This window comes from Hirundo rustica, chromosome 17, assembly GCF_015227805.2.
Source record: "Hirundo rustica isolate bHirRus1 chromosome 17, bHirRus1.pri.v3, whole genome shotgun sequence".
Lineage (NCBI taxonomy): Eukaryota > Metazoa > Chordata > Aves > Passeriformes > Hirundinidae > Hirundo > Hirundo rustica.
Genome location: NC_053466.1, coordinates 9,622,696 through 9,762,529, shown reverse-complemented (window position 1 = coordinate 9,762,529; position 139,834 = coordinate 9,622,696). Strand labels below are relative to the sequence as shown.

The 139,834-nt window shown below is 56.1% G+C and overlaps 1 protein-coding gene across 3 annotated transcripts; it reads right to left on the bottom strand.

Annotated features, from left to right (window-relative positions):
* Positions 1-60,910: 60,910 nt before the first annotated feature.
* Positions 60,911-113,032, bottom strand: RBM19 (RNA binding motif protein 19). Of its 3 annotated transcripts, XM_040081152.1 has the most exons (25): positions 112,922-113,032; positions 112,107-112,289; positions 111,570-111,701; positions 111,319-111,357; positions 110,625-110,814; positions 109,488-109,750; positions 108,973-109,047; positions 108,655-108,733; positions 107,930-108,001; positions 106,786-106,986; positions 106,129-106,259; positions 105,640-105,761; positions 104,902-104,998; positions 104,375-104,485; positions 103,752-103,952; positions 102,885-103,002; positions 102,519-102,655; positions 101,465-101,525; positions 100,191-100,270; positions 99,748-99,803; positions 98,371-98,487; positions 79,290-79,395; positions 73,579-73,699; positions 68,092-68,205; positions 60,911-61,299 (listed from the first exon to the last, which is right to left on the bottom strand). In XM_040081152.1, the coding sequence occupies exons 1-24, from the start codon at positions 112,955-112,957 to the stop codon at positions 68,114-68,116; spliced, it is 2,820 nt and encodes a 939-aa protein (XP_039937086.1). In that variant the 5' UTR covers positions 112,958-113,032; the 3' UTR covers positions 60,911-61,299; positions 68,092-68,113. The 3 variants fall into 3 exon arrangements, with proteins under 3 accessions (XP_039937086.1, XP_039937087.1, XP_039937089.1); XM_040081153.2 differs by lacking the exons at positions 60,911-61,299; positions 68,092-68,205; positions 73,579-73,699; positions 79,290-79,395 and adding an exon at positions 91,615-92,188 and having other exon boundaries at positions 112,922-113,030; XM_040081155.1 differs by lacking the exons at positions 60,911-61,299; positions 68,092-68,205; positions 73,579-73,699; positions 79,290-79,395 and adding an exon at positions 94,473-94,548 and having other exon boundaries at positions 112,922-113,030.
* Positions 113,033-139,834: the final 26,802 nt, after the last annotated feature.

Below are 139,834 nucleotides of genomic sequence, written 5' to 3'. Positions count from 1 at the left end.
GTGGGAGAAGACCTCGCTAGGCCTGATGACTTTCAGAGAGAGAGAGAGGAGGGAAGGGGGGGGACGAGGGCGGCGGGGGGACACGGTGGCATTGCCACGCGGGTGGGGAAGGGGGACACGGGGCCGCGCTGCAGAGCACACGGGGCAAAGCGGCTGGAGGGGATGAGGGGTTGTGGGATGATCCCTCTGGACTCGAGGCAGCGCATCCACCTCCGCATTCCAGCCCCCTGCGCAGGCAGGTTCCGCCTTTCCTGCTCTGCAGCGGGGACAGGAGCCAGGCAGGGGCATTGAAGGCAGCTGGAAGCCAGGTGAGGGCCGCTGTTGTCACCCCAGTCCTGCAGGCAGCCTGGAGGTGGCTCACAAAGTGTCCCCCAAAGGACTCAGATACGCAGTGAGCTGGGCTTGAGGCTCCAGGACTTGTGGGCCAGCAGGCTGGGGCACTGGGTGTCCCCACACGTGTCCCCGAGATGGAAAGAGGTTGTGAGATAGAGATGGGGAGATGTGCAGAGGGTGGAGAGGAAGGATTTGACGGCAGGGGGAAGATGAAGAGGTGGGGAGAGGAGCTGGATGGGGAAAGAGGTGGAAAAGGGAAATAGAGGAAAGTGTGCTGGGGTAGGGAGATGTGAGGAAAAAATACGGTGAAGGTGAAGAGAAGATGCAGGGATGGTCAGAACAAGAGAAAAAAAATAAAGGAAGAGGAGCAAAGAGAGCAGTACACAAAAAAAAGAAGTAGAAAAAAGCTGCACAGACAATGTCCTCTCCTGCACCTCCGAATCCCTATTTCCCCTCAAGTTTAAAAATGACCATCCTGAGAGCTGGTGATGCCCATTGCAGATCCCAGACCGGCCCAGCTCACCTGGGGACAGGGCTGGAGTCAGCAGATGTCCCCTGGCCAGCCCTTGGCCACAGCTTCCCACGGCACATCCCTGAGCTCATCTCAGTGCTGGGATCAAACCTTCCCATGCCAGCTGGAGTTTGCCAAACTGCAACAGAGCCTCCCGGGAAAAATGTGGAGTTTCAGGCTTTCCTGAAGAGGCTGCAGTCACAGGAGCTGCCCTCCGGGATTTTCCCCCTGGCATTTGGCAAGGAGGCCCCAGGAGCACCCACACCGTGCAGGAGGGCTGGGATCTGAGATCTCCCTGTTCTCCCCAAGTTTCTCCCTGTATCTTTCCCACACACATGGTTGGGTGGGATCCAATTTGAACCAAAACCTCCAAATCTCCCCAAAACAGGGAGAATTTCAGCAAACCAGAAAGCTTGGTTTGCAGCCAGCTGTTTCTCCTCGTGTCACTCAACTGATAAAGCGAAAAGCTGGGGCTGGCATTAGGAAAAGCAGTGAGTAAGCTGCAAAACCAGCAGAAAAAGGCTCCATTGCCAGGCTGGCGGGGAGGGGAGACAGACAATTTAGTGCAGTCCAGGGACTTTTTTTATAATGTTAGTGGAAAATCCTGATTCATCAAAACCCCGGTTCTTGGACAGAACAGGTCGGTCCCACCAACGCCTTTGCTCAGTTCGGAGAAAACCCAAACCAATAACGGTGGTTCAGAAATTTTGTACCTGACCTCTTCCAAAAGGGAAAATTGTTTGCTGGTGGGTGAGCATGGATTTAAATTGTTTGCTGCTGAAGAGGTGATGGGCGAGCGCGGAGTGGGTGCACCTGAACCCTCCCTGCACGCAGGTGCTGGGCACAGCATCCTTCCCCAGGATGCTGAACAGGCAGAGGGAAAAGAAAAATGAGAGTGCTTGAAGCTGCTGGATAATCCACTTCCCCAAATCCTCGTTTCCATCTCAACCTTCAAGAGATCTTGGTGCGGTCCTGGCTTCAATCTGTGCGCAGGATCTCCTCCTCCCGCTCTTCCCTGCTCTCCCCGGGCCCCCGGCAGCCCTCACACAATTTAATGTCTTACAGCTCTGTCCCTATTTGACAAACAGGTGATTTTGCTAATGAGGAATAAATGAGATTCACAGGATGAGAGAAAGGGAAGAGCAGCTGTCGTGAGCACAGGATGTGCTGGCTTTATTAAAATAATATATGGCCACATGCTTGGTATTAGGGCTCGCAGTTTGAGAACTCCCATCTCATCCCTCCTGGCTCTCCCTCCCCTCGGCTCCCCGCTCCTGCCTCTCCCTCCTCAGCCCCTGCCCTGGAACGTTTTCCAATCAGCGAATTACCGGCTGCAGAGCCCAGGCTGGAGAGCCCATGCATGGGGAAATACACTGGGAAACAGAGCCCGCACGGAGCCCGGCTGTGCCGGGAATGTGTGTGTGTGTGTAGGGAAGGGAGAGGGATGGGAAGGGGAAACGGAAGGGAAGGGCAGGGAAGGGGCAAATGGAAGGGAAGGGGAGAACAGGAGAAAAGGGGAACAGGAGAAAACGGGGAAAATTTAAAGTCAGAGGAAAGGGGAAAAGGGAAGGGAAAAGGAGGGGAAAAAAGGGGGGGAAAGTGAGATGGACTGGAAGGGTCACTGAAGGCATTGTCCAGTTCCAGACTTGCTTCCCAGAAGCTTTTCCCCATCCCTGAGGAAGCACAGAGCCTGGCCAGGTTTCAGGGGCACAGGCAGATGTGCACCCCTTTGCCTGTTTGCTCAGGTGCCCTCCTGCTCCAGGGAGCAGGGAGCAGGGCACAGGCAGGGCACAGGCAGGCGGGGAGCCCCGGCGCCAGGTAAACAAGTGCTCAGTGAATAATTCACTCGCTGAGTGACAGAGGAATTGCCGTTTAACAATTTGCTGGGCAAATATTATTTGACCATTTCTAGAGCTGCTTGAAGAGCACAAATATAACCTCCCTCTGCTTTGGGAATAATTCATTCGGCACAAGCAGGCTGCAACTCATCAGATAAATTATTGAGAGGGGATAATGCAGCCCCGTTTAGGGGTGGCGCAGCAGCCACCAAAGCCTCGCTGGCACGGAGGCACGGGTCCTTTGGTCCTCGCTCTCCTGCCGTCCCGAGGACAGCGGCTCCAGGAGGGTGTGGCTGGGACGGCGGTGCCTCGCTGATTGCTGGGAGGGGAGCTGGGCCTCCTCTCTCCAGGACCACCGCTAATCCCATGTCCCCATATCTCGGGAGGATTAAGCTCCCATATGAATGCTCCTGGGACCCCCGGGAATGAGAGGAAGCAGCTCAGCTTCTGCAGGGAGGGGCGCAGGGGGTGGAGGAGGGGACGGGCTCAAGCAGGGGGGTGGGATGGAGCCCCCCTGCCCGGCTCAGGTTTGGGAACAAAAAGCCGGAGTTCCATGAGGAGCATCCCCTGCTGAGGCCCCGCGGCTGGAGCCGCTGCCTCTATTGAGGCGGCTCTGGCATGCATGGCTCCAGGTGTTCCATCCCAAATCCTCTCCCCTGCATCCCTGCATCCTCCCCGGGGCACAGGGAGGTGCGGGGTGGAGGGGCCAGGGAGGGGAACCGCTGGCTGTGAGCAGCGCTGGGGGCTGACGCTGAGAAAATGCTTTTGGTCTGTCCGTGCCTCAGTTTCCCCAAGGGTTTCCCAGTGCAAAGCTGCTTCTTGTTAACTGCTCTGTACACCTCAGCTGCTGGGAATGGGGAAGGATACAGTGATCCAGAAAAAAAATAATTGTACTCTTCTGTGGAGATCCTGAAGTCAAAATCATCAGGTGCCGTGGAAACAACCAGTTGCGGGAAATAGAACTAAAATTTTAGGAGGAAATGTAAAGCTAGCTTTTAAAAAAAGTTATTTTAGAAATCAGAAAACTTGGGCGGCTCAAAGTTTGAACTCTTGGAAGTGAAATTAAAAGCAAGCCTGGCTTTCAATCAGCAGCACCGGAGGGGTCACCTCACCTCTCCTGTGGCTCCGCACAGACACCTCTCGACTCCTCCATTCCACTGAGCGATTAAAACCACCATTATCTTATTTATTTTGGCTTCCCTCCTTGCCAGTCCCCCTGCTGTAAATTAAATGATTGCCGAGTTAGATTAGCAGAAAGCATATGTGGAAATTACCTTTTAATTTCTTAATTACATTGCATTCACCTGCAGCTCAACCTGCCAGGGTAAGGAAAGTGTGAAGTTAATTTCCATTGATATATTATCTACGTTTTTATAAATGAGGATGCTATTAAAGAGGAAGCGTATCAAGAATTCATTGTTCCTAATCAGTCCCTGGGACATGGATGGGATCTTCTTTCAGCCTCCAGGGATGTCTTACAAAACCAGGCCTGGCTAAAGGGCTGTGGGAATTGATGCCCAAGCCTGGGCTGCTCCCAGAGGATCTGATGGGATATAAGGAATTAAAATTCACCGTGAGAGTAAATGAGCAGTGGAATAGGGGCCAAAGGAAATGGCGGGATTCCCATCCTTGGAAGTTCAAGACAAACGCCTGAAAGACTTGCTCTGAATCCCGTGTTGGGCTGGCTTTGGACAAAGGGTTGGATTGCAGACCTCCTGAAGCCCCATCCCATGGGAAAACCTACATCCAGTGTGGTCTCTGTGCCCCAAGGGGCTGGAATTGTGCTCCGCCCATCATTTCGAACATGGTCCCGTATTTCTGCTTTAAAACCCTGCCAACCACATCCAGAAGTCTTCAGGAGGTGGCACAGTTCAGTTGCAAACCCGATGAATTTACGTCAAGTTGAAAATGTCCAGTGAAATCCCAAGCTAAGACAGAAGGTACCTGACTTTCCCCCCCTGCGCGGTGCCTTCCCTCACTTGACCATGCTGCATTCATTTAAAACTCCTCATTCCCCACCCAGAGGTCACGTCACCTATTAATCATGCTGAAGAGCCCCTCAATTATCTGAAACCACGATTACCCCGACCCATTCCACGTCCCCCATGACATTTGGATAACTGAGGTTGTTCTGTATTATTATTATTTTTCAATTGTGGTAATTATTGTACATTAAACCATTAGCATTCATTACTCCTACAGTGTGTAATTAGAACAATGGTGGATGGATTGCTACCGACTCTAATGAAGTTTTTATAATTGTAATTTATGGTCGTCAAATTACCTTTCTTAAAAATGAAGGCTAATATTAGCCTCTTAAGTTATGGGGAGGGGGCGGTAATTAGTCCTAATTGATGCTTCTTGTTTGCTCTCCACACAGAGCAACGCCGATCCGATCCCGGAGCAGGGAAGGCTGGGAGGGGATCCCACGGGTGCCTGAAGGGGGGTGACCAGAGGATGGACCAGGCTCTGCTCGGTGGTGCAGAAACTGAGGGTGAAGTTCCACCTGAAGGTCGGGGAGAATTCCCTCAGGATTGCCTCAGGTTGTCCAGAGACATCGGTGGAGTCTCCATGTCTGGAGACACCCAGAAGCTGTGCGGACACAATCCGGAGTGGGGTGCTCCGGGGACTCTGCTTGGGAAGGGAGGGTGGGGACATGACCTCCAGTGGTCCCTGCCAGCCCCAGCCGTCGGTCTGGTGATCTGGGGATCCACCCAGGATTGAGAAACATTCATGGAGAGCAGCGTTCACTGAGCCCATGCCATGACACTGTGATGGGATGGAGGAATCACGGGACCATGGAATATCCTGAGTGGGAAGAGCCCCACAGGGATCAGGGAGTCCACCCCCTGTCCCTGCACAGACACACCAACAATCCCACCCTGGGCATCCCTGGAGCGCTGTCCAAGCTCTCCCGGAGCTCCAGCAGCCTCGGGGCTGTGCCCACTCCCTGGGGAGCCTGGGCAGCGCCAGCACCCTCTGGGGAAGAACCTTCTCCTAAAATCCAACCTCAGCCTCCTCTGCCACAGCTCCAGCCATTCCCTGGGTGCTGTCCCCGGCCTCAGGGAGCAGAGATCGGAGCTGTCCCTGCACTGCTCCCGCTGAGGAAGCTACAGCCCGCAGTGGGTCTCTCCGGGTCTCCTCCAGGCAGAATCCAAACGCACCCTGTACGGAGGGAACACCGCGGGACCCGCGCGGGGGTCGGGGTGGAGCAGGAGGAGCGGCATCCCTTGTGGGCAGCCCTGGGCTCCGCGGGCAGGGACAGGGAGAGGGCAGCGAGAGGGCAGGGAGAGGGAGAGGGAGAGGGAAAGGAGAGGGAAGGGAGAGGGCAAGGAACGGGCCGGGAGCGGTCAGCGAAGAGCCCCGCCGCTGGCCATGGTGCTGAACGGCCGCTCCTGGCCCCGAGAGGCCGCGGGGGAGGGTCGGACATCCCCCCCGACAGTTTAACCTGGCTGGAGGGCAGGGGTGCCATCCTGCCCCGTAATGATTGCTTTTTGTTGTGGTTATGAGTTCAAAATAAGCCGCGCCTCGGCGTCGCAGCGAGGGGGCCGAATTTTGCTTTAATTGCCTGCGTTTGAATCAATTTAGGCTCAATTATGCTCCTCCTTAGGTGTAATTGAGATGTTGGCGCCTATCTCTCGGAGGTGGATGCCATCATCCCCCGAAGCGCTGCGGAGCAGGGAGGCAGAGCGGAGGCTTGCTCGCCTTCCCGATGGTCGGTGCGGGGCGAGCTCAGGAGCAGCATTCCCTCATTCCGCTCCCAGGATTCCCTCAATCCACCCGAGGGAGCAGCGAGGCCTCTAAGCAAGTTAGGAAGCTCCAGCTGTTGGCACCTTTTCGGATCGCAGCTGTCGCTGAGGCGTGCCAGGCCTTGGAGAGGACAAGCGGAAGAGCCCTCGCCACCAGAAGGCTCCAAACTTTAAGCTCCACACCACAAACATTATCGGGAATTGGTTTTTATGGACAAGGCGGGTGGGACGGGCAAGGATGCCAAATCCCCAAGCTGGAATATCCATCTCCCATCGGGTTGTCCTCAAGCTGTAGGTGCAGGTCTTCTGCTTGGCCGCAAAAGGAAAATTTAGTTCTAATAAGTGAGGAAGAGGGGAATTTTCACCGGTTTAGCAACAATTTCAAGATTTTTAATTTTTTTTTTTTCCTTAGAACTAACAGGAGAAGAAAAAACAAGTGAATTGAGTTTGGGTTTTTTAGGGTGGTAGTGGTGGGGTTTATTGGGTTAGTTTGTTTTTTTTTTTTGTCTGCAAGATGACAATCCACTCTCATTTCCCTGCTTTGCTGGGATCTAAGGCAAGGGTAATTATAGCAAAAGGCTGATTCTGAGACCTCCGCTCATTCACTGTCACAATTAGAGAACTGCTCAGTACAGGGATTTTCCAGAGCTTTAAAAAGAGAAAAGAAAAAACATTTCTCCGTTTTTGACTGACCTTCGGGAGGTTCATGTTTTCTCCCTCAAATGCAGCACAAACCCAGCACTTACATCTTCTAGTAATGCACTGGCTGTTCCTCATCCCCGGTCCTCACAAAAATGGAAAAACACGGAGTGGAGGAGTATTGCTGAAAAGTGTCACTGGTGAATAGTGCTGCTTTTGTAAAGGATGGTTGTGGCTCTCTGAACAACCCTATTTTCCACTTAAAAAAAAATAAAAAAAGGAAAGAAAAGGAAAAAGCTTCTATAGAAGTTTTAAGCCCAAGGATTTTGTTTGCAGGTCTCAGGATGTAGTTCTTGCCCGTGAAGCACCACAAGAGCCTTCCTCATCCGGAGAGGTGCTGGTGATGGGAGGCTGGGCTGGCCTTTCCCTCCTTCCCCACACAGGGATTGCTGCCCCATCATCCCATTCCCAGGGTCACGAAGAAGCAGCGAGGATTGAGGCTCTTCCATGAGCAGCAGCGCTGAGGAGATGCCAAACACTCCGGTTTTGGACCTAAGGACTGCTTGGACCATTCAGCTCCACAGGAGGGTCCTGGCTCTACCTGGGGTTCCCCCCAGAGCCCTCCTGCAGTGCCTTTCTGGCCTCCCACCGCAGCCTCGAGCGGGCCACCAGCAATTAGGGCAACCTAATTAGGACCAGGTCTGCACTGGGCCAGAATTTCATGGAATCAAGGAGCAGTGTGGGTTGGACGTGTCCCCTGAAGGCCGCCCAGACCAACCACCAGGTTGCTGAGAGCCCCATGTAGGGTGACCTGGAGTTGTTCCCAGGGACGGAGCATCTGCCACCACTCCAGCGCTTCATCACCCCCAGCAGAAAAAAACCCCTCCTGACATCTCTCCCGAACCTCCCCTCTTTTACTTTCAAACTTTAAAACCATGACCCCTCGTCCTGTTGCTGCAGGCCCTGACGAGAAGTTCGTTCCCAGCTCTCTCGGAGCCTCTTCAGGCACCGAGGTCTCCTTTTCTTCTCCGGGCTGAACGACCCCGCTTCTGCCGGGACTTTTCGTGGCAGCGCGTTCGTGGCCCGCTCCAACAGGTGCGTGCCCCGTTCCTCAGGGAGGCTGCCGGTCGCCCCCAGGGCGCCCACCAAGCGCTGGATCCTTCTCTCCCAGCCCAGGCTGAGCTAACCCGGGCTGGCAGCGCCCAGGCCGTGCCCGGGCCCCCTCCCCGCGCCCCTGCCCCGCACAAAGGCGCTGCCTGCGGGCCGCTGGCGGTGCCTGGGCGCAGCCCTGATTAGATCGCTGTCACCAGGGAACAGGAAGGTTAATTGCCATTCTCTTTGTGTGCCGCTCGGAGAGGAGACCAATTTCAGCTCAGTAGCAACAAAGTGTTGCCTGCTTGCTTCGGAGGGGGGTAGGGGGAGAGCAAAGAAAGTGGAGGGCAGGGAGGGAGGGAAGGAAGGGAGGGAGGGAGGGAGAGGGGGGCGTTGGACAAGCGGGCAGGATTGTGCACGGACTTTGAGCATAGCTGTGTCTTGTCTGGTCTAGCAAAAGAGAAGTGCTTAACAAGTATTAAGAGACACAAATAATTCTCCTTTTCTCCTCTCGCCCATTCTTTTCTCTCTTTCTCTTTGCTTGTAAATCCTGCTTATCGCATCTGAATAGCAGAATGGTTTCACACCGGACCTTTAATCTGGCCCAGAGCAGCCCCCAGAGGGGCAAAGTGGCTGAGGATTACCTTTTATTTTATTTGATTTTTTTTTTTAGCTTTCTTCCATTCCTCCCCTCCCTTGTGGTGGTGTGGTTTTTTGGTGTGTTTTTTTTTTTTTTTTTTTTTCTTTCTTTCCCCTTGCTCTGCATTTGTTCTTGGAAGGAGTGAGGAGCAAAGGCTTAAGGGGGGGGGTGGAAGGGGAAAAAAGAAGTGTGTAGGGGGTGTTACAAACTTAAGGGGATCTGGATCTATTCAGAGCGACTTGTCCATAGCCTTGCTGCTTTTGTTCGCCTGCCATTCTTTAGCTGATTTCTTCACTCCGGTAAAAGCGCCTTAATTCCCTTGTAGATACCGAGAATCCCTCCTTCTCCTGCTCTGCCCTCCTTCTCCTCCCGCAGCCCCGTGCACTCTCTTTCACTTTCTCAGACTCTTTATCCAGTGTCCTCCTAACCACCAACAAAGCCCCGAAACCATCAGGTTTCCTTTCAGGAGGATGAAAGAGGGAGAAGGAGCAGGAGGAGGGAGAGGAGATGGGGAGCAGTGTGTGTGCGCACACACGTGCATCTGGACACACCTGAGCCACCCTGGAGGGCTTTGGGGGCACTCCCTGACTCTTTTTGATGTGGGGTTTGATCCCAGGAAGCTTTATTGATGGGATCAAAAAGCTTTATTCACGGTCTGTTCAGCTCCAGGTGAAGGGCATATGGCAAGGTCCTTCAGGAGGGAAGGGCTGAGGGGCCAGCCAGCCTTGGAGGATGTGGCCAGATCTCACACCAAGGGCTGTCCGAGGGCTGCTGGAGCTGGGAATCACCCCCAGGATACAAGGACGGGCTGGAGGCTCCACCAGAGGCCTGGGGGGATGTACCTGCACAGGTACAAAGGCCAGAAGAGCAGAGGCCCCTCCAGCCGCTGGACCCTGAGGAAGAGGCTGGTCTTCTGCCACATTCATCCAGGAGAGATTTGCCTGCAGGGGGAACATCTCTGAGCACCAGGCTGTGAACCACCCTCTGCAAAGCTCAGGGAAGGTGCTGCCAGCTCAGGGGTGGGAATATCTGCCCAGGCTCTCGGTCACCAACTCTCCGGGGTCAGAAGGGTTCATTTGCCCACGATTTAGTCCCAGAAGCTCGGGCAGCTTCACGGCTGGAAACAAGAACAGCAAACAGATTGGATCTGGTGGCATTCACCCTTTCACCCCATAGGGGTTCATCCACAGGAAGCCTCAGGTGTGATCTCCAAGATCTCCCAGCTGGTTGAGGTCACTGGTTATCAGCCTGCAGTAGCTGATAAGAGAAGTGGCCATGCTGAGCTCTGTGCCGGAGGAGCAGGTCCCCATCCTGGCACACGGCTCTGCTCAGGGACTGTGGATGCTCCTGCTGCCAGCGTGGTGCAGACCCAGCTGGCTCCCCTGGGAATGGAGATCCTGGGACAGGGGAATGGATGGGCACACCCACCAGTGGGGGTGAGTCCCTGCACTGGTTTCCAGGGACAGGGGAATGTACAACACACGCCCAGGTGGATTCTGAGTCGTGCTTGAGCCTGATGGAAACCAATGCTCCAAACTGGCACCAGATCTGCAAACAGACAGCCAGCAGCAAAAACATTTGGACTAAACCTGGCATTTGTGAAGCAGCTCTTTGAGCTGCAATGTCCCTGCTCACCTTCCAGTCACTGCTCCCTTCTTCCAGCTCCGCCTGGGGAGCTGGGACTGATGGAGGCATCAGGAAAGCCTGGAGGAGGCACAGGGAGAGGAAGAAGAGCAGACTGGCGTGGCCAGGCTGGGTGGGGCTCTGAGCAACCTGACCGATGGGAGGTTTCCCTGTCCATGGTAGAGGTTTGGAGCTGGATGAGCTTTAGGGTCTCTTCCAACCCAAACCATTCCATGACTCCATGATTCAGTCACCTGTAAAGGTGTTTGACAGGCCACCAAAAGATGTCTCAGCTCCACCCTGGTCCTGGAGATCATTGCTCCAGTGCAGAAAGGGAGATGTGCCTTTATGTCCAGCTGTGCACTGCAGATGATGGAGCACAGGGAGACATTTCCCAGTGCTGGCTCTGCAGCAGGAGGTGATAAATTCCTTCCTCTTCTCCTGTCCCACCTTTTGACCTCGGAGTAAATCAGCGCCTTGGGCTTGCCTCTAATGCTGAATACATTGCACTCAATCAAAGCCACGCTCACAGGGAGGAGCTCCTCGGGCTGCCTGAGCACTGACCACCACCACGGCATTTTGGGCTGTGCAGGCCATGCTCAGCAGCAGGAGTGAGTTAAAGCACACCGGTGCCTGTTGGCACAGCTCAGACACGGCTCCAGCGCTCAATGGAGTCAGGGGTTTTCGCTAATTAATCCCAGCCAACTAATAAACATGGTGAGAGACACAGCCACGTGGGTAGGGAGACCTGGAGCGATCACCATGGTCTGCCAGGCTGGGATCCTGCAAACAGGGACATCACCCACCCAGAAACCAGAGGCACCTGCAGAGCTCCATCTCCACGTGCTCCTCTCAGCACGGGCTGCGCGGCAGCGCTGAGCTCCCTCTGCAAGCCAATTCCTCTGCACTGAAGGGACAAACCCTTCCATGTCCTGCCCTGCAAGAGAAGAAAAGGGGACAAGGCCAGGTACCTAAATGAGAAGATCTCATGGTGGGGGTCGTATCTTTATTGAGCTGATACCTGACAGGGGGGAAATGGGGATGCAGAGATGAGCCTTGTCAGGGCCCAAGAGCTCTGCCTGCCCTCCCTTGCTCTCAGTGCGGGCACCCACCTGTGCCCATGGCCCAGGAGCTCCACTTAAGGATGTCCCCGTGCCTTTGCTTCCTCCCTGGACTGTGTCGTAGGTCTGCCTGTCTCTGGTTCTTCCTCCTGGATGGGTTTGGACCTTTTGTAAGGAGCTTCTCCCCTGCCCCCGGGTCTGGTTCCTGCCCTGGTTGTGCCTGGGACTGTCGTAGGATGATGCTTTGAGCTCCCCTTTGCCTGGGGGCCAGGAGGTTCCTGCTGCCCCTTCCCCAGCCACGAGCAGGGTGAGGCGCAGGGAAGATTCCTTCTCCCTGCTCCTTTTTGCCCTCTCCGAGCGTGGGTGGCTGCTGGCGGTGCTCCCTGCGGCAGTCGGAGCCCTGGCGGCTGTTTTTCGGTCAGGGAGCTCAGGTGCACTGTCCAAGCCTTCTGGGGTGGTTTGGTGAGCCTGGGCACGCGCTCCTTTGCGGAGCAAGTGATGGGATCAGGAGCTGCTTTCACAAGAGGGTTTGTTCCCACGTTGGCCTGGATTAACTCCCCCCAATCCCCCCTGACCGGGAGAAGCCGAGGCATTTCCTGCAATGACTAATTAGATCCAGCTCCCAACAACAACATGCTCCAGAGACAAGCAAGGCATTAGCCAGCCCGGGGTAATGAGACTCTTCCCCTCCCCAACAATTTCTCCCACTAATCCCAGACAAAGCTCCCGACGCTGGGCCGAGCTGCCGGGTGGTGAAAACCAGCACTGCTCCTCTTCTGCGGTGAAGATTTGTCACCTGCCCCAACCTGCGCCTCGAGAAAGCCTCATTTGGTGTCTTTTCATTTCTAAGGCCCCTCCTCCGGGGTGCCAGGGCACGGCTTTCCCTTGGAGGCACACGGAAGCTGCCGCCACCACGAAGGGCAGTGCCACTGCTGACAGAGGCAGGCACAAAGGGTGTTCCTGCTCTTCCAGATGGCTGGATTTCTCCTGTTTCCACGGTGGTGGCATTGGATTAAGCCTCAGGCCGAGCACATGAGCAGTTTAATAATGAATGATTCGCACGTTGCCAGCCAGGAGTAATTCAGGCAGCAGCGTGTGGAGCACAGCTGCTGTCCGAGCACCTGGCCTTCAAAGGGTGAATGAACATTAAGATTGTTCCATAAAAGCCGCTCCAGCAGTTGCTGCTGGAGGGGGAGGATGTTTTATGAATGGAGGTGGCACCCGGCCCCGGCACCTTTGCAGGAGCTGGAGGATGATTGGTGCCACGTGTCCGTTGGCCAAAGGCTGGAGCAGGCCAGAGCGTGGTGGGGAGGCCTCAGGAATGTGGCAGGAGGTTTAGGAACACCCAGGAGTGGAGGGATGTGGGACATCAACAGGAAACTGGGAGGAATTTCAGGGTGGACGGGCAGCCCAGCTTTCCAGCCAGAGTTTCCAGAGATGTGTCTGGGCTTGCTTAGGAGCCAGAAAGTGATGGGACAGCATGGGTTCCATCTTTACCCCTCTTCCTCGAGGAAAACCCAGCAGGAGTCCCAGGCAGCAGGACAAATGTCTGGCAGGGATGTGCTGAGGTCACCCTGCAGCCCCCAGGGCTGCTGCTCAGCCCATCAGGTGCAGGCTCAGCTCTGTGCACACCCACGAGGGGCTGCTGAGGATGGCTGAAGATCACACTCAGTGTGCAGGCACTCCAGAGCAGATGACACAATGAACATCTCAAGGGAAAGCTCCTTTGGCAGCTCCCTGTGAGTGGAATGCTGATCCCCGGCCACGAGGTGGAATTCACCTCTCTGGTGCCTTCACCGCTTCCCCCAGATCCTTCTTTTGCACTCCACCCTCACCTGCCGGTCCCAGTGACAGAGAGGTGACATTTCTCATCTCGTACCTGCACGTGGGCCCAGCACAGCAGAGCACCTGGCACTTCATTTGGCACAGCTGCTCCTAGCCAAGGGACAAGGGCATATTCCCACAGCAGCTCCAGAGCAGCCTCAGTTCCTTCTTCCCTGTCAGTGGAACTGTGGCTGGGAGAAGGATTTGGGATCAGCATCACAACCCAAAGAGCCAGTGGAGGCCAAACCACCATCCAACCTTGACCGTCAAGGAGCAATTCTGCTCTGCAATTGAGCCCCAAGCCTTCAGCAGTGCCAGCTTCACCCAAGTCCCTGTGGCTGCCTGGTGTCCTGCAGAGCCCTCCGTGTCTCCATCCAGAGCTCGACCCTCGTTTGAGCTGGAAAACACAGCCCAAAGAATCACGAGTGTATTTAATCATTTATTTTGGACAGAACCGCAAGCCACCACTCTCCTCTTGGCTGCTCTGGTGCAGGTGCCTTGGAGAAAGAGAATGCTTCTCCCAGGGGGATCTCCCCTCCTCCTCTTGGAAGGCACCATCCAGCCTCTTGGAGCACAAGCGTGCAGAGGAACAGCGGAGGGAGAGGAGGAGCTGGAGATGTTTGCTAGCAAATAAAGGACTGTGTGCTTAAGCACTCTTGCTCTGCCTATCCCTCCCTGGCAGCGTTTGCTCAGCAAACACAGCTAATTCACCAGCTTCCCAACGTTTGATTCAGTCTGCAAGAGCAAACCTCACATCCCACGTCCCCAAAGGCCTCCTCTCCCCGCTGCTTCACCCCCAGACGTGCAGCCCAGCGCCAGCCCTCTGCTCTTCCCCACACCCCCCGTGCTTCCTCACCGCCCCCCGAAATCTGGGAGCTGTGTGAAATCAGGCTGAGGTGCACACGGGGGGCAGGTGATGGAGCAGCTCTCCTGTGCTGCCAGCCCTCAGAAACGCGGGAGAGCACAAGCCTGGACACTGTTTTCCTGGGATGTCACCCACGCCCAGGGTGAGCACATCCCCAGTTCCGTGGGGGTTCATGAGAAGGGTCATGAGCCAGGATATGAAGGGGTGGAGGAGGGAAAGCCGGAGTGGGGCAGAGGCAGAGCTGGCTCCTTTTTCCCTCTGGAGAAAGGCAGGAGGCTTTGCAAAGGGGTGGGTGGGGCTTCAGCTCTGATTGGGCTCGGAAGTCTGTTTCTTCATTTGGATGGCTCTTTGCAACCGGTGGCCCTGGTGAGGACACAACCCTGAGCCTTTGGCTGCAGCAGTGGGAAAAGGTCTTCGTCCTTGGCTGGAAGGGGCCCAGTAAAAGAGCAGCTGTTTGAGGTTATCAAACGGCCAGACACAGGAAACCAGCCTGGAGTCACCAAATTCATCCAGGCATTGTTTCATACGGAAGAGTCACCGGTAGCTGTGGGGAGGCACTACGGAGTGTAGAAGTTATGGAATGAAGAGGCAATGGTAATGAAATCCAATATATTTAACAGAGGACACTCAGAAGCCAAAATGCTTTCAGCAACTCCAAAATGTTGAGTTTGAGTCAGAGTGTGACACCCTTTTCATTTTGGGATGGCAGAAAGGTCGTTCTGCTGAAATCAGAGAATCTTTAAATGTTGGAAAAGCCCTCTGAGATCACCAAGTCCGACCATTAGACTAGCTGTTGTTAATTGCTGTTTGCAGCTTGGGAGCGTGCTTTCCCAGTGCCACAGCACTGCGGCGAGGTGCCAGGGCTGCCTGGCTCCAGCTCTGCTTGGACAAGGGCTGTGAAGGACCACCATGGTCCAGGGGCTGTGTTTGGACCGTGTTCCTCCTGACCACAGCGCTGTAAATGTGCACAGGCCTTTCCCTTCTGCTCAGCCTTGGGTCTAAATTAGTGCAGGGAGACCCCAGCCAGAGCCAGGACCAAACCTGGTTTGGGTTTGCTTTGTGTGGTCGTGGCTGTCTGGAGAGCAGCAGCTCCTTCGTCCCTGCAGGACCTCGTGCCCTTGGCACCCCGGTGTCCGTCACCCACGCTCCAGCCACAGGCACGGGGGTGCTAAAGGCCACAGCAGCCCCTGCCGCGCTGCCGGGAAGGGAGGTGGCCTTGGGGAGGCGATGGGAAGCACGGGAAGCGTCCCGGTGTCACTGAAACCAGCCCCGGAGCGCAGGCGGTGACATATGCTCCCTCCTCCGCAGCCCGCCTCTGACGGCAGGTCCTCGCAGGAGGCCCATTAAACACTTAGCTGACCTTGGACCTCTGCCCGCGCCAGCTGCCCGGGAGCAGCGGCTGTCGGCGCTGATTTACCGGGGCCGGCGCAGCGAGGGACGGCGCCGTGCCACCGAGGGAGGGACACACCGGGCACGGCAGCGATGCCGCAGAGCAGCTCCCGCCTGCCCTGCCCCTCTGCTGGCTCCTAACTCTGCTCCAGGTTCAACCCTCTGGGAGCTGACAGCGGTCAGAAATCGGATTTTAGGCTCCAGGCAGTAGCTTGGAGCCTGTGGGAAAAGCCAAGTACAAAACTCTTTCACTTGGGCCTGGGAAATCATAAGGAGGAACCCGAAACAATGCTTGTAGATATCCTCTTCCCGGCACCTGGTGTTTTCCCAGCTTGTTTAGCGGTTCTAAGAGGCGTCGGTCTGAAACAGCCAATAACATCCATTGCACTGAAATACTGTATAAAAGATCTTGTCTTTCAATGAACCTTCGCTGCGATGCCCTCCGAAGGAACCGGAGTCGTACGGATTGTTATTGGAGCTGTCCCGAACGGTGACGGCACAACCTGGCTCTGAATTTTCCAGCTGAGCTCCCCGGGTTCTGTCAGGAGCGAGAGGGGAGATGCAGATCAGAACCAGGCACAGGCTCTGGTGCTGAGGGATGGAGAACAACAGGGCTGGGCTGGTTTGCACCCTCCTGCTGCTGTCCTGCTGGGAGCAGCCCTTCCGTGGATGTGCTTCTGGTGGAGGGGTGGCAGGGCCCAGCTGCAGCGTTTTGGGTAAGGTTTTGGGCTTGGTTTCCCCCAGGGATCAGCAGTGCCCATCACACCGCCTCATCCATGCTGCTGCCCATGACAGCATCCCTTGGGTGCAGTGTGAAGCCCTTGTCTTGTTTTAGTTTTTGATTTTACTGAGCCACCACCTCGCTGTGTCCTGCTCAGCCTCTCAGATGTCCTGGCCTTAACTCTAAAAACACCCCAATTTTCCATGACAACATATAAAAGATCTTCCCTGCTCTTAGCAGAGGCCCATTATCCCCTCCCAGGCATCTCTGGGGTCCTCACCACCACTGGACCAGAACATCCCAGAGCAGGTCCTGTGCCCAGGCTACCTCCAGCATTTCTCCAGGATGTCCTGGGATGTTATTTTTAATTTTAGTTTTGGTTTCTAGAGTGAAATGCTGAGGTTTAATCTATTCCTTGGGAGGAGAAACAAGCAGGAGCTGCCCCTGCCAGACTTTGCAGACAGCTGGAAGAGGAGAAGCCATGTGAAAGGAAGGGAGTGGGGAATCCTGCACCACCAGCAGAGCTAAGCCATGACAAACTGCAGAGCTGCATCCCTGTTTCCCCCCAGCTGTATTTGGGGAGAACCTTAGGAACACAGGCCATGAAAACACTTTTAGCTGTACCACCCCATTGGTTGCACCCCCAGAGTCAGAAAGAGGAGCTCTGCCTTCCCCACCTGTGCTTCTCTCAGGTCATTTTGGGTAGTAATTAGGTTTTTCTGGGAGCCTGGTAGGATGCAGCGAGCTTCCAAAAGGAGACGTGGCTGCTCTGTGTCCCAGGGGAAATTAGTATGTGGGAAAGGATGGAAATTGTGACTCTCTTTGCCAGGTGCAGGCTGGCTGCTCAGGGAACCTCTTGAGGAGATGGGAATGTTTGCCCTGCAGACAGGCTGCAGGCACCTGTTAAATCAGAGAAAACCCCCTCCAGGGAACAGATTTTCCTGTAGTGAGGAGCAAACTCTCCTTGGAAGCTCTGGTACCCACTGGAAGGGGCTCTCACCCTTTTCCCTCAGCCCAGCCCTTAGAAATACTCCAGGGGGATTTTTAGGCTGAGGGAGAAATCCCCGAGGTCCTGTTTCTGCCACCCATCACGCCTCCCCTCGGGAATGGGCTGGGGGAGGGCGGATTCGCAGCTCTGCGGCTGCACCGGGATTTGCCAGCCCCCAGAGATCCCTCTGCGCCCCGATGAGAGGCGAGCTGTGATTTTCCAGCAGCGTCCTTTGATTTGGAGCGCGGCTGGGAGCAGAGCCCGGCGGTTCAAAGGCGGCTGGGCTGCAGCAGGCAGCTGCCACCACTCCTGCCCTATCTCTGTTGGACACAGCACAACTCGGGCACGCCGAGCCGAGGATCTAAAACCCGGCGTGCCTTTGAAAAATCTTCACTCGGAAACTTCGCTCGACGTAGAGAGGAACAAAAAAGGACTTGGGGCTGTGCAGGGGCATGGAAAGAGCAAGATATGACGGAGAAGTGCTGCTCCTGATGTGCCAGTGCTATTTTGGTGCCTTGACTCTGAAATAAACGCCCCAACTGGTGCTGGGCTGATTCCCCCGGCTGATTCCTCTGCTCGGCCATGGAAACCCCATCCCCATTTGCTTGGACTGGAAAAGAATCCCCTCCGGAGGCTTTGGGGTTTTTCCTTCGTTCCTACTGCCCAGGTTCTTGTGGGGAGCTCTTCAGAGGGGGGTGTGCTTGAGGGGTATCTGGGAGGTGCTGGGTGAGGGGGGGACAGACAGGCGTGACCTGGTGTGACAGGCGTGACCTGGTGTGGGAACCCTGCCGGGACCTTGCCATCATCATCGCAGGGATCAGGAAGTCATGGAAGGGTTTAGGCTGGAAGGGACCTTAAAGATCATCTTGTTCCATGGGCAGGGACATCTCCTGCCGGATCAGAGTCCCATTCAATGGCCTTGGATGGAGCACTCTGACGTTGTGCAGAGCCTGGACACATCCTGGGGAAGGCAGGGAGAAGATGGAGCCCGTGTGTGAGCAAAGAGAGGCTGGGCTGGTGCTGTGGCACCTCTGTAGGAGCAGCTTGGAGCAGGTCGGGATGACCTTTTCCCACACGTGGGTGCTGGACGTGTCCCGTGATGTCACCTCCTTGGCCAGGAGAGGCCAGGACAGAGGTGCCCAGGGCGCACTGCCCTGCAGGAGGAGCCCTCCTTCATCCCCCCTTCTGCGTTATTATTTCCCCCCCTCTTTAAATTCATCTCCCTCCGCCAGCCGGGGTTGTCCCTGCTGGAAAATTACTCTGACAAAAGCTCCCTCAGCAGTAATTACCTAAATGGGGGGAAGGGAGGGGAGATCCATTTAGAATCCACTTCATTGCGGGATTAGCTAATTAATTAACGGTTTCACTGACAACTCGAAGGGGAAGAGTGTGTTAAATAGGAAGGCTCTGGAGCTTGATTTATGTGATCTGACACCCACGGTCTCTCCGCCAAGTTGCCATCCTGCCTTTCCCCCGGCCGCGGGGTCCCAGCCGCCGCCTCTCCCGGGATGCCGAGGGGATGGAGCCCGCCCGGGGCTGCCAGAAGGCTGGGACACGTGTGGGGACACAATGCGGAGGTGGAGGGCAGCGAGGGGTTATTGGCTGGCAGATGAAGCCGGGCTTGCAGGGGGCTGTGGCCGCCGAGCTGGCAGGGACACCCATCTGCCCGGCTCTGGCACAAAGAGCCAGGGAGGAGGAGAGGAGGAGGATGGTCCTGACCTGTGCTCCCTCCCTCCGCTCCCACCTGCTGTCGCCGGGAGAAGGAGGTTGGGAAAAGTTGGATCTGAGTCACGTCCTCTCGTCCCCCTCCAGCCCCGAACTCTGCTGTGGTGACTGCAGCGCGCCCGTGGGGGTCTGGGGACGGGAGGAGAAGCAGGATACGTGTCCCTGACTGAGAATGGAGCTGTTAGAGGCCCAGTGGCCCCAGCAGCAGGTAAATCCTGTCCTATGCTCCAGGATCCCTGGACAGCCCTGGACACATCCCTCCCTTCCCACGGCCACACTGATGTGGTGACCACAGACCTGAAAGGACCTTTGGAAATGTCCTGGCTGCCAAACCTGTCCCTCAGGGAGCTGTTCCCCATCACCCCGTGGTGGGGAAGATCCCAAACCGCACCCGGGATGGGGCTGGCCAGGGTGGCTGTGCAAGGAGACGATGACCAGCATGGTCCTGTCCACACCTGGCCATGCCCAGCCAGAGGGGTGAGGAGCCTGGGGGGCGCAGGACAGAGCTGGCAGTGCCCCCTGGCACGGCTGGAATGAGTTGATTTGGTCTCAGAGGGCTGCTCTGAGCAGCAGGGAGCTCCCAGCAGCAGGACGGTGACTCCAACTCCCCTCTCCAGCACCCCCTGCTCTGCCCACCTTTCCTTCTCGTTTTTTTTTTTTGGGGGGGGGGGTGGTTCTTGGAGCAAATTGGGGTTCAGGGATTGCTCTGCCCACCACCCAAATTCCCCCCTGCTGCCAGGTGACTGTCACCCACGCTGGCATCTCAAGGGGCAACCAGCTGTGGATTTGGATGGGGAAAATACAAAACCTGAGAGTTTCCAGCTGGATTTGTTAATTTGAGGCAAATGTTAAAACGTGTATTGAAAAACCCCCATGCTTTTCCTGGTTAATTTGCATTTGTTTGTTTGTTTGCATTCTGCAAGGGCTGTAATTCCCTTCGGAGGGAACAAAACTGCCAAGTTTCACACCTTCTCTGGAGGTGAAAATTTCTCCCGTTGGTCGCAAACCCAGGGATTGGTTTGGGGAGAGACAGGAGGGGGGAGAGAGCAGTGGGACTGGGTTTCCTTCCTCTTTCATCTGCTTCGGCGAGGAGGAAGGGGAATTATTGATTATCAGTTGCTGCGGAGCTGCAAAAATAGAGGGGCACTGAGGGGTGTAGCGGGGACAAGGTGGGACATCCAGAGGGATGGCCACGGGATGGGCAGGGAGAGCTGGGCTCATCCCAACCTCTCTCTGCCCTGCTCCTGCCAACCCCTGGTGCTTCCCCAAACCTCGCCCTGCTGACTTCCAGTATTGTTTCAGCCACTTGAGCGCCGCAGGCAGGGAGTGGGTTAAATCCAGATTAATGTTAAACGTCAAACAAACAAACAAACAAACAAACAAACAAATAACTAGCGAGAGTTGCAGGGTGGGGTACACCGGTGTCTGGCAGGCCTGCACCCCCCCCGGTTCTCCCCCCACCACCCCCGGGAGCACTTGGATTGCTTTTTTTGATGGCTTCTAAATAGAGGCGCCCGATCGCATCTGGGAGGAAAATGAAACAGATTTCATTTTTCACACGCGGCACAATGGCCGCGCTGACAAAAGAGGAAGGCGGCCCATTGTCCTGCTCTGCATCTTCACATCCTACCTCTGTCCCCCGAATTAACCCCTTTCACCTCCGCCTTTGTGGCGACACCACTCCGGAGCTGCCGAACAAAGGCGGCAGAAAGGCCCCGCCGCGCCCGGGGGGTGGGCGCCGGCGAGGGGGGATGTGTCGGTGTCCCCCGTGTGGGTGTCCCTCATCTCGCTGCACGGGGCTGTCCCTGTCCCTGTCCCTGTCCCTGTCCCTGTCCCTGTCCCGTCAGGACATTCTCCGTCAGGTCCTACCTGCTGCCCTGGCTGCCAGGGGTGAGGAGGGGGAGCTTCGTGTTCCCCCACCTCCTCTTCCCCTGGGAATTGGGGTTTGCAGCAGCAGGCTCACCCCAAGGGAGAAGCTTCACCCAGGGAGTGGCTTCACCCAAGGAGCTCTGGATGCTTCAGCGTCCCAGCCCGAGCCATAAAGGATGAGCGCCTGCAAGCATCCGTCTGCTGCTGAGGGCTGAGACCTGCCAGACCAAGACCCAGAGCTGTGGTGACCCCATTAACCACAAATTTTATTTGCATATTGAGGGTTTTCTTTTTGTTTTGTTCTTTCCAAAGCTTTTCATTCCCAGATCTGTGACGGTTTGGCTTAACGTGCTTAGATCCCAGCAGCGCAAAGCCACATAACTAAGGGGGAAAAAAACCCCAGGTGGGTTTGGGCAAAGCTCTGAGGGATTTGGGGGTTGCTTGGGTTGGTTTTGGTGTGAGCCTTGTGCAGGACAGGGCAGGATGGGCACAGCCAGGCCCCAGACACCTCGGACAGCAGAGGTTTAAAATTCCATGGGGAAGCGATTTCAGAGATTGCAGCATTCCTTGGAGCTGGGGAAATCTCAGGATTTCTCTCCCCAGCCTGCTGCTTTATCTCCTCGTGGTCTCGTTGCCGTATTTCGTTCCCCTGGATCATTTTGGCGCCCGTCTATCTGACAAGCCCTTCTGCTCCGAGATGACACCGCTGCGATGACGCCTGCGATAATTCCCTCCGTCCCTGCAATCAATGCCCTCTCCTGCCTTCAGCTGCAGCGGGATTTCTTAGATGAACAAACCCATAAAAATCACACCCAGAGACGCGTTATTCTCTTTCCCAGCTCGGCCTTTGCAAAAGCTGCTCGTGCTGGGGTCCTACATCTATTTGCTGCCTCCATGGTTTTCCCTGCTGGGGTGTCCCCTCGGATTTGGGAAGGGGCAAGGATCAGGCCATGCTGGTATTTCTGGGGGGATTTTGCTGGCAGTAGGATTTCCCCTCCCCATGCAGCAGGACCCCCACGGGCACTGCAGAGAGGACAAGGACCCGAGCAGCCCTGTCCCTGGTGGCTGTGCCATCCCTCTGCCTGTGAGCAGCTGCCTCGTGCAGTTCCCAACTGCAGCATCCCTTTAAATAGCGAGGGACTGCACTCCCACCCGGGGCCTGCAGAAGGTTAGATAAGAGAATACAAACCACAATGCTTGCCCTTTTTATTTTTCCTTTCTTTCTTTCTCTTTTTTTTTTTTTTTTTTTTTTTTTTAATCTTTCCCTATTTTTTTTTTTTATTATCTTCTTATGGCTTTCGAATTATCTTCACAGACACTACATGAATTTAGTCAGGGCAGGTAAGGTCACTGGCAGACACAGTTGCTCATATTTATGTATATTCACCAGGCAAAGGAGATAAATGGGAAAACAGGCGCAGAGGGGGACGGGGAGGGAGGGAGGTCGTGGGGGGAGGAAGGGATGCAGCAGCCCCGGGGTAGGGTGAGGAGGGGCAGGACCAAGGTGGGGCTGAGCTGGGTGTCACCACGTGTGACAGAGAGGACAACAGCCAGGGGGAGGAAGAACAGCCCCGGGGCAATGGCCAGGCCCAGGAGGGGAGGGAGGGCAGGGTGTCCTGCAGAGCTGGTGGGAAATCACCCTGGAAAATGATGGGGTTTGGGTCAAGCCCCTTCCTCCGCACGTCTGTGAGTCAAGCAACGTCACGGGTGGGGTTGTAAAGCAGGGCTCAGCCAGGTCAGGATGTGGTAGCGCGCTAAAGACACCAGAAAGTTGGGTGAGGGGATTCTTACACCTGATCCTCGGCACAGAGGGCAGGGCCGTGCTGGGTGATACCTCCAGGCTCTGAACTGACCATGCCAGGTCAGAGGAGGCCATGGAGAGATGGAGGTGACCATGGACAGATGGGGTCACTGCACCACAGAGAGATGGAGGTGACCACAGCATGGAGAGATGGGGGTGACCACACCATGGAGAGATGGGGGTCACCACACCATGGAGAGATGGGGGTGACCACAACATGGAGAGATGGGGGTGACCACAACATGGAGAGATGGAGAGATGAAGAGATGGAGGTGACCACAGCATGGAGAAATGGGGTGACCACAGCATGGAGAGATGGGGGTGACCACAGCATGGAGAGATGGGGGTGACCACAGCATGGAGAGATGGGGTGACCAGACCATGGAGAGATGGGGGTGACCACAGCATGGAGAGATGGGGGTGACCACAGCATGGAGAGATGGGGTGACCAGACCATGGAGAGATGGGGGTGACCACAACATGGACAGATGGGGGTGACCACACCATGGAGAGATGGGGGTGACCACACCATGGAGAGATGGGGTGACCACAGCATGGAGAGATGGGGGTGACCACACCATGGAGAGATGGGGTGACCACAGCATGGAGAGATGGGGGTGACCACACCATGGAGAGATGGGGTGACCACAGCATGGAGAGATGGGGGTGACCACACCATGGAGAGATGGGGTGACCACAGCATGGAGAGATGGGGGTGACCACACCATGGAGAGATGGGGTGACCACACCATGGAGAGATGGGGGTGACCACACCATGGAGAGATGGGGGTGACCACTGCATGGACAGATGGGGGTGACCACTGCATGGACAGATGGGGGTGACCACAGCATGGAGAGATGGAGAGATGAAGAGATGGAGGTGACCACAACATGGACAGATGGGGGTCACCACACCATGGAATATTGGGGGTCACCACATCATGGAGGATGGAGGTGACCATGTCATGGAGAGACGAAGGTCACCATGTCATGGAAAGATGGACACGACCACACGCTGGGGAGCTGGAGATGACCACGCCATGGAGAGATGGACACCCCACATGCTGGAGAGGAGGGTGCCCAGTGATCTGAGGGCCATGGCAGGGGCTGCAGTGCCTGGCCCAGCTCTGGCTGCAGGGCAGCTCTGGTGGTGCAAGAGCTGCTCCAGCCTGACCTGGGGAGGATCTCGGGCATGGGAAGCTGGGGTTTGCCAGGTGATGAGATGTAGGACACAGGGGTGGGACGTGAGGGGTGGCTGCAGCCTGGGGAGTGACCGGGATAGAGGGAGCACAGAGCAGCCAGGAGCTCTTTCCTCCTGAAGTGTGCTTGGCATTTCCCAGGGACACTGGGCAGGTGGGGGGGAGTGGAGAGGGACAGGCTTGGAGGGGACAGAGCCATCCAGCAAGTGTCCCCTTCCTTAGGAAGCCACATCGCTGCTGGGCACATGGGAGAGGAAAAGACCTCCAGCCCAAGGAGGGAGGAGGCAGGAGGGACCTCACACACGTGGGCAGGGTGACAGATGGCCTTGGTGGCGCTGCTGAGGTGGCAAAACACCAACCAGAGCTTGAAGTGACCCAGCTCTCACTCAGCTTCTGCTCCCCAGCTCCTTTTCAACAGAAGAGAAGTGGAGTGAGAGACCCAAAGGGCTGCTGAGAGTAGGCTCAGCTTGGCTGGTGCTGGCCCATGGCAGGTGTCACCTCCCCCTTGCATCACGAGCCCTGGGGTCACCAATGCTGGGGTCCACGAGCGTCCCTGAACATCCTCTGTCTCCTGCAGGAGAACCTTTCCAAGCTGTGAGCCCGCAAACTGCGCAGCTGTCAGTGAAATTCAGCAATAAAGAGGATTTTACAAAGGTCTCTTTTCATGGGATAGACCTGGACAGGAGGGGACAGGGCTGGACATCAAACTGTTAATGGCAGGAGCATTCCTGGGAAGCTGAGGACCCACATGAGCGACGTGTGATGCTATTTCAAGGAAAATATATAACGCACCTAAAGAAATAGTACAGAAATTGCAAACAAAGCATGCACAGGAGGATATAAAATACCGAGCACAAGGGCACCCACCGATTATAACTTGATTTAAAACCACTTAATTCACTAAATAATAAATGCAGATTTACCAGAGGTGTCAGGACTGAAAGCATGCCTAACAATGCGTTTATTTAATAACTGTTTGCTCTCAATGTCAGGCCACTGTGTCTAGAAAATACAGGCGGCAACCAAAGGCTGCGGTTTTTTATTCTTTTTTTCCCAAGGCCTAATATATCTGGGGAATTAAAAAAAAAAAAAAAAAAAAAAAATCAAGAAAGAGAAGTCAGAAATTGTAATGATCCAGCTGAGATGAAACCCAGCTTCCCTTTACCCAGGGATGGAGGAAACCCCCCCGGGAAGTGGGAAGCAGAAGAAGTCCACCGGGGGTGTTAATTCCCTGCTGGTGCGTGAGGGTTTAAATGGAGCCTTGCCGAGGGAACACCACCCTGGGGGAGCAGTCACAGAAACGGCTCCTGATTCCCCAGATGGAAGGGGATTTGTGACACGGGGTCAGGCGTGGATATTCCCAGGAAAGCTGAGGGAGCTGGATGCTCCGCTGGTGGGATGGTGGGAAGTGAAACGAGCGCTGGGTCGGGCTGGCTCGTGCCCAGGAGTCATTTTCAGTGGTCTGAGACACCGTGGACTTTTATTGGCAAGATCTGGACAGCTCCCCAGCAGGGTTTGGGGGAGCAGGAGAGCTGGGCGGTGGTGTTGGCCCAGCAGAGCATTTCACCAGCACAGCCAGACCGAAGGAAGGCCTCGGGGTCTTTGGGGGGCTCAGCTCCACCTGGGAATCCCCAGGCCACCGGCGACACTCTGGATTTTTAGCCATTAAACCTGGATTTTCCAGCTCAGTGTCAGGGGGGCTGAGCTCAGCTCCTTGGGAATGCACGGACAAGATTCCAGCACCCGTGGTTTAGCCCGTGGAAAATGACTGAAGGCCAAGGGGACCTTGCACAGGCAGAACCTGCCCTGTGCAAAGCTGCTGAGGGAGAGGGGTTGGCTGGAGCTTCACACACCCTCTCACAGTAAATCCAAGGGCCTGCCGCCATCGCCCGGAGAAGCTCGTGTGAGCCACAGTGTTCCCTCCAAACTCAACCGACACGTTCAGCTCTGCTCACGGCTCCCCACGGGGATGTGCTGAATTCGGGGAAGGGCTGAATTCCCCCCCAGATCCATCTCCCGGCCTCTCCCGCCTCGCCCTCTGCTCCATGCCCAGCCCTACTCAGCACAAGGTGGGAAATTCAGGATAACTACTTTCTGCACCCCCCCCGTTTCACCCCTTCTATGTAAAATACCCGTAAATGAGATATAAAATCACCGCTGGTCACCACAGTGAGCAGCGGCTGCTCCTTGCCCAGCCTCTCCTTCCCCAGCTCCGTCCTCGCGGCTCTCTGAGCCTCACACGGGGACATTTTTAACACTTCCCCGGCTACCCCGAGCACTTCCCGAGCACAGGAAGCCAGACTCCGGAGCCAGGAGTGTCAGACTTTGCACCCACAGCCCTGGGTGACACGAGCAGGCGGCGCCCCCGGAGCTGGCAGCCTGAGTCCGCGGGTGACCCTGCCCGGCCCCGGGGGCAGGACGGGCTGGAGGAGTGAATGTCCCCGAAGCCTTTGAAGCAATCAAAGGCCGGGTTGTTGTTCACCCCGTGAGATATCCCACGTGCTGCTCCAAGGCCGCCTTTGCCCCTTTCCCTGGGAAAGCAGGCACGTGGCAAAGCTTTGTTCCCCCAGCACCTTTCCCCGGAGCTGAATGAAAACCTCTGCTGTGCCAGGCTTGGAGCAAGGGACGGGTGCCCCAGGGAGCAGAGGGACCTTCTGGGGGCCTTCGGGGGGTGACCCCTGGCCCTGCCCCCTGTGTGAAGTGGCAGGATGGGGTCAGGAAGAGGCGCTTTGCTTTCCAGTGGCTCAAAGTGGCGAAAATTGAGCTCCCAAGTCAAATCTTCTCCTGGCAGCGCTCCCTGTCCACACGTGGATTTCCCATCCCACAACCTCCCTGCTCCCGCTGGAGGTGCCCACACCGCTCCCAGCGTTCCCAAGCGCTGCCCATCCAGCCGGGGGGGCACGGAGGGGCTGTCACATCCCCCTGCGGTGTCCCTCGGGGTGCCCATCGCCGCAGGGGATGTGACAGCCCTGCCCTCCCCACACACGGATGTGGCACCTGGGGAGGGGAAAGGCAACCCCACCTTTCCCTCTGCTCTTTCCCGGCGTCTCCCCTCCCTGAAAAGCCCAATTATCTCCCCCCGAATCCCGCTCCTGCCAGGGCAGCCGCGCACAAAGAGCCCCCGGCCCCTTCCAGCTCGGAGCCCAGCCCACGGCGGAGGTCTCTGCCGGGCTCCTCTCCCTTTATCCCCCCCCCCTCTCTCGCCTCCCCCCCACTGTCTCCCGACCTTATCTTCTGTTGTCTTCTCGTGGAAGAAGAGATAAAAGTAATTCTTATGGATGCTTCTCCAGCGGAGGCTCGCCTCAGTCCCCCCTGCCTCCCCCAGCATCTCCCTGCTCCGTCCAGATAAAGGGTGAGGACCAAGCACATGTCATTTTCTTTGTGCAAAATCAATATTCAGCAAAGTTTATCTGTCCGACATAGCAGGAAGCGCTAATTTCATCCACGTCAATTACTTTGATGAACGCTTATACTGTTCAGGGTGCGAGAACAAGATAAAAGAATTACTGAAATAAAAAGCATACATGGCAAAGCCCCCACCTTCCCCTCCCCTCCCCTGCTCTGCTCTCCCCCACCCCAAATCGCCCCTCCCGGGGTCATGTGGTGCGCGGCGGGGCTGGGGGCGGCTCTGGAGCCGAGGAATGAGGGATGCTACGGGGGATGCCCAGGCAAAGGGAGCTGCCTGCTTCTGCGGGAACAAGCCGCATTCGGGTGAAACCCCCGCGGTTTGGGGTGGATGAGGAGCCAGAGCCCCCCAGCTGTGGGTGTCACTCAGCGGCGGGCACATCCCGAGGGGTTTTGTGCTTGTTTGGGTGCGCTGAGAGCGGATCGTGGGCAGGACCGAGGTTTTCCGGCTGCTTTCTCCCGGGGACGGCCTCACAAATGGGTGGAGTGAGGGATGGATGCCCAAATTCAGGCTTTCAGGTCCGCCCGGGCAGCGTGAAAGCTGTTGCTGAGCTCGCCCAGCACAAAAGCTGACTGTGATGCTGCAGCACATGAGAAATGACCCCGGGGGGACCGGAGGAGCCCCTTCCACACGAAGCCAGCGGCTCCTGCAGGAGCTGCCTCAGTCCCTGCCGGGAAATGGGGCGTGACAATTTTATGGCAGCGCTACCACAGACCTGAATAAGCAGATCTCGGGGCCCAAGTCTTTAATTAACCAGCCAGCCTTGATTTTTGCAGCAGGGCTGAGCGCACACCCACGTTGTCACAGCGCGGCCCAGACCTCGGGGACATCAGCTCCCCTCTCCCCTGCAAAACCTGCCTGCTCCTGCCTGCAGGTGCCAGCCTGGCCCTGCCACTCGTGTCCCCAAAATCAGGGTGACAGGAGGGGTTGAGCACCGGGGCTCCCAGGCTCAGAGCTCAGCCCTTGGAGGAGCAGCTGCTCCATTTTTCCTAATTTCTGTAAACTCATCCCATTCATCCTGGGTTTTGTTGGACCCCTGCCACAAATCCCCTTCTCCCTCCACCCCAAGCTCAGAGGGAATGATTCCTGGTGGGGCAGGGTGCGATCCTGCCGTGTCCACGGGCTCAGGAACGTGTACAAATGGCTTTTATCCAACATCTCTGACGCTGCCTGTCCCAGGCCGTTTGTCATCCTGGTGCTCCCCTCCGGGCCCTGGGTGTTTGGGGGCACAGACGGGCACGAGATCCCTGCTGTGGGATCCCTGAGTGGGGGATTTTCCGTGGGGACCCCTCATGTTCTTGTCTCAGGGCACAAAAGCTGCCACAGCCCTGGGTAAAGTCTCATGTTCAGCTTGATTTTGTCCCCTTTTCTTCTGGGGAAAGCAAGCAAGCAAGCAAGCAAGAAAGCAGCAGCCCACCCCATGTGGGCAGATCTCACCCCACCGGACAATCCTAAAGGAAATAAAATTCAGTCTGGGGTGGGGGGGATTCAGCTCCAACCCCCCCCCGACCTACTGCAAAGCCTTGCTGTGTTACGGCGTGAGGCACAAAGCCATCCCAGAAAATCCCAAATTCCTGGGGCGGGAGAGGTGCTCGCCGGGCTGCACGCAGCTCCCCAGCTGGGGATGGGGTTCAGCTGAAGCCCCCGCCGAGGCAGGGGGGTCCCCAGGGGCCGGAGGGAGGTGGCACCGCCTGGGGACCCGCGGAGCGCCGTGCCCTGCCGCCAGGTGACCCCTCAGGCAAGCGGCGCAGGAAAATGTGGCTTAAGCAAAAAAGCGCTGCCCGCACACGTGCAGGGGGCTGGGAACGTGCACTGGAGCGATTTCCACAGCTCAGCTCGGCAGCGGGAATTTGTTAAGTCACGGCAATTTGCCAGCGCGGGGTGGTGTGATGGAGAGGCTGTCCCCATTTCCAGCCAGCGCCGTGTCCCTGCCATCGTGCCAAGGCTCCCCGAGCGTGGCACCGGCACCTGCGGGGGCAGGACCGCTCCTCGGCCGCGCCGTGGGCCGCTTGTGGCCCAGCCCGGGCTCAGCGAGCGCTGTCCCTGTCCGTGTCTGTGTCCGTGTCCGTGTTCGTGTCCCTGTCCCTGTCCCTGTCCCTGTCCATGTCCGTGTCCCTGTCCCTGTCCGTGTCCCTGTCCCTGTCCGTGTCCGTGTCCCTGTCCGTGCCCCTGTCCCTGTCCCTGTCCCTGTCCCTGTCCCTGTCCCTGTCTGTGTCCGTGTCCCTGTCCCTGTCCCTGTCCGTGTCCGTGTCCGTGTCCGTGTCCGTCTCCGTGTCCGTGTCCGTGTCCCTGTCCCTGTCCCTGTCCCTGTCCGTGTTCATGTCCCCGTCCCCGTCCGTGTCCCTGTCCTGTCCCTGTCCCTGTCCCTGTCCCTGTCCGTGTCCATCTCTGTGTCCCTCTCCGTGTCCCTGTCCCTGTCCCTGTCCCTGTCCCTGTCTGTGTCCCTGTCCCTGTCCCTGTCCCTGTCCCTGTCCCTGTCCCTGTCCCTGTCCCTGTCCCCTGTCCCTGTCCCTGTCCCTGTCCCTGTCCCTGTCCCTGTCCGTGTCCCTGTCCCTGTCCCTTTCCCTGTCCGAGGAGCAGGGGTGGCCGTGGTCCCCACCCCAAGGAGGTGGCCCCGTGCTGGGGCAGGGGGAGGGAGCCCCAGAGGAGGGTTTGGGGTGCAGCCCGAGCTGGTGGCACCTCGGGAGCCGCGGGGCAGTGGCCGGGCGGGCAGGGCACGGGCAGCCCCGGCTGGCAGCGGGCACCCCCGTGCCGGGGGGCCGGGGGTGCCTCTCTCCGCGGCGGCTACAGGGGGAGCCAAGACATCGAGCTAAGCCGGGCTGTGCCTTTCATCCACGGAGGAAGGTGGGAAAAGCTCCTGCTGAGGATGTGCTCCCCCCGGGACCTGCGGGTGGGTGTAGGGACAGCGGGGGAGAAGCTGCCCACCCCATAGGATTTTTTGGGGTGACGCTGGAAGTGCGGCGTCCCAGTGCCCTGGGGATCGGTTCCTTCAGGGCAGAGCTCGCCCTGCTGCTGGAACGGCTCGCCCCGGCAGGTGCGCACCTCTCGTGGCCACCTTCCAGCCCGCACCCCGCGCTGGGGACGCTCCCAGCACGGCAGGGTGTCCCTGTCCCCATCCCCTGCTGCAGGGGGGTTCAGAAGCGTTGGTGCCACTGAGGGCCCCAGTGGCACCCGCGGGGTGGCCAAGGGAAATGAAAAATATGACAGCGATAGTAAACACACAGACCCAGGCAGGATCCTGATCTCCCGTCCCCTGGGCCCCCTCCAGCTCCTCAAGGCCGATCCAGCGGCTCTTCCTGATGTCAGCGGTGTGTCCCTGTGCCACAAAAAGAGACCCAAAAGAGAGGAACTGAGCTGAAACCAAGCCACGCAAATGGCAAAGTGCATAAACCAACACAGCGCTGCAGGACACCGTCCTCTCCACCAGCAAACCAGCCCAACATCCACAGGCAAACACACAAAACTAAAAACTGCCCAGTGAAGGATGATTTCATTTCGGATACAATTCCAAATAATTTATTTATTTGCTCATTGGAGTTTTTCTGCCTTTGTTAAGCCAGTAAAAGAGCGCTTCAAGGGTTTTACAAGTGACAAATAAGAAAAGTCTCTCTAATTAGCAGGACTTTGTTTAGGAAGAATAATCCTTCTTTGTTATTATTTGGAACAAACAGGCGTGGGTGGGTGGGATGTGTGTGTGTCTCAGTGTGTGTGAGAGGGAGAGACCAGCGGAATTATGCAACCAAATATTCCAGAGGGGATGTCAGGACAGAGGCTCGGATTTCAGTGCGTGCACGCCTTAGCTCTAAGCGCGGCTGTCCAGCACACCCGTGCTGACGTGTCCCCAAAAAAGTCTTCGCCACCCCGGCGTGGCAGCGCTGGCTCGGGATGAAGCCTGGCTGAGGAGAGAGGGGGGTTTGGGGCAGGATCCATCCCCCAGCTCCGAGCCTGCCCCATCCCCCCGGCCCCCCGCTCCCTCCCTGCTCCCTCCTGGAGAACACAAAGCTGGGACTTGGATTATCTTCATTTCCATATGGAGAGCGATGTAAGCCCGTTCAATGCATGGCCGGTCATTTTGTTCACAACTTTGCGGCAAGCGGGAGCAAAACCCGCTGGGGAAATCAGCGATTCAGCCGCTCTCACCTCGTGTGCACACGCTCGGAGCAGCAACGCTCGGCGTCAAGCTGCCTCCCCGGCCTGCCTCCGACCACCCTGCTGCTTTTTGGGGTCCGGTCCGCTCTGGCGAAGCCACCTGGGCCCCGGTGGGCGACAGATGTCAGCGAGGAGCCGCAGCGCTGCCGCTGAATCCCGGGATTGTGGAGCCCTCGGTGCCCCGCGGCTGCGTCCCAGCCCTGGGTAGATCCAGTCCCCGCTCTCCACGGCCTGGCAGCCCTGAGCTGCTCCGTGCCTGTCCCCAGCGGTGTCCCCAGCGGTGTCCCCAGCGGTGTCCCCGCTCCTGCTGACCTGCAGCCCCCTCTGCCGTTCGCCGCTCCCGCCTGGCCCCGGCGCATCCCGCAGGGAGCGCTTGAGTTCTCCCGGGTGCCGTGTCCCCTCTGTGCTCACCGTGTCCTTCCAGCCCCGCCGTGTCCCCTCTGTGCTCACCGTGTCCCTCCAGCCCCGCCGTGTCCCCTCTGTGCTCACCGTGTCCTTCCAGCCCCGCCGTGTCCCCTCTGTGCTCACCGTGTCCCTCCAGCCCCGCCGTGTCACCTCTGTGCTCACCGTGTCCCCCCAGCCCCGCCGTGTCCCCTCTGTCCTCACCGTGTCCCCTCTGTCCTCATCGTGTCCCCCCAGCCCCGCGGTGTCCCCTCTGTGCTCACCGTGTCCCCCCAGCCTCACCGTGTCCCCTCTGTCCTCACCGTGTCCCTCCAGCCCCGCCGTGTCCCCTCTGTGCTCACCGTGTCCCCCCAGTCCCGCCGTGTCCCCCCAGCCCCGCCGTGTCCCCTCTGTCCTCACCGTGTCCCCTCTGTGCTCACCGTGTCCCCCCAGCCCCGCGGTGTCCCCTCTGTGCTCACCGTGTCCCTCCAGCCCCGCCGTGTCCCCTCTGTCCTCACCGTGTCCCCTCTGTGCTCACCGTGTCCCCTCTGTGCTCACCGTGTCCCCCCAGCCCCGCCGTGTCCCCTCTGTGCTCACCGTGTCCCCTCTGTCCTCACCGTGTCCCCCCAGCCCTTCCCGTGCCCTGCGGGCAGCGTCCCGCTCACCGGGCCGGTGTCGGCACTGAACTGCTCCTTTCAGGGCCCCTTGGGCTGACGGAGGGAATTGAACCCCCCAAATTCAAAGAATTCAGCCCAAAGGTTGCCTCCTTCTCCTTCTCGCCCCCCTCGGGAGCTCGGGGAGCAGCCGGGGCGCTGGGGGGATGCTGTGGGGGCAGGAATGGGGCTCCTGTCCCACAGACCCCTGCCCGGCTCGGGACATCATCCCACGGAGCCCTGGAGGTGGGGTCCAGCCCCTGAGCACACCAGCACTGCCAGGTGCTGCCGGGGGAGGATGCTCGAGGTTTTTCCCCGCCACAACACTTCATATGGGGCACCGAGGCCCCACGTCCCGGCTGGGATGATTGTGCGTGCTCCGGGGGGCGGGTGGAGACCCCCAGCACCCCCAGGACCGCTCTGGCTGCCCTTTGCTGCCCTTGGCACCCCGCTCCCCTCCCTGGATGAGGAGCTGTTGTGTCAGCCTGCAGACCCAGACCCGAGCGCTTCCAGGGGGAATGCGGAGCCTCAGGACGGGTGAAGCTGGGGCACCACCCCTTCCCTCCGTACGGCCGATGGGCTCAAAGGCTGGCAGGGAGCGGGGGCCAAGGAAAACGCCGGGAAATCCTGGGGTGTCACCGCCAGAGCAGCTCAGCCCAGCTCAGCAGCCTGGGCCCCCCAAAGCCGAGCCCTCGCAGCAGCCTGGGCTTGCTCCCACCCCCGGCAGGGGAGCAAAGCGGCCCTGGCACGGACAGAGCCCGGCGCAGCCCTCGGCATCTGCGGCACAGGGATGTCCCAGCGCCACCGCCCCCGGCCCGGCACAGGGAGCGCGGCCGAGCTGCTCCCGCCTGCCCCGGAGCATCCCAAGCCCCCCGGGCTCTGCCCCTTTTACTCTGCCCCTTTTACTCTGCTTTCTTCTGTCTTTCTTTCTTTGCCTTCCGTTTCTTCCTGTTTCCTTTTTTTCTTTCTCTCTCTCCGTCCGTTTAAAATCGTCTTCTCCCTTTTTTTCTTCTTTCCCCCCCTTATTTTCCTTCTTTTTCCTTCCTTTCCCCCTCTTGTTTAATTTTTTCCTTCTTCCATTTTCCTTTTTAAAATTTTTCTTCTTTTAACTTCCCTCTTTCTTTCTTTGCCCCCCTAATTCTTTTCCCTTCACTTTCCGCTATCTCTCTCCTCAGAGAAGATTTTCTCCCCCTCTTTTTTCTTCCTTTTGTTTTCTTCTTTCTTCCTTTTACCTGGATCTTCTCCATTTCCTTCTTTATTTTTTTTTTTCCTTTTTCCCCCACCCCCTTTTCTTTTCTTTCTTTTTTTTTTTTTTTTTTTCCTTGCTTTCTTTCTTCCTGTTTTCCTTCTTCCTGTTTTCCCCTCTTTTTCCTCCTTTGGTTTTCTTCTTTCTCCCTTCTTCTTTTCCTTCTTCTTCCCTTCTCCCTCCCCTTTTCTTTGGACCTTGCTCTTTTTTCTTTTTTCCCCTCTCCCTTCTTTTCCTTTATTTCCCTTTTCATTTCTTCTTCTTCTTCTTCTTCTTCTTCTTCTTCTTCTTCTTCTTCTTCTTCTTCTTCTTCTTCTTCTTCTTCTTCTTTTTCTTCCTCTTCTTCTCCTCCATCTCTCCATCTCCTCCTCCCCCTTCTATCCCTCCCTCCTCCACCTCCTGATTTTTATTTTTATTTTCGTTTTCCCGCATTCCCAGCCCTTCCCCGGTCCCACGCCGCTCTCGCCGGGTGTCGGGGCGGCGCGGGTGACAGGACACGGTGACAGATCCGCCTCGGCCGCCCCTGACAAAGGCTCTCAGACAGTCTATTAGTCAGCGATTGTCTGCTCGGCAGCGCGGCCGGGCCATGCGCCGCCGCTGATAATGGCCAAGAACAAAGATGGCAGCTGCTCTGGAGAGGGACAGATTTGTGGCAAATCGAGATAAAATAAAGAGGAAGGAGAAAGGAGTGTAAAGGGAAAAAAAAAAAAAAAAAAGGCATTTAAAAAAAAAGGGGGGGGGAAGGAGGGAAGAGGAGCGAGCGGCGGGGGGAGGATGGAGGATGGAGAATGGAGGATGGAGGATGGAGGACGGAGGATGGAGGATGGAGGATGGAGGATGGAGGATGGAGGACGGAGTAAGGAGGAAGGAGGATGGAGGAAGGAGGAAGGAGGATGGAGGACGGAGGATGGAGGATGGAGGATGGAGGATGGAGGATGGAGGATGGAGGACGGAGGATGGAGGATGGAGGACGGAGGATGGAGGACGGAGGATGGAGGATGGAGGATGGAGGACGGAGGATGGAGGACGGAGGATGGAGGATGGAGGATGGAGGACGGAGGACGGAGGACGGAGGACGGAGGACGGAGGATGGAGGACAGAGGATGGAGGATGGAGGATGGAGGATGGAGGATGGAGGATGGAGGACGGAGGATGGAGGATGGAGGATGGAGGATGGAGGATGGAGAATGGAGAATGGAGGACGGAGGACGGAGGACGGAGGATGGAGGATGGAGGATGGAGGACGGAGGACGGAGGATGGAGGACGGAGGATGGAGGATGGAGGATGGAGGATGGAGGATGGAGAATGGAGGACGGAGGATGGAGGATGGAGGATGGAGGACGGAGGACGGAGGATGGAGGACGGAGGATGGAGGATGGAGGATGGAGGATGGAGGATGGAGGATGGAGGATGGAGGATGGAGGATGGAGGACGGAGGACGGAGGATGGAGGACGGAGGATGGAGGATGGAGGATGGAGGATGGAGGATGGAGGACGGAGGACGGAGGATGGAGGAACGGAGGATGGAGGATGGAGGATGGAGGACAGAGGATGGAGGATGGAGGATGGAGGATGGAGGACGGAGGATGGAGGATGGAGGACGGAGGACGGAGGACGGAGGATGGAGGAACGGAGGATGGAGGATGGAGGATGGAGGACGGAGGATGGAGGATGGAGGATGGAGGATGGAGGACGGAGGATGGAGGACGGAGGATGGAGGATGGAGGACGGAGGATGGAGGATGCTGCCTGCGGAGCTGTCAGGCGGCCCGAGCAGCGCCGCGCTCCCGGCTGGGGCGGGCACGGCCAGGAGGGAGGGAAAAACACCGTGGGAGGAATGGAAAGGCCTGGTGTGCATGGGAAAAAAAAAAAAAAAAAAAAATCCTTCCCAGGCTGCTGGAGTCAGAGGTGCAGATAAGCAGCGGCGCGGAGGCTGCAGAGCCTTCCCTGCCCGCATCCTCCCGGGAATGGGGGAAGCCAGGAGGTGCTGGGGGCACAGCTCTGCTCCCCGGTGCCCGAGAACCACCTCCAGCAGTGCTTGGACCCTCTTGGGTAGAGCTGGGGGTGAGGGGGGGTCACCATGCCGTCAGTCCTCCCCTGGGCTGGGCGATCCCACAGCGTGGGCAGCAGGAAGGGGAATTCTGCCCCTCTGCCCTGCCCAGGTGAGACCCCACCCCAGAGTGCCCCGGAGCCCGGCACAGGAGGGACCTGAGCTGCTGGAACAGATCCAGAGGAGCCACGGAGCTGCTCCCAGGGCTGGAGCCCCTCTGCTCTGGAGCCGGGCTGGGAGAGCTGGGGGCGCTCACCTGGAGAGGAGAAGGCTCCAGGGAGAGCTCAGAGCCCCTGGCAGGGCCTAAAGGGGCTCCAGGAGAGCTGGAGAGGGGCTGGGGACAAGGGATGGAGGGACAGGACACAGGGAATGGCTTCCAGTGCCAGAGGGCAGGGCTGGATGGGAGATTGGGCAGGAATTGTTCCCTGGCAGGGTGGGCAGGGCCTGGCACAGGGTGCCCAGAGCAGCTGTGGCTGCCCCTGGATCCCTGGCAGTGCCCAAGGGCAGGCTGGATCCCTCCAATCCCTGCTCCTCCTCTCACATTTGGCCCATGGATGTGGAACCAAAGATGCAGCCAGCGGAGGTGAGGGGCTCTTGAGGCCGGCCTGGCTCTGACCACAGTGACCACAGTCACCCCCGCGATGCTCGAGGACAGTTGCTGATAATTCTGAGCAAAGAGAGGGGATCAAAATCAATTTAAAAAAATAAAAAAGAAATGAAAAGGTGGATGTTATAATTAAAAGTCGATTTTTCATTGAAGCTGGACTTTTTAATTTAAATGAATTACATTTGCCTTAAAAACTTAATTGAATTAAAATTAAAGTTAACATTATGGTAAACCTGTGTTAAAGCCTGAAGTTAGTATAATCTCTTCACACTGAAATTAAATATATATGTACAATTTCATATACATATATAAAAAGATAGCTGTGCATATTTGCTGCTGAAATTTTAAAGGAAGTTAAATTACGGAACCATCCAAAAGTTGTCTGCTAAGTACCTAAACCCCAAATTACCGGAGTGGCCCTTGCTAATAACATCCAGTGTGTAAAATTCTTCTTATTTTATTTCCATTTCCTCGATGGGTGCTGCTCAAAGACTGGATTGTCTGAGCTGGGAGGGGAATCGGAAGGCTGAAGGCAGGAAAATGTGGTTCTGTCTTTCCACTTGAGCAGGATAAAGCTGAGTGAGGAGTGGTTTGCTGAGAGGTTTGGGTCCCTTGCTGCAGACAACATTCCCAGTCTTCCAAGAATTTATCCTGTTTAATGAAAGAATCCCAAGAATTTATCTCTTCAGCTTATGCGAGATTCGGTTAATGTATTAAAAAAAAAAAAAAAGTAAAGTCCTATTTTTGTACACGTTGAATTGAACTGTTGCTGGCGCTCGCTCTGACAGAAAAACCTAAAATGACCCCCAGGGGCAGGCTTGGGGGTGAAATTCCCGGGCACAGGACAGGTTTGGGGGTGAAATTCCCAGGCACGGGACAGGTTTGGGGGTGAAATTCCCGGGCACAGGACAGGTTTGGGGGTGAAATTCCCAGGCACGGGACAGGTTTGGGGGTGAAATTCCCAGGCACGGGACAGGTTTGGGGGTGAAATTCCCAGGCACCGGACAGGTTTGGGGGTGAAATTCCCAGGCACGGGACAGGTTTGGGTGTGAAGTTCCCGGGCACGGGACAGGTTTGGGTGTGAAATTCCCAGGCACGGGACAGGTTTGGGGGTGAAATTCCCAGGCACGGGACAGGTTTGGGTGTGAAATTCCCAGGCACGGGACAGGTTTGAGTGTGAAGTTCCCAGGCACGGGACAGGTTTGGGTGTGAAATTCCCGGGCATGGGACAGGTTTGGGTGTGAAATTCCCGGGCACGGGACAGGTTTGGGTGTGAAATTCCCAGGCACGGGACAGGTTTGGGGGTGAAATTCCCGGGCACGGGACAGGTTTGGGTGTGAAATTCCCGGGCACGGGACAGGTTTGGGTGTGAAGTTCCCAGGCACGGGACAGGTTTGGGTGTGAAATTCCCGGGCACGGGACAGGTTTGGGTGTGAAATTCCCGGGCACGGGACAGGTTTGGGTGTGAAGTTCCCAGGCACGGGACAGGTTTGGGGGTGAAGTTCCCGGGCACTGCGGGCACCTGGCGTGCAGCGGGGTGGCCAGAGCCGTGGCAGTGCCAGGGGCGTGCAGGGCCAGGTGACCGCCTTGGCTCCTCTCGGTGCCGATGGATGCCGCATTCCCCTTTCTCCTGCCTCTCCCAGCGCCCCAGCCCGGTGACAAACTCCGGACCGCCATTCCATCCCCGAGCGCCGCTCCGGCGGGAGCGCGGCCACAGCCGCGGGGAGCAGCCAGGGATGTGACTGCGAGCGGGGAACGGCCGCGTGGAAACCCCCGGATCAGGCCGGCATCCCCCTGCACATCCTCTCCGGGTCCCTGGCATCCTCCGGCACATCTCCCTCCCTCCCAGCCGGCCCCGCTTTGTCCCGGCGGCGTCCCCCGGGGCCCGGCTCGGGGTTAGTTCAAGTCTAGCCTATTTAGATAACCTTCTGGTGGGTCTATAGAGAGCCCAATATCCCTGCTGGAGGATCTCACTACAAATGAGCCAATCCTCCTAATCTCCTTATCGTTGTAGGCCTCAGCCTCCGGGCCTGGTTATCTGCGTGGATAAAAGAAAAGGGACACTGCACAGCACCTATCCCAGCAGAGACCCCTCCCCTTTAATCCTGCCAGGGTTGTTTCTCCCTTTATCCCCCTCTTGCAAATCCCCGGCCGGGAGCCCCCGGCCCCGCTGGTCCCTCCCGGCGGAGCAGGGATGCGGAAAGGCCGGGCAGGGCTGAGCGCAGGGATGCTCTTATCGCCAGCACCTGGAGCGGGGAGCGGGGCCGGGGCCGCAAATCCCCCCGGCCCCGGCCGGCAGGGAGGCTTAGAGGGGCGGGGGGCAGCTCCGTGCCCCTCCGGAGCTCCCTGCCCGATAAGTACCTTAATCATTCAGGGCCAGGAGTCCCCCGGGGCGCGGGCTAAGCCCCGTGCATTCCTGCCGCACACAATTAGGGCTCTTTCCCACCTCCCTCTAGACATTTTTTCCCTCGCTTTCATTCCTGCCCTCCACCCTTTCACCTTTGCAGCAGCCCCCTCTTCCCCTGCTTGGTCCCCACCCCGTCCCCATTTCTTCCTCTTCCCCCCCCTCTCAGATTTCCCTCTTTATCCATTTTTTTTTTTGGTCCCCCTCAAGCCTTTTCCATCTCCTTCCCCCATCCCCATTTTCACCCCTACCTTCTTCACACCCTTCCTTCCTTCAGCCCCTGCTCCCCTTTCCCCCTCTTCCCCGTTTGCTCTTTGTCAGCCTGTTCTCCATCCCTCAGCCTGCCTCTAATTTCTGATTAATATGTTCTTAGCCAAGGAAAGGGGAGAGCGAGAGAGAGAAAGGGAGCGGGAGAGAAAAGAAGGAATCTTCTAAATAAATCATTTAGTCATGTGAGGAGCTAATCTCCAAGTGACGGCCTGTGTTTATCTAGTTTTTAGCAGTGCATGTTAAATAGTGATATGGGACTAATTTTTTTTCCGCTGGAGCTGCTGTGAAGGGATTTTTAACTTCATTTCCCAGAAAGAAAAATGGTGAAAGCAGAGATAAGGCCCCCGAGCAGCTCTTCCCCTGAACCGGCAGCCAGTGCAATTAAACACGATGCCACCAAAAGGGCAGCCGAGCCCACGCTGCCAATTACTGATGCTTTCCCCCGTGCCAGGCTCTGGCGTGCTGGGATCAGCGCCCTCGGGACCCCCTGGACCCCTCCACGCTCCCCTGGCGTCCCCCTTGTGCCCTCTGCCACCTGTGTCACCTTGGGCTGGGAGGTTCTGCTCCCCCGGGGCTCTGCAGGACACCCAAAAATCACTGCTCTGGCCCAGGGGGTTTGGGTTGGGCTAGAGGCAGGTTTGGTAAAGGAAACCTCGGGTTTTACAGCAAGGTGGGAAAATATTTCCACTGGAAAACGTCTAAATCCAAAGCATTCACCTTTTTCTGGGGATTCCTAGGTTTTTTTCCACTCAGCACTGGACTCCTTGACAAAGCTGAATTTTGAGCTCATTTGGGATCTTTCCCCCTCAAGAGATTGAACACACACTGGATGTTTTAATATATGTATTATTCCCTATTTTTTTTTACCCTTTCTCATTACTTCCTGCTTTCCCTCCTGGCTTGCTGGACAATCTCGCCTTCCCAGGGTCACAAAATCTTGCTGTGATCCCTTGCAAGCCCCTCGTCCTCGGGCTCATTTCCCAGAGAGGCAAAACTGTTCCCTTTTGGTCCCATCTCCCTCCTTCCAGCAGGCACTCCCTGCTCCCAGCCTGGTGCTTCACAACCCCTTCCCATTTCCCTGCCTCTTTTTGAGGGGAAAAAGTTCCAGAGTCACAGAACCATGGAATGGTTTGGGCTGGAAGGGACCTTCAAGCACATCTTGTTCCACCCCTGCCAGGGATGGGACACCTCCAGCTCTGGGGTGACAGTTTCTGTCTCTGGTAGATGAAGAAGGGAGCCAGCAGTGAATCCCCCAGGACAGGAGGATGAACAGTGAGAAAAGGAAGGTGGAAGCCATCCCACAGCTCAGCTTCTTTTAGAAGACATCTCCCGTTTCCAACAGCTTCTCCAGGCATTCCCAGATGCTCCTGGGGCAACTGGAGGAAAACATTCAATTATACAGAATTATTCTGAACTCTTCAGGCAGCTCCCATGATAAGGGGCTCTTCCCTGGAGCCCAGAAAAGCCCTTGGGAGCCCCCCAGCCCTTCTCCCTGGCTGGCTTTGGAGCCTCCCGGGTTGGGTGGATAATGAGTGGGCAGGAGAAGCAGCTAATTCCCGATGAGAGCTTGGAGGGGGAGCTCGCCAGCGATCGCAATTAAGCCCTGAGCATTAAACCCCTGGTAATAAGGGGCTGGGCTGAGGGGAGGCAGAGCAGTAATTTAAATGATGGCCAGCTCAAATATGGAACGTCTGAATGCTCTCTCAGAGAGATTTATAGGAGCACGGGCCCACCTCGCTCATTTATTTCGTTAACGAGCTCCTTATTGGTGTCTGTGCCTGTGGAAGATGGGTGGAAAGAGGGATATGGGATCCATGGTGGGATCGGCCCCGGGTGTGCGCCCTGCTGAGCCCTGGCAGCTCGGTGTGCTCCACTTGGCTTGGGCAATGCTTCCCATCCTTGAAAAGGAGGGCGCTGAGGAATTTCCCCCCTCCTCTGCGGCTCCTTGGTGCAATCAGGGCCAAAATCCGTGAGGTGATGGAGGGTTTGGGGCTAGGGGGGTTCCAGGGGCACGGGGGGGCTGTGGGCAGCTCCCCTTCGGTGAGGTCAGCTCCCCTTTGGCGTGGCCTCACCCTGACTGTGGCCAACCGCTTCCTGTCCTGGGGAGATCAAGGGGAAAAAAAGCTGGATTTGCCCAAGAAGTAGGAAAATGGAAGAGGTTTGTGATGCATCAGGGTAAGGGTGGGAGAGCGACCACGTGCTGGAAGGAGGGACTGGACGAAAAAACATCTGGAGAATGAGCCGGAGGATGAGGAGGTTGCAAGTGACCGCAGCGAGATCTCATGACCCCGCTCAGTGAGACAAAACGATGAGGACAGGCGAAATTCCTCGCGACAGCAAATCCTCCTCATCCTCCCGTGGCGGGGATGGAGAACTGATGGGAAGAACGAACCCTCAAAACGCCGGAGTGGGAACATTTTGCACAGAAAGAAAAGCGTCGGTGCCCAAACCCTCCCTGCCCTCACCCACCCCTGGGGACACAGCGGCGTGGGGACCCCTTCCCTGGCACCCCCTGCCCCCTCCCGGCTGCTGCCCCTGCGGAGCATCCCTCGGGCGGGCGGCTGGGAACAGCTGTCGGAGAGCTGAGAGCTAATGGCTGCCTGGAGAGCAGTTAGTGGATAATTAATATTTGCAGCACAGAGCTGTGATTGCTCTACGTCTTCTTCCTGACAGCGGCGTGGGGAGGGAGCCCGCTCCGGCCACTGGGGACAGATCCCGAGCCCAGGGCTCGGAGCCCTGGATGCAAGCAGGGAGCTTGACCAGTCCCTTCACCCAAAATACTTGGAGATCCTTTTCCGAGCGTGGGAGAGGGAGCATAAAAAGCCCCTGGATGCAGCAAAAGGGCATCACAACGTGGGTGTGGAGCCAGTGGGGCTCCACCCCTGCGTCCCAAGGCAACACCAAGGCAGTATCAAGGAAAACCAGTCCTGGGAAATCCCCTCGGTGAGATTTGTGGGTGTGGAAATGCTTCTGCTCTTCACTCAAAATATCATTTTTCATTGTCTTTGGAGAGAAAACCTAAGCAGAAAAGTGCCCCTGAGCTCCCTTGGAAAAAAACAGCTCTGTTTCCTGCTCTAGGGATAGGCAGGGTGGGGATGCTCCATGTGCCCAAAACCCTGGGAATGATGGGCAGTAGGAACACCCAGCCCTGCCTGGCACAGGGAAGGGCAATGGGAGACGCAGGACAGAAAAATCAGCAGTGAGGAGAGAGCGGGAGCCAAGTGCTGGGACACGAGCAGCCAGGGCATGAAGCCACCCAGGAGATGCTCCAAAACACCAGGGGGCATTTGGGAAGGCAAAACCCGAATGCTTGGCCCGGGTGAGCTGAGCTCTGCCTGCCTTGGGACAGACCCAGCCAGGCTTTGACCTTGGGCTGAGCTCCCGGCTGAGCCTGGAGCGCTCCCGCCTGCCAGCCCTGGCAAATCCCTCCTGGGCTCTGAGGAGAAGGGAGGATCCAGCCAAGCCACAGCTCCGGGCATCCCCGTCCCGGTCATCTCCTGAGGGAGCAGCATCCCGACCACACAGCACTCCCAGCTGGGAAAAAAAAGGAAGAAAGGCAAAAGACGAAAGCAAAGGCTCCATGCAGCAGGCAGGGACTCGTTATCCTTCTTTATTTGCGTTGTTTTCCTACGTTTTATTGGCGAGGAGCAAATCCAGCCGTCCCTGGCTGCGAGCGGGTTTGCTGCAGCTCGTGGCATGCAGTTAATTCCCTGAACTGTTTAATTGAACAGGCTCTGAGCGTGCAGACACAGCTCTGGCACCTGGATCTTCCGAGAGCGGCCTCGGGACACAGCCAAGAATGGGGAAAACGCAAACACTGTGCTTGGGAGAGGCTCAAATCCCACTCAATTCCTGCTCCCTCTGCCGGCAGCAGCTCCTGGGGCTGTGCAACACACAGAGGGTGGCAAAGCAAGAGGTGGATGGATCCCACAAGGAAGGATCCCACTGTCCTTGGAGGGGGCTTGGTGAGGAGCATCCCCATCGGCTGGGCCTTTGCTGCATGCTTTGAGGAGCTGGGAGGGTAAACACAATTGGTGCTCCAGCCCTAACCCCATCCCATCCCATCCCATCCCATCCCATCCCATCCCATCCCATCCCAGCCCATCCCATCCCATCCCATCCCATCCCATCCCATCCCATCCCCATCCCCATCCCCATCCCATCCCCATCCCATCCCATCCCCATCCCATCCCATCCCATCCCATCCCATCCCATCCCATCCCATCCCATCCCATCCCATCCCCATCCCATCCATCCCATCCCATCCCCATCCCCATCCCCATCCCCATCCCATCCCATCCCATCCCATCCCATCCCATCCCATTCCCATTCCCATCCTAAGCAAACCCCTTTTCCAGGTGGGTTCCAGGGTTGTGTCTCCTCTTGGGCAGAGCCCAAGGAGCTCTATCAGGCTCCACCACCTGGGAAGCCGCAGGAGGACGTGGGAATCCTTTCCAAACCCAGTTCCAGCCCTGAGAAAGGGGAAGGGGAGAGGGGCGCGGGGCGGGGGCAGCACCGTGTGACCCCACAGAGGCGTTGGCCATCGGGATGCAGCAGGACAACGCGAAGCCTCGGGAGAAGACGATCCTTCTGGATAACGCGACGCTTCGGGACGACATCCAACCCGGCCATGACTCCAAAGCCGTGCGCAGCAGGGCGGGAGCGGGCTGTGCCCCACACCCCGGCCCCCATCCCGTGCCGAACGAGAGGCACAGGAGGCTGCCGGCGCGGCGGCTCCCCGGATTAAACAATCCTATAAATAGCGGGGCGGCCGCGGCGGCAGCACCCCAGCCCCGGCCTGCCAGGGGCCGCCTCGGCTCCCGCTTGATCCCCCCGCCTCCGGTATTATCCCTCCAATTTCTGCCGCAAAGCCCGGAGCGCCTGGGCTTGCACGCGCGGGAATTCGCACCTAGAGAACAGAGCCTTATCTCGGCGCTGTGTGCAGGACAAGGCTGTTTTACTCCTCCCTCCATAACCCTCTTAGACTTAATCCCGTCTTTAATGCCGCTTGGAAGGGGGCTTTGAACGGCTGTGCAGCCTAACTGGCTCTGACCTCTCCGGCTGCTCCCTCATGCCCATTTGGAGAACTCCGACTTTCAAAGAGATAACGGAAGCCCGGTAAATCCTCGCTGGGGAGCTAAAGCGATTGTCACACTCAGGGGAACTTTACTGGCCGAGCAAACTTGGAGCGGCTTCCCGGCCCCGCGGAGCGGCGCAGGGGGTGCCTGAGGCGGGGGGCCGAGCGCGGAGGCACCCGGAGGGTTTTGGCGGTGACGGTCCCTGGTTTTTGTCCGTGTGGATTCGGGATGCAGCGGTCGAGGGAGGATTTCTGGGAAAGGAAATTCATCCCCCCGGGAAGCAGGATGGGTGCTCCCAGCTCTCCTGCCGTGCTCTTCCCTCCTGGATTCCCCCTGAAATAAAGCAGCTGCTGGCTGTTAAACACCTTGCTGTTGTCCACCCCACAAATCACAGCCTGGTTTCGACTCTTCCCATCCGTCCCAGCAGCCATCCGACGCTCACCCCGGAATGAAGGCGCTCCCCGTGCGGCCCCACGAGGGCCCCGGCAGCGCTGGGGATCGACACCTTTCTGTTCCGCTTTAAATTAATCAAACCCAGAGCCCCTATATTAATACTGCGGTGGGAATTAAAATCATGCAACGCATTAAAGATGTAATTTAAAATTAATAACTCATAATTATTTATCATGGCGTATCAGCTGGGCTATGAATTTTCTCTTCTCACCCGGCATTCATTTCCTTCCCTTCCCTCCTTCCCGCGCCTCTAATAGCTGCCGGACCATAATGGAAATTGCGAGGGGATTTTGGGGAGATGCTGTGCTGAAGATATAACACTCCCCGTTTTTGGGGGTTTTTTTTCTTTTCCTTCCCCTCTCCCTGGTATTCCTTGGGGTTGAAGGGAGAAGCTTCGCTGTGGTGAAGAGGAGGGGAATGCCGAGCCCGAGGGTGCTGCCTCCTAAACGAGGGCGCAGGCTTTGCCACGTGCTGGTGGCTTTGGAGGAGCCAGCTGTGCTTGGCCATGGCATCCATGAGAAGCCCAGGAATGGTGAGCAGCTTCCATCTCCACCCTGCTTTGGACCACCAGGAGCTTCCTGGGGCCCTTCCCCATCGCTTCTGCAGGGGGAAGTATGGCCATGGAGAGCAAGATGGATCCGTCCCCCTGGCCATCCTCCACCCTGCTCCCGCTCCCTCAGCAGCCAAGAGGGACAACTCGGCCATTTTCTAGGGAAAACCTGGAAAAAGCAGTGGTGAAATCAAGGCGGGAGGAGGAGAGCGAAGCCCAGCATCCCTGCAGGTCCTGCACTCCCCTCAGCGAGCTGTGCCTGAATCAAATCCCAGAGACAGCGGCGGGTGAAAACTCACAGGAAGGAGAGAAAAAAAAAAAAAAAAAAAAGGAAAAAGAGGCAGGAGCAAGCTCTGTCTCTTTAAAAATAAATAAATAGATAAAGACTAAAAAAAATGCAATAAGTATATGCAAATGTGTTGAGCCGAACATCGCTGTCTGTGAAACAGATGAGGGAGAAAGTGCTTGAAGCTAGAGAGGAATGAGGCAGCCAGCGCTGACCTCGGGGTTAATAATTTTTACTTCTCCATCTCATTCCGTCCATAAAAAAAAATACGGGGGGGAGGCAGGGAGGGAGGAGGAGGCGGCGCGGGAGGGAGGGAAGGGAAGGGAAGGGAAGGGAAGGGAAGGGAAGGGAAGGGAAGGGAAGGAAGGGAAGGGAAGGGAAGGGAAGGGAAGGGAAGGGAAGGGAAGGGAAGGGAAGGGAAGGGAAGGGAAGGGAAGGGAAGGGAAGGGAAGGGAAGGGAAGGGAAGGGAAGGGAAGGGAAGGGCTGGGAGCCGGATGCTGAGCGGAGGCAGCGGCACCCGGAGCTCGTCCCGCCCCGTGGGGGCTGCGGGAGAGGGGCTGGAGCCGTGTGGGGCTGAGCCCGGTCCTGTTTGCAGCTCCCCACAAAGCACAGAAAGCATCGGAGATCCAGGCTCCAGCTCTCCTCCGGGTGAGGATGGTAACCGGGAGTGAAACAGCGCAGCAAACACCCCAAATATTGTGACTTTGCAAAGCCCTGTGCCTCAGGCGGGGCAGCTCCTGGGAGGACGCTGGCAGCGTGATGATGGAGGGGAAAGGCTGCTGCTCCACAGGCTGGGAAAACCTCTGATCTTCCTCAGATCCTTGATGGAAAACCCGTCCAAAGCCAAAATTCCAGCAGCAGCATCCTGGATCCCACAGCACGGCTGGGCTCCCCAGCACTGCACCCAAAGGTGGCCTCAAACTGGGTGCACTGAAGAGGATAAAACTTCAACGTATTTCTGTGTGCAAATATTTCTCATCCCCTCTGGCATTCCACCAGGCACTTTGGCTGTTCTCTAAACGAAGGCATAAATCTTTCAGGGACGCCTGGAACGATGCAGCCCCAGCCCAGTGCCCGGCATGGTGTTCCCACTTTGCTGACCTGCAGCTGACTCAGAGCATCAACCAGACCAACGCTTCTGCTTCCCTTCCAACCCAGGCCGGGGTTTTAGCTACAAAAATCCTAAAATCCCTCCCTGGGTGGGGGAGCCTCTCGGGTGTGCCCAAGGATCCCCACATCCCCAGGTGTTTGGAAGCACACACTCCTTTTCCCCGCTTTTCCCCCGTTATGGATGACCCTATTCCTCAAACACTGAATTAAAGGAAAAGCCGTATCATACCCCAGTAACCCCAAACCGTCCCTGCTGCAGCAGGCAGGGGTGGGGGATGCAGCACTGGGGCAAACCCTGCTGTGCTGCACCCACAGCCCTTCAAAGCCAGGGCAGCTCCCGTGGGAAGGCTGAGCCCCACAGGGCTGGGGGGTGCCCAGGGTCTCACTGGCTTTTGTGGATGCTCCCAAACCCTGCTCTCCTGCAGGGCTCTCCACCCCCTGTGTACCCACTGTTCCTGCTGGGAGGAGACAACGGGAGCAAGGGGATCTCCGTGTGCCAGTGACCAGCAGCCATCACCCTCCTCCATCCCTGTGGGAGGAGTGCAGCACACCAGCTCTGCTCGGCCCTGGGCAAGCCCCAGGAGCTGCCTTTTCCCAAGGGAGGGTCTCAGTGGAAGATGGAGCTCAGCCCCTCCTGAGCTGGCCAAAATCAGCGGCAGGGCCGGAGCCTTGGCGGGGCAGTTGCAGCTCAGCTCTCACTTGGCTGCGCTGCCTCTGCAGCGCCGGCTGCACGCTGCCACCCCCAGAGCCCCTCTCCTGCCTGCTGAGGGCTCTGTCCCCTCTGCGGCCTGGGAGCCTCTGCAAGCCTCCATGCATCCCTGCATCCCCGCCTGCATCCCTGTGTCTCTGTATTCCTGCGTCCCTGCATCCCTGCCTGCATCCCTGTATCCCTGCATCCCTACATCCCTGTATCCCTGCCTGCATCCCTGTATCCCTGCATCCCTACATCCCTGTATCCCTGGCAGCATCCCTGTATCCCTGCCTGCATCCCTGTGTCTCTGTATTCCTGTGTCCCTGCATCCCTGCGTCCCTGCATCCCTGGCAGCATCCCTGTATCCCTGCATCCCTACATCCCTGTATCCCTGCCTGCATCCCTGTGTCTCTGTATTCCTGTGTCCCTGCATCCCTGCGTCCCTGCATCCCTGGCAGCATCCCTGTATCCCTGCATCCCTACATCCCTGTATCCCTGCCTGCATCCCTGTATCTCTGTATCCCTGCATCCCTGCATCCCTGCATCCCTGGCAGCATCCCTGTATCCCTGCATCCCTACATCCCTGTATCCCTGCCTGCATCCCTGTATCTCTGTATCCCTGCATCCCTGCATCCCTGCATCCCTGGCAGCATCCCTGTATCCCTGCATCCCTACATCCCTGTATCCCTTCCTGCATCCCTGCCTGCATCCCTGTATCTCTGTATTCCTGCGTCCCTGCATCCCTGGCAGCATCCATGTATCCCTGCCGCCCTGTATCCCTGCCTGCATCCTTCCCCACATTCCTCCTTGTCCAAGCCTGCTTCCCACCTGTCATCCCTCCCTGGATCTTTCCTCATGCGAGCCTGCATCCAACCCTGCATCCCTCTCTGTGTGAGCTTGATTCCAGCCCTGCATCCTTCCCTACACCCCTCCTTGTGCAAGCCTGCACCCCTGCATCCGTGCACCCCTGTCTGCACCCCTGGACCCCTGCCTGCACCCCTGGACCCCTGCACCCCTGCCTGCACCCCTGGACCCCTGCCTGCACTCCTGCATCCCTGCCTGCACCCCTGGACCCCTGCCTGCAGCCCTGCACCCCTGCCTGCACCCCTGGACCCCTGCCTGCACCCCTGCATCCCTGCCTGCACTCCTGCATCCCTCCCTGCACCCCTGCACCCCTGCCTGCCTCTGCCCCCACATCTCTCCCCAAGGCAGCCTGAGCATCCCCTCCCCAGGAACTCGCCTCCCCCTGTTTTGCCCCTCCCGGAGCTCCCCCCGCTCCAGCCCAATCCCCCCCGAGCGCAGCCCCGTCCCGTTCCCGAGCCCGTGACCCGGTGACCGCCACCGCGGCGTCGCTGCCGAGGCCACGCCGGGGAAGCGCCTCCTCCCCCCCCAGGCTCGGGCGCTAAATGGAAGCGGCAGATCGATCCCGAGTGTGCCAAACTGACACGGAGCCTCATTAGGGGTTAGTTTTCATCCTCCTGCTCCCTGGCAGCCTTCACATTATCCCATAAAATTTATTTACTATTTCATGAATACATAAGCAGCAGGCAAACGCCGGCTTTTTATATATTTACACTGTATATATTTCACGGGAGAGTTATGTGTGTCTCTGAGGCAGAGTGGAGGGAGCGAGAGGGGAGCAGGAGCAGAAGGAGAAAGCAGCTGTGAGGGAAGAAGCAGGGAAGCAGAGCCGTGGGGGAGGATGGGGATGGAGCACGCCCGAAGCAGGAAGAGCTCGGAGCAGCCCGAGCTCCAGCCCATCCTGCAGCTGGCACCCAGGGCCGGGGATGGACGAGGAGCTGGGGCACAGGGTCTGGGCTGGGGGAACAGTGAGCTCAGGTTGATGGGGAACCCCCGGGCACCACCCAGATCTGCCCCAAATCCCATTCCTCCCAGCGGCAGAGTGGGACTTTTCCCCACAGCGATCCCCAGCGCAGCCCCGAGGTCACGGTGAGGGGCTCCTGCCTGCCCGGGGTCCCGTGGAAGGCCAGCAGCGTGGAAACTGGAAATGATGCCCCAGCGGCCCTGGCTGCGGGGGCTGGATCTCCTCCAGCAGCCGACTCCCGCCCCTCCCCAAACACACCCTGCACTCCGGGATCGCTTCATTCCGAGTGTGTTCTGTGGGGTCACCCATGGTTTGTTCGGGGACAGTGGGGAGAAGGAAGGGACAGCAGAAAGGGGACTTCACTCCCAAAGCTTTGGCCTGGCAATGTTATCTTTCAATGTTTCCTTCAAATCTAGCAGGGATGTTTCTGTTAGCCCCATAAATTACGAGAGGTTCGTTTGCAATCCCATTTGTTTTCCTCTCATTCAGCCTGGCTTGAGGCGGAAGATCCCTCACCCTCCTCACCAGGTTTGGAATGTTGCAGTTGCTGGTTGCCAGCACCAGAGAAAAACAGTTCAGAGAGGAGAAACCAACATTTTTTGGGGTCTGAAGCTGGTCTGAACTTCTGAGCAATCACCTTGGAGGAGCCGAGCTGTACTAATCACGGAGGCAGCTGGAATATGTGGATATGGATTTATAGGGCGCAGGGAAAGCTCGGGGTCACAGCAGCCTGTGTCAGCACCCGTCACCCCCAGGGGTGGTTCCAGGCTGAACCCTCCATCCTTTGTCCCCCACAAGATCCCCACAGCCCAGCCAGGAGATGCTTTCCAGTGCTCCCAGAACCGGGATCCCATCGTGCCTCCCACCGCTCACCGGAGCACACCACCTCCACCCCAGCAGGACGGGAAATGGGGGATTCAGAGGAAAGCCAGGAAAACACAGGGAGCACCAGGCAATAGGTGGGGTGCACACAACCACTCCCCTCTGAGGAAATCCCTCCCCTCAAAACCCCGTTTGAGTCCCTGCTCTGCACGAGAACTCCCCTCTCTGCACGAGGGGTGTGCACCCAGCGCCGCTCCTCCAGCTCCGTTTGGTGAAGGCATCAAAGGATCCGCTCCCTCAGGCACCAGCCTGCATCCCAAAAGCACAGGAGCACCTTTCCCAGATCTCTGCCTTTCCAGACCTCTCTGCATTCCTGCAGTTTGGGTGACATTCTCTCGGAAGGGGACAGAGGGAAAGGGACAGGCCCAATCCCTTGGGAATGCAGAGAGACGAGAGCAAAACATCCCCATTTCCAGAGTGGATGCAAGGGCAAGGGAAAAAAGAGAAACCCATCGTGATGGTGTTCATTTTAACTGTTCAGCCACTTGTAGGCTGATGCCATTAGAGGAAATAAATAGGTAAGAGGCACTCGAATGGTGCTTGCAAGAGGAGATGGGAACTGAGACAAAACAAGAGCTGGGAGACAGAAGGAAGCGCCGTGGCTCCCAAGAGAATCGAGGAGCTGGAGCGATGCCGCCTTCCCGAGCTCCACGAAGTCGGCAGCAACGCCTGTAAAATTCCCGTTAAAAGGCTGCGTGGGACCCTGTGCCACGGCCCCTGTGCCACGCTGGTCCCCGCCTGGCTGCGGGGTGGATCCTGCCGCTGCTCCCAGAGCACCCCCGAGCTGCCGGGGACGGAGGAGGGCAGCAGGCACAGCCGGGCCCGGCCCCGCTCGATACCTGCCGGAGCGCGGCCGTTTGCACCCCGCGATGGATGCGGCGATCAAGGGGAGCGGCCGCGGCTCCTGCCACCCGCTCGGTGCGCCGGGAGAAGGTGTGAATTCGGCGGAACAGCTTCACAGAACTCTGGTTGTTTCTTATCCGGGGCGCTGCTGCATGCCCGGCTCGGAGCGTGGGGGATGCTGAGGGACATTCCCCACCTGGAGCAGGGCTGGGCCCAGCAGCAAAGCCTGGCCATCCACGCACTCCTCGCCTCCAAGGATGTGGCAGAACCTCCGCCCCGTGCCAGCCCTCCGGGCGCCCATCCCCGCTGGCAGCAGCGGCAGGGGTTGCCCGCAGACCCCGCGGAACGGATGCGGGCCCTGGTGCCACCTTCCCCGTGGCACTGCCACCCCCGGTCCCCCTCCTGTCCTCAGCAGGACCCGGCACGGCTCCATCCCCCGATTTCTCACGGAGGAAGGAAGGGATTTCCGCCCTTTCTGCAGAAACGCCTTTGCTCCGCCAGACTTTCTTCTCCCTTCCCACCCCATCCCGGCGCATCCCCGCGTCAATCACCAGGACACCGGGCTGGGCTGCGAGGCTCTTCCCAGCCCCATCCAGCCCGAGCCTGGGCTCCCTCCTGAATATCGGGCCAAAGGGCGCGCACAGCTGGGCAGCCAACAGCGCTGGGACGAGGAGATATTCCGAGAAAAAGAAGGGGAAAAGAGGAGGAATTGCGGCGCCGAGGGGGTCGGAGGATGGGCGAACCGAGAGGCACCGAGCGTCTGGAGCTGCTGCTGGCGAGGGGCGGCGGAGGAGGAGCGGCCCCATCTGCTGCCGGGGCCCCGCTGTCCCCGCTCCCGGCGCTGCTGACACGCCGCGCAGCTATCGATGCCATTTGCCTCTGCCCCGGAGGCGCTTTTGGTGATGGAAGATGCCTGCGTTAGCACGAGGGGAAGCAGCAAATGTCTAGAGATAAAGAAAAGATAGATATATATATTACAAAAAAGGTAAAAAACAGGCGAGTTCAGGAGGTGGACCCTCAGTGGCTGGGGTGTGGGAAGGGCTAAGCACAGGCTCGCTTTGGGAAATGGACACCTGGGAGGGAGACACCGGCAGCAGAAGAGCTTCAGGTGGCGAGAGGAGCTGCTCCCGTGAGTGTCCCGGCCGTGCCGGTGTCTGTCACCCCCTCCTCACCGCCGCCGTCAGCCGGAGCACGGCTGTGAGCAGCCAGACAAAGCGGGAAGCTGGCGCTGGCGGCTCTGGAGATGTCACAAGGGGGTCACAGGCTTCGGTGCTTCAGGGACGGCGCAGGCAGACAGAGGAGCTGCCACTGACCGGCCCCAGCAGCAGCTCCTGGCGCTGGGCTTTGCTCAAAGCCTTCCCAGAAGCAGGGCTGGGACCTCTCACCACTGCCAGGGACGTTGGCCGAGTTTCAGGAGCTCAGGAATCAAGGGATTTTCAAACTCACCCCATTCCAGCCCTGCCATGGCAGGGACACCTTCCACTGTCCCAGGCTGCTCCAAGCCCCATCCAGCCTGGCCTTGGGCACTGCCAGGGATCCAGGGACAGCCACAGCTGCTCTGGGCACCTGTGCCAGGGTTCCTCACCACCCTCACAGCCAGGAATTTCTTCCCAATATCCAAGCTAACCCTGTTCTCTGTCAGTTTAAGGCCATTCCCCTTTGTCCTGTCACTCCAGGCCTTTATTGCCAGCTCCTCTCCAGTTTCTCCAGTGCAAACCAGTGCAGCAGCACCATCCCTCAACCAGCCCTGACCCTTCCCAAGGATCAGCTTTCCCCACGGCCACCACATCCAGAAGCTCCACTGCCAGCAGCTTTGTGATGAAAACAAAGGCACTGACCTTCCCAGCTCCCTGCACAGGAATTTTCCCAGTGGGAAAATCCTCTCCACACCCAGCCAGGTGCTGCAGGCCTCAGCTGAGGTGCAAACCCAGCCTTCCCCCAGACTTCCAGGCAGGGAAAAGGGAGCAGCCGGTGCCAGGGAGGTGCCAGGGGCTGCCTCTCCCTGTCCTTGTCCCCAGCCCCAGAAGGATGCGCCAGTCCTGGGTGGGTATTTCAAACATCAAACCGCAAAGCTGCAAGGAAATAAAGAGACGCTCCCAGGAGCGCTGAAGTGAGTGGCTGCTGTGCCACTCCTGTTGGAACATTAATATTTGCCAAAAACAATTTGTCTTTAATCAGACACAGCCATATATTTAGTTTTATGTGCGTTCTGGATCAGCCTTTATTACCTTGGGCCACTTCAGCTCCTCAGCGCTCTGCCGGGGATCAGCGTCCAGGAGGGCGCAGGAGCTGGTGCAGGTGGCACCCAGGGAAGTGTCCCCAGGGCCCCTGTGTGCAGGGTGAGCCCCAAAAGCAAGGTGCTGCTGGGGAACAAGAAGAGGAAGACGAAGAAGAAGAGGAAGAAGAGGAAGAAGAAGAGGAAGAAGAAGAAGGAGAAGCAGTTCTGCAGTTCTGCAGTTCTGCATTTCTGTGAAGTGGCACAAAGCTTGGAGGTGGATGGGGTGGAGGCCGTGTTTAATTCACTCCCGATCTGGAACAAACTCTGTTAATTTTTCCTCCTGGCCCCAGCCAGAAGCGACACGTTCTGTCCACGCTGAGCTGCAGGGCACCGTCCCAGGCCGTGACAAGCCCGTTCGTGCCCTGGTTTGCGCTTCCAGCCCGTGCCAATTAACGAGGTGTCCCCGCAGTGGGATCCCCAGCCAGCCCTGCACGGCCCCTCCTGCCCCACCTCACCCGCCTGCAGAGCTCTCTCAGCCCCTCTCCCCAAACAGGGGGTGCCCAAACCCCAAAGGATGGGCTGCAGGAGGAAAATCCAGCCCCCAAACCCCCAGTGCCAACCCTCTGGCTCCTCTGCCCCGGCTTCCTCCCAGAAGAGGCTCCAGAGCAGCTTTAATTCAAGTGCTGCTCCAGCACGGGGAGGAACAGCCCAGCTGTGGGCCTGGAAGCAGGCAGGGACCTTGCCCAGGGGGTCTCCTGCTCCAAAACCCATTTCCAGGGCAGAGCTACGAAAGGAGGGCTGAGCTGAGCAGGTTCCTGTGGTCCTGCCTGACACCCTGCAGCCACGCACAAGCACAGGAGCAGGGATTTGGGGCTGGCCGAGTTTGCTGGGGTGGTCTGGGGAGCCCAAACACTGCCCTGCCCAGATGAGAGCGGAGCTGCCCCCTGAAGGAAGGGCTCCAAAGGCAACATCTGTCGATAAATCCCAGCGCAACACCCCAGACCTGGCTGGAGATAACGCAGATATTCATCAGTGACTTTATAGCGGTGGAGGTTCCCACCAAAACCACGCAGAGGTGTCCAGGAGCCTCTTCCAGCCCCCAAGCCCAGCCCTGTGCACCCCTCACCCCAGAACATGTGCCCATCCTTAACTTGCATCACTCAAGGCTTCTCCTCCCACCCAGTTCATCCTCTCCAGAGAGTCCATCTGAAGTAACAAAAGCAAAGCTCAGAGCTTCCAAGGCAAGGCCAGGTTGGATGGGTTTGGAGCGACCTGCTCTCATCCTTTGCCCACCACAGGGGTTGGGATGAGCTTCAAGGTCCCTCCCAACACAAACCATTTAAGGATTTTAAGATCCAGGCTCCCCTTGGCTGAATTCTTCCCCCAAGCCCACAGTTGAATGTCCAGGGTGGTGACAAGCACGAAACAAAACTCAGAATATTGACGACCAAGGCTCCCGCCCAAAGCAGTCAGGAAGGGTTTGTTGAATACATTCACATAATTAATACATATGAGAACATTACAATTCCCCTCTTTGCTGGTCCACAAACAGAAAGAAGCTAAATTCATTAGATTAATATTTGTTGAGACTTATTAGTTTAGCTCTAATTTCACGATCAGATGGCATTTTTGGGGAGTTGAAAAGCAAGCTCTAAAGAGTCATTGGATCTAAATAAGGGCATTGAAGAGCAAGGAATTTTAAATTTTTTCCAGGAAAAGAGCCCGTGCCCAGTTGCCGGTTTGCTCCTAACTCCATTCTCCCACCAGCTGGGGAATCAGGCACCTCTGCTCCTCACTCAGCCTCAGCCCAGGGCCGATATTAAAGCAAATCAACAGCTTCTCAAAGCCTCCCAAAATGGGGCGGCCTCCTGGCTCTGACGGTGCCAGCACCCATGAGACCTCAGGAGAAGGTCCAGGCGCCTCTAAGTCACCTCCTGGCTGAAGTGGCGATGACAGCTGGGCTGATGGGCGGTGTCCCCGTCAGCACCCGGCGACCCCGAGCCCACGGTGCCCTGGCCCGGGATGGGGCTGCCCTGCCCTCGTTTCCTGGAGCCCTCCCTCCGCCCAGGGAGCCGGCAGCTGAGCTTTGGGCACGGCAGGAACATAAACCACGGCTGCTGACCGCGGCTCTGCCGCTCCGTGCCTGCAGTCCTCCAAGCGCCCGCAGCCAGGGGAATATATTTCATCCCGAAAAAAAGGGTTTCAGTGTGTGCGCCAGGGAGCCGGAAAGAGCAAGGAATGCTCAGGGGATGGTTGGCCGGCAAAATTCCTGCCCCCAAGCAGCTCTGGATGCTGGAGAATTTCCCCGGCCGTGGTGTGGAGGTGGTGGGGAAAACCCGGCCACATCCCCCGCGCAGCCTGGGGAAGGGCGCTCCTCTGGAGGTGACACCGTGCCGCGCTCCCGCGCCTGCAGGAAACTTTCAGGGAGGCAGAATTAATTCTGAAGTGTCATTATCTCGATTAAAGCACGGAAAAAAAAAAAAAAAAAAAAAAAAAGCCAAGGCTCTCGGTCAGAGGAAGCCGTGGCAGAGTTTTGGTGGCTTTGCCCCAGCTGGGGAGAACCCGAAGCTCGGGTGAGGCTGCCGCGGTGCCAGGTGCGGGTGCCGGCTCCCGGCTCCGTTCCCGGGGCTCAGAGGCACCGTCCTCCTGCCGTGCCGCGTGTGCTGCGGCCGGGAGCTCCCTCTGGTCCCGGCTGGGCCGGCTCCATCCCCGGGCCGACCCCTCGGGCCGGTCCCCGAGCTGGCAGCTGCTGGGTGGGTGACCCCCGCGGGTCCCCGCGCTGACAAAAGGCCTATCTTCTCTCCGCCTAAATGATTTAAATTCTAATCAAACATCATTTATAGCACATCTCGGAGCCGTCTCCCGGGAGCCGGTCCCACGTGAGCCGTTGCCAGGGCAACCGGGGGGTCTCATTTCAGAAATGTCAGATTGCATTATTGTCTTCACACTTCTCTGATAACCCGGTGTCTCTCCCTCTCCTGCCACCGCCCCCCCTCCGCGGCAGCCAGCCCCCAGCCTCCTCCGTGCCCCGCTCCCCGGAGGAAATCGCCGGCTCCGTTCCGTTCCGTTCCATTCCCGCACGGCGGGCAGGGTCCCCTCGGGGTCCCGTGATTTGGGACGGGGGGGAAGAGCAGGGCTGGCTTGGTGCTGCCCGTGCTGGGATGGAGGAGATGCTCCCGACACCCCGCCGGCGTTCCCTGCCGTGCTGCACCGCGTCTAGCTGCTGGCTCCCCCAAAAATTAAGGGGAGAAGGGTGGGCAGAGCTCAGAGCGCGATTTTGGTCTGGCCCGGCGCATCCAGAGGAGGTGTCCCGCAGGATCCAGCCCTGAGGGGACACTGCAGCTGCTCCCGCAGAGCTTCCCCTCTGCCCCACGGCCCGGCCGGGTGAGGGGCTGATCCCACAGACACCTCCTGGAGCACGGCTGCTCCTCTGCTCCGTGGTCTTCCCTTCCCCCCTGCCCACGGCCTTGAAGGTCCCCTCCAACCCAAACAAACTCCAGCTTCTCCTCGTTCCCACATCTCCTGGAGCCACCCCCGGCTCACTGCGGCCAGCTGCGCTGCTCTGCCCTCTCCATGGCTCCAAGGATCCCCCAGAGGTCCCGTTCCCAGGTCCCAAAGGCCAGCCTGGAGCAGCGACACCGCAGATGAACCCAGCCCTGAGATGTCAAAACCCAGCAGAGCCGGGTCTGGCACAGCCATGGTTCTCACACGCTGCTGGGAGTAATATCCTGGGGAAAACCAGTCCTGGCCAGGAACCAGTGACCCCAGGGAGAAACTGAGGTGTTTTTATGATTATTCTGCCGCGGCTGAGGGGAGCTGGGCTCATCAGCTGTGCCTGGTGTTGCGTTCCAGGAGCAGGAGCTGTCGCTGCTTGTCTCCCACCCCATCCCAACAGCCCCAGGTCCCCCATTTTTAACCCTGTGTCCTGCCGGGAGGTGACAGGGCAGTGGTGGTGCCATGCCCGCAGTCCCCAGGCACTGTCAGGAGCCCACCGGAGCTGTCCCACGTCCCTCCATCCCTCCACCCATCCGTCTGCCTGATAAACCCCTAATGAACCTCCCAACTCTGCCTCTTCCCAAAGAACAAACCAGCCCTGGCCCAGGCGGTTAATATTTAACTGAATAAGGGCCATAAATATGGAAAATGGGACTTTTAATTAAATAAGCAGCTTTTAAAAGGGCCCTTGGGCCGAAGAGGCTTTTGTTTAAATATGATTGATTTGACACGTCCTTTCCCTCCCGCTTTCTCCCGCTCTCTCCCTCTCCTGCCTGGCGCAGGGATGGGAGGCAGGTCCCTGCTGCAGGTCCCTCCTGTGCCCCAAAACCCTCCCACAGCCCCGGGCCCCCAGCTCCGGGGTGTGGGGGCCCCTGGCTGGGCGCCCGAGCCAGGAGAGCTGACTGCAGCCGGGCTGGTTTCACGCTCGGAGCGGGAGCAGAGGGTTTTCCCTGGCTGCCCAGCCCAGCCGGTGGAACCAGGGATGCTGGGGATTCCTTGCGCCCCCCGGGACAGGATCTGGCCCCCCAACACATAACCCTGGGATTTTCCCCACGGAGGATGCGGTGGGTCCCTGACAGAGGCGATGGGAGGGAAACTGAGGCAGGCAGCACAGCCAGGGGAGGGGGCTTTTCCCAGGGCTTTGGGGCTGGATTCAGCCCCCCAAAATTTCCTCCCACACATCCCCACGCACACACACAGACTCTGGGAGCGAACACGGAGTCAAACCAGCTTTAATAACTTTGCTGTTCCCTGACATTTGGGCATTTCCTGCTGGAGCAAGCGGCACTAATGACTCCTTCCTCACCCAGGCACGACGGGAGCAGCAGCTTCAGGGAGTGCCAGGGGGACGTTCCCAGCCCTGGGGACACCCTGGGGTGCGGGTGGCCCTGTGCAGAGCAGCAGTGTCCCCCCCAAAATTTTAATCTCCGTTTAAGCAGACGGGAGCTCCGTGTGTGTTCCTGCGTCAGCCCCAAGACAGCAGCAACTCCGCAGCTCTGGAATACTGACTGCTTCGTACCTCCTGAGCAGGATGGCAACATCGTGCACAACCCAAATGTTAAATGAGGAATTAAAAAAAAAAAAATAAAAAAAAAAGGAAAGATAAAAATCGCCATTGTGAAGAAGAAAGATCAAGAAGGGGTGGGAAAGGGAAAGAGCGAGAAGGCCAAAAAATTAATGGAAGGTAAGTGTGAAAAGCACAGAGTTTTGTTTCTGATAATAGGGTAAGTATTGCCTTTAAAGGAACTGAGAGCTCTTTAACACTTTGAGGGAGTTAACCCCCACAAATGATATTTTTAATAAAGAATTGCTAAGAGTGCAGGCTGTGCCCTGGGCTCAGGGACCAGCTGCATTGCCCCAGCCCGGGAGCAGCGTCAGGCCTGGCTCTGCAGAAAACGGGTGGGGTGAAGTCATGGGAGGCTGAGGGTCAGGAATCACTGGGAAAAATGGGAAAAGGACCATGGGATAGAGCAGAGCTGCACCCACACGGGCAGGGGAGGATGCAGCGCCCATCCCTGGCTCCGGTGGGGCACGGAGAAGCTGGAACTCGGCACAAAGGATGAAGTGAATGGCCTGGACTGAGGCACAAGTGCAGACCAAGAGAAGAGGCAGCCCAGGGAGGGTTGCTCTCAGCTGGTTCCTGTTTTCCACCCGTGCTTCTCCCAGTCCATCCCCCATGGATGGCACAGGCCCCGGGCTGCCTCCGCTCAGCGCCGCCGCGGCGGGTTCCAGCTGAGAACACACAGTTAATTATCTCCACAAACAACTCTGGGCAAGCAAAGTGTTCCCTGGGCCCAGACCTATTGCATTTCATCAGTGAGGATGTGAAAATTGGGGGGGAAAAAAAAGGGGAAAATTTGGAAAAGAGCAGGTGAGGATTGACATCGCTTCTGGGTGTCCTTGGGTGTGAAAACGCCCGGCACAAGGTGCCCAGAGCCAGACTGTGCTGCTGAGGGTCCTGGTCCCACAGAAATGCCAGTGAAACCCCCTCAGGATCCAGTGCCTGAGGCTTCTCCCTGGCTCTGAGCATCCTCGTGGTGGCACAGCTCAGGAATGTGTCCAAAGGCTGCTCAGGGCTGGCGTTCCCTGGGAGCAGGCACGTGTCCATCAGTGGTGGCACAGGGAGAGCGGCTGGCACTGCTGCGTACTCCCAGGCACCCCAGGGTGACTCTAACCCTTCAAACCCACCACTAAACTCTTTGTGTTTCCTCTCTAAAGCAGCCGAGGCACTGCCTGGAGGAGGCACTGAGCTCCCCCCTCCCAGGGCTCCTGTCCCCCAAACCTCCTCTGGCACCCCCAGTTTTGGGTGCCCATTCCAAGGCACTGCCGTGTCCCCATTTTTACCCCTCTGAAATCTGGGCACGTCTCAGCCCTGGTGTGCAGCTTCTGAGCAGCGAAATAGCCCCGAATCCTGGAGTTCCTGCCATCTCTGAATCCTGGTGTTTCCTCCATCCATGAATCCTGGTGTTCCCTCCACCCCCGAATCCTGGAATTCCCTCCATCTCTGAATCCTGGCATTCCCTTCGCCCCTGAATCCTGGTGTTTCCTCCATCCCTGAATCCTGGTGTTCCCTCCACCCCCAAATCCTGGTGTTCCCTCCATCCCTGAATCCTGGTGTTCCCTCCACCCCCGAATCCTGGTGTTCCCTCCATCTCTGAATCCTGGTGTTCCCTCCATCCCCGAATCCTGGAATTCCCTCCACCCCTTAATCCTGGCGTTCCCTTTGCCCCTGAATCCTGGAGTTCCCTTCACCCTGAATCCTGGTGTTCCCTTCATCCCCGAATCCTGGAATTCCCTTCATCCCCGAATCCTGGAATTCCCTCCATCCCCGAATCCTGGAGTTCCCTCCATCCCCGAATCCTGGTGTTCCCTTCGCCCCTGGCGCTCACCCCACCTCCTCCCAGCCCTTCCCTCTGGGTGGGAGGACAAGGGACGTTTTTTGGAAGGAGCAGCTCAGGAGATGGAGCCAGGGGACAAACCTGGGCAGGGATTTCTCAGCTCTGCTCATCTCCTGCTGCCGCCACCTGAGGCTTTGAAGGTTTTCGATGCCTGAACAGAGGATTTGAAAAGCAAATTGTAAACTTATCCCAGCTTGCATCTGGCTAGAGGTGGGACAGACCCCTGGGTTGGGCTGGGGTGCGCTGGATGTCCCCGAGCTGCCGAGAGATCCGATGTGGCTCCGAGGGTCACACCGGGAGCTCGGCCCTCAGCAGCACGAGGGCGTCGCTCTGAGTCCCCCTGACCTCCAGGGATGCCGAGGGCTCCTAAAATCTCCCACCCCAGACCCTGAGCCAGCCCACGTGAAGTGCTCAGCCCTGATGGAACCATTTTCACGGACTGGGGCTCAATGTAACCTCAGTGAGAAAACCGACCTGGCCAGAGGCGCGTCCCGGGGGGCCTGATGCCATCAGCAGCGCCCGACACGGGAGCTCCTGGGGCTCGAGGCAAAAGGCAGAGCTCCTCCTGGCACTGCTCCTGGGGCTCGAGGCAAAAGGCAGAGCTCCTCCTGGCACTGCAGAGATAGAGATTTCTTTTTTTTTTTTTTTTTTTTTAAAGAAAAAAAAAAGGGGGGGAAGGGGTAAGGAAAGGCCCCGTGTTTGCAGCCAACACGTGTAATCTGTTGCAGCCCTTGTCAGACAAAACAGTTTTGCCGTAAGACAGCGATTCCCAGAGGGGAAAGGGGAGAAGTGAAAATACTTTATCAGCTGCCTACATATGTAAAGCAGTACCCTGGTTGAAAAGCAAAGCCTCTTTCCCTTTGAAAGCTGGGAAGGGAGACGGGAGGCGACTGCCTGGGAGCGGGGACAGGAGTGACACAGGCACAAAGCCCAGCGCAGCAAACCCCCGGCCTCGCCCCGAAAATGCTCTTATCTCTCTATCGGCCCCAAAAAACTACCTGGCTGTGGAGGAGAAAGGAAGCCAAACAAAACCCAGACGTGGCTCAGTTTGGGAAATTAAAAATACATTTTTTAATGTACAGAATGTGGGTTTTAATGTACAAGAATGATTTAATTCAGACATTGGGGGCAGGTTCTGTCGGAGCCCCCAGGTCAGAGGGAAGTGTCCATTGCTCCAGGTTCCTCTTCCCTCAGGTTGGGCCGAGATGAAGGGAATCACTCCCTGCCTGGATTTAAGGAGTGATGCTCAGGAGCTGCCAGCAGACAAGCGCTTTCCTTCCTCTCTGAATCTAAAATGTTTCAAAGGCTGGGAATTCCAGGACCTGGAAACACGGCATAAATCAGCCCTCGGGTTCACAGGACGAGAGGACTCTACTGGCAACAAGTGGGCTGGCTCCTCATGGAGGCTTCTCCTGCTCCATCCATCAGCCAGAGACCTGAGAAGGTGGGGAAAAAAAAATTAATTCCATGTGGCAGCTCCCCCAGCAAGACAGCCAGGGGACAGGAGCAGGGCTGGGGGGGGACACCGAGCTGGGAGGGAGAGCCCAGGAGGGGCTGAGATTCCATGGATACAGACACAGAGGCAGGAGGGAGAGAGGGAATGGGCTGGGGGGAGGAAGGGGAGCAAAGAAAGGAGGGAAGCAGGAGAAGAAAGGGCAGGGAAGCGGCGGGGGGGGGAGAGGGAAGGAGCCCGCGCGTGCCCATCTGGGCGATGCATCACATTGAAATTGTCCCGCATTAAAAATTCACCAGCCAGTGAATTTTCAAGGGATTTGTAGTAATTAGATGACAAAATGCTGGCAAATCTCAGGCTTGCCAAAGATGTTACTCAGGGGTCAAAGACTCGACACTTTTGGCTGGGTAATTTGTAAGTGTCAATCACACTCAGCCATCAGAGGGAAAGGAGAGATCCAAGGGCTGAATCCTAACGAAGTCCGAGGCTCCCGCCTGCCGTGGTCCCTCCTACTGCCACCCAGGCCTGCAGACCCCCGGCTGAAACCACACCGGGCTGACTCGGGGTCTCCTTTTTAAAATTAAAACAACAAACTCGTCAGGTTTGTTTTTTTCAGCAGGGCTCTCTGGCGGCAGGAGCTGCCTGGGTGATGTGCCTGCCCTGCTGGTCCTGCTGGGGGGCAGAATGGGCTGTGACCCCCGCGCTGATGCCTCTGCAGCCCTGCCCCAAATTCTGCCACGTGGTTGGAACTGCTCCCGCTGCTTCCTGGGGCTGAAAATGGAATTAAAGCAGCTCCTGCCTGCAATCTGCCTGGTCCTGCCTCCCCGCTGGGTGTCACGGAGACTTTGGGGCCACCAAAGCAACCCCATGGGTTGTCTCTGCCTGTTGAAAAGCCAGGTTAATTCAGATCCAGCAGGATATTCCCAGCCCTGGTCCTGCCTCAGGCTGAGCCCATGGCAGCAGCTCATGCCACACACCCACCCAGAGCCCGCGGGAGAAAAGAAATTTAAAAGTTTTCTACGCCATCGGCTTAAAACCAGACCTCAAAATGCAAGAATCAATGCTTCACCCAAAACACCAGGAGAGATCCCTGTCCCAGCCAGGTGGGCTCAGCCTTGCTGAGGCTGAGGTTAAGCCTGGGCTTTGCTGCCAGGTTTTGGGGGCAGAGGATGGCTCTGGGGGGATGGCTGCCCAGCCCCAGCTCGCTCCTGGAGAGATTTTTGCCTGTTGTGGTCTGGTTTCTAAGCTGATGAAGCAGAGAAGCCCTGGATTTCTCAGCCCCACCAGCAGCAGGGGGATGGCTGCTAACAGGAGCTGCTAACTCACCTCCAAAAAGATTTGGGATCACCAAATGTGGGAGAGGCAGGAGCCTGCTTTTCTCTCCATCTCTCACGCCTTGTCAAGCTGTCCTGGGCACCCCGGCTAAACCCCACCTCCCGTTTTGGGCTGTGAGCGATGCTCGAGGCTGCCAGGGAGGGGTGGGGAGGTGCTGAGGCATCAAGCAGCACCCAGCACACCCCGAGGAAAAGCACCGCACATCCCCAGCCCCCTTCCACTTCCAGAAGCCAAGTCCCAGAGGAAAGGAGGCGAAAGGAGGCTGGTTTGCTCCATCTCCTCCAGCGTGGCTGAATTTCCTGAGTGTTCTTAATGCAGTGCTGTGGGGAAGGGGAGGGAAGGGCAGGGCAGGATGGGAATCACCTCTGCACAGAGCTGCCGTGGTTTAGCTGAATGCAGAGCCATTCCTTGCTGCAGGCCAGCAGTACTGGGAGAGCTGGGAAAGGAGGCAAGCAGCAGCGAGATGCTCTCCAGCAGTCACTGTGCTGGAGCTGAGGGGACTGGGAACGTGGCTGGAGGTTCCTCCTCCCTTTCAAAAGTCATTTAGCAGCTGCAAAACACCTTGCAGGGGCTGCCTTCCTCCAGCTCCTCATCAGCTGCACTTCCAGCTCCTACTGCACGCATTTAAAGAGCCCAAACCGTGGGCTGAGGGGTTTTTCCATGGTTTTATCTTCCCTCAATCTAGCAGTGCCTTCAGGTGGTGCTGGAAGAACATTTGTTGGGAAGCAGCAGGAAGGACTCTGCTGGGCACTTGGGAGCTGTTCCCTGCTCACAGGGGTGTCCATGGGATGTTTCCTCCCTGCCAGAGCCTGCTGCTGGCACGTGAAGACCCCCCAGCCCCACCCATGGCACCTGACCACAGCTCCTACCACTGCCCCGCTCGCTCTTCCGGGAGAAAATTCACCAGGAAATGCCAAATTTTAGTTGAGGGAACGTGAAGAAAATGTTTCCCCCCGCCCAGATCACCTCTCCTGACACACACCACAGCCCTTACTGCCCTCCCACTCTGTCCCAGCAGCTTTTCTAAACCCTGAGCTGGGGATGGAGTCACATGTGGGGACAAGGTGACGCTGGCTCTGCACCCCCCTGGACCACACCCATCCCCAGCAGCCCACCGTGGTCCTGGGGCTGCAACAGAGAGACAAACCTAATTATGGCACTAATTACGGCCTGTGGAACGTAGGGACCGTGCTCCTGCAGCTCCCAGGGGAGGTGACACTCCCTCCTCCAGGATCCTTCCCACCTCCCTGCTCCTGTGCTGGCATCACTTCCCGTTTGTCACCGATTCAGGTCACACCCTGCACACCCCCTCGTGCTCTGCCTCCCTTCCCAGCTCCAGTTTGGGGTGAAAGCCTCCCTGATTAGCCAATTTGGATCCCTATTTACTGTGAATTACTGAGCCTGATTATTATTCATGGCTGGCGAAGGCTGAGATCTCAAGCCCGGCCATGCGATTTCTCTTCCTCTCCAATGCATATATTTAGGGAAAACAGGAGGCAGAGTGCCTCAGCCAGGGAAGCTGCACGATGCCTCCTCCTCCTCCTCCTCCTCCTGCTGGATTTCCTGCTGAGGAAGGTGCTGCTGGATGCTGGAATGCGGTGCCAAACTCTGGTCGGGCTGTGACCCAGGGTAAAGTCCGGATGTGTTGGAACCTTGGTCCCTTCCAACGCCCTTCTCTCCTGGGATTCTGTAATTAAGGAGAAACTCCCCAAATCTCCCAGCCAGCATTCAAATCAGCTCTCTCAATCTGCATTTGCAAATTCTTCCTGAAGTCCAAGCTGAACCTGCCTCTGGAGGTTGCAGAGCCGCAGGAGTCAGCAGCTGGGCTGGAGCGCAGCAGGCAGGGCACGGGCGATGCCAGATCTTCCTGCAGCCCTGCAAAGGCCTGAACGGCACCTACAGCACCTGCTTGGCCCTCAGGGGCTTCCCAGACCCCATTCCATGGGAACACGTGGGAGCAAGGCCAGGCAAGATGGCACTGAAGGGATGAGAGGAGCTGGAATTCCTGGATTTAGGCAGTGGCAGCGCAGTGGTGATGAACAGAAACCACCAAGGGCGCACAGATGCCAGCTCCCCTGCCCTCTCCTATGGGACAGAGAGGAAAACACAGACGGTGGCCAGGGGTTTCCCAAAAGGAATGGGACACTCTGGGCACTCCCAGTGCCCAGCAAACCCAGGCTCCCTCTGTGCCTTGCCTTGTTTTGCCAGCTGTCCCCATCAGGAGATAAAAGCCCACACAGGCCTCTGGCAACAGGCAGCAATGAGGGAGAGCTGCTTCTACATTAAAACCCCTTAACCCTCTCATTCAGTAAAAAAGCTGCATTTGAATAATATCCTAATCCAATTGCAGAGCTGGCCCTGGGGAGGGGGATCTGGAGCGTGCCTGGGGAGCAGCTGCAGCAGCTCCTGCTCCTGTCCAGCTCGCCGGCTCTCGCCCTGGATGAAGCCGTCACAACCTGACAGAAACCCAGTGGGCTTCAGCCCCCCAGGGAGCCTGCACCGCGTCCCAGCAGCCAGAACGGAGCGCACACCACTCGTCTGAGCTCTCTGGTGCGGAGAGCAGGGGCTGAGCACAGCCCAGGAGCCCCTCTGGGGCGGCTGCAGCCCAGCTCCAGCTGCAGAGCCAGGGCTGACGGATGACTCTGGCTTGGAGCTGCTCAGCTTGGCCACCAGCACAGCCTGGCCACAGCACTCGCCCCCCAAAAAGGACGCCCAGACGGGCAGCACACCCTCCCTGTGCCCAGCCCTGCCCAGGGCAGCTGAGGGGTGACAGGCACACACGGTGACACCGGCCCTGGGGCGCCAGGAGCCAGCAAAATGAGGGGGACGGGGCTACAGCTCATCCCAGCCCAGTTACATCCATCCGTGCGCAGTCATTTGGTACAGACAAAACCTTCCTGAATAACAGAAAAGAAACTATTCCCCCTCCCAAAGCACTGCAGCAGCACGGCCGAGGTTAAGGACCAGGGGAGGCTGTTCCCTGCTTTCGCTCTGTGGACAGGTTTGCATTATTTTATCATTAGGATTGCTTCAGGTCAGGGGGAAAAAAGAAAACAGCCAGTGGGGAGTGCTGAGTTTCTGCAGACCTACTTAAGTGATCGTTTTAATTCAGGTGTAGAGAGAATTCTCTTTTAATTCTCGTGTTTATAGAGAATTCCTGCCGTAATTTTAGGGGTGCGACGTGTGGGATTCTCAATACGTAACGAAGAACGGGAGCAGGAATTAACTCCAACTGTTCTCCATGGCTGTGATCAGCACTTCCATAATTAATGTCCAGGCACATAAATATCTGTGTACACACACACAGCCCCCGCCCCCCGCCACATCAAACAGATTTCCTTGATACCAAACTGCCTGAAAAATTAACCAATGTCAAACTGCTCCACAAGATAAGTATCATTAAGGGAAAAAGAAAATCCTCATTATGTTTGAAGGTACAGGGGAAATAAAAAACCCTCATGAATGTTTTCCAGCCTGGGAAATAACATGTTTTAAAACATATCAAAGGGTTAAATTAATTTTCATTAAAATTTAAATTTGAGAAGGCTCCCTCTCTTCTTTCCTCCCTCCTCCCCCTTTGAACATTTGACTGGCAACCATTTCATATTTCAATCTCGGCAGAACAAATTGAATTAGATGTTGAAACCAAACTCTGCTCTGTTCTCTAAAGCCTACATGCTCTGCTTGTGCTAATCCTTTTCGTCGCCGCTGCAGACCTCAGAGACACTCAGCAAGAAACCTGCCCTGCCACAAAAGACAATGAAGGGAAAGAGGGAAAAAAAAACCCAACAAAAAACCCCACAACCCAGGAAAGAAAAAAAAACCCAGAGGAAAACCCAAGCCCAAGCTGCAAGGCTGCAGAGCCTTGCTGCAATCATGTGCTGGGGGATGCCCGTGCCTGGAGGGACCCTGCTCGGCTTCCCTGCCCTCTGTGCTGGACGTGGGCTGCTCCTGCACAGCCAGGGTGCTCAAACATCCCTGCTGAACTGGAATTTAATTCACCTGAGGCTGAAGTTCCCCTGCAGAGACCCCCTGGTGCAGAGCTGGAGCAGGTGGTGAAGGCATGGGGAACAGGGACAGGAATGCCACTCATCAATGCCACTCATTAATGCCAAGCAAAAAAAAAAAGGGGAATAAAGCTTGCCACCACTTGAGGTGACACTGCCACCCCCCCTGACAGCACTGCTTCCACACCTGTGCCTCAGTTTCCCCACGTGCTGCTGCTGTACAGGATGGGGGTTTTACCCCACAGCCCTGAGACATCCCAAAGGGGTATCCCTGAATTTGGGATGTCCCCTGAGCCAGCACTCCCGGTGCTGCTGGCTGTGGGAAGCCTCTCAGTGGCAGCAGCAGAGTTTGGGGGAGCAGCAAGGGGTGTCACACCTCTGGCTCCTGGACAGGAGCTCAGCCTCAGTGCTGAGCCCTGGGAATTCTACAGACCAGCCGGGGTAGGACAGGGCCGGGCTGTGAGCACACCGTGTGTCCCGTCCCTCCAGCCCTGCCCAGCTCCACCCCCGCGCTGGCTGCTGGACAAGGTGTTCACAGCGCACACAGCTGCAGGCACCCCAAATCACAGCTGGACAGATGTTACCCCAAAGGCCTGGCACTCCCTGCGGTGGCCCTGCCCGGAGCAGGCAGTGCTGGTTTAACCCAGCTCAGGTGATGTGAGCAGGGCTCCTGTCACAAACCCGGGGGTTGTGTGGCCACAAACACACACAGAGGACACCCTGAGCCCATCTCAGCTCTCTTGAATCCACACAGGGGGAGCTCGGGGGTCTCGAAAAGATGGGAGGGGCTTGCAGGGCTGCAGGGTTTGACCTCAGGGAGCCCCTTCATGCTGGCTCCCTCCTGCCATCCCGTGTTTTCCAGCCTTGAGATGCTGCCCCAAGACACACCAAGGAGGAGAGAGGGCAGCCAGGACTCAGGGACCTCGGGGTGTGGTGCTTTTGGAGGGAGAGAAGCCCTGGACTTTTTGGTGCTGGCAGGGAAGAGGCCTTTGCCAGATTATCTGTGACCTGGTGGCAGCTGCAGGTCGGTGTCCAAACGGGGACTTTGATTTTTTGGCAGCCCGTCTGTTCTCCCCCAGCCACAAGGAGGGACAATTCATACCCTGACAGCGATTCTTGCTGCAGCAGGAATTCTGCTGCCTTCCCCTGGGGGGATGCCAGCAGCCAGGGGAGCACACAGAACACACCCAGGGCATGCACTCGCCTCAACATGGGGTCCAAACTGAGCCCAAATCTGGGCTGTAAGCCCTGGGAGCACAGCCAGGAGCCTGTGGGCCCACAGGGGGCAGAGGCAGAGGGTGGGATCCCTGCTTGAAGGCTGCTGAACCTTTGGAATTCCACCTTCTCCTGCCCCTGGCGCTGCCACCCCTGCAGCAAACCAGGTCATTGTGACCTTCAGGGCCAGCTGTGCCCACCCCAGCCCCAGCACCCACCTCACCGGACCCCAGGCAGCTGTTAGACGTCCTCATCTTTGTTATTGTCCTCCTCCTCCAGGTGCTCCATGATTTCGTTCAAAACCTCTGATCGTTTCTTCTTCTTCGGGGAGTCTGTCCAGGCCCGGATGGGAGCGAAGGGGGGAAGAAGGAAAGCAAAAATTACAGCCTGGACTCTCACACCTGGGAGGGGCTGAGGGTAGCAGGATGCCCTTCCAGGTGAAGGTCATCCAGCACCATCTACTGCTCCTCCCCAGCCAGGTCCTGGCAGGAGCTGGGATTCCAATACCTCCCGCCCGCGCCTTAGGCTGGGAGCAAACAGCACCCAAACGGGTGACGGCGATGCCAACCCTTCCTGCTGACCCCAATTCACCGAGGAATTCACAATCTCCCTGGGGAAAAGTGCCTGCAAAGCCTGACCGGGGTTCATCAGGGCTCTTGGCAGGGCACAGCCTCGCAGAGACCACCCCAGCCCAGCAGCCCAGCGCACATCCCTGAGCTTGGTGGGACCACGTCCCTGCTCTGCCCCTGCTGCCCCACGGCGCAGCGCTGTCCCGGGACCGCCCAGCTCCCGTGGGGCTCAGCACCACGCGCAAATCCTTCCCAGCGCAGCGCACGCAGGAGGGGGAACGCCTGGGGACACATCCCAACCCCGCAGCGGCGCCCGGCACCGAGGTGACAAAGCCATGTGGTCCCTGCTCTGAGGCTGACATCCTCCTTTGTGCCGGGCAAGCAGTGCCCTCCCGGCAGGAGCCGTGGCACAGCCCCCTCTCCCCCCCTGGCTCCCCGGCTCGCTCGCAGCACATGGAGAACAGCTGTTTAAATCCTGCTTTCAGACATCAAAAGCCTCGCTGGGTTTCTCAAACAAACAAACATACCATAGGACTAAAGAAAAGGTGTAAAATAAATAAATGGAACAAGCTGTGCATTTTCTTTTAGCATTACAGCTGCTGCGGGAGATAAACAACAAGTAAATGTCACAAAACATCAATACAGAAGAAATTAACCTGACAAAAGCTCACATCCCCCCCCCACCCCTCCGCCTCCCCCCCACTCCCAACAATTTTGCATTTCTGGAGTTCCCATCTAATGATTTTATTTTTCAATTAATTCCTTGACAGAGAGCCAGAACGTGCCTCCCTTCTCCCTGGGGGCTGTGGGGACGGGAGGGGCACGAGGGTGCTGATGGACCCAGCAGCCACCCCACCGAGCTCAGGGAGCCCGGGGGCCACCGGGTGCCACCCCCAGCCCCTCCAGCAGCTCTTCCCAGTTCGACCACCTAAAGGCACAAGGGATAACCCACCCTGGAGGAGGGGGCCAGCTCAGCAGTTCTCCCTCTCCTTTGCTCTGCTCCCAGCTCTCCTGCTTTGCAACGGCATCAGATGCGGTCTCATCTCCCAAAGCCGCTGTGGGGAGCGCGTCCTGTGCCTGCCACCCCTTCCCAAGCAGAGCCTGGCAGGCCCCGCACGGAGATCCCGCAGTGCCGAGGCCGCAGGGCAGAGGAAATGCTGGATGTGGGATGCTGGCTGCACAGGGAGCATCCCTCAGCAGAGCAGGACCTGCCGTGGCACGGGCAGGGGTCTGGCAGGGAAATTCCCCCCAGATTCACCAGGAGCATCCCCCGTCCCGTCCAACAAGGGCAAAACAAAAACCCGCGAGGGTGGGGAAGCGAATTGGCTCTGCTTCCTTCCGTTCTGCCGCTCCAAGCCCGTTAAGGTTTGCCCGCTAACGATCCCATTTGCTTCCTTTAAACAATGGGCAAAGCCGGCGGGGGTGGGCCGGGAGGGGGATTACCACGGGATTAGAACGTGGCAGGGTTGCGGATGCCACGCTAATCCTGCAGGGTTTTACTCTCCGGCTCCGGCATGTGTTTGCATTAGTTACAGATGCTCTCGGAGAAAAAAAAAAAAAAAATTAAAAAGAAATAGGAAAGGACAAAGGAGGAAAAAAAAAAAAAAAAAAAAAAAAAGGGAGCCCAGCGGTTGGGAGGTGAGGGAGAAGGAAACCTGCGGCCAGAGGAGGAGCAAAGGTGATGGAGGCAGGAGCAAAGCGGGAAAGGTGATGAAGGCTTTCCCACCCCGCCGGGAGGATCAGCACCGTGCCTTCCCTGGCAACCCCCCGCTTGCAGCAACAACTGTAAATAACCAGGGATGAGCCACAGCGGGGCTCGGCTGCTTTACACCCACCCACGGCTGAACCCCCTCCTCACGCATCTCCCTCAATTCGCCCTCCCCATCCTCCCTACCGCCCCCCCCCCCCCACAAGCCGTTCCTTCCCTTCCCGGCGTGGTGAAATTCCCCATCTGTCAATTTAATTCTTTGATCGATGGCAAAGAGCAGGAAAAGCGGCCCGGCACAGCTGGTTTCCCAAGTTAGGCCTGGCGGGAGAGCGGCGGCCGCGCCGGAGCCGGCTGAGCGCGGGCCGTGCGGAGCGCACGGAGCACCAGTAATTGTCATTTAGTGGGATTGGGAGCCAGCGCCTTCCCCGCACGGCCCCGGGCTCCCGGGAGAGAGCAGAGCATGCCGAGGGGGCGGGCAGAGCTCCCCCCGGCTCGCCCGTCCTCCAGGATGGAGCTGGAGGAGGAAAGGGGGGTGGGAGCCGTTCCCGGCCCTTTGGGGAGCCGTGGTTCTGGGATTTGGGGACCACACTGCTCCTGCACGGGGCACGGATCCACGGCTGCCCCTCGCCCCAGGGCTGGCCAATTCAGCTGCTGGGATCCCTTGGTCCCAGAGCCAGAACGGCCGCCCTGCCGGTTTCCGAAGCATCAGTGATCCTTGCTTTCCAAAGGGAGGATCCCCCCGCCCGAGCTGGGCCGAAATGCTGCTGCTGGCAGGGTTTGTCCCCTGTCCCTGCCCTGCTGTGGCATTTGTCACAGCCCTGCCCCAGGTTGTGGGCTGCACTAGAGGTTCCAGGGATAACTGCTGTCCAAGCTTTCCCTGGCTCCTCCTTCCCACGTTAAGAGTCGCCAAGTTTATCCACAGCAGCGCCAAAGCCTCGCCTGTCCCAGGCCGAGCCCTCGGGCTCTGCAGCCACCTTGCAGCAGTGGGTACCCCACAGTAAAAGTGGGGTGCAAACAAAACTCAAAGCGCCTTTTTTTATTTTTTTTTTTCCTAATGTCAGAGCCTCCTGCCCCAGCATGAAGAGCAGAAACTCTCAGAAATGAGCAAAAAGCCTCAAACCTCTCCCAGACTGTGCTGGGAGCCAGCCTGGGGTGCAGGGCTGAGCTCCCAGGCCTCAGGGCTGGGCTGTGGCCTCACTCCTGACAGAATTACTGAAACCACCCGTGGCAGTCAGTGACCACTCCTGGGCTCCTCACTTTCTCCTGGAACATTACAAAGCCTCAGAACAAGCCATAAAGAATGACCTGAAAACTACACAAAATGGGAAGGGAGCCTATTCCATTTTATTGCATCTATTAGACCTATTGAAAAGACGGCTCAGAAGTGGCTTGATTGCCATGACAAACGCCTGCATGGAGAAAAGATTTGGGAGACCAGACCTCTCCTTCACAAATAACAGCAGAGACCTGGAACTGGAAGCCCAATCTCTCTAAATGGTCTCCAGAAATAAGGTGTGTAATTGTAGCAGAGAGCAGTCAGTGGTAGGACACATCTGCCACAGCCCAGGTCAGGACTCTGAAATACTAAGACAAAGATGATGAGGCTGACATTAGAGCTGGGGACACCACAGACCTCGGTCTTGATTGTTTCCTGAGGCCTGAAGACCCGGAATTATCTTTTCTTTCCCATTCCCAGCTCGGGATGGGGACCTGGCCACTGCAGCCTGCAAAGCTGTGGGAAGACCCTCACAATTCACCCACGCTGTGCTGGGGGAGGAGAACTCCTGGGACATTCCTAAACAGCACAGGGATGGCTGAACTGCTCCTGTGCCTTGTTGGGAGAGGAAGAGACCTGGGGAAATGGGGATCAGTAGGAAAAAGCCCAGTTCCTGGGCTGTACCAGCAGTGTGTGAGCTCTGCATCCTCTCCATCCCCGCTCCGTGTGGGAAAAGCAGCCTCTAGACACGCCAGGGAGGAAAGCTGAAGGAGCATTCCCCTTCCAGGGGGCTGCAGGCAGAGCGGTGGCAGCCTTTTTTCCCCTCTTCATCCCTGTCACCCTCTGCTCACCCACAGAGGGACAGGGTGCAGCTCCCGCCTCACCTCAGAGCCACTGCGTGCCCCACAGCGCCCTGAAATCGGGAGCAGGCACTTCCCAGGGGAGTAAAATCCCACCCTGCAGCCTGCCAGCGTGGCACAGAGAGGCTGTGACCTGGTCCCAGGCACCAGCCAGATGCTGGAGCCCACAGGTGTGCCCCAGCCTGGCACGGATCCCCTTGGCACACCCTGCTCTGCCCCAGCATCAGCCGCTGGCAGCTTTGCAGGGCTGGAGCCATTGGATGTTCCTGAGACAGGCTGGAGCACAGCAGGGATTGTGTTTCCATCCTATTTCCCATCCCGAAAGATGGGGAGTGGTAGCCTTGCTCCTGTTTCTCAGCTGAGACCCTGCAGGCACTTCAGCTCCAAGGCTGCATTCCTGCCGGGATGTGAAAACGCTCTTCCTGCTGCCCTCCCCAGGGCCCCAGCTCGGTGAGGAAGAGCCCAGATGAGGAGGCTGGAGCAAAGGCAGGCAAAAACCGGGGATAAACGGAGCTTGGGGGAGGTGGCAGAGCTCACAGCCACATCTGCTGAGAGTCTGCAAGGACCCTAATGCCAAGACTGTTTATTTCCCCCTACACTGAACAGAGTGGCAAGGGGGGAAGGAGATCCTGAAGATAAAGCTGGGTGCTGGAAACATCTCACCTGCTGCTCTCTCCACCCAGGTGGAGCTTCACGTTACCGTGAGCAGGCACGACACGTCCCCACTGCAGTGCTGGCTTCTGGGTGGGCACATCCACCCTCAGCCCTGCCACCACCAAACTGCAGCTGCCCCAGCCCGCAATAACCAGCCCTGCACTATTTCAGCAACACGGGGATCACGGATCGGCCGGGATCACGGAATCACCGCGATGTGCTGCTCTTCCCTCAGCAGGGATGCGCAGCCCCGCAACTGCTGCCAAAGCCCTGGGCCAGGGGCACGTGGTGATGGAGACGGGAAGCTGGGAGGGGACGCAGGAGGAGGAGCATCGATCTCCAGCTTAGCCCTGCGGCCCAGGGGAGCCCTTCCTACATAAATATTTGCCAAGCAATGCATTTGTGCCAGTCGATGGCTGTCAATAGCAGCCTGCAGCGCTGTCATCTGCGGAGCTGTCACTCCCAGCAGCCCGAGCCAAGCAGCCCCTTCCGCATCCCAAGCCGTCACCAGGCAGCTTTCCCTTTGAAACCCACGTGCTGCGTGCACAGAGCCCGTCCCTGCCTGGGCAGCACCCAGGGGAGGCAGCAAAGGCGCCCGGGCAGGGCTGGCACACGCAGGGTTAACGCCTGGTGGGCAGAGCTGCCAGACAAAGCCTGGCCTGGGTGCCAGGCGGGCAGCGCCAGGCAGCAGCGCTTACCGTGGAAGTGCTGGGCGGTTTTGCGGCGCAGGGCCTCCAGCGTCTCCTCCGTGTCTGCCCACTCCAGCACCAGCCTGCGGCCGTACAGGTGAGTGCTGTGGCACAGGGCCGTGAAGGCTTTCTGCAGAATCAAGAGAGAGGAAAGGAAATTAAAGGAGAAAATAGCACCAAGCTCACGGGAGGGAAGGGAAAAAACGTCCCTCCCTCTGCCCTGGAGCGGAAAGGCCACCGGAGAACAAGGTACTGGGAGTGCTTTGCTCGGATGGGGCAGGATCCATCTCCATCAGAGCCTCTGACTCGGTCATTTATCTTCTCTGTACTTGCAGCAGAGCAAATTCCCACCACCACCACCGCTGCTGGCTGCTGCTCGTGGTGGGGCAGGCTGGAATCCCACCCTGAGCTGGGAATGCCGCAGCCTCTGGAGCTTTGGGCCAGCACCGGGTGGGACCTTGTGACTCCCTGGCATCCTGTCCTCTGCTGAAACACAGCAAAGCACAGCTCAGCTGTGACAGAGAAGTTCCTTTCTGCTCTGGAAGCAAGCTGGAAAACTGCCTTTCTCCTGCCAGCCGTTTGGTGAGCCGGCCGTGCTGGCAGCAAACGTGGCAGAGCAGAAGCCAGCACAGAACCCCTCTGCTCTTTCTGCCTGTGGTGGTTTGCTCTGCTGCAGAAATCCAGAGGTTTCCTGGTGTTAGATCCCGTTTAGTAACACCCAACAGCTGTAATCTCTTGGTGGTGTTGAATACAAACGTGCCAGCCAGCCCAGAGCTCAGACGGCTTTCTCTGTCCACAGGCAGCCAGCAGAGACACCCAGAAAACACTGACTCAGTCCAGGGAAGTTTGATTTTGTCTTGATTTCCCACAGAATTTTGAGGAAATTCAGGACTGAGCAGGATTGGGCCCACAACGCAAATACACAAACACACTGGCCAAATATTTTTATCCCCAGGGGCCCACAAAGTGCTCCACAGTAAAGGCTGGGCACTGGGGGGAGAGAAACGCCCCAAATGCTTTTTTAAAATCCCCCTCTAAGGCTGGGATTAGCTCAGGTTTTGAGCCCTGCAGACTCATATCCCTGGAAGGAAAATGGCAGCTCTAGGATCAGTCACACCTCCTGCTGTCCAACAGGGACCTGAGCTCCCACCTGGAGGCCCCCAAACCAGCTCCCCAGCTGTCCTGTAGGAACCCACACCTCTCCTCTGAGCCACCTGCCATGAGCAGCTTTGAACCGCTGCAGCTGTCCCCAAAGGCCACATCGCTGGGCAGAGGGGCTTTGTCCTGCTTTGCTGCCCACAGCTGCTCCTCAGGACCCTCCCTGAGCTGCTGGGTTACCCAACTCATAAAAACCCCTCAATTTCAGTAACCAGCACCCAGTAACCTGAGTTTTCCTCTCTTTCCAAAGTGCTTTCACTCACATAACCCTCATGAGCTAAAAACCAGCGACGAGGAGCACCAGCTCCACCTGCTCCATGGCATGGGTGAAATTCCCACTACCCCAGCACCGCCAGCTCCCCGGGGGGATCCCGACAGGGCAGAGTGCCCCCTTTTCCAGGGGCACATTCCTCCTGGAAGAGCTGCCAGCTCCAGCTGTTTTTATTTGCTGCTGCTGTGTTTTCAAGGCCTATCTCCCAATTAGCAGAGCAATGTGTTGGCTTAAACAAACACCCGGGGGGAGGCAGCAGGAGGGAGCCGTGAGGGCTGTTTACGTTGGCACGAGGAGCCTTTTCCAAAGCCTGGCACACAACCCACGGCTCTAAACACCGCATTTCCTTTGTCAGTTCCTATTTTTGGATTTCTCCTTCCCACAGCACAAGGAGGAGGAAGGTTGGGTGACGGCACACATCCCATCCGTGCTCCACGGGTAAAGGAGGAGGGCAGGCCATGATGAACGTGGCACTTGGTGGGCTTTGGTCCTCTGAGCCACTTCTCTGCCACCTCCTCCTCCTCCTCCTCACAGGATTGATACCCTCTGGTTCTGCTGGCAGCCCCGGGAAAGGTCATGGAGCAAGAGGGAAGGCAGATGCTGCCATCAAGCTGTGTCATATGCAAGAACCCCGCTGGGTGAGACACATCTGCCAGCAGCCTGGTGTCATTGGCCCTTCCTGGCCAAACACGTCCCCAAAATGAGTTGGTTTGCACCCACAGTGAAGGAAAGCTCCAGCCTGTACTGGGATCTCTGCTCCCTGTCCTCCAGACGGGCTCCAGGAGCTGGGAATGCAGAAGGGAAGCTGCACATTTCAGGTGACACACGGATGTCACTTCTTTGGAAACGAGCTAAAAGACAGAATGTAGCTGTTCGTTGCTCTGAGAGGAATTAAGACTTTTTTGGGAGGGGAAAAAAAAAAGAGAGAAAGCAGTGATGATTTAAAAGACAAAGGGATGAAGGGGAGAAATGCCATCCCCATACATCCACACTGCTGGAAATCTTCCAGGGAGAGGAGGAAATCTGCCAGTGCTGCTATTCCAAATGAAAAGATAGGTAGGGGAAAAAACATATTTTAATTAGGTGACAAGTATGAAATGAGGGGAAGCAGGCTGGCTTTCACAGAGAGCAGGAGCTATTTTTGGGGTGCAGCTCCTCTGTGTGAGCATCTGCCTTCCCAGGACACCTCTTTGGAGGAACAAAGAAGGGCCAGAGCTTTGTGGAGTTGTATCCAAATGAGGGATAAAGGGAGGTGTGGTGTCTGCTCATCCAAGAGAGAAGTCCAGCACAAAAGCCCTCTAATTTCCAGGGCTTCATATCTTCCTACACCTTTAAGGAGAGCCTTTGCCACAGAAAGGCATTCCTTTTGAAATGCCCAAAGCTGATTCTGATAAAGCTGCTGCATTTGGTAACACACCCTCTGCCAGGGCACCCCAAAGCCTGAAGATCCTGGCAAACCTTCTCCTGGGTCTCATTTGTTTCCCAGAGGCTTTAGGGGCTGCATGAAAACACTAAGGGCTTCTCCTCCCCGAGAACAGGGTGTGAGCATGCTTAAAAATGCCATTTCTATGCACTTTTTACAAAGTTTGGTTCGAGCTTAACGTTACGGCTCAGCGTGGGGGGGAAAAGCGGGGAGAGGAAAGGAAGAGGCTGGAACAGCAGCTTAAAAACGTCTGTGGGATTCATAAAGAGAATTTCCAAGTGAAGAGGCGGCTGCTAACGCCCCAGGAAGGCCAGGCTGCTGGGAGGAGGCAGCCAGAGCCCTGGAGCAGAGCCTGCTGCGCTGGGAGGGCCGGGAGCAGAGACCGGACCGCAGCGTCTGTCACCCCCGGGCGTGACTGTGACAGCGCCAGCCCTGACTGCCGCGCTCCTTTGGAGGACAGTGCCGCCCTGCCTCCACGTTCCCCCTTGCCCTATTAAATACTCAAGCCAAAGAGCCTCCAGACTGGAATCATTAGAGGGACAAAGGGTCAACAACATTAGGAGATTGATAAATATCCCTCCCTCGCAAGAGCCGGTCCCAGCTGAGGATGCTCTCCGCGATGCCAGCTGCACACGAGGATTTTTCCTTCCGTGTGCGTGCATTCTGAAAGCGCTGGCTGCCTCTCCCAAATGGGCAATTTCTATTTGGAGACCAGATGTATTTTTATATCAACAGGGGAGAAAAGTGGGAACTCGGCTTCCCAGTTAATAGTTCAAAAATAAAAACAATTCCAGCAACAATTCTGCGCGGGGAACGTCAGGGAACGGTTAGTGCTTCCTTAACCGGAGTTAATTTGGTACTGCCGGCGCATCAGAGTTCCAGGGGAGGCTGAGAGCATCAAGCCGAGCCCGATGGGGCAGATCTGCAGGCACAGCTCCGGGGAGTTGGGAGGAGGAGCCCCCATCTCCGTGCCGGCTGTGGAAAATCTCCGTGTGCGCTCCCACGGCAGCCGTGGTTGTTGAGAGAAAAAGACAAACACGGGAGGTCACAGGCTTTAAATGCCCAACAAAGGCAGCCTAACTATTCTATTACAAACCCATCATGTTTTATAAGATGCTTATAAGCAATTTCCAGATTACCACTCTGAGCAAAAGCGTCACTGACAGTCAGAGCTATTCAGCTCAGAGGTCTCCAGGCCCACTCCCCTCCTCTCTCATTTCACTCAGCAATAAACTCTAAGCCAATTATGAGCGTGTTTACAATATTCAGGATCCTATTCATCAATACACCGTGCATCCTTTTCCAGACGGCCAATGGAGTGTACTTGATGTGCCACTTGTGAGACAATTAAATCCCTCAAAGAGATGAGGGTGGAAAAAAAAAAAAAAATGAAGATGGAAGAAGAGCTGCTTCGCTGGGAAGGAAGAAAACCCTGCTGAGAGCTCTTCCACAGGGCAGCTCTCTCCCTGCATGCTCCCCTCCATCAGCTTTGGGAGCAGCGCCCTGCCTGGCCCTCTCCTCACCAGAGATGGGCTACCTGTCACTGAGATTCCCATTTGTCCAGTGCAGCTGGAATCAGCCCCTGGGGGGATGGAAAGGGATGGGAGGCAAACACTGAGCCTGTGCCTGTTTTCCCCAGAGAGCAGCAGAAGAGCAGGTGCTGCCTCACAGCCCCCCAAACTGAGCAGCAGTAAAGAACCAGTCTGGTCCCTCTCTGTGTACCTTTCCATCCAAAGTTTCCTCGGGAGAAGATTAATTCAAAGCTCAGGGACAAAGCCTGAATGACTGGAGTAAAGCAGAGGTGACAGCAAAGCTGCTTTGGGCAGAGCCACAGGCACAGCTCAAGGTGCAGGGAGAGGAGCCAGGTTCCTGGGGGGATCCCTGCACCCCCAGCTGACCCCCAAGGGGATGAGGGAAGCTGAGCAGAGGGAAGTTTGAGTTAGGATCAATACGGGACTAACAAAGAAACTCCATGTACTGTGTTATACAGGAGGTCAGGCTGGAAGGGATGATCTAATAGTCCCTGGTGATCCTGGATCAATGAATGCTGTCTAAAAACATAAACATGGGCTCTGGCTGGCTCCCCCCTCCTCCCTCCTTCATCTCTGCTCACAGTCTGGAAAATCTGGATTTCTGGGGGCTCATGTGGTCCCTTCCCTCCAGCAAAGACATCCCGTGGGTTGTGCTTACAGCCACTCCCTTCCAGACCCTGCACAAATCACCAGGAACCAGCAGCAGGGTGAAATCCACCCTGCTCCAGAACCTCTGGCAGAGGATAAGAGCAGGATACCATCAGACAGGCTGCAATCCCCTCATTTCTGCTAAAAGCACAGAATTCAAAGGTGTAGGAAAGCTTTCAGAAAATAAATGAACCAGGCCAATTCGTAGCTACTGATCCTCTGGCCCTGGGAAAGCAGCAGGGTAAGGCTGCTCACGGGGGGCTCTCAAAACACACAGAAGAACTGGTGAACACAAGCCTTGCACAGGTTACGAATCAGGAAACAGCCACAATATCCAAAACTCCTCTAAAATCGAAGCGGTGGTGGAGGTGGGACACGTGCAGAGGTTTCCTGATGTGTTAATGTTGGGTCAAAACCACCCTGTCTTACCTTGCTGCTGACAAACCTGAAAAACCAGCTCCCGTCCTTGAGTATTACAAGAATTTTGAGTTATTTTATCAGTTGCGCCGGGATTATCCCCATTAGGGTTTTGGTGGTGGGTTTTGCTGCTGCCCACGTGGGGGTTTCAGCCTGAGCACAGATTTCCTGGGGAACGCTACCAGCCTGCCCCAAATTTCAGTGGGACAGAGCCTCCAGCTCCCCTCCCCGCCTGGGGCAGGGCAGACGGGCAGGGAGGAGCACAGCTCACCTTGGCATCCTGCTTGGTGACGAAATCCACAAAGCCAAAGCCCCGGTGGGATCCTGTTCCTGCCATTTTCTTGGGCAGCCGGACAGTCTTGAGCTCCCCAAAGGTGCTGTGAATCCAAGGAAAAGCGGGGACAGCGTGAGATGAAGGGAAGAGTCACCCCTTTCCCACAGACCTTGGCAGTGCCAGCAGGTGAGTCCTGCTCCAGGTGTCCTGCAGCCCTCCTGCTTCCCTGCAAGCCCCATTTCCAAAGCAAATACAACCAGCTAAAAACCCAGCTTGGATTTCAAGGATCGTTCTGGATGTGAAACTGAACAATACAAAAGAACTTCTTTAATGTAATTGCTTTGCTCCTCCTTCCCTCAGGAGATCCAGCCAGGATACCATGCCCTGCTCAAGGTAGGCAAAGCATCTCCAGGTGATCAGGGCTGCTCCAAATCCCACCCAAACGGATTTATTTGCACCTTTAAAGAGGGGCTAGAGTGCACAGGGTACAGGCAGGAGACAGAGCATGGCCCCAGAGGGAATTATTCTGTTTCCAGAATAGCTCTTCCATCCCCAGAGGTGTCATCCCTCCAACTCCAGGGATCCTGGGCATTTTTGATGATGGGATTTCCTCGCTCTAACCCTTCAGCCTCTCCCATCCTGCAGCTTCTGTGCTGGAATAAACTGCTTTTATCTAAGCTTTCTGGATGTAGAAAGGCAAACAGGCGAATCCAGCAGACCACAACAACCTCCATATCCAACAGCATTTCAGACACGTTTTGCAGTGTCAGTGGAAAGCCAAGAACGGGGAGATAAGGGGGTTCCTGTCCCAGAGAAGGAACTTGTGGCTTGAGCACCAAAGCGTGCAGCCACCCCACTTTGTCCAAAACCCCTAAAAACAGCCCCAAAGGCGGCACGAGCCGGACACCCCTCTCCAGTGCCACCCCCTGGAGAAATTCCAGGACAAAGCCGGCGCTTTCCCTGCTGCCAAGCTCCTGCTTCCCCTTCTCCTCCCCTCCCCTCCCCTCGCACCCATTTATCAAACACATATGCACAAACTGCAGGCAATAAATATTTAATGAGGCCCAGGTCTGAAGAGATGTGTTATTTTATTTGAAAATCTCCACACAGGCGTGCATACACAAAAGGAGCCTGGGATACAGCAGTGCCAAAGAGCACCTGGGAATAAACACAGTAAAGGCCATAAAAGCTCTCGTGAAATGATATAAGCTAAATCCTGGGAGTTAACCTGCTGCACTGGCAGCATGACCAGGCATTCATCCACCCAATTTCCTTAGGCAACGTGGTGTGTAAATGCACCATTATGAAGCTTCAAAATGAATCCGCACGTCTCCCGCTCGGTGCTTTCCCTCCCTCTCTCCCTCCTGCCCCCTCCGAGCTGGAGCTACGCAAACAAACAAACAAAACCGAGCACAGGAGAGGGAGCAGCCACAGCTGCAGGGAATGCTCGGATCCTGGGGGTTCCAGAGGTCCTCCTGCAAGGGGATGGGGGTGACAGGGACTCCCGAGATCCCTGGAGCACCTCCAGTGCTGCAGGTGGGTGAAGGGAGAGGTAAGGAGAGAGCTCCTGAGACGTGGAGATGCCCGTCTAGCTAGGAAAAATGGGAGGTAGGAGCCATGGGCATGCTCCAGTCTTTCTCTCTCCATGAAAAAATATCAAGGACGTTGCCTGGGGGCTGCAGAATATTTGCTGAAGGAACAGGAGCAGGGTTTTCTCTCAAAGGGAGGTCTCAGACAACGCTCAGTCTGTGCACTGACACACCGACGTGTCCTTTGGACAGCAGGACCCAGCGCCCAGGATGGGCCAGGAGGTACCCACGGGAGCAGGAAGGCTCTGGATTCAGGGTCCCAGAGGAGCTGTGCTGACCCACAGCAGCCTGGGCACAGCTGGGGAAACCGGCTCTTCCCTCCTGCCCAGCTCAGAGCAGCCCAAGGTCCCCGCAGGTGGAGGGAGCGCAGACCTGACCCAGACACAGGGCAGCTTTTCTGGGAGACAGGGCGGCTTCCAGAGGGATGGATCCGGGGAACAGGCGAGCTGGAGGGGTGAGGGAAGCCGAGGGGACAGGGCTGACCCCAATGGGGGCACGCAGGGGACCAGCGTCCCCCCCACTGCGGCGCTAATTAGAAACCACAACACGGCAATTACCAGCCCGGGAGCTGCGAATGAAGCGCGGAGTTCCGGCCTTTAATGTTCTCCTCTCCGGTGCCAGGCACAGACTCACACCTCTCTACTCCAATTATTTCTCCTGGATTTGGGAGGGAGAGCGAGGCAAAGGCAGAAGGAAAGCCAATTACCCCCCGCAGGGCCAGGCTCCTGAGCCAGGGGAGCCAGAGGGAAGGCAAAGGAAAGGCAGAGAGGGAAGGCAGAGAGGGAAGGCAGAGAGGGAAGGCAGAGAGGGAAGGCAGAGAGGGAAGGCAAAGAGGGAAGGCAAAGAGGGAAGGCAGAGAGGGAAGGCAGAGAGGGAAGGCAGAGAGGGAAGGCAGAGAGGGAAGGCAGAGAGGGAAGGCAGAGAGGGAAGGCAGAGAGGGAAGGCAGAGAGGGAAGGCAGAGGGGGAAGGCAGACGGGGAAGGCAGACGGGGAAGGCAGACGGGGAAGGCAGACGGGGAAGGCAGACGGGGGAAGGCAGAGAGGGAAGGCAGAGAGGGAAGGCAGAGGGAAGGCAGAGAGGGAAGGCAGAGAGGGAAGGCAGAGAGGGAAGGCAGAGAGGGAAGGCAGAGAGGGAAGGCAGAGAGGGAAGGCAGAGAGGGAAGGCAGAGAGGGAAGGCAGAGAGGGAAGGCAGAGAGGGAAGGCAGAGAGGGAAGGCAGAGGGGGAAGGCAGAGGGGGAAGGCAGAGGGGGAAGGCAGAGGGGGAAGGCAGAGGGGGAAGGCAGAGGGGGAAGGCAGAGAGGGAAGGCAGAGGGAAGGCAGAGAGGGAAGGCAGAGGGAAGGCAGAGAGGGAAGGCAGAGGGAAGGCAGAGAGGGAAGGCAGAGGGGGAAGGCAGAGGGGGAAGGCAGAGGGGGAAGGCAGAGGGGGAAGGCAGAGGGGGAAGGCAGAGGGGGAAGGCAGAGGGGGAAGGCAGAGAGGGAAGGCAGAGAGGGAAGGCAGAGAGGGAAGGCAGAGAGGGAAGGCAGAGGGAAGGCAGAGAGGGAAGGCAGGTGCTGACACGGCTGCTCCCACTCCAGCTGCAGCCAGGATGGCCATGCATGGACTGTGCCACGGGAGTGGGGATGGGAGGAGGAAAAGCACGGAGCACAGCACCCGAGGGACACCGCAGGACAGTGGCAAGGGAGGGAAGGAAGCGGCTCTTCCAGAGGATCTCATGGAGCTGTTTGAGAAGGTGCTCCCAGGGGCTGGGACGGCTGTGGAGGCAGGGAGGTCACAGCAAGACAGTCCCGGTGGCACCGCCAGCTCTTTCCCCTTGCAGCACAGAGCTCTGATGGGCACAGATGGAGCGACAACACCCCCAGGCAGCCCAGGGTGGGGGTTCCTCTGGGTGCTGGTGCCTCCTCTCAAAGCAGGCAGAGATCAGCAATCCTGCTGCCAGCACGGAGCACAGCACCAGGCCAGGCTCCTTCCCTCAAGAGGATGGTTTACAGGGAAGTTTCCACCACCCAGAGTGGTTTCTGGGTTTATATTCACCCACCCATCCACACCTTCTCCAAGTGCTCCTGAGCCCCTGCACCAGCACTGAGGGACCCGGTGGTTGTGGGAGAAAAGCCCTGTCAGGCTTGAGACTTGTTTGCCATCAGCCTGGCTTAACTCTGCACAAGACCTGAGCCTGAGTCCTGATGAGCCCAGCAGACCCCTGTGCCTGGCCTGGAGCTGGATTTCTGGCAGGACACCCCACTGCTCCTGGTGGCACCACACTGGGATGGGATTTCAGTGTGGCCAAGGCGTGCAGCAATCCCAAATCTCTCGTGAAACCCCCATGGAGCCGCTCACAATTAATACAGGAAGGTTTGGGGGGGGCAAAAGCAGAGCTTTGCTGCAGGAGCAGCAGGATGGCAGAGACACTGGGGCCCTGCCATGCACACGGCTGCTCCAACTCCTTCCTAGAGATCCATGAAAAACAGTGTCCAGCCACTATCCTCTGAAATCCCAAGTGGAATCAGGACCAGGAGGGGAGAGCAGAGGTGTGGAGGACGAGGCCCTGCCAGCCATGCTGGGAGAATCTGTCCTCACGCCCCGCTCTCCCAGACTTGGCAGGTTTTCCTGCTGTTGGCTAGGAGGGATGACAGCCTCCGCAAACACTGCAGCTCCTATTTCCTAGACGAGAACCTTTGTTTTGTGCCCATCCAGATTTGCTGGGAAACCAGAAAAAGCCTGTGCTGAGCCACAATCCACAGGGCTGCAGAACAGAGACAGCCACGAGCTCTCCTCTGACAAGTCACCCATTCCAAGCTCAGCAGAAACACAGGGTGCACCCCAGAGATGCCAGCAGGGACATCCCCTCCCTCCCACCCTCAAGAGATGCAGCATTTCTCCACGGCAGGGCTGGCTATCAGCTGCTCTCCCGCTGCTTTGGCAGCTCTTCCAGCTGCCACCGCACTTTCACAGAGAGGAAAAGGAGATTTCTCCTCTTCACTGCAAGCTGGCTGCAGGTCAGAGGAACATCACTCCTTGGGATTGTAATTATATCCTTCTGGCACAGGCCAGCTGGGAGGCAAGTCCTTTGCCTACTAATTATAGGACATTATATTGCTATTAAACTGCACATTCCAGCTCGGGAGACAACCCACGGCTCACTTGGCTTTGCCTGGTCACCAGAAGGAGCCTGCACATCCTGCACCAGCACAGCCCAGAGGCATGGGACAGAGGAGCATGGGCATACAGGTGGGCTCCAAAGAACCTCTTCCCTCCCCTTCCTTTCTCCCTGGTCTCCAGAGAACCCCACAGCTTCAGGCAGCCGTGAGGGCTGCTCGTTCCGGGCACAGGTGATCAGGGTAAACGTGGAATCAAGAGTGGTTTGGGTTGGAAAAAAATCTTAAAGCCCATCTCATCCCACCCCCTGCCATGGGCAGGGACACCTTCCACGGTCCCAGGCTGCTCCAAGCCCCAGTGTCCAGCCTGGCCTTGGGCACTGCCAGGGATCCAGGGGCAGCCACAGCTGCTCTGGACACCCTGTGCCAGGGCCTGCCCGCCCTCACAGGGAAGGATTTCTTCCGAAGAGAAGAATGTCTCAAAGAGCAGCATTTAAACTGCCAAGTCCTTGGGACAGGGCAGACCTGCCCATCCCTGATGGGTTTTTCAAGTCCCAAGCGCACAGACGCGTTCGTCTGACTCGATCCTGGTGCACCCCGAGCTGATCAAGGACTCTTGGGCTGCCACGTCCTGAGGGGGAAAGCACAACTGACACCGTGAATCTGTCCCCTGCCAAAAACACAGAACATCTTGGAAAACAACCACAAAGATCGCCCTGAGTGTTCTGCAGATGTGTACAGAGGTCCCACCGCACAGAGCAGTCCTAAATCCCCCGCTCTGGTTCATATTCCTTCAAGGAAAACAGAACGACAGAACCACGTTGAAAAACTGATTATAAAAACCTTAACCGCGGCTGCCAACCTTCTCCAGGGTTGCCATCTACTGCCACCACCTCCTCCTCCTCTCCTCTTGCTGCCTTCCTATCCCGAGCCCTGCCCAAATCCCCGCTGGTGCCCGCTGGCAGCTCATCCCAAACGGCTCCGGGCAGGGATGGAGAGTCCAAAAGAGACACGAGCCCTTCCCTCCCCTCCCTGCACGGCCTCAGCCCTGGGAGCAGGCTGCAGCCACACAAAATTCACTCCCTCCCTTTGCAACGCTCCTCTCGTTTCATTCTTTTTCCCCCGCTCAGCAAAGGATGTCCCTGCCCGTCTCTGCCTCTGCGCCCGTTTGCTGATTAAAAGGGGGAGGGGAAAAAAAAACCAACAACACAATCATGGTCCTTTTTTTTCCCTTTCTTCCTCCTTGAGGAAGGCAGGACCCTGGCAAATGGTTTTGCCCCTGGGCTGAGCCATGGCCAGTTCCACCCCCTGCATGAGGGAGTTAATGGAATACGCAGCAGAAGGGCCCTCCCGCCTCCCGCTCCAGGACTTCAGCTGACTCCAGGACGGCTAATCCCATTACAAGAAAATAACGTGGATAATTCAAGCTAATGAAATCGTTACAAGAATGTGGACAGCCAGGGGTGGACATTCAGAGCCAATTTAACACTCCTTGGTGTTGTTATCCCCAGCACAGGAAATATCTGAAAAGGAGGAAGGGAAAGGGAAGGAGGGAAGAAAAAAGCCTTCCTCTCTTTTTTAGCTTAAATCCTGTTAGAGAGTTCAGGAATTAATCTGGCACCCATCTCCCCTATTACCATTATCGGCAGCAGCATCAAGAATGTCTCCTTCACCTCTGAAAATCAGCAAATGAAGGCACAGAAGGACAAGGTGGGAGGGAAAGCTTTGGATCCCGGAGCCAAGTCAAACCGTGGAGCCGTGGGTGCAGGGGTTTGGCAGCAGAGCAGGGGTGCCAGTGTCCCCTGGCCCTCAGAGGAAGGGACACCAGGAAGCAGGTCCCCAGTACAAAGCTGATCCTTCATTCCCTGTGCTAGTCCTGCTGGATAATCGAAGCACCTGCAAAATCCATGCAAAAAGCCAGCGGGCCACGGGACAGCCACGTCTGCGCCTTGTTCTTTACCCCGTGGATCATCAGTTTTTCCAGCTTCCTCTCCTCTTTGCCCAGCAGCGCTGTCTTTGTTTGGAGGCCCTTGATCTGCTGCTGCAGCACAGCTTGGTTTTGCTTTGTGTGATTCCTCTTTCCTCGTGCTGCTGGGAGAAGCGCTGCTGCCTGCCCCACGCCGTGGATCCCTTCCCTTCCCTTCCCGGTTTTCTGGGAAGATCTGTCCTTGCTGCCAGAGCCTCCTGGGGCAGGGCCAAAGCCAGGCCCCCCTCACTGCAGCATCTCGCACACTCCCTGCAGTAACACTGCCGCTGGTCCCAGCTCTGGGCCTCCCTCCTCATGGACAAGTCCATGAGATCCGCTAGAAAACAGTCCTGGGGAAGCTGCTCCAGCTTTTGGATTGCCCTCACTCCCTGGGGAAAACTCCAAGTTTAGTTCTGCCCGGATTTATCCAATCTTGGCACAGATCTTCAAAAATCATTTAGATGCCCAGCATCACAACTACTGCAAGTGCCAGGGACTATGTGGTCACGGATGTGCTTCTTCCAAGGAGCTGGGAATTTACCCACAAATCCCATTTTTTGTGGCAGCAGCCTCCCTTGGAGCTCGTGGCAAAGCAGCTTTGGCCCCAGAGCAGGAGGCAGCCAGGGGATCTTCCCTCTCCTCGAGATGCTGGATCAGGAGGCAGTGGCTGCTTCCCGTGGCTTAACTGGCTTGTTTAAAAACACAGCAAAAACATTTTATCCCTCCTCGATTTATTTTCCTTAACAGTTGCTTATGAGGGACCTTATCAAAAGCGTTCTGAAATTCCAAGTAAATTAGTCATTAGGCAGGTTTTCAGAACAGTAATTAGGCCACTCCATGACCCTGATGTATTATTTACCTGAGAAGATCTACATAATTAGGGCTCTTCTTTATAACTGGTATTACACACACTAAATTCTACTCCAGTCTATCGTGTAATTACGCAATTAAGGCCGCACGCTAAACAGAAACCAATCCTGAAAACCAAGCAGAAAGAAGAAAAAAAAAAAAAAAACCCAAAAACCCACAACAGTAATTATTATTTTTTTAAATCCTCCATCAGCAGCACAGCAGCAAGTCTTAAAATTTTAATACCCCTCCACTTAAGTCATTTCCAAGCAGGTGCTGCAACCAGGTTTGGGTTCTTAATTTTGCCACGTTTAATCCCACTTGGGGAGGTTTTAACATCGGGAGAGATGGGCTTTCAAGGCTGCTGGGAAAAGGGGCCCTTCCCTTCCCTGGATATTTGCTGTGCTGCTGGGAGCAGCATCGTGTCCCTGCAGCCTCCCTTTGCGGCTCCTCCCCATCCATGAGGATTTTTCCCGGCTCCTGGAGCAGCCAGGTGCAGTTGCTGCGGTGTGACCGTCGTTCTGCTGAGCCGGCTCCCACGCAGGAGTTTTAGCGTGGAAGAAAGGAATGAGAGCCCTGGAGGCTCTGCAGCAGGGATGGGATGTGCAGAGCCCCACCCCACACGCCTTTAGGATGGAGGGATGGATGTGGTCCGCGCCTTTCTTCCGGTCCCGCTGCAAAGCGAGATCCCAGGATGTCCCAGCTCACGGGGTATCACACATGTCCTGCTTTGCTTCCTGGTCCTGCTGATGGAACAGCCAGCACCACTGGGGTGGGAAGTATCCTTTGAATCCACTCCTCACCGTAAATATACTTTAGACTTGGTGAAATCAAGGAAAAGCAGCCAGGACTCACTGACACCTCCTGCAGAAGGCACCTGCCTATTCTCCAGTCCTTTCCATGCTTTAAGCATGATGATTCACTGTTTAATGAAAGCAGGAACGGATTTCCTCCTAGAATTTTACACCTCAATGCCTACAATTTCCACTTCCTCAGGGGCAGGGGAAGGTGCAGAGCTGGCACAGGGAACACCACGAGCTTTAGGAGGCCCTAGGGTTAAGCAGCACTGCTGAACTTGAGCACTGACATGAGTCTGGGAGTTCAAAGCCACTCCAAAAGAGACTGAGCTGGTGACTCAGAGGATTTAAAGATAACCGGTGGATGTGTTATTTTTTTATAAATTTTCCACCTCACCCCAAACCAGGGATGGAGGTGGAAAATCCCACTTCAATATTATTCAGGTTTTGTTGTTGCCTCTCTTCTCTGGGGCAATCTCACAGAGCTCTGAGCTGGTTCTGGTCACAGCAGCGCTCTTGTCCCCTCTGCTGTCAGGGGCTAGCCACTCTCAAACTCCCTCATTTCACCTATCCAACATCTTCCTTCTTAATCCTACTAGTAATACTAGTTACTCCTAATAGTAATTACTTTTTTTTTGGGGGGGGGGAGGGGGTGGGGAAGGAGACAAAATACATTCGAGTCTGGTGGAGAAAGGACCAGCTCTATCAGGATATCTTCCCCCATGTCACCTCCCTGGAGCACACCAGGACCAACCCACGCTCCCCTGGCCAGCTGTCCCTGAGATGCACAAATGCAGCAGTCACGACCCCTTATACCCCGACCCTCAGGAAATCTCCATCCCTGCACAGCCTCCAACAAGAGCCTCCAATGCCTGCAAAGCCTTTCCCAGAGCTCACAGCCCTAAGCCACAATTCTCCCAGCACGCAGCACCTTGCAGGACCAGGGCTTAGGAGCCACCAAGTCACTGCCCTAATCACCAGAGGGTCAGGATTTCAAAGGGACCCGCAGCTCCCACAGCGCTGAGATTTGGGGATTTATCTCTCCTGGGCTCTTTTGAAAATCCCGATCAGAGTGCAGCTCTGGTCAAAAAAAAAAAAAGTTATGCTAAAAATAGTGCTCACAGGAGGGTCTGGTGCAAATCTCCGCTCCTGGAGGATTCTTAGGAGCCAGCTCCTTTCAAAGACAAGAGGAAATTTGTACAGTTAGGAAACACAGAGAGAACCCAAACTGCATCCTTCGGAGAAGGCAGCCTCGCTGTTAAGATATCAGCTGCATCAACAATCCAAAAAATAAAAATATATCTCATATTCAACTGTAGAACCTCCTGCACTGAGCTGGAGAGTAAATATAGAAACAATGAGGTATTTATAGGCACACAGCTATTTTAACACAGCTCTGCCTTAAAGAGAACCCTTATTTAAGTCTTGTCCCTGTAAAGCTGCAGGATGACTTAGAAAAATAACCTGATTAATTATTTTCATCAGGAGAACAGAGAAACACAGAGGGATGATCAGATGTGGCAGCTGTGGTGGTGACTCAAACACAACGAGCCCGCCGAGCTCTTCGGAGCTCAGCCTTGTCCCCGAGAGCCCAGGCTGGCCACGTGTGACATCTGCCAGGGCTCAGGGCACGGCAAAAAGCGTTCAAAGCAGGCACAGAGCAGCTCCTTGGCGAGGCAGGCTGGGAGCCACCACGCTCCACAGATAGCAGAACATCCCATTGTCTGCTCCTGCTGGAAGAGCCCTGCGAGCAGAGGCTATTTTCACTGCTAACTGTCCAACTTTGCCCATCCTGTGCCCAAAACTGGAGGTGTGGCTGCTGCCCAAGCTAGGCTGGTGGCTGTCCCCCTGCTCCCAGGCCTCTGGTCACCCCTTGCCGAGCTGCTGTGAGCACAGCAAAGCTCAGAGGCCGCTCTGCACAGCGGGATTTGTCTTTACAGGTCACCTGGAACAGTCCCAAAAGACAGGACAGGGGGTGATTGGTGCAAGCACTGTCTGAGCCACCGTGGGATTCAGGGGTGATGTTTCCACTCCCTTCCATGGAAAGATCATCGCTCTCCACCCGCCTCAGGAAGCGCTGGGTGACGAGGACAGAGATTTCACAGGGTCACTGAACTGTTTGGGTTGGAGATCATCATGCCGAGAGCTCCAAGAAGCACGGCCACCATGAGAGAAAAGGGGAAGGGATCCTCCTTCCAGCCACAACCCACAAAAAAGGTGCAAGCACGCACCTGGAAAAGAGGCGAGGCGGGCTCTAGGGGTAAGAACACCCGAGATGGCAGGGGACAGAGCAGGATGCCTGCCACTGACAGCGAGCTGCAGCCAGGATGGGCTCAGGAATGCTGAGCTTGTGTGGGAGCTGTCAGAGCCCCAGCTGATGGCAGTAAGTCCCTGCAGAGGTGACAGCTCAGGCAGATGCAGTGAGCAAACAGCAGAAAAAGGGGGAGAAATCAGACAGGAGGCAAAGGCAGCTCCATCTTTACAGGCAGAGCCGGGCTGTGCTCGCCGGCATTAGAAAAGGGAGGCGAGTGGTTCGAAAGCAACTTTCAGCAGCATCCTTGCCGAGCACAGGTAGGGCAGGGCAGGCTGGCAGCTCCCCTCCCTCCCTCCTTCTCTCCTCCAGACCTCCCCGCTGCAGCAGACCCAATTTCATGGGGCTTTTGCACAAGCAGCGGGGTGGAAAACCATCATCGGGAGGCAGCGCACGGCGCTCCCCGCGCCAGGTGAGCGGCCCCAGCCCCACCCGGGTGGGTCCCTGGGCCAGCAAAGAGGCAGCAGCGAGCTCCCCAAAAGGCAGCCAGGGGTGGGGATGAGGGGCACCCACGCTCCCCCCAGCCCCGTCACCCTCCCGGCTGCTGACGGCAGAGACGGCGCAGTCCTGCGTGACAGCGTGAAATTAATATGATTTTGGGGGAAGTTGGCAGTGAGTAATGAGCAGCTGAAACACCTCGTCCCCCCCCCCCCCCCCCCCAGACTCTTTTAACCCCTCAGCTGCTGGCATGGGATCAACGAGTGGGAAGAGCCAAGAGCTGGGCTAAGGAGAAGCAGAGGAGGGCCCTGCAGCCCACCTGAATCGGGATTTACAGGGTGAATTCTGGCACAAATCTCCGTGGTGCTGCTTGTGAGCAGCCCCAGCCTGCTGAGATGCTGAGATTGGCACTCCTGGGCTTGGAAAAGTCAACACTGCCGCTTTCCCAAGGGAGGTTTCACAAAGAGATGGAGGTTTCACAAAGAGATGTCAAAAAAGAAAAGATGAGGGGCTGAAGGATGTGCAGACCTGTCCCTGGGCAAGGCCCCGAGCCCACCCATGAGAGGACAGCCTGATAGGCAGCAGAACAAAAAGCAGTTTTCCAGCTTCCCTGGTATCTAATAAATGTGGGCAGGAAAGACATCCCATCTTCCTGGGCAGCTGATGTGAATCCCTGGATGCCTGGGAAGGGTCAGTCCCACGCACAGCACCTTCCTGAGAGGACAAGGCTCAGGGGCTTCCTCCTGTACTTAACTGCAGCGGATTTAAGATCTCCCGTCCTCTGCCAGATGTCTGGAAGTGCTCAGGATGCTGCTGGGGGAGGAGGAAAGAGAGGTGAGAAGACAGATGGTCATCCTGATCTGCCTTAACTCCATTTCTTCAGGAAAACCAAGGCACAGCCAGAAATGCTGCAGAAGCCAGCACCGTTGAGAGGCCCTGGGCACAGGGACCGCCTCAGGGGAGGTGAGAGACTCCGCAAGGGAAGGGCTTTAATTGCAAACACATCCCCAGGCTGGAAATCTCCTGGATTGGGAGAGGGAGAAAGGCTGCAGCAGGCACGAGGTTAAAAAAATAATGATGCAAACAGAGATGCAAATAAAGGACACGATGTCATCGTGAGGAGAAAGCTGTGATTCATTAGAGGCTCGTTCAGGACCTTCTCGTGAGGTGAGACGGAAAAATACCCACACAAGGGAAGGATGGGGGGTGGATGGATCAACATGGGAAAGAGCTGGAGTTCAGAAATCCAGCAGAGCAAGGAGATAATCATCATCTTGACTGTACACCTTGATGAAAGGCTGAGGTGCAAGCTCCCAAGTTAGTCCAGTGTAATTTCAGCGTTCTAGACTGTGCAGTGCCCCAGCTGCCAGCCCCCAAAGGGCCAGCTCTGAGGATAAACAAGAACTGGCCACAATATAAGGCAAAAAAAAAGGAAAAAATCCCGTGTTTTTCCTTTCTTAGACACACACATTCTCTTCTTAATTCAGACAAAAAGAGACCTTATAACACTAAGAACCCTGAGTGGGTTATTTCCAGGAGACAGCATAAGCAGGCTTTGGTCTTGGCTCCCTGCCCACATCTGAATTTTTTTTGCCCTGAAAAGATGGTAAAAACTCCAAAGCAGAACCCCAGAGTGGCATTTGAACAAGACACTCCAAAAGCAGCACCACCCTGAGCCCCTCCACGCTGCTGAGCAGCAGAATTTGTGTGGAAAACTAATTAAAGTTCCCTCGGGAAGCTCGGCTGGATGCCCCGGAGAGAGGTGCTGTGGCAGAAGTCAGGAGGAAGCAGCCCAGAAATTCCCTTCATTTGCACAGGACAAATCCAGGTTTTGGTTGGGCAGAAAAAGGACCTGGAGTATGTGGAGAGCAGAAAAGGGGAAAAAAAATATATATATAAAAATCAAGTAGGTAACGAATATTCAAACCCAGAAAAGGGATGTGCTGGGGAAAAAAAAAAAAATAAAAAAAATCTTCCTTCTGCTCTTGGAAAGAGCCACCTTTTAAAGCAACTTTGCTAAGATAACACAGAGTTAAACATTCCCTTATCTATGTTAAACACCTTTATGATTCAAACTGAAAACCAGCACTGCAAACCCATTTCCCTCTCCCCCACCCCACGGCTCGCTTTGGAGAGTGGCCAAATTAAAGTGGCCAGCTCCATTTCTGGGCTCTGAATATCAACCCAATTCTGCTGTGTTTGGGTTTCCAGCACACAAGGAGAAGACTTGAAGAAAGGGGGGGGAAAAAAAAATAAAATTAGTTTGATTTCTGCTGTTTGAAATAGTAAGAGGAAGAAATCAGCCCAGCAGCTCCCTGTGTTCCCACCTGCAGCTCGTGAGGCTGGTGCACATTGCTGCAAGCTGCTTCCCAAAAAGCTCCTGCACTCTCTATTTCCCTGTGCAACATCCCCTGGCACTGCAGCTTGGGCAGGGAAACTTGAGGAGTGCTAAAAGGCTGCGAGGATGCACCTGGGATCAGCTGTGCAGGAGATGGGGGCACACAGCCCAAAGGTGTGGAAGGGCATGGGGTGGTTCAGGGGGGCAGCCCGTGCCAGGGGATCCCCACCCTCCAATATCCCATCCAGCCCTGCCCTCTGGCAGTGGGAAGCCGTTCCCTGTGTCCTGTCTCTCCCTCCCCTGAGCCCTCGAGGCCCTGGAAGGGGCTCTGAGGTGTCCCTGGAGGTTCTCTCCTGTGTCTCCCAGCTTGGCTCCAGCCCTTCCCTCATCCCTGTGCCTCCTCCTCTGGACTCTCTCTGCCAGCTCCACGTCTGCCTTGTGCTCCCCTTGCAAACCAAAGGCACAAAAAGCAAACAGTGGGGCCGAGCTCCTCAGCCAGGACAGAGGGAGCCATCAACCAGGCAGCTTCCTTTTTTGCCAAAAAACAAACCCAACACATCCAAAGGTGCAATTCCTGCGAGAACCTTCCAACAGCATGGGTGAGACCCCACAGCCAAGGGGGGACAGGGACAGAGGGTGGAAAACCTGAGTGCAGAGGAGCATCCTGCAGCCCCCAGAGCCAGGCAGACTCCTCCTCAGGCAGAGCAGCCCAGCACAGCCCTTGCATTCCAATGAGGAGCTGGAATCCAGAGGCAAGGCAGGCACCACATCCTGTGTGCCTCGGGAGCAGCCCTGACCCAGCTCCCTGAAGCTTCTGGCCAGAGCTCCCAGCAGGGGCTGCACCCGGGAAGGCAGCTCCAAACGTTGTTATCCCGAGGGACAGGCCAAAACAAGGCTTGGGAACATGCTGGAAACAGCAGAGCACACCCACACCAGTGCCGGGATGCCACACAGCACACGGTAACCCCTGGTATGTGATGGCCTGGAGCAGGAGCCTGGGGAGGGCTCTGGAGAGCTCCTGGAGAACTCGATGTGGCGATCCCACTCACCACCACACCCAGCTCAGAGGCACCTCCCAGCTGTCACTGCACGTGTGAGCCCCGAAACTCCTGCTGCTCCCAGCGCTGGCTGTGACACCCTGTCACAGCACGGTGCACAGCCCACCGCCCTCCCACTCCTCAGGGGAGGCCAGGAAGGTGGGATCCAAGCCCTGGTGGACCCTGCAGGGTGCCCAGCTGCTTTCTGCTTCTCCAAGGCTCATGTTTGGGCACTCCCTTCTTGCAAGCAGAGCACCCTGGGACAAGCAGAGCAGTTCAGGGATTCCCCTGCTCTGCCTCTGCCTGTTCCTTCTGACCCCCAGCACAGCAGCAGCTCAGTCCTGGCTCAGATGTCTCCTCCTGGCTTCTCCCAAACATCATGCATCACCTGCAGCCCCTGTGCCACCCCCAGCAGTCCCTCACACCCGGGGAGATGCTCCCAGCCACTTCTGCAGCTGTCCCCAAGCCCTTGGGCTTGCAGGGGACAGCATGGAGACAAAATTCAGGCAGCTAAGAAGCAGCAGCAATTGGTTTTGAGCCGTTCCTAGCACAACATCGAAGGTTTTAAAAGCAAAACCCAGCAATCCTGGCAGCACTGGACATTCTGTTTGCCTGGAATGCCCTAATTAACTCTGCCCAGCGCTCGCTTAACAAACTCACATGTTTTTCCTCAATTTTTTTTTTTTTCCCCTCCTCCTGTGTCTTTCAGCAGCAGAGATTTTCCACATCTTCAACAGGGGAAGGAGAAATTGTCTCCAGTCATGTAGACTCCATTACTGGGAGAAAGGTGTGAACAGCAAGCATGTCTGGCAGACGGATTCATTATCCCACCGTGTCCTTTATAATGGGAAATGAAAAGCCCATTCTGGTAACTACACTTTATTATAATAGGTCAGAAGAAGTGAAAGGCATCATCTTATAAAATTAACTTCATAAAGACTGCCTTAAAAAAAAAAAAAAAAAAAATCTCTTTGCCAGTTTATCCACTGCATCTCCCTGCAGAGATTTTTTTCCTTCTCCCAGAAGGGGCTGACTCCCAAGTCTTGTCCCACTTCACTTCTCCCCTCCAGCAGAAGGAGCAGCTCTTTTTCCTCCTAATCAGGCCCAGACACTTGCTTTGCCAGATGCAATAAATGCCATGTCTTTGTCAAGACAGAGAAAACAGTCAGCAAAAAGAGTTAAAATGAAAAGAGACACCCACCCCAAAAGTCTTTGCAAGGAGCAGTGTCACTTTCTCTGTAGGAAAGTCAGAATATGGAGATAAATGCACCTGATAACCTGCTCTTTGCCCTCCAATACCTTTCAATTGCTTTTCTGCTCGCTGCTTCCTTACTCAAACTAAAGTCCAGGCTCCCAGCTGATTAAAATCCTGTGATTTACCAGCTCTGACTGCAGTTCCTACAGGTGCAAGGCAAGGGGTGGCCAGAGGGACGACAGAACACCTTCCACACTGAGTCCTGGTCTCCCTCTGAATTTTGTCTGACCGAGCTAATTGGCAGGAGAGGGCTGGACCTAACAACTGCAAACTCCAGAGTTTTGTTCTCAGATATATTCTGCATGGAAAAGAAGAAACAACTTCATCCCCCAAACACACAGCTCCAAGAACTGCATCCTTTGGTGGGACGAGCAGCAGCTCTGCCAGACTCCGAGCACACCCTGGGCTGTGTCCATCCCCCAGGCTGCCTTGGATTGGGCAGGAATCTTTCAAGAAGTGTTTTTCTAAATCTTATCATTCCCTTTTTGAGGAAAATGAAACCCCCATCTCCTCAAAACATTATAAACCACTTGCAGAACAGCCTGAATTTCAATCTTCGTGGAGTTGGTGCAGCCAGAGGGAAGGAGGATGGAAGGGGATGCTCTGAAACAAAGAGTTAATTGGAACCCCCAATGAAGGCTGCATGGATCTCATGTGATAGATTCTTAAAGGAGCCCAATTTTCAGAAATTGCCAGGGCTCCAATCTGTGAAAATGTGGCCTTTCACAGATCTCCAATTCAGCTTGCCAGGTCTTTTGGGGGGTAAAAAAAAAATAAAGTCTTGCCATAAAAGCCCCACAATTTGGCAGGAAAAATTAGCAGCCTTCATGGGATAGCAATCCCTTTGTCTCTCCTCCCCTAACTGTGGCTCTTTGCAAAGAACTAAGCACCATTTACCTTTTGTTATTTTTCCAGGTAGTAAAGAGAAGAGCGGGATCTAATCAAGAACAAAAATGGGTGAAAAGAAACACACCCACAAAAGCTAAATCTTCACACCTCGCCCAAAAGCGGCCCCTGTAATTGAACAGCGTTTCTCCCTCTGAAGAAGATAACACCTACCTTAAAAAAAAAAAAAAAAAAAGATAAATAAATCTCTTGAGGGTGCAAGAGAGGCCAGAACCTCCAGGAGAACGTGGCAGGACATGCTCTGAACCAGTGTCACAGCCCAGCAAAGCCACTGGGGATGGGTGGGAGGAGGGCAGCGCCTGAGCCCTGTGGAACTGCTAAAAGAGGATTATTTTGCAGGCAGGGGACCTGAGCTGTTGATCAGAGCATTCCTGACTGCCCTCAAACCCCTTAATTAAGCACCACCTTCCTCCAGCCCAAGAAACAGAACCCGGTATCCCCAAATTCCAACATGCAGAAGTTCCTCCAGGCTGCTCCGGGAACACAGCAGGGCAAGGCTGAGCATTTCAGTGATGGATCCATAAACAACGAGATCCAAAAGTGTAAAAGCAGCCAGGGCAGGGAGCCCTGAACTGCCAGTGCTGAGCAGCCACAGCACCTTGAAAAACCCACTGTTCAGAGCACCCAGCTCCCTTTTTCGCTGCCCCAGGGTCCTCAACACCTTCTGTGGGGCCATTTGAGAAGGGGGAGTTCCTTGACAAAGCTCAAAACATGGAATATTGGTTTGAGGGGGAAAAAAATAAATATATCTACACACATATAGTGTGTTCTAGATATTTTTTTGAACAATATTGGCATAATCTATGCCTTTTTCTGGGGTAATATATATATATAGATAGATTCGGTGTGGATGCATATGTGTGCCTACATAAAATAAACACGCACATAAATTACTACCTGTTTCTAAATATTTACATATTTCTAAACTAATATTTATTTTTAAATGAGTAATTTTGCTTCCTTTTAAATGAGTATTTATTTATTTCCCTCCCTCCGCACAGCCGGAAGGCGGCTCTGGAGCAGGTGCAGCAATAGGGGAGATGCCCACCCTGTAAAACCCGGGGCTGTCACCCTGAGTGGCCTGGTGGTCCCCAGGCTGGCTGTCCCCTGCTGTCCCCAAGGCTGGCTGTCCTGGGCAGGCTAAGAGTGCCCCCTGCAGCCCTGCCAGCCCTTCCACTGCCAAAGGACCGCTCGCCATTCCCCATAAATCCCCGACAAAAGACAAACCCAGCCGGGTTCCGAACTGCAGAGCAAGCCCAAAGCTGCAGAGCAAAGGCAGCTGCTTTAGAGGCCCAAAGGAAGCAATGCAGGAGGGTGAGGTGCTGGGCAGGGCCCTGTTGTGCCTGGTTTTGGCTGCTCCAGAGGGAAGGAGGTGAGAGGAATGTGTCCCCTCAAGCTGCTGGGTTTTGTTTTGAGGATAACCCCCAGCTCCGAACGCCCCAGGTAAATGCAGGGGACGCTCTGGGAGCCGCACGTTCCCTGCAGTATTAATCAGATGTTCCCCTGCCCTTCCTCTCCACAGCTCTGAGGTGCCAGACAAGACAGAGGGAAAAAACCCACACCAAAACCCCCCCATGGGCTCTGTGCTTGTGATGTACAAACCCTCCCAGCGCCTCAAACTTCACCTTAGTCCCGGCTTTGCTGGCTCGAGCTTTACGGGGGTCACATCAATAGCTCAGAGTGTTGGGATTTAAATTAGCAGAGCTCCACGTGCTGAGGAAGCTCAGCATGGGGACTGGCAGCCCAGGGCTTCTGCCTGAATGCCTCAGGGTGGAATGGAAGCAAAAACATCCAAGCTGCACAGCACAAGAAAAACCTCCTGCACTTCTCGAGGCGTCGTGGTGCTGTGACCATCGTCACACCCCTGTCCAAAAGCCAAGTCGTGCTTTGCCTTTAGTGAAATCCCTGGAATTCATCCCAAATAAGCACTGCAACACAGAGCTTTCCTCACAGCAACACAGGAACAGCATCTTCACACAAATAAAGGAGATGGAATTCCATGAACACAGGGAAACACCAACAAATCACTGCCAGGGGCTTTTCACTGCGCGGTCTGAGGAGGTTTTAAAGGGTTAAGCAGTACCTCAAATCTCCCCTTTGGAAATGCCCCAGCTGTGACTGAAGCACCCAACTCCTGCTAGGACAGGCCCACAGAGGCCACGTCCCAGCACAGCACCCTGGGGATGGGGGCTGGCAGAAAAATCCCTCCTGCAAACCCAGCAGAGCAGGGACCACGGCCTGGGGCAGTGAGCAAAACCCTCCTGCCCTGGGAGCAGTAAAGATGGTTTTCCTTTTACAAAGTTTCACTTATTCAAGATAGAACAAGGCTTAAATCACAGCACAAAAGGCTGAGGACACGCAGAACACAACAGGTGATCCCAAAATCCCTGTTTTCTTCCACAGAGACAACACAAAATTCACGATATTTACAATCTGAGAAAGACCCCGTCTGAAAATCCCAGCAGCCCCACCCCAGACCCAACAAAGCACTTTCCTACCTGAAGAGTTCCCTGATTTCCCTAACAGTGGCCTGGAAGGGGATGTTTCTGACCAGGATCTTGGAGGTTTTCTGCTTCTTGGCAGTCTGTTTCTTTCGGGCTGATTTCACAGCAGGCCTGGAAGATAACAGGAAGGGCAGGTCAAGACCACGGAGCAGCAAAGTGCCTCTGAACTGTGGCTCCCTCAGGATTTGGAATGAGGAGAATTGAGGCACCAGCTCACACTGGCATCCTCGGTTGTGACAGTGGCAACGCCACACAGGGCCCCAAGAAGGATCAGATTCCAAACGCCCTTAAATCCTGCATCTGAAAATGAATTTTTTTCCCCAGTTGAAGTCCTCATCTCCTATTTGCCACTAACTCGTGTTTTGTCACCAAATCTTGCCCTTTAATTGTCAGAATGCATTAATGAACATATTTTTTAAAATTAGCTTAACGTAAGCTAACTTTGATTCTTTTTCTTCCTGGCTTTAACAGCAAGTGAAATTTTCTACAGAGTATTAGTTTAATTTTTCTTTTTTACTTCAGGAATTGTATTGCATTTGGACATGGTCAGAATTTACCTACCACAAAAAGCAGCAGCTTATTCCATAAAGCAAAGCACTTCCCACTGCAGCCTGGATACCTGCTGAAGGGCTTTTCAAAATCAAACTGGATAAAAATGGTTTATGAAAGAATTGAAATACAAACTGCAGACACAGGGAGCTGTCAGACTGCTTGTGGACCCCAGGAACCAGATTTTCAGACAAATTTTGACATTTAACAGATATCACTTCCTGTGGGGGTTCCAGAGTGTCTGGAGGACAGTGTTCAGGTGCCAACATTCAAATACCTGGATTAATTTGCAACTTTGCAGTTAGAATGTTCTGTGCTGAGTAAGGAACTAGGAAGGAATCCCTAAAAGCTGAGGCTAATTCCAATTAAATTCACCCCCAAGTAACCAACTCCTCTGTGCCTGACTGCCCAGACAAAAGGAGGTAAATCCTAGCTTTTTTATTACTTTTTTATGGTTTTGTCTGATTTGATCAGAGTATTATTCTTGAGCTGCTGTTCTTTCAGATGAACGGGTAAAAGACTTCATTACCCAGGGAAGATTTCTCTCCAAGAAGTTTTCAAACCCCTGGGAATGTGCAGTGCTGCCTGAAGTGTCACCAAAGCAGAGGATTTTTCCTTGAGCAGGGAAGAAAATTCTGCCTGGTTCTCACTTCGGGCTCATTTTTTTTTTTCCTTTGAAGCAAAACTGACTCTGAGTAAAGCAGAGCACAGGTTGATGTGTCCAACAGCTGGAGCACTCAGGATGCAGATGGGGAAAGAAGGGAAGAAGCTCCCAAGGATTCGTGCAGCTGAAATGTTACGGAGGTGAGAGGTGAGCCTTACCTGACAGCTCTCTCTGAGAGCTTCACTTCCAGCTTATGGCCATCCACAGTGCAGCCCTGGGAGTTCAAACAAAGAAACAGCAGGGAAAAAGGGTGTAATTAATAGAAATAAAGATATAAAAGAATTGTAAGTCAAGGCAGCACTACATTAATGTGAATCAGTAATTTGTTCTGCGAGGGGATATCCGGGTCTCTGCTCCCTGCAAGGGGAAACCCCAGAAAATTCAACCCTTGTACATTTTCTGGGATTTCCACGTTGGATCAGCCCTAAGAAACACCTTCCCACCATCCTGTCCTTTTACAAACCCTCTTCCCTCCAAACCCTGGCCCATTTTAGAGGCTTCTCCACCTGCGCAGTGCAACCCAGAGCACTGCCATCCCCAGGTACACTCTGAACTGCCAGGCTCATCGCAGTCCCCGGACAGAACCGCAGGCTCAGCTCACCTGGAGCCGGCGCAGAGCTTTCTGGGCACTCTCTGGCTTCTTGTACTCCACAAATCCAAAGCCCATGGAAAGCAAAGTGCCTGTCAGGAGAGAAAGGGCACTTGTTAAGAAAGCAGTGACCGTACAAGATATAAAAACAAAGCGGGAGCAAGCACTGACTGCCAAAATTGAGGGGACAAAAGCTTAATATGCTGTGAAAAGGGCCGGCCTGTGCATGGCTGCTCCTCACGAGCACCCCTGGCTGAGTTTTTCCAGCAAGGCACTGCTCTGGTTTTGGTGCTGACGTGAAGAGGGGAATAACAGACGTTTTGCTTTGCACCGTCTCAGTGCAAGTTCCTTAAACAAAACACTGCAAAGCCACTGCTGGTCACAGTCAGGGGGAACGATCCGCTGTGGAGACAGACATTCCACAAGCTGGAGGGGCAGCTGCCACTTCCACAACAAGGGAGAGACTTCTCCTCCCTGCACAGCAAAGGTTTGACCTGCAGTCACACCACACCCCTGAGTGTATCCACAATTAAGGGACAGTTAATAACGAGGGGAGAACACAACAGCCCATTCTCAACTTCAGCACCTCAGTAGTGGCAGAGCGGGATCAGGTGCTACAAGCTCAGCCCAACCTTGGTGCTGCCTGCTCAGACCTACAGCAGAACTGGAGAATTCACTTTATTTATCTCCCAGTGGATCTGAGTTTTCAAATATCACGTGACAGGGAAGCTCTGTCAAGGGGAAATGCCACTGCAGCTCCCAGAGAGAAGCCACAGCCCCTCCAGCCAGTGCCTTAATCCAAGTCCTCAGGAAGTGAGAGCAGCCAACAACAGGCACAGCCACTCATCCCTGCAGCCTGGGGGGCTCAGGGCTGGCAGGGAGAAGGCAAACCAAGCCCACTCAGCACAGCTCTCAGCCAGGCATCCTTGAGGATGTGGCCATTTCCAGGATAACGCAGGGTTTAATCACCACGGGGCACTGGCTCCTGTCAGCCGGCATCCCACTCTCTTCTGTGATCCTGAAGGAGTTTGGCTTCTCCCATCTCAACATCTCAAGAGAAGGTCACATCTCCACAAATCCCACAATGGAGCTTAACCTTCTGACCGAACCCTGGGGGAAGGTTTGGTTGCTGCTTGCAGCCTTTTCCACGGGAACACTTCTGGAAGCACTGAGGATTTTGCCAGCAGGAACACAAATGCTCAGCCAGATGAATGCTGAAGCAATGCCACACCTGAGCCCTCAGCAACCAGCTGAGGGAAGGAATTGAACAGCAGCATCTGGAGTACCTGCTTTGTCTTTCTTCTTGGATACTGTGCAGCTCTTCAGGGCTCCCACTTTGGAAAACGTCTGCAAGGAATTTGGACACGTGATTCAGCTCCCTTTGACACAGCCTTGCAACTCAACTGCCAACGTGGCCCTCTGCCACACAGGCCCTCCTCCCCCAGCACACACCTGCCAGGCAGTGCAGCTGAGCCCTTCCTCATCAAATTATTTCTCTACAAAGACACGCACAAAGAGTTTTAAAGGCATCAAGACACGCGCTCCCAGAAATCCTCCACCACCCGAGACACGGTGCAGAGATCTGAGCTGGCTCTGGAGGAACACTCTGGATTACACGATGCCCTCAGCCAGGGAGAGGCCTTAAGGGTGGGTGGTGCCTGTGAAGTCCCTAGAGCACAGATCTTCCCAAAAATGGGGGGCCAGAGGGTGGCAAACTGTTTATTTGACTCCCTTGTAAAGCCAGAAAAAGGAGAGGGGACAAGTCCCAGCCCTGCTCTGGATATTTATTTGTCCACAGCTGGACCAGAGTCTCTGCACAGTCCCACAGGTGCAGGATTCTTGGACTATGGAGAGTGGCATTTTACACAGCTGCAAGAAGTGCCAGAGATGGGAAATCCCAGCTGCTTTTCCTTATTTTGGTATTAACACCCCACACAGCTTCAGGAGTGCCACGCTCTCTCCCACGTGCTTTGTTGAGGTGAAGCAGCACAAGGCAGCACAATGTCAGCAGAAGCTGAGAGGAAAAGCACACTCAGAAATCATCATTTATTCATTCACTGCCTCTCACATGTGAAAAAGTGGCAGAGCTGCAGCAGTGCCTGTCCCAAGCAGCAGCATCACAGAAAACATGGGAAATCAGGAATGTTAGAAGATTTCTTACTGCCTCCACCTGTCTCTAGGTGGAATTAAACCCCACCAAAGCGGTTCCAGATGCATTTGCCTTGACTGACACCTGGAGTGATGCTCCCAGTCCCAGCAGAACCCAGTGCTCTCTCACCTCCCACCAAGTCACACTGGCTGCAGCTGAAAGCCTTTAAACCCTCTGTCCTTATTGCTCACCTCCTTCAGTGTGTCTTCTGTGGTGGCAAAGTTCAGGTTTTTAATGAACAAGGTGCACCCAGGAATATTTTCTTCTTCTTCTTCCTCCTCCTCTTCTTCCTGTGCTGCTGCTTCCTCTGAATCATTTATAGATTCACCTGAAACAAGAAGAATAAACCCAACTTTGTAAGAAGCAACAAAGCCAAATTTTGGAGGAGCTGCCTGCTCAAACAGTGGGGGAGCCCCTGGGATGGGGAGAAAGGTGGTGTATTCAGGGAGGGAAAAATCAGCCCTCACAGTGGGAAGTCACCCAGACAGAACATCCTGGGGCTTGACTCAACAGCAGAGAAACACAGAGACCCACAGCAAGTCAGCCAGAGCTCTTACCTGGTTCCAGCCCTGCTTCATCCTCCTTTCCTGGAACCCCGGCTTTTCCTTTCTGAGGGGCTGGGCTGAGGAAAACCCCCATTGGAGCCCACTCCAGATACAAGGGCACATAATGAAACTGTGAAGGGAAGACAGGAGAGAAATGAGGAGTGAAGGGCATGGCCTGGAGGAAAAACTCTGCTCTCAGCTTCATCTTCACCTCAGTCTGGAACAGAAAACAGCAGTGGAAAAGCTGAGTAACCTTTTCTAGAGGCTGAACTCTGACACAAAAGGATCCAGCGTTACAGGAGCACAGCCTACACTCACTGACACAAAATGATCCAGCCTTACAGGAGCACAGCCTAAACTCACTGTCACAAAAGGATCCAGCCTTACAGGAGCACAGCCTAAACTCACTGACACAAAAGGATCCAGCTTTACAGGAGCACAGCCTAAACTCTCTGACACAAAAGGATCCAGCCTTACAGCACCACAGCCTAAACTCACTGTCACAAAAGGATCCAGCCTTACAGCACCACAGCCTAAATTCTGACACAAAAGGATCCAGCCTTACAGCACCACAGCCTGAACTCTCTGACACAAAAGGATCCAGCCTTACAGGAGCACAGCCTGCCATGGCTCACTCCTGGACTGTGAAAGGAAAAGAAGCCCTCCAGCTGTGTCACAGCCCCCTTCTCCAGCATGCTCTGCAGGCTAAGCCCTGCTCTGCTGTAGCAGGCACCTCCCTAAATCCAAAGGGCGCAGCTGGAACATCAGTGGCTCTGGGATAACACCCTTCCCACACTCCCTGTGCCCCTCTCGCTCGGAGCGAGCCCTTCTGCAGCTTCCCAGCTCACCAAGACCCCGGTGCCCAGGCAGTGCCCCCACCTTGGAGTAGGCCAGCCTGGTGAAGGCTTGCTTGGCCTCCGTGGGCTCCAGGAACTCCACGATGGCCGTGATGCCTCCCTCTGGCAGCAGCACCCGGCCCAGGCTGCCGTGTTTGCCGAAGAGCTCCTCCAGCTCCGCGGTGCTGGTGCCCGCCGGGAGGTTCTTCACCAGGATCACCGTCTTGCTCCTCTCACCAGCAGCCTGGCACAGCCAGCAGGGAAAGAAAGAATATGGGATGTAAGAGAGCAAATCCAGCGATTTCCTAAGTGGAGAGTTCAGATCCCACAGGCCGTGCTCTCCCCCTCTCCGTGTCACTCCTTTCCAAAAGGACCAAGAGCCACTTAGAAAACACTGGGAAATCCACATCCCACTACAACCACATCCCAGGGATGGAGGTGTCAGCTGCAGATCCACAGAGCTCCTTCCCTGCCTGCAGCAAGCTGCCCACCATCCTAAAGCCATCACCTTATGGATTTCACCCATCCCGAGGGCAGCTGCATTTTCAAATGGACACATCTCCTAACTCATCAGGGAGGGTTCAATCCTGCACAATGCTGAGGGTTTAACTGGCAATTTCCAGGAAAGCTGAGAACACCAGGACTAGAAGAGGTGGATCCCCTCACCTGGCTGAAGGAATCCAGGCTGACTCCGTTCTCCACGAGGAACCGGCGGATTTCCTGCACCAGCTCCGTTTCTCCCAGAGCCACTCTCACTGCCACGCTGTCTTTGCTCTCCTGCAGGCAAGAATTCAGTCACCTGCAGCTCCTGCTGCTCTCAGAAGCAAAGGGAATGTGGCAGGCAGCTCGAGGGGAAAGTGCTCCAGGCTCCTCTGGAGCTGCTGGGAATTGTGCTGTTGGAATTCAAACACACCCCACAGTGAAATGAAATTTCCAGGAAGGCTCTGAGCTTTAGGGTGTAAATTCCCACCCACTTCTAGTTATGTGGAAATGCAAATCAAGCCACACGAAAGCAGAGTGGGAAGGAAGGCTGGGGACCAAGGGATCAATAGGCTCAGGACAGCACCACAGGCCTCACCCAGGGATGCACTGAGGCTTTTCCTGTACAAGACCAGGAGGGCCCTGGTCACAAAGAAACAGGCAGGAAAGCGATGTCCCTCCCAGCCCAGCTGACCCATCACAACCCAACTCACAGCATCCAGCACTTGGCTTTTGGAAGCGTTGTACCTCTGGGCCATGGCATCAGCCACAGCGTTTGTCCCCACAAACAGCGCGTTCCAGTTGTGGGAGCTGGCAAGAGAAAACAGCCAGGGTCAGTCACGGGGCCCCTCCAGGCAACAGTCCTGGGAAAAGGCAGCTCTGAGCACCACCATGAGCAGGCAGGGGGGAGAGAGAGGGAAAGAGGGGTGGAAGATCCCTGGAGAAGGGACAGGATGGGGGAGATGTGACTGGAGAGCAGACAGGGAGCAGTGGAGGCAGCAGAGCAGCTGAAGTTCAGGTACTGCCTCAGAGGAACACACCTTTCCAACTGGTTTCCTAAAGCCACAAACCCCATGCAAGCAAGGCTGCACCCTTTTCCCTTCAAGACAGGAAAGATCAGCCACTTCTCTCAAACAGATTTGTCACACAGCAAGGAAAAGCTTCTACAAGCTTCAGAACTACAGGTGGCCAAGCAGAGGAGAAAGGCCCAACTGCTCTGAAACCACACCCCCAGGAAGAATTACAGGACCAGACTAACTCTTATTAGAGAAATAACTCATACCAAAGCTGTTCAAACCCCCCTGCTCACTGAGCTGCTGGGGCAGAGGAGTGAGGCAGGTAAGAGAGAAAGGAAACAGAGCTGCACAGCAAACGCTCCATCAACTGTGGGAAACTCTAGATCCCACATGCATTTCTGCCACTTCCTGGCAATCTGGCAGCTTGTGCTGTACCTGGCACTGTTGGCTTTGTCCTTGGCCTCTTTGTGCTTCTTGTAGGAGGAAGACTCTTCTGCATCGCCATCTTCTATTTTCTCCTTTTTGATCGTGGAGGGTAGAAGATGCATCATTCTGCCCTGCAAGACAGGAAGAAGAGGTCCAGCAGCTCTGGAATAATCCAGAGACATCCACGTGGAGGAAATTTCCTGGCACCTTTCCTAGTCAGACAGCCTTGGTGGAAGGAGGGGATTTTCCTTCCAGAAGGAGCCACAGCTGCAAGTGAAAGTGGCCACACAGCACCAGACAGACTCAGAGCTCCCTCCCCACCTCTCCCAGGATTTTGGTGTCTGCAAAGCTGTTCAAACCAAGGTACTCTACCAAAAAAATCTGCAGGAGAGCCTCAACCTTCATAACAAAGCCCAGGAGCAAACTCTCAGCCACATTCCCAACAACCATTCCCACCAGCTGCAGCACAAAGCCCAGGAAAAGCATCAGCTGCTATACCTGGAACACCTGCCCATCCAGCTCTGCCAGGGCCTTCACAGCGTGCTCAGGGATCATGTAGGTGATGAAAGCAAATCCTTTGGGTTTCTTGGTGAGTTTGTCTATGGGGAAGTGGATCTCCGAGAGGGGTCCTGCAGGAGGCAAGGCACAGCTCTGAACTGGCACCTCCCAGACACAACCAGGGATGAGAGGAGCAGCTCTGGATGCTGGTGAGCCACCAGCCTGGGCCAGGAGCTGCAGAGGGACGAGGCAGGCCCAGCACAAGCACCCCAAGTCCAGGCGTGGCAGCTCATGGGCTCTGGCAGGTGACACAAACCAGGCAAGCTCTGAGCAGCTGCCTTCACCTTCAGTCAGGGATAAAGACTTCCACAGCCTCGCCCTCTCTGCCCCAGGATCCCAAGATAACCTTTAACATGTTTAATATGGAGGCAGAGAAGGGAAACTTCCACTTACACCCCAGGTTTGGAAAAGTGGACCTCAAGGATTCGCCCCTAACCTGCAGAGAGGCTCCTGCCAAGCAGGCTCACATTATCACACCAGAGAATAAAAGATGACGGGAGCTGGGCCGTGTCCAAGAGATGTGGGACACGGAGCTTTGTCCATTCCCACCCAGCAGGAAAACCTCTGCACAAAGGAAAGCCCCACGCAAACACTCACCATACTTCGAAAAGACCTTCTCCAAGTCCTCCTCGGTGCTGGTGAAAGGCAGATTCCTGACAAAGAGTCTCCCTGACTCAGACAAGTCCTCTTCCTCCTCATCGTCCCTCAGCCTCCTTTGCCAGGGCTGGTGATCAGGTTTGGCTGGAACGGTTTCTTTTGTGGTGTTCCTGCAGCGCAAAATCTCCACACAGCGTCCACCTGATCCCCAAAGAACACAGAGGGAACGCTGGGCGCCTCCCAAGGCCACCAGCAAACAACAGCCACGTGCAGGTGATGCCTTGGGAGGCCACCTGCAACAGTGCTAATGGAATAAAGCAGGTATTTAATAAAAGGCCTTCAAAGGATGCACCTTGGGCAGTACAAGAGCCTGGCCACAGCTGCACCCGTGATGGACACAGGGTCACGAGTTTTGACACTTTTATAGATTTTGGTCCATTTACATATCGGGGTTAATTGTCCAATTACAGCTTCAGGTTATGAAATCCCATCCTCCCAGTTTGCTCTCCTCAATTCCCTGTTGTCTGCACTTTTTGGGCCTGAAGCTGCAATGGTGTTTTGTCTGAACTGTGAGGAGAACTTGCTAACACTCTATATGAAGTTCAGAGTTATACACTAATGCAGTACAAAATCTGGAAAATATGAAAGCTACAACATCACAGAGAGCCCAGGGTTAGGCCCAATTGCAGCCCCACAGGCTCTGAGCAGGACTCAGAGATAAGGGGAAGGTGGGGGCTGTAAGAGTCAGTCTTCATAAAAATCAGGGTATCAACACCAGCCCCCTTCCCTTTCAGAGAGCCCCAGCCTGTCTGTGCCAGCCTAATCCAAGCAGCCATTCCCATTCTGCACACAACATCTGCAAACAGAATTTCACAAGCTCCTCCAAGGGTTAGGCCAAGCCCAGGGCTCTGTACAGCCTGTCTGTACAAAGCTGGACTCGAGCTGCGTTGTTTTTATCCCAACTAGAACACGGCAAAACGCCAGGGCCCCAAAACCCCACTCCTATCAGAGCACCTGGTTTATCCTAAGGAACAACCCCTCCATCTGCCTGGGAAAAACTCCAATCACAGGAGCTGCTTGTGCAGGGAGCACTCGAGCAGCTGAGCTCCCACGGCCGGAACGAGGAGGAACAAACAGCCCTTACCCAGGAATTCTTTCTTCCGCTTCAAGGCCCTTTGCATTTCTGCTTCACTCTTCAAGTCAACAAAGATGTAACCTTGGAGGAAGGCAAGGTTCAACTGAGCATCATGTGGGGAACACACACAGCCACTAATTGGGTAATTAAGGGTGAATTGGGCTTGCTTTAATATAGATTCCTATAGATAGAGCATTCAGCTCCCATGAAAAGTTTCAATCCAGCCTGGAAATGGCCATGTCAGACTGGAAGGCTGCCTTTTCAAAGCTCATTCTCTAGATACAAACCAAAATAACTTGACTTAGCAGCTGGATGAGGCTTTCACAGGTGCCTCTGAGAGCAAATAAAAGGTGCATCTGTTGTTGGACTAAAGGAAAAGGGCACACAGCAAAGCTCCAAGGACCTGCTCACACAAATCAGCACCGTGCCCCGGGCTGCTGCAGCTATCCCAGAGGAACAGGCTTTTCCTTGGCATGGTTTGGGGTGTTTAGAATAAAGTTCTGGATGCAGCTCAATAAAGAAGGGCTCCTGCTGTTACTCTTAAGGGAGCACAGCCAACATTACTCTGCCCACGGCATCCTGTGGGCAGCAAGTAGGGCAGGAGAGCTGCAAAGTCACTGAAAGGTCTTGAAAAATCAGGCCACGAGCAGGAACTGGAGACTGAAAGAGCAGAGGGGTGATCAAGAGATCCCCTAAATCATAGAGCCTACCCCCCTTCCACACACAGCTCTCACCTGAATTCTTCCCCTGGGCCTTTTGTCCCATCCGGATCGCCACTGGCTTTAGAGGGAAGAAAAACTCCCGAATTTTTTGCTGCAGGAAGAATTAGAATTGTTTGAACAAGTTCTCAGACACAGGAAGCAGCAAGTTGCAGGCTTAGGTTTTTATATATAAAACACCCCGCCCAACAAACAGATCTCTGCACAATTCAGAAATTCCCCTCATCACCCACACAACCCTCCAAGGAGTGAAAAGTTTCTGCAAGCATCTCGCAGAGGTACAACCCTGAGCCACCCCTGAGCCTCCCTCCCCGGCTGGGAAACCAAACTTGCCTCGGTGATGTTCGAGGGGGCCCCACGAAGTCTCACTGTGAAGGGAGTGCTGCCTTCCCCTGAGCTGCCCTGGCTCTGCACGGGAGGGGCAAGAAAAGGGAGAAAAAGCTGAATGAAAGGACAAAAATCACAGCACAACCAGCTGGGCTTGGCCAGCAAACAGGATGCTGAAGAGCGGGAGGGGATATCAGGAGATTCCCACAGCTGCTGCGGCAGCCTTGGGCAGGAGGTGCCAGCCACGAAAAACTGAGTTCTGCTGTTTCCAGGACAGCATTTCCTGGGAAAAAAAAAACCCTCTGAAAAGGGCACTAGCAGCACTTACCTGGAAGCCTCATCTTTGGGAATTTAGTCAGCCCTGAGGAGATTCAACAAAAATTGTAAATGGGTCACGCCAGGAGTGCCACGAAAGCCGGTACCAGCGGGCCCTGCAGCCCTCCCAGGCTGTCAGCTCGCCCCTGCAGGGACTGACAGACTCCTGCTGCTCCAAAGAAGACAGGAAACTACTCCAGCTGTACCTCCAGTGTGGATCCTTTCTTCTTCTTCTTCCCCGCTGGTGCTTTTTGCTCTGCTTGTTGGGCTTTTGGCTTCCCCCTCTTCTCTGGGTGGGTTTCTGCAATTCCTGAATCCTCCCCAGTCTCACTTTCCTCTTCCTCCTCCTCACTCTCTGTTTCTTCCTCTGTACTGGATGAGGAAGAAGAATCTTCCACCACTTTAGATTTCAGGTAATCCATATCTGAGAGGTCTTTGCTGGTAGCTGCCCTCTTCCCTTCCTTCTTTCCTGGCAGACAGGAGAGAGCAGGGAAGTTTTTTCACACAGATGCTGCTGCTCTTCCCCCAGGCCAGGAAAAAGCTGAGAACTGACACAATCACCTCCTTATCCTCTACCTTTTCCATGGGAAAGTCTTGAGAACAGCAGAGAAATTTCATCTTGGCATTTCCAGACTGACAGCCTGGACTTCAAAGCAAGAGTTCATGTATAGGAAAGGGTTTGAGGTACTCCAGGGTGAAGTATTTTGTCACAATTTTAACCAAAAACTCCAAACAGACCTCAGAGAGGGGTTTGATGTGTATAGTTTTACAGGGAAAAGCACACAATCACACCTGCACTTGAGCTGCCCAAGGAGGAATGAGGAGCAGCAGGGAAAACAGCACTCACTCCACCAGAGCAGCCTATGGAAACCCCATGGAGGGAGGGAGAAGAGCTCCAAATCTACACCCATCCCTGCTGCAGGGACACTGGATTCTCAAATACACACACCAGACTTGTGAGTCTTCACAAGTGAACCCACCACTCCAGATTTCCTCTCAGGAGCCAAGATACTGAACCCTGGCAGGCCCAGTTTCCAGAAACATGCATCAAAGGCAGAGCAGACAAGTTCACAGACACCCAGGGGTCCCTAAACAACAGAAACCACATCCAGCCCTGGGAATCCTGGAGATGGAAGGGGCGGCAAGGAGGAAAGCTGCAGATGTTTGCCCTGTTACTCCTCCCCAGTGCCCCAGGGAAAGCACAAATGCCACCCCCAGCAGCAGGCACTGCATTTGCCACGCTTCCCCAAAGTGGGCAGACACTCCCAGCACACAGGAAGGGGAGACCCCATCCTGCTGGTGACAGTCCTGTCACTGTCACAGACAAGCAAAGGCTCGGGTACCTTCAGTCTCCTCCTCATCCCCAGCATCGCTCAGCTCCTCAGACTCCTCTGAATCGAAGTTCAGGTAATCAGCTGCTGCTGATTTCCCCTTCTTAGGCTCCCCTGCCAAAGTGTCATTAGCCCAAGTGGCCACCTGGGACCGCTTCTGGTGAACCACCAAGAACTCCTGGAATGTTTTATCTTCCTCCAGCTGTGGGGGAAAAAATTAAAAAATAGATAAGCTGTGAAGAGAGACTCATAGTGAATCTGAAATCCAAGATATCACCTCATTTCCAGCAGTGTAAAACCAGAAATCCCTTCAGAGGAGCTCAGTTTATACTGACAGTGTGATTAAAGTCTTCTCAAGGTGTCTGACTCCTACTCTTGTTTTATAATTGGTGTTTAGAAAGTACTTTAAAGAGGAAAACAAAACAATTTAAAAGAGAACCAGACGAGTTCAATGTGACAAAACTCGCAGATGGTCAAACCCCTGAACTGGTGAAACAGAACTGGCCTGATGCAGTGTGTGCTCACAGGACCATTAAAAAGTTGGATCCCAGTGTTGGGGTTGTTAAAATGATTTTTTTACAATAGAACTGGGCAGTCCCAGTCTGAGTGAAGAGCATGGGAAGTGGGACAGAAAGGAAATATTCTGCAGCAAGAATGCAGGGACAGCAATCCAACCTCAACATCTCAACATCCAACCTCAACTCACCTCCTTCAGGTTATCCACTGGATCTTTCTTCTTTTTATGCTTGAGGGAAAAAAAAACAAACCCAGAAAGGTTTATTAGAAGCACAGGCAATTCCAGGTAACCCAAGAGCACAGGGAACAGAGATCCTGGGGCAGAAAACACCAGGATTCCAAGATGTGCTGTCCCAACTGCTTTATCCCCTTCCCCAGAGCCCAGGCCTCCCTGCTCTGGCACCGACACATCAGAGCCTCCAGCAATCAGGCAAGACTCACCTTCTTTGTGCCTGCAGGAGCTGCACTCGCCAGGGAGTCCTTGGTCTGCTTTTCTGGGGTAGGGGCCTTCTGAGAGTGCTTACTCCAGGCTTTGGGTTTTGTAGGGTCACCAAAAGACTTGCACAGCTCCACCTGGAATGAGTCAGGGCTTTCATTAAACACGTGCTCAAGAGCCGGAGCTGGAACTGCTGGTACAGGAGTTACTGTAACCCTGATGGGATGCAGGTGATTGTTTTAAAAGCACAGAGCTACACCGTCAGTCACTGTGGGAAAGGCAGGGGTGGACAGGCACAGAACCCCAGCACAGCCTGGACTGCCTTAAAGTGCCACCCCTGCCATGGCAGGGACACCTCCCACTGTCCCAGGCTGCTCCAAACCCTGTCCAACCTGGCCTTGGGCACTGCCAGGGATCCAGGGGCAGCCACAGCTGCTCTGGGCACCCTGTGCCGGGGCCTGCCCACCCTGCCAGGGAACAATCTCCTCCTAAGACCCCATTCCTTAAGAATCTCAGGGAGATCTGCTCAGGGACCAGCTCACCGTGACTCTGGAGGTGTCTATGAAGCTTTTGTTGAAGTGGTTCAGGGCAGTTTGAGCCTCATCCTCAGACCTGTAGCCAATGAAGCCGAATTTCCGGAACCTCCCATCCTTGGTGTACTTCAGGCAGCAATCAGTGAGCGTGCCAAAGGCGGCAAAGAGCTTCCTGAAGCGCTCCTCCTTCATCTGGGAAACGAGGGAGGGCAGCAGGAGGGGAAATCAGCCCACAGAGGCTCTGAGGACAACTCCAGCCCAACACGTTCTGTCTCAAGGGGTTCTGGAAGGCTGCGGGAGCCACACCGTGATCCAAACCCCTCCCTCAGCCACCAAACCCGCTCATCTTCCGCACGGATCCGCACGAGGGGATGGGGAACGGGGCGGGATCCTGCTGGGCACGGCAGCACCAGGGGCACCTGCACCCAACTCCCGGACAGCGAGGGAGGCGCGGGGAGCACTACATCCGCGGAGGGGCCGCCACCTGCCCAGCCCAGGCCTCTCGTCCTGCTCCCCGCGCCTCCCTGAGCCCCCCGGGAGCTCTCCCACCAGCCTCCCCCCGCAGTGTCCCCGTGTTCCCCATCCCAGCACTGACCGCGACTCTTTATCCTCTCACAGCCCCCTCCCTCCGGACATCTCGCCGCTCCTCCTCCAAAACCTCATCCTCCCACCACTCCAAACCTTTCCCCCCGGGGGCTGTCCCGCACTCCCCCATCCCCACCGCACGCTTCCCTCCCTGCCCGGCATCCCCCCGCAGCGTCCCCTCAGACACATCCTAGGCCCGGCACGCCCCCTGCGGCCATGCCACCGCACCGACGCCTCACCCCATTGGGGAGATTCTTCACGATAAGCCGCGACATGGCAGCGACAGACGGCACGGAGGGAACGCTCAGCGCCGCGCACGCCGCACCGCGGGCGCCGCCATCTTCCCCGGGTCACGTGACGCGGCTGGCGGCACCGCGCATGCGCGCGGCGGGACCCGGATGTTGGTCCTTAGCAACGGCCCCTTAGCAACGGGGCCTGCGGGGCCGGGGCCGCGGGGGCGTCCTGGGGCGCCGGGACAGGGAGGGCGGGCACGGGAGCGGAGCACGGGCAGGATGAGGACGGGATGAGCACCCCCGGGTTTCCCCGCAGAGCGCGGCTGCACTCCCCGGCCGGTCCGCGCTGCTCGACAGGGCCGCAGGAGGGAGCTCCGCGCCCGCCGCTCCCGGCTCCGGGCGGCCACTGGGCCAAAGTCCCTCCAGAGATGGAGGGATGGCGCTGAGTGCCTCGATGTCACACCCGAAAGTCATGCGAGACGAGGAGGGAAGGGGGGCGGAGGGTTTGGTCCAGGGAAAGTCTGGATCCCTGGATGTTTTCAAGGTGCCAGGTTGGACAGGGCTTGGAGCGAACTGGGATAGTGGAAGGTGTGAATAGAGGATGAAATGAGATGGTCTTTAAGGTCCCTTCAAATCCAAACCATTCTGTGATTCTATGAAGAAAAGTGGCTTCCCTCCCAGGGACGGCTGAATAACCCCGCAGCCAGAGGATGTTGTGTTGTGAGAGCTCCAAGGGATAAAAGAGAGCAAAAGTCACAGAATAAAAAAATCCCTTGAGGGCTGCTAAACAGTGCAGGTCCTTTCCTACCTGAACATCCGCCTACAGCTTCCTCATGAGGGGCTGGGACCCCAGGGAACGGCTAGAGCTGTGCCAGGGGAAAATTAGGTTGGATATCAGGAAAAGGCTTTTAACCCAGAGGGGGACCAGGAGTTGGACTCTGTGATCCTTGTGGGTCCCTTCCAGCTCAGGATATTTTATGACCCATGGCTGGAGGCTGAGCAGAACTGTTTTTCAAGCATCTGCTCCTGCTCACAGCCCCTCAGCCCTGCTCTGCCTGTGTTACACGAGCCAGAAATCCAACTTTACACCTTTATTCGCAGAGGAAGATGCTCGGGACAGCTCTGAGCTTCAGCGCCAGCCCTCACCACTCTCCCCACGGTTTGGAGTCACCTCGGAGCAATTCCACTCCCCTCACACCATCTCCTGATGCCCTTTGGTCCAGCTGGCTGAGCCCATCCCAAAGGCTGGAGGCAGGGACAGGGCAGGAACTGTCAGGGGGAGAGAACCCCAACCCAGCTGTGTGTCCTGGCAGGACTGGGGTGCAGCCCCTGCGCTCCCAGGGGTGAGCAGCCGGGGAAACGCATTTCCAGGGGGGCAGAGCAGAGCCAGTGGCCAGGCTCAGGGCAGGCAGGAGAGAGCGGGATGCTCTGGGAGCGCCATCGGTGCCCTGCTCAGAGGGACAGCGCACAGCACACCCCCTGTCACCCCACAGCTCTGACTGCGGCTCCCAGGGCAGCTGCTCCTTTGTCCCCTCACCGAGGTGTCCCTGAGGTGTCACGGCACAGCCACCCGGCTCCCTCCCCCCTCGCCCTCTGCTCCTGCCTCGTCCTTGGCCGGGCTGTCAGGGCTGTCACTCGGGATGAGGGCTGGCACCGATGCTCACGCCATCACTAACGCATCCAGACCTTGCCCTTGTCACCGCCGTCCTCTCCGAGACGCTTGTCCCCCGTGTCCCTCCCCGTGTCCTGCTCACCCTCTGCGTGCAGCCGGCAGCGGTGCCCAGCTCCTGCCCCCTCCATCCCGGCGCTGCCCCTGCCTGTTCCCGTTCCTGTTCCTGAGCGGCTGGGTGGGGATGGAGCCTGCCTGTGCCACCCCTTCTGCTCCGTGCAGGCCCTCAGCTCCCACCACAGTGCCCCTGGGGCTGCCGTTTGCCTCCTCATTGGCTTTGCTGCAATCCGGGGGGATTTCGCCCGGGTGGGAGCTTGGCCCCAGTGCTCAGGTGCTACGGGCGTGACCCCTAAGGATGCCTGGGAGCAGAAGGAGCCTCTTCTCCAGCGGGGTTTGGGGGAGACTGGGACAGGTACCCGCTGACTCTTCATTCCAGTGGCCATGCAGGAACGTGGGCTTGGCAGAATCCATGGAAATGTTCAGCTCTGCCAGTCTCACTTAATTGAAAACAACCAATTTTGTCCCTCCCCAGATGCAAAGCTTCAGTACAGAAGCACGAGGTTTACACACACCCACTTCAGATTTGATCTCCTTGTGGCTTCTGCTTCTCGGGGTGGGTCAAGATTTTAAGTTTGCGAACGTAAGACTGGGAACATCCTTTCTCTGGAAAACCGGGGATTCGAAGGGGATCAGAGAGAGAAGAGAGTTGCCCCTTCAGCAGGTGCTTGTGCTGCACCATGGAAGGTCCTTCCCCACGGCAGGCTCAGCTCCAACCTGAGATCCCAGCCCGAGGGAAACGGAGGCCCTGTCCGGAGAAGGCTCAAAGAACATTTTGGAAAACTCCCAGTGCTTGAATGGCTGCTCTGGAAATCATCCTTAACCCTTCTGCTGCTGGCACAGAGCACGGGCAGGGGACAGAGCAGGCACCACAGAGCCACTGTGCATGATGGCTCACCGGAGACAGGGCAAGAGTCAAAATAAATTATTTGGGATGATTTTTTCCCATGGAAACTATTGTCTTTGATGATGTCAGTGTGAGACACTCCGTGTCCCAGCGTCACTGTGTGTCACCTGTCCCCACAGCAGCGCTGGGATGCGTGCAGGTGGCCAGGTGGAGCTGGGCTGTGCCCAGGCTTTGTTTCCTGAACTGGCTGAGAGCAGCAAGAGGCAGAGGGTGACTGGGAGGTGACAGGCCCAGCAAAGGTGACACAGCCCCTCAAGCCATGTGCTGCCCGAAGAGAGCCCCGTGTTTGTCTGCCGCCCCCCACTCCGTGTCGGGGTGCCCACAGACTGGTGGCAGGGCCCAGGTGATGCCTGTCCCTTCTCCCTCACTCTCCAGCTCCATGCTGGGCACAGCGGGGCACTCACGGTGCCACCAGCCAGGGAGGAGGGCCAGGACGAGGTCCCTGGATGGGCTCCTGCCAGGGGAGCTGTTAGAGCACATGCCCAGCCCCTCATCCAGCCATGCCCAGCGCCAGAGCAGGGCCCAGCTGGCTGTATGAGTGTACTGAGGTGGTGCTGTTATGGGCTGCCTGCAGCTGAACTTTGCAAAGCAGGGGACCACGGCGTCAGGGCCATCTCTCTGTGGGGAGAGGCAGGCGTGGGCAGAGGCACAAAGGGTCGTTGTGCTCCCTTTGGGGTGTGAGGGCACCGGGGAAAAGGTGCTGCCGCAGAGCCTGGCTGCCCCGGGGTATGAGAGGGCAGAGGGCAGATGCAAAGGCTGCTGTGGTGTTTGCAGATGTGCTCCTCTTGCTCCGCGGCCCCCGCAGTGTCCAAAGGGGCACCGGAGGTTTCCCCTGACTTCTCCAGGTGCCACTCATGCCGTGCCAGGCGGGCAGAGCTGTGACCCCGAGCCAGAGCAGCCGCTGTGGTGGGTGTCCTGCACCGGACAGCCCTGGCACTGCCAGCCCTGCCCAGAAGGACGAGCACAGCCCCGGGGTGCCCTTCATGCCTGTCGGATCGGGAGCGCCTCGGCCACCGCCGGACGCTTCTGGAGGTGATCAGGGAAGGTAAAAATCCCTCTGAGCCGGGGTCACCTTGGCTGTGACAGATCCCCCACGCCAGGCACCTCTCTGGCGCTCACAGGATGCTGCTGAGCAGCTCTGGGGCTGTGGGGGGTTCTGAGTGTACCCTCACCCCTCCACGGCAGAAAGGACGGGAGGTGTTCGGTTTCCTGGTTTCCTTGGCACCCAGACCTTGAGTCCTTCTCTTTTCTTTTGGATGTGGGAAATGAGCAGAATTCAGCCTCGGGGGGGTTACTGCAGAGGGCTGTCACCGGGCTGAGGACCTTCTACTGATTAAATTAACCCAGAGATAGCAGCAAGGACAGGGAAGAATGGGACCCAGCAACACTCACGGCCTGCTTCAGTGGGAAACATTGTTTGAATAACAGCACTGTAGGAAATGCTGCCTGAACCTCCTCGGTTTTGCTGCTGGAGACGTTAAATTTTGGGAGGGGAGATGGCCAGAGCCTCCTTGTATGAGCAAATTGTCCTGACAGTCCTGAAAGAGATAAAAGGCTGCTTGTAATGATACAGCTGGTGCTTGGAAAGGCAGTGCTCCGAACACTTGTCCCTGCTGTGTGCTGCACGACGGGATGGAGCCAAGGGAGGAGGAGGAGAAATTGTCCTTCTGAAGGACTTCATCCCTGGGACTCTGCCCAGCCTGGCCTGCCAGACCCTCTGCTGGAGGGCCAGGAGGCTGCGAGGATCCTGTCCTTGCCTGGGGGTGTGACTGCTGCGGTGTCACTGTGGGCAGCACAGTTTGGCCTCCAGGCACACCTACCCTCACCTGAACCTGCAGCGCAGGGGACGCGCCGGAACCGTGTCCATGCTCCTGCTCCCTGCCCTCTTTTCACCTGCAGGTTTTTTTGTGGAGATTCTGTCTTTTCAAAGCCTTCCAGCTAAACTGCAATGCTGAGTATCAGCAGATGGGGGAGAGGATGAGGAAGGGCAGGAGGGATTTCGAACAAGCTGCTGATGCCAGCTTGACTTGCCATGGAGGAGGATTCACCAAGGACTTGGAAATCCAGATAATCCAAGTGCTTTGCATTACAGCAGCTGGGGAGCAGAGGTTAAACCCTGTCCATGAGCAATAGTTAATTCATCTGCCAGAACAGTTAAAGGGAGCACACCTGCCCAGGAGAGGAGCCACCACCAGAGCAGGTCACAGACCTTCCTCCTGTCCCTCTGGAGCAGTGGATGGTGGTGGCTGGCAGAGCTGAAGGAGATGATCCATGAGGTCAAATCCCTCCTGGATCGCTCTACCCATCACAGCCCATGTGTCTCCCAGCAGAGCCTTCCGTGGTTCTCCAGAGGGGCTGGGCCGGACGTTGGCACCGAGCACGCACACGCTGCCAGCACTGGGCTGGGATTCAGGGCAAGGTCCATCCAGGCTCTCTCCTAAAGCTGGGGGAGATGCTGGCAGTGTTCTGCCACAGCTGCAGCTGGCGCAGGCTGCTGCTGTCACCCACCCAGCACACTGTTTCCTCCAGGTGACAGATAAATCCAGCTCATTTTCCAAGCTGCCCCAAGCAGCATTTCCCTGCAGACCCTGGCAGACTCCCCTGAAGCGGATGGGACCCTCCATGAGGGGACCAGGGACAGGGATTTTCCTGCTGCTGCCCTTGCCCAGTCTCCCCTTCATCCATCACCCCTTCCACCGCCTCGAGTTTCCTTGATTTCTGTATTTTTGGGTGTGCGTGTGCGCGCAAATGGGCTCAGGGGAGGGTCCGGGCAACAGCTGCCTTTGATCAGCGCAACATGTGGGAGATGGAGCACTTCAGGAATGCCGACTCCTGATCAAAGGTGGGAACACAGTGACAGCCGGGACTTGGCAAAAACCCATCCCGGCTAATCCCTGCTGGGGAGCTGGGGGGTCGCTCGGGGACCCACACAGGCAGAGCCCTGAGCCCATCAGAGGGAGGGATCCGTGCCCCGGCAGGCTGAGGGGAGCAGGGCTGCTCCGTCTGCCCCAGGGCTCTGTCCTGAGCGCGGCGATATCCTCTCCGCAACAGGAAACGGGATCCCCGTCTCCCCCTCGCCTCTCCATCATCCCTGCTCCCACACCCTGCAGAGGGAGCCGAAGGAAAAGAGGGGCAGTGATGCGCTGAGACTTTTATCAGCTCCAAAAAAGATGGATGGAAAGGTCATTTGCTCTAAAAACAGCCGGCAGGAAAAGGGAAGACAAATCGGCCCCTCCTGACAGCCAGCCGGGGTTTGGGGACAGCGGGGACACAGCCCCTGCTCCATCCCAGGTGCGTGGGTGGCGGTGCAGGACAGCCCCCGTGTGCGGGCTGCGCCCCGGTGCCGAGGGTGTCGCATGTCCCCTTCCCCCGCGGCCGCTCCTATCTCCCGATAAGGGCGCTGGGAAGCCCGTCCGGAGGAGCGGGTGGACTCGGGCAGGGCGTTTGTCCTGCTCAGCGCCCCCGAGCCGCGCCCAGCCCCTCCGCACCGCAGCGCTCGGCTCTTCCCCCGCCGTGGGCTTCGCTCCAGCTCTTCCCAAGCTCAGGAACGCGCTCCAGCCCCAGCAGGAATAACCCACCACTCGTGCTGCCCGGACAAACCTTCCCGCTCCCCGGGGCTCCTCTGTTAAAGAGGGAAGCTTGTCAGAAGGGCCGATAAGGGCGGCTCCCTCGGGGTCACCCCGTGTCCCCCGGCGGGGTCACGGGTCGCTTCCTCGCCGTGCCGTGCCTGATAACGAGTCCATCACGGCCGGGGGGACGGAGACAGGATTTATCAGCAAAGCCTGGGAAAATAAAGACATGGAAACGCTCCTGCGCCAGGCTGGGAATCTGGCAGGGATGAGCCTCGTTTTTGGGGTGGATGGGGAGTTTGGGGTTTGAGAGCTGATGGGGGTGGCACAGAGGAAAGGGGCGGGGGAATTGGGAAGCAGGGAGCAGTGGGAACAGCTGGGGCTGAGGGTTGGGATCCCACATGGCTCCAGGGTGGTGCCTCCGCCGCCAGCTGAGGGCACCTGGAGAGGCTGCCAGGGCCGGCGGGGATGGCTGAGCTCGTGGGATCACCGAGATTGGAAAAACTCTGCGGGATTATTGGGTCCAACCACATCCTTCAGTGCCACGTTCACCCATCTTTTAAATTCCTCCAGCTCTGGCGACTCCACTGCTGCCCTGATCCAGTGCTTGGTGGCTCGTTCCATGAAGAATTTTTCCTTAACATCCAATCTAAATCTCCTCCAGTGCAACTTGGGACTGTTTCCTCTCTGTCAGTTATTACCTGGCAGAAAAGACCAAGCTCCACCTCTGCTCAGGGAGTTGTGGAGAGCAGGAAGCTCCTCCTGAGGCTCCTTTTCTCCGGGCTGAGTCCCCCAGCTGCAGGTGGCCCGTTCCAGACCAGGACAGGCAGCAGGCAGGGAATGCCAGACCCACAGGATATGGGGCTGAGGAGGTGCTGGCTCTTCCCAGGGAGCAAGTGAGCCTGGAGACTCCTTGGAATGATTTGCCAGAAAAATGGGGCCCCTGAAAGCGTGGATAAGGCAGGAGGGATGGTGTGATCAGCACTGCCACGTCCCCACAGACACAGTCACATCATACAAGTCCCAGCCCAAAGGGTTCACCTGCCAAAATATCCCCCACAAACCCAGATCCACAGCCCCCACTGCAGCCACGTCCTGCCCCAAAGAGCAGGGAGGGAAACTGAGGCACGGGGAAAAGCCTGGTGACAGCCAGGGTGCCACCACAGCCTCCCCTTGCCACACCTGGACTCTTTGTGCTGCAGCACTGAGGACAACCCAAGGACCCTCACTTTTGTGGGGGTTATGGAAGGGACCAGAGGCTTCTCGAGCTGCGAAATCAACCCTCAGCACAGGGATGCAGCTGCTCCATCCCATCCCCATCCCATCCCATCCCATCCCATCCCATCCCATCTCATCCCATCCCCATCCCATCCCATCCCATCCCATCCCATCCCATCCCATCCCATCCCATCCCATCCCATCCCATCCCATCCCATCCCATCCCCATCCCGTCCCGTCCCGTCCCATCCCCATCCCATCCCATCCCCACCCCCACCCCCACCCCCATCCCATCCCATCCCATCCCCATCCCATCCCATCCCATCCCATCCCATCCCATCCCATCCCATCCCATCCCATCCCATCCCATCCCCATCCCCATCCCACCCCATCCCCATCCCCATCCCACCCCATCCCCATCCCACCCCATCCCCATCCCCATCCCATCCCCATCCCATCCCATCCCCATCCCCATCCCACCCCATCCCCATCCCCATCCCATCCCATCCCATCCCCATCCCCATCCCCATCCCATCCCCATCCCATCCCCATCCCATCCCCATCCCCATCCCATCCCATCCCATCCCCATCCCATCCCCATCCCATCCCATCCCATCCCATCCCATCCCATCCCATCCCATCCCATCCCATCCCATCCCATGCCATCCCGTCCCGTCCCGTCCCATCCCATCCCATCCCCATCCCCATCCCATCCCCATCCCATCCCCATCCCATCCCATCCCATCCCATCCCATCCCATCCCATCCCATCCCATCCCATCCCATCCCATCCCATCCCATCCCATCCCGTCCCAGCTGACACCCACCATGGATGGAGGGGCAGCAGTGGGGGACACACAGCAGTGGGAGGGGAGGGGACAGCACAGGGTGACAGGCCACCGCCGACACCTCGGGAGGGCCGCGCTCGGTGACAGCAGCACGGGGACAGCCCGCTGTGACAGGGGACAGCTGTGACACGAGGCCACGGGGCAGCCCCCACCGAGGACACGCCACCTACCCCGGCTGAACGCCCTCCCCTCCACCAGCTGCCTCTTGCCAACGCTTTTCCCTCTGGGAGGGGCTGAGCAGGGGAATATTGGCAGCACCTGCCTGCCTTGGCTGGGAATCGAGGCCCTGGAGCTGGGAGCCCTGCACGGCACAGTTATCCCTGGGGAAATGCCACGTGTGGGAATGTAGGGCACCCCCTCTCCTCAGTGACCCTCTGGGAGCAGCACACAATTAAAGCAACCAGGGCCAGATGGTTTATTAGCAATTGCAGAGCTGGGAGCTGCCACTTTCCCCCTTCCAGCTCCAAGGCATCGGGAATGGGTCCATCTCTGAATGTTTCATGCAGCGGGGTGGGAGAGGTTGGATTTATTTGGGAATGCAGCACTCTGATACCACAGCAGTGAGTCTGGCGAGTGGAGAGGTGGGGTTGGAGCAGGTGGTGGCATTTAGGAGGCAGATAAGGGAGAGATGGAAATTGTCACCTGGGTTAATAGTAATTTGTTTGGAATTATGGGCTCATTAAGGTGGGGAAAGGCCTCCAAGACCATCAAATCCAGCCTTCAACCAAGCCAATTCTGGAATTTCAGCAGTGGGAGGGCTCTGTTTTCCTTGGCCAGACCGGCGTGGTCAGGCACCACATTGCATCTCCCTTAGCATGGGTTTGGTGAGAGCAGCAGGGACCCCAGGGGAGGACAAACCTTCATTTGTGCAGCTCATTAGTGCCTGAAAACGTGCAAACCTGAGGCTGCTGTGTCACCTGGAGGATGGTGATGAAGTCCAGCTCTGTGGAGGGATTCTCCAGGCCCCCACGTTTGCAAACAGAGCTGAATTCTCTGCATTTCGTTGCCTGTTCCTCTCAGTTCTTTGCACCAGCACTGGGAGGCGGCCTTGGACTTGGCCAGGATGCACACAGGACACCCTCCAAGCTGGAGAGCACAGCAGGACCCCCAGGGGACTCCCAGCCCTGACATCCCCCTTGGGCACCCCTGCAGGATCCAGGCAGGAGCAGCCAGCCAGAACCTCCATCTGCAGAGTCCCTGCTCTGCTGTGCCACCCCACCTGCAGGGCTGTTTGGGTGGGAGCTGTTACTACCCTCCGGGCAAAGCGGAACATCGCTCTTCTCCCTCTCCTTCCCTTTGCCTTCAGCATCGCCCCCCCCGTGCCAGAGCGCCCACCTGAGCTGCTGGGGCTGTCCCCACAGCATTCCATCCTCCCCGGGGTTTGCAGCCCCCGCATGAGCCGCTCCCTGGACAGTTCATATCCCGTGCTGGGCTTCCTCACCGCTGGGACGGGGGAACCTGAGCGTCCTGTTGTGTTGGGTGAAGCGTTGCAGCAGAGCGAGGGGAGCAGAACAAGCTGTTCCAGCAGGGGAGAGAGCTCCAGCCCTTCTCCTCCTCCGGGGCTTGGCAGGCTCCCTGCACAGCCCTGCTCCGTCCCCGGATGCTGACAAGTGGCACCAAGCTCCCTGCCAAGCCCAGCATCCGGGTGGGGCTGCAGAGGAGGCTCCCCCCTCTGCCCTGGGCAGAACAAAGGTGTTGGCGTGGTGAGGTTTGGTCTGTTCCAAGGTGGAAAAGGATGCTCCACACAGGTGGATCAGCCCACAGGGAGAAGCTCCTGTGGTCCTGGAGGCCCTGCCGAGGAAGGGTTTGGGATTCCTCCAAGCAAACGCTGGCTGTGGGGGAGCACGGTGTGTTCTGTGCCCTCACGCTGTTTTCCCGAAACAAATCCCCTAATTCCAGCAGTGGTGGTCAGGCCTTGCACCTCACTTCCATGTGGCTGGCAGGAGCAAAGAGCCTTCTCCAAGGTGAGATTCCCCACTGCGGGAGGAGCCTCTGTGGCTGCTCTTGGCCAGGGAAATGAGCAGAGACACCAAACCTCACTGGTTTTTTTTTTCATTTTTATTTTATTTAAGGGTGGTGCTGCAACTGCAGCTTTGCCTCCTGCAGAGGTTTATTTTTCTGCTGGCCAGGCTGGATGCTGGAAGCTGCCAGGCAAGGGGCTCTCCAAGCCAGGAACTACAAAGCAGGCTGACACCTCTAATGAATTACAGTAATACCAGCTCGGGGTGAACTCTAAAGTGCCTGTTTACACAATCACTGACCTCCCCTCACCCCCTCTCTGGGGCCAGCCCCCCCCTCCTTGATGGATCACAGCTGAATGGAGGCAGCCCCCGGTGTTTATCATCTCCCAGCTCTGGGAAGGGAAGGAATAGCAGCGTTTCCTGGCCACCACTGACAATGCAACACCAAACCAAGAGAAACACCCCCGGCATCTTCCTCTGAAAACCCCATTTTTGGTGGGAGGGCTCTGCACACAGGGGAGAGGCTTTTGCAGCGTCAGACACTGGGACAAACAGGCAAGGACAGTCATGGAGCAGGGACCAGGGAGCAAGGACAGTCATGGAGCAGGGACCAGGGAGCAAGGACAGTCATGGAACAGGGACCAGGGAGCAAGGACAGCCCCTCTGCCCTGCAGGGATGCTGCTCTTGGCCAGGAGATCCTCTTTGGGGTGTTGTTCTGATTTTTTGCCATTTTGGCACAGGAATTTTTTCCATTCCCCCCCCCTGAGTCCTGGTGCTCAAAAGCTGCCAGCTCCTGGTCTTATGGGTCAGGGATTGCTCCCTCTGACAGGAGGGATCTGGCAGGATCGCTGCCAAGCTGGAGGGAACAGGTTCTTCAAGGAGCCCTGAGCTCCTGAGGGTGGGAAATGAGTGTTTAGACCAAGTGGGATGAGACCAAAACCCAAAAAGCCAATAAAGCAGCAGGTTCCTCCTGTCCCACCTGCAACACTTCCAGCCAGAGCTCCCCAGGAGCACCACTGGCATCTCCCCCTGTCCAAATCAAACCCTGCTCAGTGAGGGGGCTGCAGGTGTGTTCCATCTGTCCTCAGCCCTGCTTGTGTCCGTGCCCAGCAGAGCCCACCCAACCCTTCCTCCCTCTTCCTCCCCTCCCTGCAGGCAGAGCCTGGTGAGTGCCACAGCCCTTCCCAGCCTGGGGGAATGCCGTCCCTCATCTCCAGGACAGACATCCATGGGCTGGGGACACAAGAGCCCCTCAGTCCCCTCTCCTGCCCTGTGCCAGAGTCACGGCAGTGCTGCGGCTGGGAGCAGCTGCAGCATCACCACAGACAAGGCAAGGAGAGCTGTGGGAGCTGACAGCGGTCAGAAATCGGATTTTAGGCTCCAGGCAGTAGCTTGGAGCCTGTGGGAAAATCCAAGTACAAAACTCTCTCACTTGGGCCCGGGAAATCGTAAGGAGGAACCCAAAACAATGCTTGTAGAAATCCTCTTCCTGGCATCTAGTGTTTTCCCAACTTGTTTAGTGGTTCTAAGAGGCGTTGGTCTGAAACAGCCAATAACATCCATTGCACTGAAATACTGTATAAAAGATCTTGTCTTTCAATGAACCTTCGCTGCGATGCCCTCCGAAGGAACCGGAATTGTACGGATCGTTATTGGAGCTGTCCCGAACGGTGACGATCGAGAGGTGCGGTGGCCACGTCCCGGTGTGTCCCGGTGTGTCCCGGTGTGTCCCAGCCCCGCCCAGCCGGGGAAGAAGAGCTCGTTGGGAGGATGCTCAGCTTGGAACGTGCGCTGGAGGAAGGGCAGCACCGGCCCTGTCCCCCGCTGCTCGCACACGTGCCGGTTTTAGCTCTGCACCTGGGGACTGTCTTTAATCCAGCCAAGCTTTCCCACTCTGAGGATGAGAACTCCGGGGCTGCTCCCTGGAGGAGGCACTTCTCCCTTTCCCTGCTTGCCCTCCGCCCTCTTCGTTTTGTTCTGGAGTTATTTTTGGAAGTAAAAGCTTTTTTCTTTGCCCTTCCTCTGGCCCCCATCTCTCTGCCAGCCAAAGTGGCATTTTAAGCCTCCTGCCCACCCGACCAGAAAAATGGTGGCTGAGGCAAGGTAGAGTTAAGCCTTTCCATCCTTCTCGAATCATTAACTGCCCATCAACTCAGCTGCCCAGAGAGGAGCTCTCAAAAGCCTCTGTGGGGACAACCTGCCCCCCACCAGGGGTTCATGAGGGCAAGGAGAACCACAACCCCCAAAGAGGGGTCTCACTCCGTATCTCCTCCCCTCCAGCACTACAAAATCCACTTAGTTAATTCAGCACTGAAGTCCCACGTCGGATACAAAATCCCAGCTGCACTCCAAGCCCTGCTCCCGCCCGGAGCTGGGTGAAGCAGGAAGGTCCCACCCCAAAAGGAGACTCCAAGCAGGGACCTTGTGCCACCAAACACACCCACGGAGCAGGGGAGGGACCTGCAGGCAGCCAGGGAAGGGATGTGCGAGCCAGAGAGCAGGAGCCCCGTGACCTGCAGGTACCAAAACCCCTGGGCTCTTTATTCCTTGATCGCAGCCGGAGCGATGGACGCACCAGGAGCTGCTGGTGGCTCCCTCAGCATCCCAGAGGAGGCAGGTCCCTGTCACTCATGGGGACCAGGAGGGTGGCAGGAGGGTGCTGGGAGCCAGAAGCCAAACCACACCCTAGGGGAATAAGAAAATCCCAGTCCCCACCATCCTTCCTGCCCAGGAATGAAGCTTTTCCTGCACAGGACAGGCACCCCATAGAGCCATACACTTCCAAACCTCCCTAATTCCCAGGAGAGCAGGGTGATTGTCCCTCCTCCCCGTGCTGGAGCGCAGGGAAGGGAATTGCCTGCAGTTTGAGGAGTTTTCAGAGCTCTAATGTTTTATCTCAACATCTGGGAGTGAAGCAGGTTCCCAAAAGACACAAAGCCCATAAAAAGCAGCGGCAAGGGGCCGGTCTGGACACGCAGAGAGCTCAGCATCCTCCTCACAGCAGCAGCATCAGGCACTCAGGCAAGGAAACAACACAGGCACGGAGTTATTCCAGCCTCGGCTGCTGGTGATCCAGGGACATCTCATCCCGAGTGATCTGCAGGCCCTGGTGTTTGACATCCCCTGACAGACAGCCCTCTGCCTCCCGAGGCTGTCCAGAGCCGGAGATCTCGAGCTCACCCTGGCTCCCAGAGCCTCCACCAGGTTTGATTCCACTGTGTAGGAACAGGATGGGCCAAACCGAGCTCGCCGTGTTCCCAGCAAGGCAGGACCCCGGGAAAACCCATCCACACCTGTGCTGGGCCGGGTGGCTGAAATTTCCACTCCCTGCCACAGCTCCTGATGAGCACAAGGGAGGTTAAAAAAAATGGCTTTTAGCCTCCTGCAGTTCAGCGGGGCTCCCTGCCTCAGCTCCGTGCTCCCAGCCCGAGCTGTGCCGGCGCTCCGGGCAGGAAAACTCTCAGGGAACGCGTCCCCGTGGCAGGGGCCGGGATGCGAGCGGGATGGCTCCGCTGTGACCGCACAGCCCCGGCGAGGAGCCGCCACCGCAAGGTGTCACCCGGCCCCTTCGCCCCGAGGGGCCCCGGCCGCGTCCCCTGCTCCCCGGCAGCGCCGCCGGGAGCGCATCGCATCCCGCGCTCCCGTCCCGTCCCCACGGCAACCGCCCGGCGCTGCGAGGGATGCTCGGCACAGCCCGGCCCTGGAACCGCAATGAGCGGGAATTACTGCTCCTTACGTTTCCATTGGCACCGAGAACTGCAAGCCAGACCTTTCAGATAAAAAAGAAGTTGCTTTCAGACTCCTAATTTTAAGCTTTCTACCTCAGGAGTGTAATAGAGTCATGGAATGGTTTGGATTGGGACCTTAAATATCTCATTCCAACCCCTGCCATGGACAGGGACGCATTCCACCATCCCAGGTTTCTCCAGGCCCTGTCCAACCTGACTTTGGACACTTCCAGGGATGGGACAATAGCAGGTACCTGCACAGGAAAACGTGCAGCTGAATTATCACAGGAGGGGCAGAGCGGAATTATCCCAATTCCCATCAGAACACCCTGGGCTTACAAGCAAATAAAGCAGAAATTTATTTAAAGCACAGACTCGACATATTTTGCTCCGAAGTAATTCAACTGATTTAAACAAAATCCTCAAAATCAAAGATAGAAAAACATTAAAATGACAAGGTTGCTCCAAAGCACACAAATGACAGGACAATTCTGCAAACACTGGGGGTGAACAGTTTGGATTCAAGCAGGACTTTCCTTTTCTCCAGCAATACGCTACAGCCTGCAGCTCCCACAGCATCCCCAGATTGTCAGATCTGGTTTTTTTTTCCGATTAAAACACTGGTGAATACTGCAACTCGTGCCAGCCTCGGTGTTAGCCCACAGTCCTGGAGCATTGTCCAACAGCTCCTTTCCCTCCCCAGCCTTGGCAGGGAGAAAAGGAGCTGCCAACAGGTAAAACACAGAAAGCACTGGGGGAAGGACAAGAAGACACAGGGTCCTCGTCAGATGGCACCAAGATGTTCAGCTCAAGTGACAGCGGCTGAGAACCAAGGGCAGCCCCTGCAGAGGAAGGACGCCCGAGGGTTCAGCCAGGCCAAATTTAATGTGAAAAGCTGTGGTTGGTTTGTTTTTTCTGCCCCCCACCAAGTCCAGGTCAGTTTTGTCCCAGGCAGGTGATCTCCAAGCCCAGCAGGATTTCCATGCTGCTGCCTGAGGGGAGAGTTTCAGTGCTCTGGGTGGCTGTTTCTTGGGAAAGGTTCAAATCTAGCAAGGCAGGGAGTGCCTGTGCCCTTGGCACACAGCGAGGGCAGCTGGGGGTTGTAAAAACTGAGTGCTTCACCCCTTCTCTCCCCTCTTTCCTGTCCCACCCCTCTCACGGCACCAACAGCACCGCAGAGCGAGAGCCCCTCACTTGGTGCTGGGAGGCAACAGCCCTTCCTTCTCCTGCAGCCCTAAAGGGAAATAATAGACCCCCAAAAGTCAGGCTGGCTTTGTTTGAGGCACCTTCCAGGAAATGTTGGTGTTCTTGGCTGCCCGGAGCCAGCACGGCCACGCTGTGCCCGGGGAAAGATGGGGCTGTGGGAGCTGGGGACACTGCCCAGCACACACAGAATGTCCTGAGAGCAAAGGGACTTTCAAAAGTCACCAAATCCAACTCCTTGCCCTGCACAGACACCCCAACACCCCCACCCTGTTCCTGGGAGTGTTGTCCAAGCTCTCCTGGAGCTCTGGCAGTCTCGGGGCTGTGCCCATTCCCTGGGGAGCCCGGGCAGTGCCAGCACCCTCTGGGGGGAGAACCTTTCCTGAAATCCATCTTAAACCTCCCCTGACACAGCTCCAGCTGTTCCCTGGGTCCTGCCGCATCTCCTGGACTGCACACCAACATAACAACCACAAGATCTCAGAAAGACAAACCTCAACTGATGCCTTAAGTTCTATCTCTGCTGTATTTCAGGTTCTGCGCTGCCCAGGGCGCAGCTCTGAGCTCACACTCAGGGTCACTCAGCTCTCTGCACACAGCAGGGACACAAAACAAATCCTGCTCCTGCTGCACACCAAGGACAACTTCCAGCCCAAAAGCACAAACAATGGTGGCTGAAGGGAGGAACAAGAAGGATGGGACCTCACAGCCTGGAGCTGGAATTGGACAATTAAACCCCAACATGCAAATGGAACAAAACATTAAAATGTAAGACTGTGACTGCTTAGACATTTTGTGACCATTTTCAGTCCACCTTGGGTGCAGCCCTGGCCAGGCTCTTGTCCTGCCCAAGGTGAACCCTAAAGGCCTTTCAATAAATATCTCCTTTATTCCCCAGCTCTGTCCAGTCTCTGTTCCAGCTCAGCCCTCCCAAGTCACACGCACGGGCTTGGCTCCTTATCAGAACCAGCAGCATTTTGGCCAACGGCTCTTGCAGCATCAACCAAACCCCGTGGAAAACTCCCAACCCTGGCTCTTTTCACACTTGACCCTCCCTTCAGCGATACATTAGCCTCCGTGCCCAGGCTGTTTGCTGCTGGAATTCTCAGAGCGATGCTGCTGAGTTTATTGCGGGAGCGGAGGGCTCGGCTCAGCAGGATCCCCGGGGCTCCGACCCCCGCCGCTCTTCGGCTCTGCTCGCCGTGTTTAATGGACTGGGCTACAAAAAGCTGGGCTGTTGGGAGCCCCCGCCGTGGCTTGTAAAAGCCAGCCCCAACAACGAGCTGCAAGCTGGGCCGTGTGGCTTCCCTGCTCTGCTTCCCAAACGGGTTATTGCTTGTAAAACCCCGCGCTGGAAGCGGCGGCGCTCCCAGGGCGAGGCAATGAAGGCTTTGGAGATGCTCAATAAAAAGGCCCCCACGCTTGATGCCTTTCCCAAGGAATATTTGATATTTGTTGCTCCGGGGTGCCTAGAAAGGAAGAAAATTACTGGCCCATTAACAACTGCCCCTTGGCCTGTTTTGGCAGATTTAAAACAATGCACTCAAAATTGGCAGTTGGGGCAGCCTTCAACATTTGTTTTGCCTCGGATTATTTGCAACACCCCGTAAACTCGGGGGCTTCTCGCTCCCCGGCTGAGGGGATTTCTCCTCTGCATTTTTCCATGTGCCTCCAACATATGGAACAATAAAAAAAGGAAAAGAAAAATCAAGCTCATAGCTGGTGTCACAAAATATTTTGGGGGTGGGGAGGCCTTGGGGAGGTGGTGTGGGGCTTGGATCGGTGTGACCTGGCAGAGACCCGGGCCTGAAGGAAGCTCATGTTTTTATGAGCCAGGAAATTGCAGGCTCAGCTTGGGCTGTGCCAGTTGTCCAGAAGTGTTCAAGTTTCACATCATAACTTGGGTCTCGGCGGAGGTGAGGAGGTGGAGGGAGACGCGGCAGCTGTGTGGAAAGTGGGCACCAAGAGATGCAGGGAGGGCTACAAGACAAAGAGTTGGTGCTTGGGGAAAACACCTCAGGGCCTGAAAACGGAGAAAAAATTCATCCAATTTCCACTCCCAGCCACAACTGCCCAAAAGCTGATGGGCTGGGAACAAGAGTCTCCATTTGCCAGGGGCACAAAGGGGCCTGGAGCACTTTGCTGGGCCAGCTGGGAGCAGAGAACCCATCCTTGCTCAGGGTGCCACCTCTCCGTGCAGCTGCGCTCCCCGTCCAACAGGCACAGGGCATTGTCAGGGCTGTCCTGTGTAGGGCCAGGAGCTGGACTTGAAGATCCTTGTGGATCCCTTCCAGCTTGTGATATCCTTTATGAGTGTTTTTTTTAAGGGGAGAGAGGGCTGGCAGAGGAGCAAGGGTGTGGGACCAAACTGTGGAGAGCCAGGGAAGAGAGGAACATCAACCCACCGAGCAGAGACTGTGGCCAAGGTGATGCCTGCAGAGCACTTAAACCCTTTCCTTCTGTCCATCAGCAAGAGAGGAGCTCAGCTATACCGGAGTTTCCCAAAAAATACATTTTTTTTCTGCTTCTATCTGAAGACGTTTCCACGCTCAGGGGTTTTGGAGGAGTCCCTGGCTGCCTTGGTGTGCTCAGCTGCGCGCTGTCCTTGAGCCGCAGCATTCCTGGCACTGAGGAGGGCAAGGCACACTGGGCTTTGGGCAAAGCTGGTGTTTCCCAGAGCACAGCACTCACACACTCAGCCACATCTTGCTCCCTAGGAAATCCTGCTGGGAATATAGGAATAATATTGGAAACTTTGTGGAGAGGCTCAGTAGCCACAGGAAAGAGTGAAGACCCCAATGAGCGCTGCCGACTGTCACTCAGGGAGCCAGGTGCTCCCTCTGCTCCCATCCACAGCCTCTTCCCTCTGAATTCCAGGGCTGAGAGTTCACTTTTCCAGCAGTGGGTGGGCGTCCCACAGTGCAGGCGAGTGGCCAGAAAATCCCAGCTGCTCCCGGCACCCCTGAGCCGGGGGCTGTGAGCCGCCCGTTCACACCAAACACAGCACAGACATCACCGCGGCACCCCCAGGCATCTGCCAGAGAAACCCTCGGCAGGGCACCACCCTCCAGGGGAGGGGATTTAACCTCCCACTTAAATGAAAGGCAGAAAATTAATCAAGCAACACAAATTGTGGTGTTTCCCAGCTTTCTTCATTTGTCACTTCAGTCACGCTGTTTCGGTGCAGTTTTCAGCGGTGACTTGGGCAGGCCAGCAGCAGCACCGGGGCTCCTGGCAGGCTCAGCAGAGCAGGGAGGGGATTCTCAGCTGTGGGGTCTCTCAGCCCTGCCTCCTCCTCCTCCCCAGGCTGCCCACAGCAATCCCATGGAGCCAGGCAAGTCCCTTTGGCCACCACAGCCGGGTCTTTCCAGGGCAAAACACATCCGGGGACAGCTTTGGAGTGGGAGCCTCATCCAGGAACTTTCAGCTCAAACCTTCCTGTATAAGTGGGTTTTCTGCCTGCCTTCACTCCTTGCTCTGGGCAGACAGAGGGTGGCAAAATCCCTTTTATTTTTGGGAAAAATCCCTTCTCTGCCTGCCTTCAGCTGCCCCATTTGATGATGCTCCATGCTGCGGGTAGGATCCAGGCACCCATCCCATGGAGATGGCCCATATCCAAGGTCCAAACAGACCTTGGACCATGGCCAGGGTGGGCACCACATCCCAAATAACTCCACAGAGCCGAGGGGAGCACGGCTCTCCCCCCCCAGCTCTGTGTGAGCTGGGCTGGAGTTTGTAACGTCCAGCTGTCATCACTGGCATTTGTCAAATGAAGTGACCACTCTCGGGACAGGTACTATTTCAAAAGTGGACATCACTTTAAAAAAGTGCTAATGTACAAGGCTGTCAGGTCCTGGCCTCAGGAGCACGATCAGGGCTCTGATGTTTGGGGGAGAGATAAGGCACTGAGCGCGGCCGCTCCCCGCCAGGGCCTGGGCTCTTTCTGAGAGTCACTCAGCAGAGTGCACCCAAGCTGGTCCTTCCCAGATCTTTGATCAGCAGCCTCCTCCTGCTCCTCAGGGTGCTGCTCCAGGCAGCTGGGAGGGAGCTCCAGCCTGCCCTACTGGTCCCCAGCATCTCCCAGAGCTTCACCTCCATCTGCGTGATGGAGCCTGGAAACCAGGGGCAGCAAAGCCTCAGTTGGATTCAGGGATTGAAAGCACAGAAAAAGCCTTCCAGAGTTCAAACCCCGCAGGTTTCAAGTCGCTTCCCGAGAAATCTCTGCTACGGGGTTTATTTTATAGAGCAGGCAGTGGCGTCCAGTGCTGCTGCTGCCCCTGAGTGCTCCCCTCACCAAGGGCTGCCTCATCCAAAGTTTGGGGGCTTTTCCCAAAACCAAGAGGCCTCTGAAGGTGGGGAGGGAAGGTGCAAACTCTCACTGTGGTGCTTGTCAGCCCTTGTCCCCAGCAGGGCTCAGGGACACTGCAGACTCGGCTGAGTGAAGGCCGCTGGGGCAGAGACCTCACTCTCCTCCTGGGACCTGCCTCTCCACCTCAGTTTAGGGGAGCAAGAAAACAAATACCCCAAAGCCAGGACTCAACACAACCACATTGCCTTCCTGCTTGGAGTTCTGGAGCCAGCCAAGCCCCAAGCCAGAGGTTCTCAGGATTTTTAGGGATTATCCAGCTGGTTCCATGTGCTAGCTCCTGCCCCAGGTGGAACAGGAACCTTGGAAAAGCACGGAGCAGCCTCTGCCTGGGGAGGGGACGCAATGGAACCAACCCAGCAGGGCAGGGAATGGCTTAACTCTGCCCCTTGGTCCCCCCAGAGCGTTTCTTGCAGGGCACCCCTCTAAATGCTGCACCCCAAACACCCGCAGCACCCAGGGCAGGACATTCCTACCCCAAGAAATAACCCAAACCAGCAAACTGCACCTTCCCAGCCCTCCTCCCTGCGGGAAGGGATTCCACCAGGGAACGCTCACCTTGGCAGCACCCAGGGCAGCATTCCAGCAGCTGCTGCAGTCCCAGGGCTTTGTACAGGATTCACCACCCCAGGGAGGGGAAGTCCTGCCCTTTCTCTAATTACTGGCAGCTTGTCCAGCTAATTACTCCTCTCTCCTTCCCTCCTGGGTGTTTTACCAGCTGTGCTCATCAGGACATCCCATTCTTTGTTAAAATCAGAGTGGAGATCAACTTCCTTGCGTCTCTCCAGTGTCTGGAGTCCTACAGTTGGTCTGCGGTGCATGGCTGGAAACAAAATGACATTTTAGAAGTATTTTCCTTCAATGATATCATATTTACCATGGGAACATGAACAAGTGAAACCCAAAGAACCAAAACGATGCCGCAGAGACACAGAGGGCACTTCCCTGATTGCTGACTCTTGGGTGCTTTTCTGGAAATTATAATTTTAGGAAAAATCCAAAAAATCCAGCAGCGGGGGAAATCTATTTAAATCAGAACTTTTTTTTCTTTTTCTTTTTCTTTTTTTAATGCCAGAATTCCTATTCATAGGTGTGGAAATATATCTATTTATTTAAACTAGAATGACAATTCGTTTTTTTCTTATTAATAAAAGGAGGTCAGGATGGGAGGACAGAGTTTTGCGTTGAGCTGTGGACAAAAAAAGTGAATTAATCAAGCATCCAAGATAAGCAGCCCAGAAAAGCTCTCCGAGGCCTTGCCCAGGGTGTCAGGCCAGGAAGGTTCTGTGGTTCTGCAAGGAAAACTGAAATCAAAAGCTGAAGCCCTGCAAATTCCAGGCAAAGCCAAGGCACGCATATTTAAGTGAGGGTGATTAACGCTGGCACAGCTCTCCATGGGAAGTGATGGATTTGCCATCTCTGGATGTCTTCAAAGCACATCTGGATAATTCCAGGGGCTGGATCTGACCTTCCCTGGCGCTGGAATTGCTACTGTTCACCTTGCAGCTCCACAAAAAAATACTTGGAGAGAGCCAATTTCCACTCCCAGCTCTGCTTCCAACCTGCTCTGGGCCTTTATCGGAGTTAGTTCTTCTCCTTGTGATTTTTGCCATCCGTTCTTCACCCTTGCTGGGAGCGCTGAGGGCTGGAACGCCCTGCACGGTGCTCAGCAGGAGCAGTGAGGCTGATTTCAGGGGTTTATAACACTGGCTATGCAGGAGTTTTCAAGGGTTATGTAGTTTTGGGTGACCATAAGAGGTCTGGGGGGATCTCACTGCCAGCAGGTTCCACGAGCACGCTGACTGTACAAAAATCCTTCAAATCCTTCCGTGCAAAAACTTCTTTTCACGGGCAGCAAAAATAGGGAATTGCATAAACGAAAGGATCAGAGGATTTTGCAAACGGGAGTGGGTGAGTGAACTCTCTATCGATGTAAACACCTTAAAATACAAATCACCAAAATGCAACGTCAAATTTTAAGTTATCCTCTTCTGGATAAAGGATGAGTTCATTTAGGGCCAAAGAGCCCAAAGGGAGCTTTGCCATTGTTGAGACATCTCAAGGAGACGGAAAATCAGGAATGATCAACCAGAGCACCATCAACACCTGACCAAGCCGGGCTGGATCTGTGGGCTTGGGTCAGAAACGTCCTGTATTTCACGGGGATTTCTAGGAAAACTGTTAATATTAAGTGTGACGTAGAAGCAGAAGTTTTAACCAGCTGGGCTGGGAGACAGGAGATGTCAAAGCAGGGATGCAAGGTTGTTTTGGTTTTTTTTTTTTAATGGACATTTTATCAACCAAGTTGGCTCAAGCCGCTGTGTGAATTTTGGCTTTGAGCCGTAGGAGACGGGGGATGCGTCAGCCCAGGGGTTTGTGGAGTGCCAGGGCAGGGGTGGGACCGTGGATGGAGCAGCAGGAATGTGACCAGGGGGGCTCTCACATCTCCTGGGAGCTTCTTCCAGCCCGAGCCACACAATTTTTTTGCCTTTGTAGCTGCAGAGGAGGGGTGGGGGTGTGCAGCAGGCCCATGGAGTGGTTTTGATGGATTATCAAGCACAGAGAGACAGAAATTCAAGTTTTTAAAGGACATCTTCACCTGGGCACTGAGAGCTCCCTGAGACATTCCCTTCTGCTGACTTTTTCCTCGGTTTGGGCCTTCCTGGGACCCGAATTCCAGAGCTGAGCTGAGCCTAAGCTGCAGGCAGGCAACGTTTTGGTGCTGCTCCTCGCGAGGATCATCCCCGTGGCTCGGCGAGCCCTGAGGAGGATGAATCCCACCACATCCCATCCCTGCTGCCCTTCCAGCCCTTCAGCAGGCTCTTCCACCATCCCAACCCCTCTCCGCCGCTTCCACACCCCGCCTTTCTTCTTTTCCTGCCGGGAAATACCAGAGGCACCCGTGTGGCTCAGGAAGGAGGTGCTGGCCGTGGAAGAAACCCCCAGTTATTTAGCGGCTGTCGGGGTTGAGCGGAATAACCCCGGCGTGGGGAAGGCCGGGCTCGGGGAGAGGCACCGAAGCATCTTCCCGAGGGGAAGCACAAGCCACGGAGCGGGAGCAGCGCTCGGGGCTCTCCAGGAATGAAAGGAAGCCGGGGATGTCCTGGCAGACGAGCTCTGCCCATCCATCAGCGCCCATCGGGCTCGCCGGGCCGGCCGTGGGATAAATCAAACCCAGAGGGGAAAGGGGGGAAAAAAGTGTCCGAGGGGGAGCTGGGGAGGGGGCTGCGAGCAAAGGGGGAGAAGAGGGAGCCAAAAGGCAGCGCGAGGGAGAGAGGAAAAGCCAGATCAAAGGCAGAAATTCATCAGAGATAACGGAATTATTTATTTTTCCTGCTGCTAGTGGGGATTTTTTTTTTTTTTTTTCCTTTTTTTTTTTTTTTCCTTTCCCCCTTTGAGGCCCCCCAGGCCTTCTGGGCCGCTCCGTCTCCAGGCAGTCTGTTATTCTCAGGCGTCCCATCACCCCACCCCAGGCACAAAGCAACATGTTCACTTCATCACACGGCTCTGCTCGGCACGGCGAGACCTTTTGATCTCCGTCTCTGCTGTGTTTATATGTGACAGTGCAAGAAATGTATTTACAGTACACGGGGCTCTGTTAGACACTGCCTGCCTTCATTTGAACATTAATATTGGCAGCAGGGGAGGGGGGGGCGGAGCAGCTCTCCTTTAATTCCCCCCTCATTTATTAAAATGTTTATTTGGAAATCCGCAGGCCCATTTATCTGGTTATTACTCAGAGCAGGATCAAATAATAACTCAGGTTCTCTGTGTCACACAAGACAAACCAAATATACGCTGGATGAGGGCTTTCAATGGCCCCTGGATCCATCCTCGTCCTGGCACTCTGCCGGCTGGAGGGCCCTGGGTGGGCTCCCTGGACCTGTAATGCAGCTTTTCATCCCGAATTCCACGGGCTCACATCCAGCCCGAGCCAGCTGCTACTGCTGGAGGTGCCCCCAAAAGCCCCCCGATAGCAGGGGGTGCCTCACTGGGCAGGGGGGGTTCAGCACAGCTTCTCCCCAGCTCTGCCCGGCTCAGGCTCTGCTTTTCCAAGTGTTTCACTCCACCTTTCCCAGGAGGAGATGGGCGTGTGCAGCACCGAGCCTCGTCGGTGCCAGCAGTTCACTCCTGGAAAGCAGCCAGAGAACGCAGAGCCACCACACAAATCCTGCTCTTAGACCCAAACTCTGGGGTGTCCTGGGCTCAGTTCTGCCCTCCTTCCTCTCTTCTGCCCTACCATCTCCTTCCAGCGCTCACTCCCCATCTCACCTCCCACGTCACTTCGTGTTTGCCAGCCACAGTGAACCCTGTTTTGAAAAATACCAATTTCAATCTCTCAGCAGGCCTAGGAGGCATTCAGCGGGTGTAAGAACCCCTGGCACATTTCTGGTGACCAGCTCTTGGTCCTCAGAGGCTCAGAAAACATTGAAGCCACTTCTCAGGGGAGCTTGGTGAGCCAACAGCCTTTGGCAGTGGAATGGCAGAGGAGAGGGGAATGTGGCTCATTTTGGGTGATCAGGGTGGGCTGAAGAGCCGGCAGAGCTGGGCAGGAGCACTCCCCACACGGGTGCAGAGGAGAGGCTGGGGGTGCCAGCCTGCAAAACACTGGGGAAAACATCGGTGTTTGAGGAAAGGAGTCATTCCAGACATCGCCTGGTAAATTCAGTAAATGAGAGCGGACACGTGGGATCTCTGCGTTTCACATCCCTCTCACTCCTGGCTGCAGAGGCTGAGCAAACATCGAATCCCAGCTCTTCTCAGCATCATGAAGGGCTTCCCATCAGCAGCTCCTTGCAAATTTGGGGTTAAAAAGTCCTAATTTGTGCTCTGAGAGCTTCTGCATCCCAGCCACCTCCTGACCCCCAGGTCCACCACAGCTCTGCTGCCCTTTCTGGGGTGTTTGGAGTGTTAGAGCTGTTTGTCCATCCTTGGGAGTGTCCAAGGCCAGGCTGGGCGGGCTTGGAGCAGCCTGGGATAGCGGAAGGTGTTCCTGCCATGGTGGAACGAGATGGTTTTTAAAGTCCCTTCAAATCCAAACGATTCTGTGATTCTGTGAGGTAACCATGAGGTGACTCTGCCTTGGTGGGTCCCAAGTGCTCCCGGTGCAGGACGATCCCAGCGGGAGCTTCCAAACACAAACATCCACAGGACTGGCCCCATCTCCACCCCCCAAAGCTGCAGGAGCTGGGCTCACCCCATCCTGGAGTGGGGTGCTTTGGAATAAGGCACTGCCACCCACAGCGTGCCAAGGCCGGAGCCCTTAGGAACTGTCCCTGCTGCTGGAACCATCCCTGCTTCTGGAACCATCCCTGCTTCTGGAACCATCCCTGCTGCTGGAGACATCCCTGCTGCTGGAGCCATCCCTGCTGCTGGAACCATCCCTGCTGCTGGAGCCATCCCTGCTTCTGGAGCCATCCCTGCTTCTGGAGCCATCCCTGCTGCTGGAGCCATCCCTGCTGCTGGAACCATCCCTGCTTCTGGAACCGTCCCTGCTGCTGGAGCCATCCCTGCTGCTGGAGCCATCCCTGCTGCTGGAACCATCCCTGCTGCTGGAACCATCCCTGCTTCTGGAACCGTCCCTGCTGCTGGAGCCATCCCTGCTGCTGGAACCATCCCTGCTGCTGGAACCATCCTGCCCCAGGGCTGTCACTGGAGCTCCTGGTTCCTGAGCCCTCAGGAACCATCCCCGCTGCTGGAACCATCCCTGCTGCTGAAACAACCCCTGCTGCTGGAGCCATCCCTGCTGCTGGAACCATCCCTGCTGCTGGAACCATCCCTGCTGCTGGAGCCATCCCTGCTGCTGGAACCATCCCTGCTGCTGGAACCATCCCTGCTGCTGGAGCCATCCTGCCCCAGGGCTGTCACTGGATCTCCTGGTTCCTGAGCCCTTAGGAACCATCCCTGCTGCTGGAGCCATCCCTGCTGCTGGAACCATCCCTGCTGCTGGAGCCATCCCTGCTGCTGGAACCATCCCTGCTTCTGGAACCATCCCTGCTTCTGGAACCGTCCCTGCTGCTGGAGCCATCCCTGCTGCTGGAGCCATCCCTGCTGCTGGAACCATCCCTGCTGCTGGAACCATCCTGCCCCAGGGCTGTCACTGGATCTCCTGGTTCCTGAGCCCTTAGGAACCATCCCTGCTGCTGGAGCCATCCCTGCTGCTGGAGCCATCCCTGCTGCTGGAGCCATCCCTGCTGCCGGAGCCATCCCTGCTGCTGGAACCATCCTGCCCCAGGGCTGTCACCGGTGCTCCTCAGGCTTTACAAATATGTATTTTTAATGCCTCCTTTCCCCACTCGTGGATTTAAGATGCCCGGGATGAGGTGTCACAAAAATCTCTGACAAGCCAGGGTGCTGCTCACCCTCTCTCCTGCCACCATTTGGAGACTTGGCTTGGGGGAATCCTGGGATTCTGGGACAGAAGCCGCTGGTGGCAGGAGCACAGAGCCACTGTCCCCTCCTGGGAGCCTTCAGAGCCCGGGGCCACCCCGGGCTGGGGAATCCGGCCCAGCAAACACAGGCTGGTTCCCAGGGGAGCTGCGATCACACTGCTGGAAATGGCATTTTAGGTCAAATTATATAAACTGGAGGGAAAATTTCTTTAAAAACGTGCATTTTCATGTTTTCAGGGTAAAAATCTGGGTTTAACATGTCCTTTGTGTCTGAGAGTGGGTTTATTTTAGTTGTTTAGAGTTATAGTTATATATTTATCCATTAGATATGGATTTATTTAGTTATTTGTACAGTTATTGCCGGGAGGGAAAAGGCAGTTCCAGTTCAAAGCATTTGCTGCATGAGTTTATCTACATTATACTCAAATACAATGTTTGGGCTATATATTAAATTATTACCATGACTTCCCCTTTCCTGCCTTATCCTTTGTTAAAAAAAAAAACCCTTTAAATTTTTGCCTTTCATTTACAATCATTTTATTTCTTCCAACTTCCTCTTTCCAAGACCAACCATTCATTTTGTAGCCCTTGCTACTGAAATCTTTTAGTGCTTTTAATCCTTCTCACACCTCAAACTCCCTGATACGGAGGCTCAAAAATAAAACTCTGTAATTGACCACTTGGAAAAGGTTTATTTTTATTTTTTATTACCTTTTTTCCTTTCACTCCTAACTCTGCAAAGAAGGGGTGAGTCACAGCTTTGAAATCTGCACTGGATGCCAGCTGAAAACAGAGGCTTTACACGATCAAATTGACAGATGATTCCAAGGCAGCCCCGCTCCACACAGACCCATCCATATTCCCAGTTAAAAGAAATATTGCATTTTTAAGGGTAAAGAAACATATTTAAGAGATAAAGGGAAAAGAAAAGTTTGCTGGTCATCAATTATCATAATAAAACAGAGGAGGTTGGGGGGGGGGGATGAAATTCACTTTAAAGA

Excerpts from the sequence above, each read along its gene's own strand:
- RBM19 (XM_040081152.1), bottom strand. The coding sequence starts at position 112,957 with ATGTCGCGGCTTATCGTGAAGAATCTCCCCAATGGG. Across the intron at positions 108,002-108,654 it reads GGCCCAGGGGAAGAATTCAG|GTTACATCTTTGTTGACTTG; the intron begins GTGAGAGCTGTG and ends CCTTCCTCCAAG. Across the intron at positions 101,526-102,518 it reads CAGAAGACACACTGAAGGAG|ACGTTTTCCAAAGTGGGAGC; the intron begins GTGAGCAATAAG and ends AATTCCTTGCAG.